The sequence below is a fragment of the Narcine bancroftii genome, chromosome 5 (assembly GCF_036971445.1).
Source record: "Narcine bancroftii isolate sNarBan1 chromosome 5, sNarBan1.hap1, whole genome shotgun sequence".
NCBI classification, from domain to species: Eukaryota; Metazoa; Chordata; class Chondrichthyes; order Torpediniformes; family Narcinidae; genus Narcine; species Narcine bancroftii.
Window position 1 is genome coordinate 195,238,027 of NC_091473.1, and position 144,179 is coordinate 195,382,205.

The 144,179-nt window shown below is 50.7% G+C and overlaps 3 protein-coding genes across 5 annotated transcripts in view; all 3 read right to left on the reverse strand.

Annotated features, from left to right (window-relative positions):
- Nucleotides 1–2,456: 2,456 nt before the first annotated feature.
- On the reverse strand, nucleotides 2,457–50,434 carry dennd4b (DENN/MADD domain containing 4B). 2 transcript variants are annotated; one of them, XM_069940564.1, is made up of 28 exons: nucleotides 50,316–50,402; nucleotides 49,205–49,394; nucleotides 44,607–44,913; nucleotides 43,725–43,980; nucleotides 42,950–43,019; nucleotides 41,711–41,880; nucleotides 40,774–41,015; nucleotides 40,202–40,268; nucleotides 36,822–36,880; nucleotides 35,921–36,065; nucleotides 34,972–35,147; nucleotides 34,476–34,576; nucleotides 33,914–34,129; nucleotides 32,890–33,035; nucleotides 31,841–31,974; nucleotides 25,705–25,822; nucleotides 22,975–23,181; nucleotides 21,208–21,336; nucleotides 20,042–20,186; nucleotides 15,476–15,948; nucleotides 14,566–14,673; nucleotides 14,136–14,311; nucleotides 13,515–13,653; nucleotides 9,342–9,584; nucleotides 6,492–6,606; nucleotides 5,974–6,133; nucleotides 5,472–5,536; nucleotides 2,457–4,575 (listed from the first exon to the last, which is right to left on the reverse strand). In XM_069940564.1, exons 1-28 carry the CDS (start codon nucleotides 50,325–50,327, stop codon nucleotides 4,430–4,432), a joined length of 4,515 nt encoding a protein of 1,504 aa, XP_069796665.1. In that variant the 5' UTR covers nucleotides 50,328–50,402; the 3' UTR covers nucleotides 2,457–4,429. The 2 variants fall into 2 exon arrangements, with proteins under 2 accessions (XP_069796665.1, XP_069796666.1); XM_069940565.1 differs by lacking the exon at nucleotides 49,205–49,394 and having other exon boundaries at nucleotides 50,316–50,434.
- Nucleotides 50,435–61,481: 11,047 nt separating this feature from the next.
- On the reverse strand, nucleotides 61,482–116,755 carry LOC138764509 (CREB-regulated transcription coactivator 2-like). 2 transcript variants are annotated; one of them, XM_069940567.1, is made up of 15 exons: nucleotides 116,630–116,755; nucleotides 83,294–83,404; nucleotides 82,025–82,126; nucleotides 78,551–78,612; nucleotides 75,759–75,830; nucleotides 75,126–75,229; nucleotides 74,028–74,063; nucleotides 73,611–73,687; nucleotides 73,455–73,504; nucleotides 68,661–68,786; nucleotides 68,286–68,527; nucleotides 67,319–67,551; nucleotides 64,983–65,921; nucleotides 64,170–64,359; nucleotides 61,482–63,263 (listed from the first exon to the last, which is right to left on the reverse strand). In XM_069940567.1, the coding sequence occupies exons 1-15, from the start codon at nucleotides 116,744–116,746 to the stop codon at nucleotides 63,058–63,060; spliced, it is 2,667 nt and encodes an 888-aa protein (XP_069796668.1). In that variant the 5' UTR covers nucleotides 116,747–116,755; the 3' UTR covers nucleotides 61,482–63,057. The 2 variants fall into 2 exon arrangements, with proteins under 2 accessions (XP_069796668.1, XP_069796667.1); XM_069940566.1 differs by having other exon boundaries at nucleotides 64,170–64,362.
- A 3,864-nt stretch (nucleotides 116,756–120,619) lies between these two features.
- Nucleotides 120,620–144,179, reverse strand: part of slc39a1 (solute carrier family 39 member 1) — a 27,580-nt gene continuing 4,020 nt past the window's right edge. Inside the window, exons 2-3 of the mRNA XM_069940585.1 lie at nucleotides 129,815–129,942; nucleotides 120,620–123,476 (exon numbers count right to left, since the gene is read on the reverse strand). Coding sequence (XP_069796686.1) covers nucleotides 122,841–123,476; nucleotides 129,815–129,942 — 764 coding nt within the window. The 3' untranslated portion in view covers nucleotides 120,620–122,840. The remainder of the gene's footprint in view (nucleotides 123,477–129,814; nucleotides 129,943–144,179) is intronic.

Sequence of the window (144,179 nt, forward strand, 5' to 3'; positions counted from 1 at the left end):
GCAGTAGAGAAGAGGACATCTCAGATGTCCTGGAATGAAGGGGATGCATTGGAGACAAAGAAATTGAGAGAGTAGTGAGGGGAAAGTGGATGGAAAAAGCTTGACAGGAACCTCCCTTCCAACCAGACACTGCAATTGGTTCTTCTCCAAGTGGAAGTTAATTTGTACACACAGCGTAGCAGTTAGCGCAAAATTGTTACACTGGGGTTCAAATCCTGCACTGACTGTCAGGAGTTTGTATGTTCTCCTTGTGCTCTGATGCCCTCCCCCAGTTCAAAACATACTGGGGTGGGGGGGGGGGAGTTGTAGGTTAATTGGGCGGCACAGGTTCGTTGGCCACAATGGTCTGTTACCGTGTGGCATGCCCAAATTTAATTTTTTTTTAAAATTACATTTTAAAAAGAACAAACAAATTTCTTTATTTCAGGCCCCCCTCCCCAAGCCAATTGTGGCTAGGGTGAATTTTAAACATAAAATGGAATATAGCCCATTAGAGCATATAACAATAAATTATGCTGTCTGCACGTTGCACTTCTTAACTTCAACACTAGATGTTGCTGCCATTTTGATCAACTGCTAGACCGACCGTTGCAATGATGCTCATCGATGAAAACGTTTACCTTAGTTGATTAAATATGGCGGAACCAAAAAGACAGATAATTGCGAGGGGGTGCTGAAAATTTCAGAAGGTTAAAAAATGTTGGCCTTCATAAATCGGAGTATTGAATTCAAGAGTAGGGAGGTTATGATGAAATTGTACAAGGCATTGGTGAGGCCAAATTTGGAGTACTGTGTACAGTTTTGGTCACCAAATTATAGGAAAGATATAAACAAAATAGAGAGAGTGCAGAGAAGGTTCACGAGAATGTTGACAGGATTTCACGGTCTGAGTTACAGGGAAAGGTTGTGCAGACTGGGGCTTTTTTCTCTGGAGCGTAGAAGATTGAGAGGGGACTTGATAGAGGTGTTTAAGATTTTAAAAGGGACAGACAGAGTAAATGTGGATAGGCTTTTTCAATTAAGAAAGGGGGAGATTCAAACTAGAGGACATGGTTTAAGATTGAAGGGGGAAAATTATAAGGGGAATTTCTTTACGCAGAGGGTGGTGGGGATGTGGAATGAGCTTCTGGCAGACGTGGTCGAGGCGGGATCATTGGTTACATTTAAGGAAAGACTGGATCGTTACATGGATAGGAGGGGACTAGAGAGGTATGGACCGGGTGCTGGTCAGTGGGACTAGGAGGTTGGGGATTTGCTATGGCATGGACTAGTAGGGCCGAACTGGCCTGTTCTGTGCTGTAAGTGGTTATATGGTTAAAATGGATACTTTTTCCTAGAAGGGGAATGTTTGATTGGCAAGGAATCTGTTGACTTTAATAGCCTATCTTCAGGTTGACACATTGCATCAACATTACTGTGATGGACACTTGGGCCATAAACTGCATTTACTGAGAGTTGTAGACAGCCTTATCCTTTTCTTGATCTTTTTTCCTGTTTGTTTTTTGCACCAAGATTTTAATGTTTTTAAATGAGAGTTTTAAAGATTTACCCGCGTTGGGGCCTTACCTCTCCAAACCTTCCCTCTCCGTGTCTGAATACCATTTAAATACAATTGTCCCCGTGTCGATCCCTTTCTCTGGCAAAAAAAACGCATGAGGAATAGAACATAAGAGCAGGGATGTGATGTTCAAGCTTTATAAGGCACTGGTGAGATGTCACTTGGAGAATTGTGAGCAGTTTTGGGCTCCTCGATGTGCTGATGTTGGAGAGGGTTCATAGAAGGTCCACAAGGAAGATTCCGGGAATGAAAGGATTATTGTACGATGATCGTTTGACAGCTGTTGGCCTACCCTTGTTGGAATTTAGGAGAATGAGGGAGGGGATCTCATTGAAATATTTTAAATGTTGAAAGGTATGGACAGTGCGGACATAGAAATGTTGTTTCCCATGGTGGGAGAGTCAAGGACAAGAGGGCACAACTCTAGGATTGAAGGGCAACTGTTTAGAACAGAGATGTGGAGGAATTTCTTCAGCCAGAGGGTGGTGAATCAGTGAAATTTGTTGCCACAGGCAGTTGTGGAGGCCAGGTCATTGGTTGTATTTAAGGCAGAGATTAAAAGTTTCTTGATTAGCCAGGGCATCAAAGGTTATGGAAAAACGGCTGGGCAGAGGGGCAGAGTGGGAAAATGGATCATGTCATGATTGAATGGCAGGGAAGACTCAATGGGCTGAATGGCTTATTTCTCCTCCTAAATCTTATGGTCTTATCCCTAACAATGAAGACAAGCAAGATGCCTCCCGAGAAAGGGCCAAGGCCCGGAGTTGGTGCTGTGGGTGCTGCGTTTCTCCAGTGTGTTAATGCACTGTATGTTGTCTCCCGAGGGTTCGAGCAAACGTCAACACTGGCCTGCTTGGTGTGGAGGTGGAGGAGGGGAATAAAACGCTTGGGTAGTGACTGGCCACAAAGTCTTTGTTTATTGATCATTAGATGGCTTTACATGGAGTATCTGATCGGTCAGCAGCTTCACAGGTAAAGGACGAAAGAAAGAGGGAACAGTGCAAATCAGCAAGTGTCAGACTCCCCGCCACACAGCACGGGGTCCAGTATTCCACCCTTCCCAAGGTCCCTGATGCCAACCCCACCACACAGCACCGGTTCCAGCCTATCCCCCTGGCCGAGGTCCCCGTTCTTCCCCACCACACAGCACAGGGTCCGGTATCCCACCTTGCCCAGGTCCCCAATGCCAATCTCACCACTCAGCCCAGGGTCCGGTATCCCATTCTGCCCCATGTCCCTGGGGTCAGCTCGGACCCGATGCCAGGGGAGGTGGGTGGGGAGGAAGGAAGGTTGATTAAATGTGTCCATCTTGAGGTTGCCAGGAGGGGAGAGGAGGCTGGTGCTGGGAAAGGCTGAATGGTGGTGGTAGGGTTCATTCTCAGTGGGGCCATAACTGGAGAGGGGGCCACTGGGGCAGGGAATGTGAGTGAGAGCGGGAAGTGGGGGGGGGGGGGGGAGAAGTGGTTGTGAAATGGGTGGAAGGGGGAGGATACTGGGGGAGGGAGGAGACTGGCAGTTTGTAAGGGGGGAGACGGAAGGTGAGATACTGGTGGGAAGTGGGGGAGACAGGGTGTTGGGGTTGAGTTCTGTGGGAAGAGGGTTGTGGGAAGGGGAGGGCGAGGAGGGGGTTCACTCAGTGTAGGTGTCAATGGTGGGGAGGGGGACCTTCCTCAGTGCTGGGACGCGGGGATGAGTGGAGAGGGGGGGGGATGGTGGATAGGATGGGACAGCACCATTGGCTGAACGGCCTCCTGTGCGAGGTCCCCTGCAATGCCCTGTGTGGTTGGTATGGACCCCCAGTGCCCCACGTCCCAGCGGCAGTGTCAGCCTTGGAGACAAGCTCCACGATGAGCCGGGGAACAGTGCCAATGTGGTGTGGCCTCGCTAGCGCTCTCCCCTTGGACCACCGTGCTGATGAGGGGGAGGGGCTTCGCAATGGGCTGGCACATCTTCATACAACTCATTCTCCATGGGTGAGTCGCCCAGACCCGGGAAAGCCAGACGAATCAGAGGCAAAGGGGCAAGAGGCAGGACACCCCTCCCTCCTGCCCATGAAGGGGAAGGGTTTTCTGCAGGGGAGGGGACATCTGCAGGTGGGTTTCTGAAGGGTGGCATCTACAGAAGTGGGGTTTCTGCAGAAGGGGGAGTTTCTGCAGTGGGAGGGGATTTTTTTTGTGTGTGGGCGTAATGCAGAGGGGAGATAGTTTCTGCAGGGGAGGGGATTTTCCATTTGGGGGGTTACGAGAGGAGAGATTCCACCCCCCCCCCCCCCCACTGCGAGGGGGATCTGCAGTGCCAGATTCCCTCTCAGTCCTGGGACCCACGCCTGAGGGTGTAAGCACCAAACAGCCTGTCAACCAAGTATGCATACAGTCGCCACGGCTTGTTAGAGACGTGCTTAAAACACTGACACCAAGGTGCACGCGCATGCACACAAATGCGTGCACACATGTCCACACAGCTTGTTAGGCAAATGCCCACACTTAAAACACTGGCACAATTTAGTGAATGCTTGTACACACACGCACAGCTTCACGGACGAGATCAAAAAATAGTTCCTGGAGCTTCCTGCAACCCATTCATCAGCTCAAACACGGATATCTCTTTCATTCCTGATCCCTGCACATGTCATATCGTGCAAAGTTAAATACTTTGATATTTACAGCGTGTGACTGGGTCGCCACACTAACAGTCAATTATTGTTCGCCTCACAGGAAAATATAATATATATATATATATATATATATATAAGATATTTATGTATATTATGTACACGTGCCCACGGCAGAGATGGGCCACTTTCCTACTCTCCAGCACACCATGACCTCCTGCCTCCCTGGACCAGACCTTCTCCCGACCGGGATCACCTCTTCAACATTCCAGCAGAGGACCAAATGCTTTCCGGCAGTCCAAGGCCTTGGGGATCGGGGGCAGGATGCGCTCTTGCCTCAGCTGCTGTTGGCCCAGAGAACTGGCGAGGCGGGCACAAGCTGCATGGTACTTCTTGTCGAAAGCGGCTGTAAGGAGAATTTGTATGCGGGAGAGGGGAGGGTGCAGGGTAGGGACAGTGAAGGGAGGGAGAGAGAAAAAACATGGTAGTTATTAACTCACCATTGAGAAGTTCTGTCCCGCAGCAAATTTAAAAAGTGCTTTCAAACCAGGCACTCAGGATCAAGTTTTTCCCGCTGAAGGTACCGTGTTTGGGAGTGTGTGTGATGGGACATTGTGGAGGGAGCTTCATTCTGTGTCTGACCCCAGGAGTGTGTGATGGGACAGTGCAGAGGGAGCTTCACTCTGTGTCTGGTCTTGGGAGTGTGTGATGGAATGGTATGGAGGGAGCTTCACTGTGACTGACCCTGGGTGTGTGTGTTGGGACGGTGTAGAGCTTCACTCTGTATCTGACCCTGGAAGTGTGTGATGGGACGGTGTGGAGGGAGCTTCACTCCGTGTCTGACCCTGGGAGTGAGTGATGGGATAGTGTGGAGGGAGCTTCACTCTGTGTCTGACCCCGGGAGTGTGTGATGGGACAGTGCAGAGGGAGCTTCACTCTGTGTCTGGTCTTGGGAGTGTGTGATGGAATGGTATGGAGGGAGCTTCACTGTGACTGATCCTGGGTGTGTGTGATGGGACAGTGTGGAAGGAGCTTCCCTCTGTGTCTGACCCCAAGAGTGTGTGATGGGACTGTGTGGAGGGAGCTTCATTCTGTGTCTGACCCTGGGAGTGTGTGATGGGACCGTCTGGAGGGAGCTTCACTCTGTGTCTGACCCCGGAAGTGTGTGATGGGATGATGTGGAGGGAGCTTCCCTCTGTGTCTGACCACCACTTGTAAGTAACTAGTGGCTGATGGTAAGGAACCTGCTGATCATTTCATTGGTGATGTGTGAGCGTCAGGTCCCACCTCCTTCATCCTTACCGATATTGACGTTGTCCTTGCCCTGTGCAGCCATGATCAAGAAGAGGATCTCTCTATACAGACTCCTGCAGGAGAGTGAGAGGGTCAGGAGGTTAAACAAGGTTGGAGTGTCCCTGCTCTCACCCCCATTACCCAGCTGCCATTGCTGATAATTTGATCAGAGTTCAAGGACTGGGTGGGGCAAGATTTAGGGTAAGAACCTGATGGGACTGAGGGGGATCAGGTTCGGGGATGTATGGAGGGGTATGTACTGAGGGGGAAAGGGTTCTGGTATGGACGGCGTGGAATGGATTTCAGGGATAGACCAAGTAATATCAGGGATGGACCGAGGGGGACAGGGTTTGGGGACAGACTGAGGGGGGAACGGAGTTCGTGGGACAGACCAAGGGTGGGGGGGGAACAGGGTTCAGAGATGGAATGAGGGAGGAGTTCAGAGACGGAATGAGGGGGACAGGGTTGGGGGACGAACGGAGTGGGTCAGCGAGCCAGTCCACCCTCCTACCTCCGCTGCCGTGGGCCTCCCTCTTGCCGCCCTGCCTCCTCCAGGACGAGGCTGATGGCCTTGTGCACCTCATTCAGGCCGACGTGTCCGACAACCTCCTCCAGGTAGCGGAGGGTGACTGGCTGCTGTCCTGTCCTCCAGTGGTGTGCCGGCATCTGACCTGCGCAGAACCAAACAGCACTGGTCAATGGCACAGGCCTCCCCTCGCCCCCTCATCTCTGCTCTGCCTGTCCAACCCCCTCCATTCCAGGCAGTCCCCACACTGCCCAGTCCCCCCACCCCCTCCAGGCCAGGCAGTCCTCACTCAGCCCAGTTCCCACCCCTCCAGGACAGGCAGTTCCCACTCGGCCCAGTTCCCCCACCCCCTCCAGGCCGGACAGTCCCCCCCTCCAGGCCGTGCAGTCCCCACTCTGCCCTGTGACCCCCCTCCAGGCCAGGCAGTGGTAAACTTTCCCGATCCTTCCACTCTGGCACACAAAGCGAAGCCGCGGGGCAGGTGCTGGAGCAGTGGCACTTACTGAACATCCTCCACTGGAGGTAAAGCGGGGTGCGCTGGATGGGGTCTGGGTCCAACACATCCCACAGCAGCCGGACCCGGAAAATCACTTTACCGGGTAGCCACGCCAGTGACTCCTGCAACAACCAACAGGACCGGTTATCAGCACTCACTTCTCCAACACACCACCCACTCATAGAGATGGAGAGATATCATACTGAGACGTGGAGGAGGGATAGAGACATCAGGAGAGTCCAAGAATGGAGAGGATGAGGCAGGAGAGGAGATAAAAGGGGGAGAGAGATGGGCGAAAAGAGGGGGGGGAGAGAGAGAATGAGAGACGGGAGAAGGAGGGAGAGATGGGGAGAGAGAGACAGGTGAAAAGAGGGGGAGAGAGAGAGTGAAAAGAGGGGGGGGAGAGAGAGACAAGAGAAGGAGGTGAGACGAGAAAAGGGGGAGAGAAAGAGAGACGGGAGAAGGAGGAGAACGAGAGACAAGAGAATGGTAGACGGAAGAAGGGGAGAGAACAGGAGACGGGAGAGAGAACAGGAGATGGAAGAAGGGGAGAGAATGGGAGAAGGGGGAGAGAACGGGAGAAGGGGGAGAGAACAGGAGAAGGGGAGAGAACGGGAGACGGGAGAAGGGGGAGAGAACAAGCGATGGGAGAGAACGAGAGACAGGAGAAGGGGAGGGGGAGACGGGGCGAGAGAGGGGGAGATGGGGTGAGAGAGGGGGGATACGGGGCGAGAGAGGGAGAGACGGGGCGAGAGAGGGGGAGACGGGGCGAGAGAGGGGGGAGACGGGGCGAGAGAGGGAGGGGACGGGGCGAGAGAGGGGGAGACGGGGCGAGAGGGGGGGAGACGGGGCGAGAGAGGGAGGGGACGGGGCGAGAGAGGGAGGGGACGGGGCGAAAGAGGGGGGAGACGGGGCGAGAGAGGGGGAGACGGGGCGAGAGAGGGGGGAGACGGGGCGAGAGAGGGGGGAGACGGGGCGAGAGAGGGGGGAGGGAGACGGGGCGAGAGAGGGGAGAAGGGGCGAGAGAGGGGAGAAGGGGCGAGAGAGGGGGAGACGGGGCGAGAGAGGGGGGAGACGGGACGAGAAAAGGGGGAGACGGGGCGAGATAGGGGGGAGACGGGGTGAGAGAAGGGGAGACGGGGAGAGAGAAGGGGAGACGGGGCGAGAGAAGGGGAGATGGGGCTAGAGAAGTGGAGGCAGGGCGAGAGAGGGGGGAGACGGGGCGAGAGAGGGGGGAGACGGGGCGAGAGAGGGGGGAGACGGGGCGAGAGAGGTGGGAGACAGAGCGAGAGAGGTGGGAGACGGGGCGAGAGAGGGGGAGACGGGGCGAGAGGGGGGGAGACGGGGCGAGAGGGGGGACGGGGCGAGAGTGATGGGGACGGGGCGAGAGTGATGGGGACGGGGCGAGAGTGATGGGGACGGGGCGAGAGTGATGTGGACGTGGCGAGAGTGATGGGGGACTGGGCGAGAGTGATGGGGGACGGGGCGAGAGTGATGGGGGACGGGGCGAGAGTGATGGGGGACGGGGCGAGAGAGGGGGGAGACGGGGCAAGAGAGGGGGGAGACGGGGCGAGAGAGGGGGGAGACGGGGCGAGAGAGGGGGGAGACGGGGCGAGAGAGGGGGGAGACGGGGCGAGAGAGGGGGAGACGGGGCGAGAGAGGGGGGAGACGGGGCGAGAGAGGGGGAGACGGGGCGAGAGAGGTGGGAGACGGGGCGAGAGAGGGGGAGACGGGGCGAGAGGGGGGGAGACGGGGCGAGAGGGGGGACGGGGCGAGAGAAGGGGAGACGGGGCGAGAGAAGGGGAGACGGGGCGAGAGAAGGGGAGACGGGGCGAGAGAAGGGGAGACGGGGCGAGAGAAGGGGAGACGGGGCGAGAGAAGGGGAGACGGGGCGAGAGAAGGGGAGACGGGGCAAGAGAGTGGGGGGACGGGGCAAGAGAGTGGGGGGACGGGCCAAGAGAGTGGGGGGATGGGGCAAGAGAGTGGGGGACGGGGCAAGAGAGTGGGGGACGGGGCAAGAGAGTGGGGGACGGGGCAAGAGAGTGGGGGACGGGGCAAGGGAGTGGGGGACGGGGCAAGGGAGTGGGGGACGGGGCAAGAGAGTGGGGGGATGGGGAAAGAGAGTGGGGGGATGGGGCAAGAGAGTGGGGGGACGGGGCAAGAGAGTGGGGGATGGGGCAAGAGAGGGGGGACGGGGCAAGAGAGGGGGGACAGGGCAAGAGAGGGGGGACAAGGCAAGAGAGGGGGGATGGGGCAAGAGAGGGGGGACGGGGCAAGAGGGAGAGGCGAAGTGGCAGGGCAGAGGGGGGGCAGGGCGGAGGGGGGGACAGGGTGGTGGGGGGGATAGGGCGGGGGAATAGGGCAGAGAGGGAGGACGGGGCGAGAGCAGGGACGAGGCGAGAATGGGGGGACAGGGTGAGAGAGGAGAGTTGGGGCGAGAGAGGGGTAACCTGTGTCCCAGCCCCACCTCCATACTTGTGTCCCGGCCCCACCCCCTTCCCTGTACCTCTGTCCCAGCGCCATACCCGTGTTCCAGCCCCCCTACCCCTGTACCTGTGTCCTGGCTCCCCTTGCTTCCCCCTCCCACGCTGGTTCTAAGTCCCATCCACACCTACTCCCGCATCTGTGTCTTGTCCCCACCCCTATCCTCATACCTGTTTCCTAGCCCCCTTGCCCCTTGTACCAGTTTCTCAGTTCCCTTGTCCCCCTCACCAGTTTCCCAGCCCTCGTGCCTGTTTCCCAGCCCCCTTACCTCCCCCCCATACCTGTGTCTGAGCAATCCCCCTTGCTCCCTCCTATACCGGTCCCCTGACCCCCCCCCCCAATACCGGTTTCCCAGCGCCCCCATCCCCTGTACCTGTCCCTCGGCCCGGCCTGGCACCAAACCCAGCACCAGATGCAGTAGCCTGTGGGGGAGCTCGAGCCGTTGGAAGTACCAGACCAGGTTCCAGTAGATGATGGGGTGCCCGTCCAGAAGAGCCGTCTGCTCCAGCACAGAATCGCCCTCGTTGGCCAGCAGGCTCTCCAGCTCCTTGCGCAGGACCAGGGGACTGACGTAGGCCACCGTCACTCGCTCACCCCCCCTCGATCCGAGACCGGCCTATGGCAACACTGGAATGTCAGCATCACCCTGGCTCTCCCAAACCGTCCTCATCCCTAACCCACCCAACTCTGACCCATCCATACCTCTCCACCAGATCCTTCAACCCATCAACTGTGCTGACCATCACACACCCACCTACTCGAACCTTGACATGGACCCCCACCCCCCCCGGCTGAATTCTCTGCCCTGGGAATTTTCTGCAATTTATCGGACCGTTTCCTTCTGGGGACGGGGACAATCACTTCGGCCCTTTGAGTCTGTGCTTGACCATCCACCATTTACTGACACTAAATCCTATTTTGTTCCCCACCCTGCCCCTCAAATCCAACTCCCTCACCGACTTCCTCTCTGCCAGTATGGCCTGACCTGCTGAGTGCTCCCGCCAGCCTCTGCTTTCGGTTTTGCAGTCCCACGGAAGTCACATGAAGCAAGGTTTGCAGAGCGAGGGAGCTTTCCTCTTTGCAGCAACAGAGGTGACTTGATGAAGGGATGTACAAGGGTCTTAGATAGGACAGACAGCTAGCACCTTTGTCCCGGGCCAAAGCAGGCAATACCAGAGGGCGTCTGTATAGGGAGAGGGGAGGGAAGTTTAGGGGAGACATCAGGGGTAAGTTTTTTTATACATAGAGTTGCGGGGGCCTGGAATGCATTGCCGGGGGTGGTGGTGGAGGCTGGATATTTAAAAGACTCAGTTAGGTACACGGTATGAATGAAAATATGTAGGGAACATAGAAATTACAGCACAGTACAGGCCCTTCGGCCCTCAATGTTGTGCTGACCTACTGTATATTCTGTATTCTTACCAAAAAAAAACAAAAACCCTTCCTACCTCATAACCCTCTATTTTTCTTTCATCCGTGAGCCTGTCTAAGAGTCTCTTAAATGCTCCTAATGCTCCAGCCTCCACCACCACCTGCGGCAAGGCATTTCAGCACCCACAACTCTGTGTATAAAACACTTACCCCTGACATCTCCCCTAAACTTCTTTCCCTTCACTTTGTACACATGTCCTTTGGTGTTTGCTCTTCCTGCCCTGGGAAATGGGTGCTGGCTGTCCATCTTATCTATGCCTCTCAGAATCTTGTCGTCCTCTATTAAGTCACCTCTCCCATATAGATTTCAATAGGGTAGGTTTTCATTGTGGGTGGAAGGGCCTGTAATGTTCAAAGTTGGGGTACATCTGGATTACGGAGCGCCCAACGTCTGCCTGAGGAAACACTGGCATCTCTCGACATCCTCCTGTGACTGGGGCCATTACCAAGATAGGCAACAACTGACAGGCTAGGAGTGGTTAAGGAGGGGGGGTGGGGGGCTGGTGCAAAATTTAAGAGGTGGGGGGTTGCGCTGTGTAGATAGGATCTTGGCAAACAGAGGGAGCTTCTCCTTTCCTGGATGCTGTGAACTTTTAGAAACAATGCTAAAGAAACAGCAGGTCACACAGCGTATAACAAAGTCTGCAGACCCCATGGTTGAAGTAAAAACATAACGCTGGAGAAACTTGGCAGGTCAAACAATGAACTTTATATAGCAAAGATACAGAACCAACATTTCAGGCTTGAGTCCTTCATCAGGGTGTCTTTAGTCTATCATGTATCATAGACCATTAAAGCACCAGGGCTCTTTGACACCTAGTCTGTACTGAACCATTTTTCTGCCTAGTCATCTGACCCGCACCCAGTCCATACCCCTCCAATCCATGTGCCAGTCCAAATTCTTCTTAAATGTTAAAATTGAGCTCACATTGATCACTTCAGCTGGCAGCTTGTTCCACACTCTGTGAAGAGGATCCCCCTCACATTCCCTCTAAACTTTTCCCCTTTCAACCTTAACCCACATCATCTGGATTGTATCTCACCTACAAAGTGGAAAAAAATCCATTTACTCTGTCTATCCATTTCATAATTTTAAATACCTCCATCAAATCTCCCCTTATTCTTCTACACTCCAGGGAATAAAGTCCTAACCTGTTTAACCTTTCCCTGTAACTCAGGACATCATAGTAAATCTTCTTTACACTTTTTCTATCTATAATTGAGATCTTTCCTGTCATTAGGTGACCAAAAATCTGGCCTCACCGATGTCTTCTACAACTTTACCCTAACATCCCAACTCCCAATACTCAATACTTTGATCGATGAAGGCCAATGTGCCAAAAGTTCTCTTTACAACCCTGTCCACCTGTGACGCCACTTTCAGGGAATTTATGTGTCTGTACTCCTAGATCCCTCTGTTCTACTGCACTCCTCAGGGCCCGACCATCTTTCCAAAATGCAACATCTCACAAATTCCATCTGCCATTTTTCCAGCTGGTCCAGATTCCTCTGCAGGCTTTGAAAACCTTCCTCCCCATCCACAACACTTCCAATCTTAATGTCATCTGTAAACTTGCTGATCCAATCGACCACATAATCATCGTTAGTTCTGTATCTTTATCTTTGCTATCTAAAGTCCAGGTTTGACCAGCTGAGTTTCTCCAGCGTTGTGTTTTTACTTCGATCATGGTGTCTACAGATTCTTGTGTTTTGTTGCTTGTCAAACTGTTCCAGCTTGCACGTGTTTTCACGTGTGCCACGGTGACGGTAGAACGAGGAAGACTGTAGATGCTGGGGTTGAGGGCAGTGTGCAGACATGCTAGACTGGAGGAACTCAGCAGGTCACGCAGAGGAAGTGAAAGGTAGCCAGCAGTTTTGGGACAGGTAACAGGTGGGAGGATGGAAGAGAAAGACACTGAGATGCGAAGGGGCTGAGGGCAAAGAAGGGGATCTCTCGGATCCCATCACTTCTCCACTTCTGTCCTCCCGCCTCCCCTCACATTTTTTCCTTCAGGTGTCTACCTGCCCTTCAACATTCCCAACGATGGGCTCAGGAGTGAAACATCGATTGCCTCTGGAAAGGGTATTCTGTGTGCTTTTCACGAGCAAGTCCATCCTCTAGTAAATACAGAGAGCTGTGCAGAGAGTCAGGTCACAGTGAGAGATCCAAGGGAGTAAGGGCAAGGTGCAGGGGCTGAGCTTTAAAGGAAGGTCAAGGGACGTACTGCTGAAGTTTGGTCCACAGGCCATCAAGAAGGCAAATGGGACACTCTAGTGCATCGCTGGAGGAGTGGGATGCAAGAGCAGGGAGATTCTGCTACAGCTGTACAGGGAACTGGTGAGGCCCCACCTGGAGTGGAGCGTACAGTTCTGGTCTTCTCACTGGAGAAAGGATAGACTGGCTTTAGAGGCAGTGCAGAGGAGGCTCACCACGAGGATTCTGGAGATTAGGAGGTTAGCTTGAAGAGAAATTGAGTCACCTGGGAGTGTACTCATTTAACTTTGGAAGGAATGGGGCAGGACTGGTGGGAAAAGCTTATAAATGTATAAAATTATGAACGGGGTGGATAAAATAGAGGCACGGAGGTTGTTTCCACTGGCAGATGAGATAAATGACGGGGTGCAGCCTCAGGATTTGGGAAGTAGATTCAGGATGGGGATGAGGGGGAACTGCTTCTCCCAAAGAGGAGTGGATATATGGGAATTCTGTGCCCCAGGGAGTAGTGGAGACTGCCACAGAGAATGTGGTCTAGACACAAATAGATTTTTGATTTGATGGAGAATTAACGCTTTGAACTCCAGCCATTTTTAAACCTTTCATAATCAATAAACCCCAGACCATGGGTCCATGGGTAATCTACAGTACGAACCTGCTGGTGGTTGGCCACAAAACGAGTCCCAGAAAATGGGGAAACAATCCAAGGCAGAGTGGTCCAGCATTGGGTGTGATGGGCTGAAGGGCCTCCGGAACGGCTATGTTATGGTTAAGGAGAGCAGGACACTTCCCCATATGGACGGAAACATGAAGATGTCAGGGTATGTACCCGGAGGGCACATCCCACATGTAGGTTGCCAGACACTGCACAAGGGCTGGGGAGCTCAGGCAGGAACTCACCAGTGAGCTGCTCCACAGGCTGGCACTGACTGGCCCAGGCATATCCTCACTCAGAAGCTCCCGGCGGTCACTCAGAACAGGTGATTGGTTGGTCGAGGACAGCTGAACACTGGCGGTACTCCCCGAGCCCTCATGCGAGCTGCAGCCAATCACAGAGCCTGCACTGTTAACTCCATTTGTGCCACTGCTGCCTCCCTCCCATCGGGTCCATGCAGGTGCATAGGGAGGGGGGAGGAGGAAGAGGTAAAGGAGGGAGGGATGAGGGAGAGAGGAGGGGAGGAGGGTCCGAGGCAGTGCTGCGGAGGGGGTAGGGGAGAGAGGAGGTAGAGGAGGGAGGGAGGGGAAGGAAGGAGGGATGAAGGCAGGAAGGAAAGGGGGAGAGACATGGGGGGGGTGGGGGGAGGGTGCCAAGGACCGCCTACCTGGGGTGCCATGGCTGAGGATGGCTGATCTCCATGTGGAGAGGCACGAAGGAAAGAGGGAGGGAGTAGGAGTGCAGGGTCAGCTACCTGTGCTGCTGTAGATGAGGCTGGCTGATCTCCACATTGATAAGAAGCAAGAAAGAGGCAAGGAGGGAGGATGGGAGGAGCAGACATAGGGAGGGTGCCAAGAGCTGCCTACCTGGGCTCCGGCTGAGGCCGGCTGATCTCCACGTTGAGCAGAGGCACAAAGGAGGAGGAGCAGAAGGGGCAGTGGGTGTTGAGGTTGGAGTCGTCGGCAGACCATCCGGCCATGATCTCCTCGTCGTAAACCAGTGTTGAGCAGCTCGTGCAGGGGGAGCAGCTCGATAGCAGCACCTGTGGGTGTGAGCAGAGAGCGTGAGGTGGGAGAGAAGAGAGGGAGAGGTGGGAGGGAAGAGAGGGAGAGGTGGGAGGGCAGAGAGAGTGAGGGGGCGGAGAATGGGGGGACAGAGAACAAGGGGGGTCAGGGGTTAGGGAGTGCAAAGAATCCCCACACCACCCTTCCACCTCCCCTCCCCCCCTTCCAATACCCATACACTGCCCCATCCTCACCCCAGCCTCTCAGCACCTTGCAGCCCACCATCCCTCACCTCCAGTGTGGCAGTCTGCAGGCTGGTGAATGAGCTCCGTGACTGTGAGTCCACTGTCTCGCGCAGATCAGATCCTGACGAGTCCAGGTTGGATCCCAGCGCCTGGGGCTGCAGACAACAGCACATCAGCATCAGGGCTGCATCAGGCTTCCCAGCGCTGGGGAGGAGGGGGGGAGGGTCACCTGGAGGACAGGGAAAACATCCAACAGAGGGGAGAGGAGGGTGTTACAGAGTCAGGGAAGGGTGTTGGGGACTGAAGTGGATTACAGAGACAGGGAGGGGTGTAGGGGACCAGAGGGGGTTACAGAGACTGCAATGGTGTAGGAGACAGGAGGGAGTTAGAGAGATAGGGAGGGGTGTCGGGGACCAGAGAAGGTTACAAAGACAGGGAGGGGTGTAGGGGACCGGACCGGGTTACAGAGACCGGGAAAGGTGTAGGGGACCAGAGCAGGTTACAGAGACAGGGAGGGGTGTAGGGGACCGGAGGGGATTACAGAGACAGGGAGGTCCTTGGTGTGATGGAGAGGATCCAGTGTGTTTTTTGGATTGGTTTTACTTCGATTCTTTGATTTTATCACTTTCACGGTCGTACAAGTTGCTAGAAAGTGCAAATACATGTACTCAGACACACGTGCACCCATGCAGTGACACATCCACGCACATTCACTCACGTGCATTCACTCACACTTGTAGTCACATCCCTCAAGCTGGGGCATGCGCGCATACAAGAATCCAATCTGTGCATACTCACAATCACGTATACACACACACACCCTCAAAATCACACACACTTAGTCACATGCCATCAGTTTCAATCACACACACGAACACAGACACACAATCACATACACTCCAATTACAAACAATTCTAATCACACTGCCCCCACCGTGACCCAGAGCACCCTCCCACCTCAATGTCAGGCTCCTGGACAGCCTGTGGTCCCAGCTTCTCCGTGCTCATGGCTAACTTGGCCCCAGGCCTGCGATTGGATGACGAGGTCAGCAGGCTCTGGATTTTCCGTGACAGTCCCCGGCTGGTCAGCCTGACGTTGTTAGAGTTCTCATCGAGCTCCCGTCCGCGGGTCCGCTCCCTGCTCCCCTTCCGGCTTGTCCTGGAGTCCCGTCTCCGGCTGCCAAATTCCGGGGAGTGGGCTGCCACCCGAGGAGGGGTGCAGGTGCCATTGGCCAATCTATCACAGGAGGAGGGGTGGAGGGACCAGCGAGGGGAGGGTTCGGTGGATCCTGGGCAGTCCTTGGACCGGGTACAACTGGCACTCCTGCTCTTGACCAGGGTACGGCGTGGCCCATCCCATATCTCTAAGCTGCCACTGCTGCCTGCCCACGTGGTGTGACGCTGGATCGTAACCCCCTCCTTGGGTTGGTCTGCAAGTTGGTGGGTGGGGGGGGAAGAAGACAACCAGCATTAATCACAGTCCAAGGAATGAGACCGAATAACAAGAATCCCCAACACCTTCCCTGTTCTGTAACCCTCTCCAGTCCCCTACACCCATCCCGATCTCTGTCACCCTTTCCGCTCCCCTACACTCCTCCCTATTGTCACCCCCTCTGATTCCCTACATCACTCCCTGTCTCTGTAACCCCCTGCTTTCCTCCCGGTCTCTGTAATCCCCTCCGAGCCCCTTCACCCCTCTCTGACTCTGTAACCTCCTCTAGTCCCCAACACCCCTCCCTGTCTCTGTAACTTCTTCTGGTCCCCAACACCCCTCCCTGTCTCTGTAACATCCTCCAGTCCCCAACACCACTCCCTGTCTCTCTAACCCACTCCAGTCCCCTACATCCCTCCCTGTCTCTGTAACCCTCTCCGGTCCCCTACAACCCTCCCTGTAACCTCCTCTAGTCCCCAACACCCCTCTTTGTCTCTGTGACCTCCTCCAGTCATTATTCATTTTTCCTCCTAATGGTCTGTTAATTGTCATCCAAGCAACGTTTTCACAGCATAAGGTCCGTCATTTTGACTCTTTATTACTTCTAGAGGTTCGAGAGGTTTTGGTACATCTAATCCAATTAACATTTCAATCTTGGCATCAATCTTAGGCAAGCAAATGTCTTTTAGATGAACCCACTGTTTGATATCATCCTGATGTGGAATTTGCTCTTTATTTACAGGCATAGTCTTCTGAGTATATACACTTGGAAGATTGCAAAATTCATTGCTATTCAATTCAGCAATCTGTAAACCTGAAACTATATTAGTTTCAATGTTCCTTTCATCATTCATTGTCTTCAACAAGATCTGTGATCTTTTTCCATGAAGATTAAGTTTATTCATCAATTCAACAGTACAAAATGATGCAGTTCTTCCTGGATCAAGAAATGCGGAGGTCTTTAGTATGAAGTTCCTTTTTTTTTAGCTTTAACCTGCATAGGAACCATTGAGAGGAATTTGTCACCAGCCCCAGTAAGACTGTTTGTCTGAAGTATCCTTTCTGACTGTCTCGATAGTCTTGGATTCAGATTGTTTGACTTCCTTCTCAACTTTCCTTCGTTGAGTATGCAGTAACTTTGGATGTTTTAAACTGCATACATCACAACTGAGTCGCTTATTACAAGTTTTGCTGATGTGTCCTTTACAGAAACAACCAAAGCATATTCCATTCTTCTTTAGAAAGGTTAATTTCTCATCATGCGACTTTTTCTCCAGTCGTGAACATCTTTCTAAAGCGTGCTTATCTTTGCGATACAAACATCTTTCCTGAACAGCCTGATCTTCTTTTTCCTGTTTCCTTGTTCTTTCCTGTTCTTGTATCTGACACAGCCGTTACAAAGGTACTTCTCTGCTTTCTGCTGAGACGGTGATTTAGACTTCTTTACATCTTTAGGAACTATTGAAGTATCCTTAATATTTCCAAATGCTGGTACAGTGCGAACATGCACTTGCCATTCGAAAAATTGCACAACATCCTGAAAAGTGACGTCCCTTCTGGGAAGAATCTTAAGCTCTGCAATTTTGGTTCTCCGCAAGTCCTTCAGCTTGTAAGGTAATTTATTGACCATAATCGACAAATTTGCAAGGAAATTCAGCTCTTGCAAATGTTCACTACTTCCCATTGTGTTACAACATCCTCTCATATGCTTGTAAAGCCTTTGCATCCTCTGGTTTTATTGCTGCCTGTCTCTGTGGGCCCTGGCGATTTCATGTTCATCGCCATAATGGTGCTTCAATAATTCTTTTGCCCTTTTAAAACCTTGTTCTGGATCCACATAGTGGCAACTTTTGACTAACTCCTTCACCTGTCCTCCTGTAAACTGCTCCAGGTAATACAGACCATCTTTAGTGTTTTTAGTATTACTTTCAATGTGATGTTCAAAGGATTTCATGAAAGTCAGATATTATAATGGGTCTCCACTAAAAACTGGAATTCCCTTCTTGGGTAAACCATTTAAACCTTGTTGCTGTGCTAACATAGCAGAGATTTTGTTTTGTTTTGCTATAAGTGATGTTATATTGTCTTGTCCGCCATGGCTTGCGACATTGTCTTGAGATGAATGAAGAAAACGGATCTTGAACTGGTGCCATAGGTGCAGGTCCTTGGGCTGTAAATGATGGCATGGGTGGAAATCCTTGACTTGTAGCTGGTTCTCCAGCAGCATGAAGAGACATTTAGATTCTTGAGTATGATCAACTCGCAAGGTTGAATTTATTTTGGAATATCCTCCTTTTGAAAAGATCCTTAGGTTGTGCGCTCTGGAGAGACTGAATGTCGTTAGCTCTTTCCATAGGATTGGTCATTGCCATTTGAGCACCAACTGCAACACCTGTGGCTCCTGGCTCGAGTATATTTTTATCTTGTGGCTGGAAGGTTAGGTGCTAACCCTTTGGGTAGGTCACTTTGAGTAACAAATTTTGAGCTAATGCTTTCACTTTGGCTATATTCTAGCACGTTGTTCCTCAAGTTGTCTTTTCTTTTCTCTATTCAATAATCTGTTTAGTTCCTCACTAGCCGTTTGTAACTTCAGTTGGCTGATTCTTCATTTCAGCTTCTTGCCTCAGTTGCTGATTCCTGATTTGTACCTCCCTGTAACACTTATTACAACCTTCAACATCATCAGGATTTACTTCTGAACTTTCAGATGCTGCAGTTTGCTTGGTACAGCACCAATGGGACTTTGCAACATACATTCATCTCCTCCAGTTCCACTAACTTTTAAGTCAGTGAATGAGAGCTGCAGTGCCTTGACAGAGTCTTCTTCTTGCTTGCTAGTTGAAGCCACTTCTTCTTTGGCTACTAGTTTCAACCTTCTGCCAAGCGTTGTTGGTCCGGCAGGCTGGCTCAACTCATGATCAAACAGTTCTTTGATGAGCCTTCTTCTTATCCATCTTGGGTTCTTCACATTGCAATCTGGCTTCTCCTGGTTCCTACTGGAACTATAAACAAATTTTGTATCTTACTCGGTCCCTTTAAGAGAGTTGCTGTTGGCTGAATAGTCTCTGTGGTTCTGCACACAAGCTTTCTGATCTTAAATGTTCATGTTTACAAGAACATTTTCTGTGCTACCCTGCCAATTCTACTACCAGAGCTGTGGCTTATCTTTTTTAAGGATGCTCGGCTCAATTTCAAACTGCACAATTCACAGACAGGTTCTCACACTTCTGGAAAATTCTATTATTACAGTGTGGATGTCTCTTGGCTTTAAATCAAGTTGTTAATTCTTTTAGACAAATTTTACAAGCCTTTCTTCCAAAGTTCACTATTAAATTTTTCTTTGCATTAAAGTATAGCCATCAACCTGTGTATTCTAATTTCAAAGTATCATCTTCCAAAGCAGGAGCTGTGATATCCCAAATTTCAATCTCTTTAATCCAACAAATCAAACTTTGTGGCTGTTACTTAATGTAGTTTTAATTTGTTGATAGAACAGAGAAACATTTTGCATAACTTCGCCACAAGACTTTCATAATGAGGAATAACAAAGCATTTACTGTATGATAGAGATACAAAGATATATAGAGATACAAATGGTATTTAAAGACATACAAGAACTCAAAGAAAAATTTCTCGTGCTCATGCTTCCTTCACATCTTGTAGAATAAGTGAGCAAATACTTAGTCTCGGCGGATATTGTGATATATTACATCATAATCACTATGGTAACACTACAAACAATGGTTCTCTTAAAGAAACAGGCACAAAATTAACAAAAATCAAAAATACAAGGTTTGAACCTTTACACCCTCCAGTCCCCTACACCTCTCCCTTTCCCTGTCACCCCCTCTGAGCCCCTACTTTCCTCCCTGTCTCTGTAACCATCTCCGGTCCCCTACACCCCTCCTTGTCTCTGTAACACACCCCTCCTTGTCTCTGTAACCCACCCCCCCACCCATTCCCTACAACCCTACCTGTCTCTGTAACCCCCCTCCAGTCCCCTACACTCCTTGCTGTCTTTGGTAACCCTACACCCATCGCCCCACTCTCCAGTCCCTCTATTGCATGGGATGTGAGGGCACTTCGCTCACCTGGGGGGGTCCGATCCATCTCCCGTTCCTGTCGCTCCCGCAGCAGCCGGCGGAACTGGGCTGTTGCCATGATGACATTACGCAGTTTCGTCCACCTCAGGCCCCCACCCTGACGAGGGCATGGCCATTTGCTTTCCAGAACTGCCTGTGGGTTGGGGGACAGGTCAGTGGGCATGGAGAGGAGGGAGGGGGCAGGGTGCACTGGGAGGAGGAAGTGGAGGACACCAGTGGGTACTGAGAGGGGCAAAGGGCAAGGTGGAGGGGGATGGAGGGGGAGGGGATGTCAGTGGGCTCAGAGAGGAATAGGGCAGGGTGGGGGAGAAGGGAGAGGTGAAGGTGGAGAGGGTGGAGGGGAGAATGAGGAAGGGCAGGATGGATGGGGAGTGGAGGGGGACAGGGCTGTGGTTACAGAGAGGGTGAAAGGGCACAGTGGAGGGGGGAGGGTGGCAAGGGACAGGGTGGAGGGGAGGTGAGGCTGGGAGATTGTGGAGGGTCACAGGGGTATATTTGGCAAGAGGATGGAGGAGAGGTGAGGGAGGATGTGGAAAGGGGAAGGTGGGAACAGGTGGCAAAGTGGATCCCCAGCTACCCATCTCCATCTTGATGTAGAGTCCATAGGGGGAGGTGAGAGAGATGCGGGAGGGGTGGCAAGTGAGTGGGGGCGAGGGGGCAGGGACAAAGGAGATGGGGAGTGGGAGGTGAGGAAGTGGGTGGGAAGGCGAGGAGGGAAGTGCGGGAGATGGGGAGGCAAGGGGGGAATGTTGGGGAGGGAGGGAAGGGCCAGGAGAGAGGGGGTAGTTGGGAGAGGTGGGGTTGGAGAGGGAGGGGAATGAGGGGGGTAGAGGTGACCTCCTCACAGTCCCCAGTGCCCACCTTGGGGTAAGGGAGGGAGCGGGTTGGGGGGCAGGATAGGGAGAGGTGACCCCGTTGCCCACCTCACTGTAGTACCCACAGGTGACGGAGGGAGTTGGGGGAGGGTTGGGGAAGGGGGGAGAAGTGATCCCACCCATGCACCTTTGCCCATCCTGTAGTACCTGTGGGTGATTGTGAGGGAGTTGGGGGAAGGGAGGGTTGAAGGGTGGGGGAGAGGGAGTGTGGGGGAGGGGGAGGGGGAAGAATGACCCCAGACCACCTTGTTGTAGTACCCACCTTGTTATAGTACCCACCTTGTTATAGTACCCGTAGGTGACGGCATTGGGTGTGATGCCAGCCTTCTTCATCTCATGCAGGGCTCGAACTGCCAGGACGGGCTGCCCATAGTGTCCACACAACTGCATCAAGATCCGGTGGCACACCTGGGGGAGTCGGGGAGGGATTACACTGTTCGTGGACCACAACCCCCACCCCCACGTCAACCCCCACCCCTACGTCAACCCCCATCCCCATGTTAACCCCTACCCTGGAGTCATGGACCCCCACCTGCATGTCAACCCCAACACTGGGGTCATGGACCCCCATATCAACCCCCACCCTGGGGTCATGGATCCCCCACCCCACCTGCCCTGGACCTCGCATCCTTCCCCCCCAACCCCCTTGAGTGGATGGTCAGGAGGGAGTGCCAGCCAAGCAGGCAAGGACTGGAGACTTCCACCTCTCTCTACTTATGGCCATCAGTAAGCCTGCATCAAGGCCATTTGGCCCATCGAGTGTGGAAGCACGATCCAAGAGTTAACTGAAACTGTACTTTCTACTTATAATTTCGACCAGTCTTTCTCAACAGCAACCCTACGGTCTCCTTTCATCCAGCTCTGTCCCTCTCTCTCCTTTTTCACCCCCACATCTGCACTCACAGAGACAATCACTTCTCACCTTTGCTCTCCTGACCACCCACCCACACCCAATGAATGCCTTTGGCTGTTGGTCTGTGCCCCTCCGCCCCTCCCCCTGCGCTTTCTCCCTAGCTTTTTAATTCACACCCCTGTTTCTTTTACTCACACTTTGAATGGCTCAGGCCCAAAAATACATCTTTACTTCCTCGGGACACTGTGAGATCTGTTGAGTTCCTCCGGCAACTCTGTGCTTGAAACGCCAGGTTTCTTTTTGACAACATGGTAACTGAATTTTTATCATCTATCTTTAGTTGTATAGGACGACCCCAGAATTTCCACCTAAAACACTGGGTTTGAGAGTTACCCCCACCTCCCTCCCAAAAAAAAATCTGGCACTTACTGCTGACCAGTGGATGCTGTTAAAAGCCAATTACAGTAGTTTAATAATAAATGATCATTTAAAGTTTAAATTTTATTTGGATATTTTAAAATAAATGACTGTGGCTCCTGTAACAGTCCATTTAAAGCCTGTCCAGAGCTGATGGCAGTAGGACCGAGTGGAGGGACCCCACGGAGGAGCGCTGAGATTGTGATGGGACTGGCAGATTTTTAAAATTTAGGCGCACTGCACGGTAACAGGCCCTTTCGGCCCACGACCCCGTGCCGCCCAATTATACCCAATTGGCCTACCACCCTCGGTACGTTTTGGATGGTGGAAGGAAACTGGAGCCCCCGGAGAAAACCCACGGGGAGAAGGTACAAATTCCTTGCAGACAGCACTGTCCCAATCGCTGGCACTGTAACAGCATTGCGCTGACTGCTATGCCAACCATCCACCCTAAGGCAGACAGTCACCACTTTGTCTAGCGCCCCTCACAGAAACCTGGAGCACCTGGTGTTCCAGGGCGGTCTCCCCTCCAAGTAGTGAGCCTGCTTAGCTTCCAAAATCAGAAAATCTCAGGCATATTCAGTAAGACTCTTCGTTTAGGATGGTACTTGTTTTTTAAGCCAAGTTCCTGTGTGGCTGCAGCAAGCAGGAATTCCGGTGCACCTGGCCACTGTACAAGTGCATTTTGATAAATCCATTCTCCTCACCCACTTGTTCAGGCCAGGCCATGAGCACTGGGGTGAAGGGGGGAGTGAGAGAGCACCAGCACCACACACCTCGTCAGGCAGCACCACCCTCTTGGTCTCCATCTTCTTCAGCACGTCATAGGCAGTGTGCAGGGCTCGGACCTTGAGCTGGCTGCCGCGGACCTGGGTGGGCAGGTAGATGAACCACAGGGCATAGCACTGGCCCAGGAGACACTTGGCCCACATGTCGGGGATCACTGAGTACTTCTGTGCCACCTTCTGAGCCAGCTTCATCTCCTGGAGTTGTGGGAATGAAGGGATAGGTCATCCACCATCTGACTCAACACCGACTTCAACGCAGCTCAGGGGGACAATGAGGGGGTGGAGAGGAAGGGATATGGCATCGTGAGGCACATTATGGTCAGTATGGACAGGCCAAAAGGTCTATTTCTGTCACTGCAATGAATATTTCCAACAGCTTAGTGACCTGTGCAGAGCACGATCCCACAAACATCCAAGGGGGCAGCCTTGGGATCCCCTCCCCAACAGGGCAGAGGTTGGTGAGTACCTCCAGGGCCAGAAGTGGGTAGATTAACAGGGAGGGAGATAAGCAGGTGAGGGCTTTATTCCCTGGAGCCTTGACATCATCTTCTCCAGGAAACTGCTCATGTCTCCTCCTGAAGGCTAGCTTTCTACATTTACCTTGAGGATTTACACCTTATCTAAAATTTAATCTGATTAATGATGGCAGAAAAGATATCAAGAAGATTTACCTGGATGTTGCTGGGACTTGACGAACTGAATTACAGGGAAAGGTTGAACAGGTTAAGACTAGGTTCAATATGTGCTGGGGTGTAGGTTAATTGGGTGTAACTTGGGCTCATGGGCCAAAATAGCCTGCTACTGAGTTATATGTTTAAATTTGCTTTCAAATGTATTTATTCTCTGGAGCATTGGAGATTGAGGGGAGGTGGTCACCTCGGCACTGCTGCCTGTGCCACGTGTCTCTTGAGGGTAGGAATAGGAAGTTGTGGCAGATGAATGCATGGCTGAAGAGTTGGTGCAGAATGAGAATTTACTGTCGTGAAACTCAATGTTTTGCGGCAGCGTCACAGGGCAAACATTCAGATTAGAACCATTTTGCAACATTACTCTAAAAAAGTAAAAATAATCGGGCACAAAAAGTCAGGCCGTGTATTTGTTCACTGATCATTCGGGAATCTGATGGCAGAGGGGAAGAAGCCGTCCTCGTGCTCGTCTCTAGGCTCCTGTACCTTTTCCCCGACGGCAGCAGAGTGAAGAGGACATGGCCTGGGGTGTGGGGGTATTTCAGGATAGAGGCTGCTTTTTTAAGACACCGCCACACGTTGATGTCCTCGATGGAGTGAAGTCTGGTGCCTGTGATGTCACGGGGGTTCAGATGTGTGGATCATTGGGATCTCTTCTGGGGAAGGTCTGACCTGCACAAAAGGGACGGGTTGCACCTGAGCTGGAGGGGGACCAATATTTATGGCGGGCAGGATTGCTAGAGCTGTGGGGAGGGTTTAAACTTGTCACGTGGGGGGAGGGGGGGGTGCGGTTTGGGAACCAGAATGTGAGTGCAGAGAATAGGGCAGAAGGACAAAAGCATGATGCAGTGTGTTGTGGGCTGGTGAGGGAGGACAGGCAGGGGAGGAAGCAGTTGGAGTCAGTGAATGTGTCGGATGAAGGATTTGAAATGTTTCTATTTCAATACAAGGAGTATTTGGAATAAAGGAGATGAACTTGGATCAGGACTTGCAACTACGATCTTGTGGCCATTTGACAGAAGTTTAAAAAGATAGAGTAAATACAAGCAGGCTTTTCCCTCTGAGGTTCAATGAGATGCAGAGGACATGTGTGAAGGGTGAAATATTTAGGGGGAACATCTTCACAAGGGTGGATGGAGTGAGCTGCCAGCTGCAGTGGTGAATATAATTATGATTTTGACATTTAAAAAAAATTTGGACAGGTTCATGAATGGGAGGGCTATGGATTGGGTGCAGATCGATGGGACAAGGCAGAATAATAAGACGAGAAGGGCTGAAGGGCCTGTTTCTGTGCTGTAACCTTCTATGATTCCCAATTAGCAAGGTGATTTGGGGAGTAGGGGGAGAACTCAAAGGATAGTTTATCGTCCAGTCGGCTGATGGTGGCTCCTCTGGAATGGAGGGGATGGAGCCTCGAGATTCAACGGAGGGGGGAGTGGAGATTAGGAGGAACTGCTTCTCCCAGAGAGGAGTGAATCTGGGGAACTGTCCGTCCCACAAAGTATGAGATGCTGCCTCAGTGAACGTGTTGAAAATGCAGGCAGGTGGATTTTTAAATTGGTGGGGAATTAAGCAGAGTTCAGATCCAGCTGTAATTTAATTAAATGGGATGAACACTCCAGCTCCTGATGTTTCTTTGGGGGGGGGGGGAAAGAGGAGGTTCGAGGGACTGAGTGGCCTCTATCTCATTCATTAATTTAGACATACAGTACGGGAACAGGCACTTCCGGCCCAAAGAGCCCATGCAGCTCAATTACCTTCAACTAACCTACAATGCCATTACAGATTGGAGGGTGGGTGGAAACCAGAACACAGACATGAGGAGAAGGTACAAACACCTGACAGACAGGGGTAGATTTGAACCCAAGTCACTGGCAGTGTAACAGCATTTCACTAGGACACTACACTAGCTGGCGTTATGATTGGGCTCAAGCGCTCAGGAGCGGGGAGACGTTGCTGGAGGCCTTATCTGGGCCAAGAAGTGAGGGGACAGTCAATCAGGACCCTATGATTCCCCATTCCCGGGGAGTACCTGCTTTGTCCTCCTGGGTGCGGGGCTGCTGGGGGCGCTACCTCTTGGCTGGCTGAGGCAGTGCTGGCTCCTCGAGTCGTCGAACAGCTGGGCCTTGAGGAGGGGGAACCCATCGTAGCTGCCGGGAAGAAGGGAATGAACGAGACAATCACCAAACCAGCTCACAGAGCATGGTCCATCTGTTTCCCCCAACCCCCACCCCCACTGTAATCCCCTGCACCAATCCCCAACCCAAACACATTCACTGACAGTAACAGGAGAGACTGGAGTAGCTGGAGTGAAGGAGAACAAGGGTAAACCTGTTAGAGGTACACAGGGAGTCTCAAAGCACTCCACAATGCCCCATCTCACATAGGATTGAAGCTCCCTCTGCACCGCCCCATCACACACTCCTGGGGTCAGTCAAAGAGTGAAACTCCTTCCACACCATCCCATCACACACTCCTGGGGTCAGTCAAAGAGTGAAACTCCTTCCACACCATCCCATCACACACTCCCGGGGTCAGACACAGAGTAGCTCCCTTCATAACATCCCATCTCACATGCCCAGGGTCAGACACAGAGTGAATCTCCCACTACATTGTCCCATCACACACTCCCGGGGTCAGACACAGAGTGAAGCTCTCTCCTCACTATCCCATTACACACTCCTGGGGTCAGACCCAGAGTTAAGCTCCCTCCACACTGTCCCATTTCAGACACAGTGAAGCTCCCTCCACACCATCCCATCACACCTTCCAGGGTCAGACACAGAATGAAGCTCCCTTCACACCGTCCCATCACACCTTCCAGGGTCAGACACAGAATGAAGCTCCCTTCACACCGTCCCATCACACACTCCCGGGGTCAGACACAGGGTAGCTCCCTTCACACCATCCAATCTCACATACCCAGGGTCAGACACAGAGTGAAGCTCCCCCTACATTGTCCCATCACACACTCGCGGGGTCAGACACAGTGTGAAGCTCCCTCCACACCATCACATCACACACTCCCAGGGTTAGACACAAGAGTGAAGCTCCCTCCACACCATCCAATCACACACTCCCGGGGTCAGACACAGAGTGAAGCTCCCTCCTCACTATCCCATTACACACTCCTGGGGTCAGACCCAGAGTGAAGCTCCCTCCACACTGTCCCATTTCAGACACAGAGTGAAGCTCCCTCTGCATCGAGCCATCACACCTCCCAGGGTCAGACACAGAATGAAGCTCCCTTCACACCGTCCCATCACACACTCCCGGGGTCAGACACAGAGTGAAGCTCCCTTCACACCGTCCCATCACACACTCCCGGGGTCAGACACAGAGTGAAGCTCCCTCCTCACTATCCCATTACACACTCCTGGGGTCAGACCCAGAGTGAAGCTCCCTCCACACTGTCCCATTTCAGACACAGAGTGAAGCTCCCTCTGCATCGAGCCATCACACCTCCCAGGGTCAGACACAGAATGAAGTTCCCTTCACACCGTCCAATCACACACTCCCGGGGTCAGACACAGAGTGAAGCTCCTTTCACACTGTCCCATTTCAGACACAGAATGAAGCTCCCTCTGCATCGAGCCATCACACCTCCCAGGGTCAGACACAGAATGAAGCTCCCTTCACACCGTCCCATCACACACTCCCGGGGTCAGACACAGAGTGAAGCTCCCTCCGCACCATCCCATCACACACTCCTGGGGTCAGATAGAGTGAAACTCCCTCCACACCATCCCTTCACACACTCCCGGGGTCAGACACGAGTGAAGTTCCTTCCACTCTCTTACTGGGATCAATTACCCTGGACTATTATTGAGCAAAGTTCTCCATCACATGGTTGATTCAGCAGATGAAGTGGCTCCCCTATGAAGAGAGATTGAGTTGACTGAAACTAGACAAGTTGATGTTTAGAGAATGGGGTGAGGAGCCTTATGGAAATATGTAAAACCATGAAAAAAATTGAGAAATTAGAAACTGTGAGGTTGTTACCACTGGCAGACGGGACTGGAACTTGTGGACATGGCCTCAAGCTTCAGGGGAGCAGATTTAGTGTGGAGATGTGGAGGAAATGCTTCTCCCAGAGAGGAGTGAATCTGTGGGTTTTTCTGCCCACAGAAGCAATAAATGTATTTCAGACAGAGAGAGAGAATTTTGCAGATGGGGAATTGAGAGTTCTGGGAAAGGGCTGGGTAGGTGGAGCCAGGTCCATGGCTAGATCATCTGTGATCTCCTTTAATGGGGAGGCAGGCTCGACGGGCCGAATGGCTGACTCCTGCTCCCATTTCTGACCTTCTTCCATGTTATTCTCTTTGCTAGTTCACTGGGTGTGAATGTTACAGCAAACGCCAAACATGTCCATCTCTAACCAGCCAGTTGGGAAGAATCAGTCTCAGGAGGATTGCAGTCAGAGTTCGGGAAAGGAAGCCATTACTTCCTCCCTCTGAAACCCTCGGGGGTTTTAACGAGCCAGTGTGAAGATCAATTTCAGGCCTTTAATTAAAAGAGGCCAAAGGCTGCTGGGAGATTAGAAAGCTCTCCGGATTGAAGCTGCAGTCAGTGGCTGACGGCCAACTAACTTGTTCTGGCACAGCGTTGATGGAAGGAAGTGAACCATGAACGTCTGCAGATGCTGTGACTGTACTAAAAAATACAGAAACACAGGAGGGACTCAGCCGGTTTCTCCGCGTCCACGGGAGGGACTCAGCCGGTCTCTCCGTGTCCACGGGAGGGACTCAGCCAGTCTCTCCACGTCCACGGGAGGGACTCAGCCGGTCTCTCCGCGTCCACGGGAGGGACTCAGCCGGTCTCTCCGCGTCCACGGGAGGGACTGAGCCGGTCTCTCCGCGTCCACGGGAGGGACTCAGCCGGTCTCTCCGCGTCCACGGGAGGGATTCAGCCGGTCTCTCCACATCCACGGGAGGGTCTCAGCCGGTCTCTCCGCGTCCACGGGAGGGACTCAGCCGGTCTCTCCGCGTCCACGGGAGGGACTCAGCCGGTCTCTAATCATCCACGGGAGGGACTCAGCTGGTCTCGCAGCGTCCAAGGGAGGGACTCAGCTGGTCTCGCAGCATCCACGGGAGGGACTCAGCCGGTCTCGCAGCGTCCACGGGAGGTAAAGATGTATTACCGACGTTTTGGTTCTGAGCATTTCCTCAAGGTGTGAGTGAAAAGCAATAAAATACAAAATTCTGAGGTAAAACCACAGTGTTAGAGGAGTGATACATAGATAAAGACACATAACAGACGAGCCTGTCATCAAAGTAAGGGGTCCCTTGGTCTGAGGTACTTTGATGAAGGGCTCAAGCCCGAAGCCTTGGTTACGGACTTTACCTTTGCTCGATAAACAACACTGTTTGACCCGCTGAGTTTCTCCAGGACTGTGTTTTCTCTACAGTTCGTTTCCCTGTATCCGAAACGGTTTTCAGTTATTGTTTTTTTCCAGTTATTGGAACAATGGCTTTAAGCACCTCAGTCATGTCAGCAGAAATACTTGTATCAGCCACAACTACAAGAAACAGCAGGCTTTTTCAGCATGAAATAATGTTTAACACGTACCCAAAAAAACTTTGTACGGTACACAAGAGCTCCGTTGTTATCAAAATGGCGCCAACAGAGCGTCAGAGCCCCACATGGGCAAGTCAGGTGATAACTTTGTTTCAACTTGTGACATCATGTCAGCGCCGCAGAAAAAGGTTTGGTTCAGTATTCAGGGGACTTCGGATAAGGGAGACGTACTGTGAAAGTAACGAACTGGCAGGCTGGGGGAGAAGGGAGGAATGAAAGGGGGAGGAGTACAGACCCACAGACAAAAGAGGTTAATTGGATATTTGACAGTGGTTTGATGAGTTCTGGTGGGTCCTGTTGGAGGGAAAAGGACAAGGAGGTATCTATCTGAGAGTTCGACAGAGGCTTGATGAGTTTGCAGGGATCCTGTTAAAATTAGCACCTTGCGGTCGTGGATTGAAGAGTCGCAGTCAAGTTGAGTTCAAACGGACCCACCCTCTTTTTAAACCCTGGGCTCCCAGCCACCCCTGCACCACGCATAGGCGATGTTATCGCGCTGCCCAAGACGTCCCGAGGCAGTTAAATTTCCTGGCAGGCGAGCCGCCACAAGCTTTAGCCTGTGGGTCTGTACTCGTCTTCCCTTCACCCCAGCCTTTTAATTCAGGTGCCTACCGGCTTTTTACTCCAACCTTGAGGAAGGGGTCAGGTCCGAATCTTTACCTCCTGTGGACGGCGTGAGACCTGCTGAGTTCCTCCAGCATTTGTGTGTATTTTCACTTTTTGACGGAAGGGTTAACTAGTCTGGCTCTAAAGCGTGTTCTGATGTAGTGAGAATTCTTGGGAGGATGACTCCCTTGGAACCAGCCTTGAAATCCGGCTGCTGAATTCCAACACATTCGTGCAGCGCAGGGGGCTGAGATGGGCAGAGATCTAAGAGCCGAGGACATTGTCTGGGAGAAGCTTTGCCCACCAGTTAAAGAGCTCAGGAATGGGAATGCAGCCTCTGAGGCCCAGAGACATGGGAATCCAGAGCAACACAACAGCCTGGAGGAGGGACTCAGTGAATCGAGCAGCATCTGCTGGAGAGGAAGGATGATTCTGGGCGGGAATCCTCCCACTCACACAGGAAAGTGCCGGGGGGGTGAAGTCTAGGTGATGGGGAATTAAGGAGGGGTCTGTGGGTGATGAGAAGAATGAGAGGGAAGGGATCTCTGGGTGACACGATGAGGGTGGATGAGAGATTGGGTAGGATGATGGGGGAGGTGTGATGATACGCTGTGGTACATCACTCGGCCAACAGGTGGCCTAGAGACATGGCACCCGGCCTAATGACATCTGACCACCAGGTGGGCCCATCTTCTTTGGCTTGGCTTCACGGACGAAGATTTATGGAGGGGGTAAATGTCCACGTCAGCTGCAGGCTCGTTTGTGGCTGACAAGTCGGATGCAGGAAAGGCAGACACGGTTGCAGCGGAAAATTGGTGGGTTGGGGTTGGGTGTTGGGTTTTTCCTCCTTTGCCTTTTGTCAGTGAGGTGGGCTCTGCAGTCTTCTTCAAAGGAGGTTGCTGCCCGCCGAACTGTAAGGCGCCAAGATGCGCAGTTTGAGGCGATATCAGCCCACTGGCGGTGGTCAATGTGGCAGGCACCAAGAGATTTCTTTAGGCAGTCCTTGTACCTTTTCTTTGGTGCACCTCTGTCACGGTGGCCAGTGGAGAGCTCGCCATATAACACGATCTTGGGAAGCCGATGGTCCTCCATTCTGAAGACGTGACCCACCCAGTGCAGCTGGATCTTCATCAGCGTGGACTCGATGCTGTCGACCTCTGCCATCTCAAGTACTTCGACGTTAGGGATGAAAGCGCTCTAATGAATGTTGAGGATGGAGAGGAGACAACGCTGGTGGAAGCGTTCTAGGAGCCGTAGGTGATGCCGGTAGAGGACCCATGATTCGGAGCCGAACAGGAGTGTGGGTATGACAACGGCTCTGTATACGCTTATCTTTGTGAGGTTTTTCAGTTGGTTGTTTTTCCAGACTCTTTTGTGTAGTCTTCCAAAGGCGCTATTTGCCTTGGCGAGTCTGTTGTCTATCTCGTTGTCGATCCTTGCATCTGATTAAATGGTGCAGCCGAGATAGGTAAACTGGTTGACCGTTTTGAATTTTTTGTGCCCGATGGAGATGTGGGGCGGCTGGTAGTCATGGTGGGGAGCTGGCTGATGGAGGACCTCAGTTTTCTTCAAGCCCATAGGCCCATGGTATAAAGCTGAGGTCCTGACCGTGTGTTCTCTCTCTCTCTCTCTCCCTCTCCCCTGGGATCACTGTAAGCACAGCTAGCACCCAACTAGATATTTATGTGAGTGGAATAAAGCTGTGTTGTCCCAAACAGTATTGTGTCTGTGTTTTCCTTTGGCGCAGCTTGACACAAGAGGAGTCTTCAGCAGGGAGAATTGGGGTGGGGGAAGTGTCTCTGAGTGATATTGGGAGGAAGGAAGGGTCACCAGCAAGGATGATCTCCCATCTGGACCAGGGCTTTGAGGTGGGTCGTGAGCAAGCTGGCTCTCCTGGCAGGTTGGGGGGAGGAGGAAGGGGCAGTGGAGACTGGGTGGGGGTGGTGGTGAACAGTGGGGAGAGTGGGGGGGGAGGGCGGAGGTACCTGTACAACGGTGGGGGCTCCTTGCCATCGGCAGTCAGGGGGGCCTCGGGGGGCATGATGAAGACCGTGTGCTCACTGCGCTGGGAGTCATCAAGCTCGATGAGGCGGGCAGCATCCACCTTGTCCAGGTCCACCTGCAGGGAGAAAGGGAAGGGTCAAGGGGACAGAGGGTACTGGGGTGGGGTGGATGGAGTGAGGAGTCGGGGAAAACAAGGAGTCAGGGGAACAGGGGAAGGGAGGGGATCAGGGGGAGCCGGGGGATCGGGAGGAGCCGGGGGATCGGGGGGGAGCCGGGGGATCGGGGGGAGCTGGGGGAACGGGGGGGAGCCGGGGGATCGGGGGGAGCTGGGGGAACGGGGGGAGCCGGGGGATCGGGGAGGAACCGGGGGGAGCCGGGGGAGCCGGGGGATCGGGGGAGCCGGGGGATCGGGGGAGCCGGGGGATGGGGGGAGCCGGGGGGATCGGGGGGAGCCGGGGGATCGGGGGGAGCCGGGGGATCGGGGGGAGCCGGGGGATCGGGGGGAGCCGGGGGATCGGGGGGAGCCGGGGGATCGGGGGAGCCGGGGAGAGCCGGGGGATCGGGGGGGAGCCGGGGGATCGGGGGGGAGCCGGGGGATCGGGGGGGGAGCCGGGGGGAGCCGGGGGGAGCCGGGGGGAGCCGGGGGATCGGTGGGAGCCGGGGGATCGAGGGGAGCCGGGGGATCGGGGGAGCCGGGGGATCGGGGGAGCCGGGGGATCGGGGGAGCCGGGGGATCGGGGGGAGCCGGGGGATCGGGGGGAGCCGGGGGGTCGTGGGGAGGAGCCGGGAGATCGGGGGGAGCCGGGGGATCGGGTAAAGCCAGGGGATCAGGGGGAGCCGGGGGATCGGGGGGGGGAGCCGGGGGATCGGGGGGAGTCGGGGGAGCCATAGAATTGGGGGGGGGGAGTTTGGGGTGGGAGGGGGTAGTGTGGGTGGGGTGGTGGGAATATGAGTGGGATCCGATGACGAAGCAGTGGGGCCGGGAGAGGGGTTGCTGGGTGTGGGGGTTGCCCATTGAAGGCAGCCTGACCTTGTCGACACAGCCATCGAAGAACTCAAGGCTGGCGTGCCTGTCACTGACGAAGGAGCACTCCTCAATGAACTGGCTGAAGAGCTGGGTCTTGGTGAGTAGGGTGTAGAAGCGGAGGCTGGACCTCTCTCGGCTGCGTAGGAACCCTGAGATTGCAGAGTCCATGTCAGTCCCATAAAGGCATGGGCGTACAGTCCCACGCGGACACACACAAATGGGCGTGCAGTCCCACACGGACACACTCAAATGGGCGTGCAGTCCCACACGGACACACACAAATGGGCGTGCAGTCCCACATGGAGCAGTAATAGCAATACTCTCCCATTATACTGGGAGTGTATGGAAGTGGGTGGGGAATGGGGCAGAAGCAGCTAGGAGACCACTCAGCCCATCAAGTCTGTGCTGGTTCACAGATCATTCCCAATTCTTCCACCCCATAAATGTCCTGTAGCTTCTACTCCCCACAGTCAGTGGGGAATCGCCAAGAGGGCAGCCAAGCCACCAACCCCATGTGTCAGAGGGGAGCAGAGAGCAGCCAGCATAGGGGAGAACTTCATGGGCATAGGGAGGGGACAAACTCCATGTACAGGTACGTGCACACACATGTGCTCACAAATACATGTACTCATGCTCACACACACATGCACACTCTTGCACGCACACACACTCACTCAGATGTGCATAACGCAAGGTGACAAAGCACTTTTACATGCACACATGCTGACACACAAATTTGCACTTGCGCATGTCCGTGCACCCACACAGTTGCGTGCCTAGACCTGTATTCATACTCACAGTCATGCCTGCACATACTGTGCATGTATGCACACACACATGTGCATGTACACAATCACACACATACGTTCTCACACACACACATGCGTGCGCATATGTAGCAGCAGAGGTCGGGATCGAACCCGGCTCCCTGGGGCCAGGAGCTGTTGGCTCCCTCTGCTGCACCACATAGATGGGTGGGTGGTGTGGCTGTTGGTGAACCCTGCCCCTCCCATCCCAACCCCCTTACCCTGCAGGTTGAAGAGGGAGCTGGAGTCGGTGGTGGTCTCCGAGGGAGCTTGTGTGATGGGTGTGAGGTAGGAGCGGTAACCCTTCAGACTGCAGGCCATGAAGCGAAGCAGGGCCTCCTGGATCTCCTGCTCCAGCAGCTTCCGGTGGCCATAGATCAGGTCATAGTCCGTCAGCAGGTCCTCCAGGGTTGCCTCCTCTGCTGGCTTGTTGTACACTGCGGGCAGACCGGCAGGGTTCAGGGATCAAAGTCTGGCAGGTGTCAAGGTCTGGCAGGGATGATGGATGAGGCAGGGGTCAGGATCCAGCAGACTGGCAGGGGTCAGGGCCAAGGCAGGGGTTAGGTGCCGGCAGGGACAACATGACACATCCTACACAGCAGCAGACCTGGGGGTTTGTGGAGGGTCAGTTGGGGATCAAGTTGGGGAGATCTGGTCCAGGTCAGAGGAGATTCAGGCCCTGGAGTCATGGAGGTCAGGCCTGGGGTTGAGATCGGGGGGGGGAGGGGGGGGATGGAGGGGGGGGTCATGGGGATCAGGCCCAGGTTCAGGTATCCCACTCACGTTGGTCCAACTGCTGGTACAGGCGGTGCAGGGAGCTGAGCAGCACCTTGTTGGGTTTGCGAGGCAGTGATTTCACCGACACACTCTTCCGATCCTCGTTCCTGGCAGGGAGAGGGTCAGAGGTGGGCCTAGGGAAACTCCCCCTCCTCCTCACTCTGACCCCTCCCTCTGCACCCCTCCTTCCCTAACCCTCTCTGATCTTCCCCGCCATCCCTACCTCATCTCCTCACCCCCTACCCCTCCCACCTCTCCCCACCCACTCCCTCATCTTCTCACCTCCTGTTCCTCCCTCCCCAATCTTCCCTGTCCCTTCCCTGCACCCCTCTCTCCCGTCCCACCTTCTCTCATCACCCTCTGTCTCTATCCCTGAGCTTCTGACTCCCCCCACCCTGCAGTCTCTGTCCTGAAGTTGCCTGCTTCCCCCTGACCTCCGGATGTGTCCCCTCCTCTCCTCTCCCCGGACATTGCCTGGGGGTGGGCCAGATCCCACACTCACTGTGAGATGGTGTTAGTGTCCAGGTCAACACAGATCACGTCGTGCGGCAGTTCATACAACTCAAAGTAGCTGGAGTGGACGCCAACGATGAAAGGCACGGGAGCACTCAGTACACCCGCCATGTTCAGGGGGCACAGGGGGATGTAGGGGCACTGCCAATGGAATGGGAAGATCATCTGTGGGGGAGGGAAAGCGGGGAGAAATTATCAACCAGATTGGCACAAAGTTTCCCGACCCAACCGCAGCAGGAACTGATCAGAGAATCCAAACCCCGGTTTCACCTGAACAACTGGAGTAGTGACGTCCCACTCTTCCTGTAGTAGCTGGGAAAGGGGCTGAACTGCCTCGACTGGTCCCTGAGATGGGGGCCAGCTGGGTACAGAATCTAGAAGGGCTGAATGTCCTCCTCCTGTTGCCGTACTCCTGTTGTCTCAGACTAGGATCCCCAACCTTCAGGGCTGGGATTCCCCCCCTCTTCCAGGCCAGGCCAGGATTTCCCCCACCTCCACCCAGGCTTAGATTTCCCCTCCTGGCCGATTTCTCCCTCTCCCTCAGGACAGGATCAAACCCCTCCTGGGTAGGATTTCCCATCTTATCACACCACCCCCCCCCACCACAGCCAGCATTTCCCTGCTCACCCTGGCCAGGATTTCCACCACCCCCTCCAGCCATCTTCCTCCACCCCCCCAGGCCAGCACCCACCCACCTCCCCCAGCCCGGATTTACCCGCTCCCCCTGGCCAGGATTTCTGACACTCCCCCCTGCCCCAGGCCAAGATTTCCCTCCACCCCCCAGGCCAAGATTTCCCTCCACCCCCCAGGTCAAGATTTCCCTCCACCCCCCAGGCCAAGATTTCCCTCCACCCCCCAAGCCAAGATTTCCCTCCTCCCCTAAGACCAAGATTTCCTTCCTCCCACCCACGGCCAGGGACCCCTCCCCTAGCACTCACAGAGACCAGGGCCTCACACACGCTGGTGAGGACGGCAGGCCGCAGGGAGTGGACGAGCAGCTTGTGTTCGGTGAGTACTGCCAACAGCAGGCTCACGGTGTTGTCAGGCCCCAGGTTCTGCAGCAGGCTCAGGTAACTGGCCCCGCTAAGGAGAGGCAGAACAGAGTCAGTACAACGTCACTGGTTTGAGGGCCAAGGCAGGAAACCTCAAGGCACAAATAAAGTCGCCATGATGGATAGAAAAACTCACGGAAAACGTGGCAAAAGTTTAATCGTTAGATTGGACAGAAGGTGCTGCAAGCACCATGGAGAGCAGTAGGTTTCACATCAAAAACGATAGATTTTACACCAAACATGGTAGATTTTGCGCAGAGAGTGGTAGATTTTACATCGAGAGCGGTAGATTTTACACCAAGTGGTAGATTTTATACTGTGAGTGGTAGATTTTACACTGTGAGTGGTAGATTTTATACCGAGCGGTAGATTTTACACCGAGTGTGGTAGATTTTACACCGTGAGCAGTAGATTTTACACTGTGAGTGGTAGATCTTGCATTGAGAGCAGTAGATCTTACATCGAGAGCTGTAGATTTTACAGAATGGAGTAGATTTTACTCAGTGTATTATATTTCACAGGGTCTGCCAGGGACAGTGTGGAAGCAGGTGCAACAGAAATGCTTATGAGGCTTCCAGATAAGAAGGAACCAGGTAAAGAGGGATATCTGTCATTTAAGCAGCAGGGTTTTAGCTTGAGAAGGACATCATATTCAGCACACACATAGGGAAAGAGAAAACGGTTAGCAAAGGTGGGCGAGGTTTGTGATCCCGTGGCAGGGGATATGAGAAGTGAGGAGTGTGCTCCATTGAATCGGTGGGTGGTTGGTGGAGTGAGGTTGACCTACCTGAGGAGGAGGGGTGAAGTCACCGGCTGGCAGACCAGAAGGTTGTCGTAGGGAGAGAGCTGGAACACATGGACAAAATGTATACAGTGAGCATCACAGACAGACCCAAGACCACCTCTCTCCAGTGACCCAGGTTCGACTCCGGCCTCTGGCACTGCGTGTGTGTGTATGTGCATACGTGCATGGTGTTTGAATTGAATGGAATTATTTGCAGGTGTAGCAATGGGACATTGGGAGGTGACCAGTGAGGGGAAGCAGGCTGCCGAAGACTGGCTTATGGGAATCAGATATCAGAGCCAGGTTTTGAGGTGGCACCGAGGCTAAGAAGGGCTCCCAAAGACCCTCGGACGCTGAAGGCTTTGTGATCGTGTCGGAGGTTTGGATCTGGAACTCGGGTTATTGATGGATCAAACTGGAGTCTATAAGCTGTGGGGGGGCTGGAGGCGAATCCATGGACACTCAGTAACTCGGAGGGGGGGGGGGGGGTTCTGTAAGGGGCACCAGGCAACTCTAGGCAGACTGCAACTTCATGTTGCATGTTCTGTACTAGTACAAGACATTGCTGGAGCAGGGATAATCTGCTGCAACTGTACGAGGTGCCAGTGGGTCCAAGCCAGAAAATCCACCAATCCCCATATGTTTTAAAGGGTGGGAGGAAACTGGAACACTCAGAGGAAGCCCATGCAGACTCGGGGAGAACGTATAAACTCCTTGCAGACAGTGCCAGATTCTCACCCGATCACTGGCACTGCAATAGCTTTATGCTAACTGCTACACTAATGTAGAATTACAAAAGGAAGTGATAAAGAGAAACAGGGAGGTTGTTTCCACTGGAAGGTGAGACTTGAACTAGGGGACAAGATATGGGGGAGTAGATTCAGGTCGAGGATGAGGAGGAACAGCCTCTGCCAGAGAGGAGTAAATCTGGGGAATTCTCTGCTCCAGGAAGCAGTGGAGGCTGCCTCAGTGAATGCATCCAAGACACAGATAGATTTTGTAAAGTAAGGGAATTGAGGGTTCAGGAGCACAAGCAGGTAGGTGGAGCTCAGTAGAGGGACAGACCAGTCGTGATTTCATTGCCTGGCTCGATGGGCCGAATGACTGACTCCTGCTCCTCATGTAGATTGTTTTGTGGACTGACATGGTGTAAAAAGCATGCTATCCAGGCAAGTCAACCCACACAGCATGCAGTGCAAAACCAAATACATAAAAAAACAGCGTGGAGAGTCAGTCACGTTGCAGTCAGTCACGCAATGCGCAGCAGCTGAATCACAGAGCAGGGGCATTGCCTTTCACTGGAGAGGTCCACAGCAGCAGGAAAAGAACAGATGACGAATGTATGGAACTTGGACATGCTCAAGAATGTGCCTGCTGACAGATTCGGATTTGTTTATTGTCATGTAATTTATTTATTTTTAATGTAGACACAGTACGGTAACAGGCCCTTTCGGCCCACGAGTCCATTCCGCCCAATTACATCCAATTGACCTACAACCTTCGGTACGATTTTGAAGAGCGGAAATAAACCTGAGCACCTGCAGTTAACTTACGCAGACACGGGGAGAACCTACACATTCCTTCTGCCTGCCGTACAGCAGACAAAGAGTCACTGGAGGAGAAGCCAAAGAGAGTCCCTTCAGAGACACCGAGCCACTCACCTGCACACTAGCAGTCACATTGCGAGGAACTACGAGCACCCAGGTGAGGGGAAGGACTGTAACCTTAGTCAACACTTTACAGTTACACTCAAACAACACTACATACAACGGGAGCTTCGTGTAATGCCGTGTGCTATCAGCCAAGCTCCGTTTTTAACTGCTGTGCCTTGCAGGGACTGGCACATACGCTTTGGCGAGTAGGATGGTTGCAACACAATTATAGCAGGTGCTGAGCAACCGATGGGAGTGGATCCCCTTTCTTGGGCAACGCCCCCCCCACACATCACAATCCATGTTGGTTCTGTACACGATAGTGTATCAGTTCAGCAATGAGCAGTGAGTTTAGTCCCAATATTTTGGGTTGGGTTTACAAGTATGCCCAGCCCGTGTTACATAGTAGCTACTGGTGCAAGTGGATGCTTGGGGTGCTTCAGCCTGAGAGGATGGGCCATCCGTGGTCTCAGGGGTCCAGCCATTGGTTCATGGGTTGTTCCTGAGAGAGCTCAACCTACCCTGGGTTCACATTCCAGATCCTGGTGTACAGTCTCATCAGGAATGGTTTGAGATAGACAGAGGTGGGGATCGAACCCAGGACCCCAGAGCTACAAGGCAGCAACTCTATGCACCGCCCCAGTCTGTTGGTCAGCTGTAAGTCTCATTCAAAAATTCCTTTGAATGTCACATTAAAGATATGATATATTTAGACATACAGCATGGTAACAGGCCATTTCGACCCATGAGGCCATGCCACCCAATTTACACCCAACTAACCTACAATTCCCAGAACATTTCGAATGATTGGAGGAAACCGGAGCCCCCAGGGAAAATCCACGCAGACATGGGGAGAATGTACAAACTCCTTACAGACAGCACGGGATTCAAACTTCAGTCCCAATCGCTGGTGCTGTAAAGGTGTTGCGCTAACTGCTAACCCAACCATATATATTATATACTTCAACTTCTGCCTGCCAGAAGGCATGAGCATTGCCCGGCACCCCAACAAAGGAAGAGAAACAAACGAGTCCTTTCAGAGACACTGAGTATCCGTGTATTCGCCTCCGGCGGTCCTGCAGCCTCTGCAGCCACACAGATGGGGGGGGGGGGGGGGGGGGAAGAGTGGCCAGGGAAGGGTGGTGGATGGATAATGGGGGAGGCAGGAAGACATTGGCTTACTGCATGTTGTCGAGGTGACCACACGCAGTAGGATCTGTGGGTGAGTTGATGGCAAGGTGGGGAGAATGGGTCACAGGGAAATGAATAGGGGAACGTGAATGATTCAGGATTGCTCCGAAGTCCCCTACCGTCCTTGTGAGGTAGGGTGAGGATATTCGGCACAGTGAGACTATCCTGGCTGGCAGACCATTCCTATTCCCCTGCAACGTTCCTTGAGTTCACTCCTCCCCACATTCTAAAGCTGTAATCGGCGCGGGAGGTAACCAGAGTGCTCTGCAGGGTGAGGAGGCTGTGAAGTGCAAACTTCACACAGACAGCAGCAGAGGCAGGGATTGAACTCAGGCCTCCAGGGCCCAAGAGGAAGGGGCCTCCCTCTGCCACTCCGCTGGGTGTTGAGGGTAAGCGAGACCCCCTCCGTCCAGGACAGGAGCATGAAGACCCAGACATGCACGTGTACATTGACCTGTGCAGCAACACACAGCCCCCTTCCCATTCCCCCCCCCCAACCCCCCCCTCCCCCCCACGGCCAGACACGACTTCAACACTGACCTGGACCAGAATGCGTGGTCGCTGGGGCGATGGGAAGGGGACGTTGTGCAGGAAGTTGGAGATGTGCCTGAAACAAGACCAAAACTGTTTTACAATCCTCCTCGCCGGGGCAACGGAGCAATAGCCCATCACAGTGAGGCTAGGGTGCCAGTCACCAATCAGAGTGAGGCTGGGGTGCCAGTCACCAATTGGAGGCTGGAGGTGCCATTCATCAATTAGAGTAAGGCTAGGGTGGGGGTGCCAGTCACTAATCGGAACAAGGCTACTGCGCCAGGAACATTCGGAGGCTAAAGACATCAGTGACCAATCAGAGAGAAGGTGGGGTGCCAGTCACCAATCAGAATGAAACTGGGGCACCAGTCACCAATCAGAACAGGGCTGGGGTGCCAGCCACCAGTTGGATGCTAAAGACAACAGTGTCCAATCAGAGCAAGGTTGGGGCACTAGTCATCAATCAGAGAGAGGATGAGGACACAAGAAACCAATCAGAGTGAGGCTGGGGTGCCAATCAGAGTGAGGCTGGGTGGGCAATGACCAATCAGAGTGAGGCAGGGATACTGGTCATCACTCACTTCTCGATGGGGAGCACATGGGGCCCGGAGATGGAGTAGCGGTATACGAAGGTCAGAAACTTCTGGAAGACATCGAAGAAGGGCCAGTGAGACAGCACACAGATGCTCTTTTTGGTCTGGACGGACTTGGTGAGGATGGGCCTCCGGTCGATGATGCTCAGGAGGCCCAGGCTCAGCCTCTGTTTGTCATTCAGCTTTTCCAGGCCATACGCCTCGTAGAACTGGATGGCAGCGCCATAAACCTGCATATAACACAGCATCAGAGATATGGGCTGGTAATAGCACAACCTAAAATACTAGCCTGTACAATCCCCACATAACCCCTCCCCCACCTTCCTCTCCATCCACTCCCCCAATCTCCAACCATTCCTTCCCTCTGTCCACTCTTTATCTCTCCGACCAAACCCTCCCTCTCCAACCACTCCCTCCCATCCCTTCCCTCTCCATCCATTCCCTTCCTCTCTGTCCACTCCATCCCATGCTCCCCCACCCCTCCACTACCCACACCCACCTCCTCCCCGCCCCACAATCTCCAACTCCCTCCCTCTCTTCTCCCCACATTCCCCTACCGTGTCCCTCTCCCCACCCTTCCATCTCCCTCTCCCCACACTCCCGTAGCCCCTCCATCTCCTTCTCCTCACCATCCCCTCCAACTTCCCACACTCCTCCACCCCTCCTTCCACACTCCCCCACCCCTTCTTCTCCTCTCCCCACACTCCCCCTTCCTTCTCTCTCTTCTCCCAATAGTCCCCCACCCCTCTCTTCTTTGCACTCTCCAACCCCCTCCCTCTCTTCTCTGCATTCTCCCACCCCCTCCTCCCCACACTCCCCCACTACCTCCCCACATTCCCCCACCCTCTCCCAGTCCCCCCCAATCCTCCCCTCACCTCATTTTCTCCCACCCCTTCCCTCATTCCTAACCTCACCCTGTCCCCACCTTGACTCCAGTAGCTGCCGTCAACACGAAGGTGGAGAAGACAGGCAGCTGGTAGGTGGGCTGTGCTGGCCAGCTCTCAATGGTCGCCCCCATGGGCAGGCAGAACACGGGTACGGTCTTGGGAAGGGGGAAGGTCTCGCTATCTGTCTCCGGGTACCTGCTGATCAGCCCTGGGGTTGTGGGGATGGAGGGGAAACAGAGAGGTGCCAGTGGTCAGTCAGGGGCGACAGTTAGAGTGCATTGTCATAGCCACAAGTACAGAGCACAGATGCACTGCCATTCCTGTTGCAGGTCAGACCCTCCGGTCCAAGCTCACTCTGATTAAACTATACATCCTCTAGGCAGCCGGTCTCTCCCTGAAACTCAAAGGACTCCTTCTCGCTGGACAATGCCAGGGATAGGCAGCTGGACTACTTCCTCAGAATCGCTCACTGCATCTCAGCTCACAAGAGGGAGAACTATATCTCAGCAAGTCACCAGAGGTCAGGTTCCAGCAAAAGGTTGGTTTTCCCGCACAGGTTCACCTGGGAGAGGTGGTCTCCACTTGTAGTAACCCCTGGAAGTTGGTCTCCCCTCACGTTCACCCTTGCAGGAATGGTCTCGCCTTGTAGGTTCACCCCCGGAGGGTGGTCTCCTCTCACAGTAACCCCCCGGATGGTAGTCTTCCCTCAAAGGTTCACCTCTGGAGGGTGGTCACCCCCTGCAGTTTCACCCCCGGAGGGTGGTTTCCCCTCACAGGGTAACCCCTGGAGAGTGGTCTCCCTTGCAGGTTCACTCCCGGAGAGTGGTCTCCCCTCGCAGTAACCCACAGGGGTGGTCTCCCCTCACAATAATCCCACGGGGGGTCTCCCCTCACAATAATCCCACAGGGGTGGTCTCCCTTCACAGTACCCCCAGAGCGGTGGTCTCCTCTCGCAGTAACCCCCTGAGGGATGGTCTCCCCTTGCTCGTTCACCCCAGAGGGTGGTCTGCCCTCACAGTAATCCCAGAGGGATAGTCTCCCCTCGCAGAAATCCCAGAGGGGTGGTCTCCCCTCACAGTAACCCCTGAAAGGTGGTTTCCCCTCACAGTAACCCCTGAAGGGTGGTCTCCCCTTGCAGTAACGTCCAGAGGGGTGGTCTCCCCTTGCTCGTTCACTCCTCGCAGTAACCCCCGGAGGGTATCGCAGTGTGAACGACATCACAGCCACGTGAACACCCCCTCCCCCCACCTACTCCAGTCTGGTTCCTGTTCCCTCACCTGCCTCGTATGTCAATGCCGTGCCCTTGGCCATGGATTTCTTGTAGCACAGGTAGATCCCAGGCCCCCACTGCAGGCAGAAACAAACTGGCCGTGAGAACTCAGGGCAGGAGGGTCTGCCGATTAAACACTGCCCCCACCCAGCCCAGGATCATGCAGCCAGCCCCCACCCCCTGCCCCATCTGTCCATTCACACCCGACCTCAGGTCCTCTTGCCTGACCTCGATGTACCCCACTGTTCCACTCCCTCAGCAATGACCCCCGCTATCAGACCATCTGCAAATCCCCTCCTACCCCCTCCAGCCCATTCCCCCTCTATTCCATCCTCACCCATTTAAAATTAAACTCCCCCTCAGATCCTCTCCCGCTCTCCAATGTTCAGCAGCCCCTCTCCGGGCCCACCCTCCCCTTGACCTCCTGTCAAATCCCCACCCCAGTCCTTCCAGTCTAGTTCCGCTCCCTTAACTCTTTCCTGATCCTCCCTCTCATGCAAATTGTACCTTCCTTGTAACCTGGCCACCATCATCCCACCCCCTCCCCTCTCCACCCCAGCACCCACCTCCTTCCGCTCCCCCCCACTTCCTCCCTAACCCCCTCCCCTCCAGCACCCCTCCCTATCCCCTCTAGTTCCCCTCCCCTTCAACCCCTCATCCCCCCTCCCCTCATCATGCTGGGGATGAGGTTGCAGTCCACCTTGCAGAAGGTGTGCGGAGGCCCCAAGCCCATCCCTTCCCCCACCACTCCTTGTTCCCCTCCATCCCCCTCCCCCTCTCACCATGCCAGGGTTGAGATTGCGGTCCACTTTGCAGAAGGTGTGCGGGGGCACCTCACCCTTGCTAGGCACGATGAGGCAGATGTCGGTGACGGCCAGCGTGGTGTGGGCCTGGTAGTCAGAGGCCCTGCGGTAGGTGATGAAGGTGCGTGGCTGCAGGCTCGCCCCTCCGCCGCTCAGGTGGGCCGGACGGCTGTAGGGGGTGGTCTCGATGGTGCAGCACCCCTGCTTCAGTTTCTCCTTACCCTCGCAGAGGACCCTGTGCTCAAACAAGCAGGGCAGTCAGTGGTCATATCTTTCTCTGCCCTTTGGGCAGGGGTGAGGCATGGACAGATGGTTGGGGACATGAAATGTCAGCAGCCAGGCCTTCTGCAGCAGTCAGTCTTGCAGGCCCTTTGGCTGGATAGGGGTGAGGGAGGAGCAGGGGCTAGGGCATCATGGTAAGTATGATGGCAGTCAACTGCCACGCCTTCCCCAGTAGGCATCCCTCCGGCCTTCAGCCAGGTATGGGGCAAGACATGGGCAGGGGCTGGGGAGGTAACATCAATCAACGAACGCGGTGGACTCTAGGACCTAGGAGGAAGTTGGGGGAGGGGTGGCAGGTCTGGGAGGCCTCATTCAATCCCAGAAGTGGCAGAGGGTTGGGGATTGAGTCTGTTCTCACCTAGGGCCAGGGGGAGGGGTAAAAACCTGGCCTAGCACATATAGCAGGCCATTCAGCTCTCAGGACTTTTACACAGGGAATAGGAGACATTTAGCCCCTCTCAAGCCTGTTAAACAGAGGATAGGAGGCCTTGAGCCCCTCCCAGACCTGTTACACCATTTGTCCCCCTCCCGCTCAGCGAGCCCGTACTGCCCCTTGCCCCTCCCCTTTCTGAAACTGACCCGAGGTCGATGAGGGGTGCCTTGCCCTGCCCCCTCTTGTAGCACAAGTACATGTGAGCGGGGTTGATGAGACCGGAGCTGAGGTCAGCGGACACACCGCTGGGGGTGCTCTCGATGCAGGTGAAGCCCTCGGGCACTTCCTCCCCCAGTGAGCGGATGATGATGGCCACGTCACTGATAGGTGGCAGAGGCCGGTCCAGTCCAAGACCTGCTTCCTCCAGAGGCTTCGAGTCCTCCGTCAGCCCCGCCACCACAAAGTAGTCGGCCAGCCTTGGGGCTCGTTCCTCCATGGCTACTCCATCCACATCTGGAATGGAAGGGTGAGAGGGGGCAGTCAGTGTTTGGAAAGGACAGAGCGAGAGGGGGCGGTCAGTGTCTGGAACGGACAGGGCGAGAGGGGGTGGTCAGTGTCTGGAATGGACAGGGTGAGGGGGCAGTCAGTGTCTGGAAAGGACAGGGCAAGGGGGCAGTCAATATCTGGAACAGACAGGGCAAGGGGGCAGTCAATATCTGGAACAGACAGGGCGAGGAGGCGGTTATTCTGGAACGGACATGGCGAGGGGGCGGTCAGTGTCTGGAACGGACAGGGCGAGGGGGCGGTCAGTGTCTGGAACAGAGGGCGAGGGAACGGTCAGTGTCTGGAACAGACAGGGCGAGGAGGCGGTTATTCTGGAACGGACAGGGCGAGGGGGCGGTCAGTGTCTGGAACAGACAGGGCGAGGGAGCGGTCAGTGTCTGGAACAGACAGCGCAAGGGGGGGTCAGTCAGTGTCTGGAACAGATAGGGTGAGAGGAGGTAGTCAGTGGCTGGACTGAATGGGGCGTGAGGGTAAGGTTAGTGGCTGAAACAGACAGGGGAAGCAGGAGGGTGGGGTGGGGGGGGGGTCACCTCTCCAAAGAAAAAACATCACAACTGCCCTCAAGCCCACCAGCAGCTCATCCCACACCCCTACCACTCTGTCTGTAAGAGAATAGGAGAACCTGGCCCTCAGGACACTCTGACCATTTCCCCCCCCCCCCCATCACATCGGGATGAAAAGGCTGTGACCATTCACCTTATCTACATCCCTTAATTTTTGATAAACAAGGTTCCCTCTCAGCCTTTGAGGATCCAGGGATAAAAGTCCCAGCCTCTCCTTAATCACTCAAACTCCACCGAGAATCTGCTCTACTCTCTTGGCAGCTCATGACACCCTTGAGGGAACAGGTCGAAGAGGAACCACACAACCCTGCTGCTTATGGTGTTGCCATGGGCTGAACCTTCAGTTAGAGTGACTCCATCTATCCCCGAGCTCTCTCCCTGCACCCATGCTGAGCGGAGGCTGGGGGTGTGGGGGGAGAGGGGGAAGGGAGCTGGGAGGTCCAACGTCACCACAGTGTTGGGAGGAAGGGGAGATCCCACGAGAAGAGGAACAAGCCAAGTAAAGAACAAATCACTTCTGCATTTGGGAGCTGGGGCTCACTGGAAGGGAGCTAGATCTCTTTTTGCTCCAGGAGAGAGAGCTCGATGGAAGACTCCTCACATACTGAGTCACCAAGCCCACATCAGAACAACAGGGACATGTAACTGAAGGTGGGCACAGACACCCCGGTGTTACAAGTTGACAGACCCATCCCCATCAGTACTGTACCCTGGTGTTACACATGGACAGACCCATCCCCACCAGTGCTCTACACAAGTGTTACACAGTGACAGACCCGTCCCCACCAGTACTGTACCCCAGTGTTACACAGCGACAGACCCGACCCCACCAGTACCGTACCCCAGTGTTACACAGTGACAGACCCGTCCCCACCAGTACTGTACCCCAGTATTACACAATGACAGACCCAACCCCACCAGTACCATACCCCGGTGTTACACAGTGACAGACTAGTCCCCACCAGTCCTATACCCCGCTGTTATAGTGACAGACCCGTCCCCACCAGTACCATACCCCAGTGTTACACAGTGACAGACCCATCCCCACCAGTACCGTGCCCCAGTGTTACAGTGACAGATCCATCCCCACCAGAATTATACCCCGGTGTTACACGGTGTCAGACCCGTCCCTACCAGTACCGTACCCCGGTGTTACACAGTGACAGACCCGTCCCTACCAGTACCGTACCCCGGTGTTACACAGTGACAGATCCGTCCCCACCACTACTGTACCCCGATGTTACACAGTGACAGACCATGGTAAGATTAATCGTGGACCCGTCACACAGAAAGAGCGTGGTGTGAGAGAGGACAGTTCCTGTTGGTGAGGCACTGTGGGGAAAAGGAAGGGGGTGAACATAAAATTGCCACCCATTTGGATCACAGTCTCCACGAGGGTGCTGTGTCTGTGAAGGAGCTCCAGCTGTGCTGCCTGCTAAGGCCTCTGACCACATAGACAGTCTGCTCATTGTACTCTGAAAGAACTCGGTCTCTCTCTCTCTCTCTCTCACCCGCTCAGCTCAATGGCATCTGTTTCTAGGAAGCAGTTCACTGCAAGGCACCAGCTATGCTCCTCCCTGGATACCAGAAATCCCCTTCTTCCCATCCCAAGGAGCTATGCAGATGAAAATTGGGGATGTCCGTTTCCACTTGCTCACATCCATACCCCTCCCCCACCCTTGGTTCCCCCTCGCTCACAAGGCTTTTGCTGCATGAATGGGTGCCCCCAGACCCCTCTAATTCTTGACAGTGGAGTGCGATTCAGATGGAGTCAGGGAGAGACCACATCCTGGGAGAATTTGGAACTGTCCCCAATGGGAACTAACACCCAGAATGGGCCTGTGCCATCTCAGGGAGAAGTGGGGGAGTGTAAGGGACACCTTCTCAAAGAGAGAAGCAGCACTCTGTGGAGTTTTCAGACCAGTCCCTTTTCAGTGAGGGACTGAAGAGAGAGGAGATCCTTCCCTGAGGGAAGACATTCCCTGGGGAAAGGAGGAACCTCTCTCCCAATGGGAGACAACACATTGGAGAGTTTTTGGAACTGTCCCTTCTCAGTGAGGAGCCGGGGAGAGGAGAGAATAATAGGAGCAGGAGTCGACCATTCAATGTGATCATGGCTGATCTGATGATGGGCTCATCTCCACCGACCTGCCTTTTCCCCATATCCCTTAATTCCCCGACTATGTAAAATTCTATTCAATGTGGTCTTAAATATGTTTACTGAGATCGCCTCCTCTGTTTCAATGGGTAGCGAATTCCACAGATTCATCACCCTCTGGGAAAAGCAGTTCCTCCTTATCTCCGTCCTAAATCTTCTACCCTGAATCTGGTCTCTCCCACCTAATATATGCCTTTCATAATTTTATACGTTTCTATAAGATCCCCTTTTGTTCTTCTAAATTCCAGTGAGTACAGTCTCTTCTCATAAGCCAACCCCTTCATCTCTGGAATCAGTTTGGTGAACTTCCTCTGTACTGCCTCCAAACCCAGTCCATCCTTTCTCAAGTAAGGAGACCAGAACTGCATGCAATACGCAGTACAGAGGCCCCTTCCCAGAGAGAGGCCACACAGTGGGGAATGGAGGAATATCTCCTCCAATGAGGGTCAACAACCCTGAGGAGTTCTCAGACATCCACTCTCAGTGAGAGGTTGGGGAGAGGAGAGACTCCTTCCCCGAGAGAAGTCATACCCTGGGGAAAGGAGGAACCTGTCCCCAAAGAGAGACAACACATTGGGGATACAATAAGACATTTGTTCCAAGTGAAGCAACATTTCACTTGTGAATCTGCAGGAGTCATTTACTCCTCCTGCTGTGGTCTCCTTTACATCAGAGAGACTGGGTGCAGACTGGGAAATCACTTCGTTGAGCACCTTAGCTCTGTCTGCTGCAATAGTGTGGATCTCCCAGTGGCCACCCATTTCAATTCCCCGTCCCATTCCCTTGTTGCCATTAGTCTCGTGCACTGCCAGACTGAGACCACCCGCAGATTGGAGGAACAACTCCTCATCTTCTATCTGGGCTCCCTTGACCATCAACATCGACCTTTCAGCTTTCTATTAACATCCCCCTTTCTATCTCTTCACATCTTTCCTCTTCATCATCTCCAAATAACCATTTCATTTCTGCGCCCCACTCCCACACTGACATCTGCCCGTGATCTCATGCACTGTCAAACCAAGACCACCTGTAAATCAGATGTGCAACACCTAATTTTCTGTTTGGACACTCTCCAGCCATATGGCATGAACATCGACTTCTCTAGTTTTCGTTAAACCTCCCCCCATCTTCTTCCCCTGTCAACTTTCCCCCAGCTGTTTCTCTCTTCCCTTTTCCCTGCTTCCTTTCACAGACCCAAAATCAATTCTCAGCTCTCCCCTCATCATATCCAATTAACATCCTCCCCCAGCCAGCAGTCTCTATTCTGAGATTTCCTGTTCTCTGCTTATTCATTGAAGAAGGGTTCAGGCCCGAAATGTTGGTAATGTATCGTTATATTTCTCTGTGCATTTTACTACAATCAGAGCATCTGCAGACTTTGGTATTTCAACACAATAAGACCCACACCCTGTGAGAGTATCCCCCATTCGACGGGTGGGGTTGTGCTCTGACAACAACATCTCTTGGATGTTAAATAGACAGGTGACAGCATTGGTGCCAAGTCTTCCTCTGTACTCACCCTGGGCAACAACCATGGCCGCTGGGAACCCTCGGGTGGGAGCGGAAGGGTCGGCTTCCCCTTGCACTGAGGGGGTTGCAGCAGCTCGATTGTGTGAAGGCATTACCAGGCGCTTGTTCCTCCTCACCCTGCTCTCACTTCCACCCAGTTCCTGCACAGTGCAGTGTGAGGTCTGTTGCGGACTTCCAAACTGCAACTGGCAATCACAGCAGGAAACTGAGCAAACCAGCACCCGCCCTCCCTAGCTCTAGTTTCTCCTCGCTCTCCTCTCCATGCTCCCCCACCCCCTCTCCAGATGCTGTGTGAGGTGACAACCAGCTCAGCCTGCTCAGAGACCTGGCTTCCAGTCGACAGGCGCCTGGTGCCAGGGGAGGGGGATCCTGTTGACAAGGCGGAGGCTGTGGCGTGGGCAAGGAGAGAACAGAGAGGAAGAGATGGGAACAGATGTGAAGGAATGGGCAGTGGGAAATTGAGGGATTCACAGAAGGGAGGGAACCATCAGCACCCACCACAACAGAGAGGGTGGAGCACCCAAAGGATGGCGGGACACCCATGGGAGGGAATGAGTGCCAAGGGAGATTAGGGGGCGAACAGGGGAGGGTGTGGATGACACCCAAGGGTGATGTGAGCACCTAAGGAAGAGGTGAGAACAAGGGAAGAGGTGTCACCCAGAGGTGTCACCCAAGGGAGAGGTGAGCACCCAAGAGAGAGGTGAGCACAAGGGGCAAGCTGTCACCCAAGGGAGATGTGATCACCCAAGGGAGAGTGGCGCACCCAAGGGAGAGGTGAGTACAAGGGAAGAGGTCTCACCCAAGGGTGAGTTGTGTACCCAGGGGAGAGGTGTCACCCAAGGGAGAGATGAGTAAAAGGGGAGAGGAGTCATCCAAGGGTGAGTTGAGCACCCAAGGGAGAGGTGAATACAAGGGGAGAGGTGTCAACCATGGGAGAGTGGAACACCCACGGGAGAGATGAGCACCCAAGGGTGGGGGACACACATGAGAGAGGACGGCCTCAGTTTCCAGGGCGATTTCATAGGGGCAATTGATTTCCCCACCCCTCGTCCATCCTACAATCACAACGCAGAGCCCCCGACCCGGCCGTGGCCCCTCACCTCTGCCTCCATGCCGCTGCGGCGCTGTCTCCAAGGCCCCGGTGTTTGGAGGCGGCCGCTTCCGGTGGAAGAACATGGGCTTCCGGTTGTAACAGCGGCGGGACAAGGTGTTACAGCGTCGCCGGCGGCCGGGAGGTAGTCACCGCAGTGGAATGGCGGGGAAACGGATCGGGGGTGGGTGGGGGGGCGGGGAAATGGGTCGGTGGGGGCGGGGAATGGGTGGGGGGCGGGGAAATAGGTCGGGGGGCGGGGAAATAGGTCGGGGGCGGGGAAATAGGTCGGGGGGGCGGGGAAATAGGTCGGGGGCGGGGAAATAGGTCGGGGGGCGGGGAAATAGGTCGGGGGGGCGGGGAAATAGGTCGGGGGCGGGGAAATAGGTCGGGGGCGGGGAAATAGGTCGGGGGCGGGGAAATAGGTCGGGGGCGGGGAAATAGGTCGGGGGCGGGGAAATAGGTCGGGGGGGAGCACTGAGCACCTCATTGGTCCGCTGCCTTGGTGACCCTTCTGTTTCTCTTTCTCAATGTGGGGTGTTCTCCGTTTCCCATGCCATGTGCTGGTCCGCTACTTCCCAGAGTCTACACCCCTGCATGGACGCTGCTAAGCACAGGCACCACCATCTTGGGCTAAGACCCTGCGGTGGTGGGATTTTAAAACATTGCTGGCTTGCAGGATGCATCAGTGAGGGGCAGGAGCTGCTCTGATTGAGATCGAGGGGGAGCTGCAGAGAGTGGCGAATGCAGCTCAGGGCATCATGCCAACCTCCCTCCCTTTCACAGATTCCATTCACACTTCATGCAACCGACGCACGGAAGGATCCATCGCACCCAGACACACTCTCTTCTCCCTCCATTTGTTGCAGAGAAGGCTCAGGAGAGTAAGAGGCTTAAAGAGAGTTTCTTCCCAGTATCAGGCTCCTGAATGACCCCCACCATCGTGCTCTTGTGAGGCCCTTGCTCAGTACTAATTGAACTTCCATAGAACATTAGAGCACAGAAAGATTAGCACCACTGTAACAGCATCTGTGATTGTCCTGCGTTGTCTCCAAGGAGCTTGTACGTTCCCCCCATGTCTGGATGGGTTTTCCAATTCCTTCCACCCTTCAAAACGTACGTGGGTTATAACCATATAACAATAAGTCCATGCCGAACAATTTCTCCCAACTAACCCCACTGATCCACACTCAACCAGTAACCCTCCATATACATATCCAACTTCTCCTTAAATGATAATATGGTGCCTGGCTCCACCACATCGACTAGAAGCTCATTCCACACACCCACCACTCTCTGAGTAGAGAAGTCCCCCCTCATCTGTCCACTAAACTCTTGCCCCCTAATTCTCAACATTGTCCTCTCATTTCTATCTCCCCTTCTTAAAGGAAAGTGCCTCAATCAAATCCCCTCTCAACCTTCTATACTCCAAAGAATAAAGACCTCACTTATTTAACCCCTATAACTTAGACCCTGTAATCCTGGCAACATTCTAGTAAATCTCAGCAATCTCTCCAGTTTGTTGATATCTTTCTGATACATTGGTGACCAAGACTGTGCACAATACTCCCAAGTTTCGCCTCACCAATGCCTTGTACAATTTTAACCTAACATCACAGCTCATTGATTCAATGCTCTGATTTATAAAGGCCAACATCCCATAAGCTTTCTTCCCCACCCTATCCATGTGACTTCACCTTCAGTGAACTATGTCCCATTGTCCCTAGATCCCTCTGTTCTACTGCACCCTTCAATGCCTGACAATTCACCATGTATGTCCTATGTTGATTAACCTAACCAAAATGTAACACATTAAACTCCATCTGCCATCCTTCAGCCCATTCTTCTAACTGGCCTAAATCCCTCTGCAAACTTAGAAACACTTCTTCAATATCCACAGCTCCACCTATCTTCGTATCATCCACATACTAACTAATCCAATTAACACCAGATCATTAATGTACATGACAAATAGTAATGGATCCAATACTGAACCCTGAGACGCTTCACTAGTCACTGGCATCCATTCTGACAAACAGTTATCTACCATGACTCTCTGGCATCTCCTGTTCAACCATTGTTGAATCTATTTTACTACCTCAATGTTAATACCTCACGATTAAACCTTTCCTGAGGAACCTTATCAAAGTCCATACAGACAACATCCACTGCCTTACCCTCACCAACTTTCCTGGAGACTTATACACCTTTATTTTCCTTAAAAGCACCAGAACTGCCTCGTCTTTATTCATTATTTTCATAAATTCCCTTACATTACACAGATCAATATGTAAATAATGAAGAAGAAAAAAACTGTTCAAAATTTCACCCATATCCTTTGGTTCCACAAACTGCTGACCACTCTCATCCTCTAAGGGACCAACTTTATCCCTCACTATCCTTTGTCTGCAGAAACCCTTTGGATTTGTTTGCACCTTGCTGGACATCACAACCTCATATCTCCACTTAGCTTTTCTCATTTCTTTCTTCAGTTTCTCCTTCTTCTTTGGCTTGGCTTCGCGGACGAAGATTTATGGAGGGGGTAAAAAGTCCACGTCAGCTGCAGGCACGTTTGTGGCTGACAAGTCCGATGCGGGACAGGCAGACACGATTGCAGCGGTTGCAAGGGAAAATTGGTTGGTTGGGGTTGGGTGTTGGGTTTTTCCTCCTTTGCCTTTTCTCAGTGAGGCGGGCTCTGCGGTCTTCTTCAAAGGAGGTTGCTGCCCGCCAAACTGTGAGGCGCCAAGTTGCACGGTTTGAGGCGTTATCAGCCCACTGGCGGTGGTCAATGTGGCAGGCACCAAGAGATTTCTTTAGGCAGTCCTTGTACCTTTTCTTTGGTGCACCTCTGTCACGGTGGCCAGTGGAGAGCTCGCCATATAATACGATCTTGGGAAGGCGATGGTCCTCCATTCTGGAGACGTGACCCATCCAGCGCAGCTGGATCTTCAGCAGCGTGGACTCGATGCTGTCGACCTCTGCCATCTCGAGTACTTCGACGTTAGGGGTGTAAGCGCTCCAATGGATGTTAAGGATGGAGCGGAGACATCGCTGGTGGAAGCGTTCTAGGAGCCGTAGGTGGTGCCGGTAGAGGACCCATGATTCGGAGCCGAACAGGAGTGTGGGTATGACAACGGCTCTGTATACGCTTATCTTTGTGAGGTTTTTCAGTTGGTTGTTTTTCCAGACTCTTTTGTGTAGTCTTCCAAAGGCGCTATTTGCCTTGGCGAGTCTGTTGTCTATCTCATTGTCGATCCTTGCATCTGATGAAATGGTGCAGCCGAGATAGGTAAACTGGTTGACCGTTTTGAGTTTTGTGTGCCCGATGGAGATGTGGGGGGGCTGGTAGTCATGGTGGGGAGCTGGCTGATGGAGGACCTCAGTTTTCTTCAGGCTGACTTCCAGGCCAAACATTTTGGCAGTTTCCGCAAAGCAGGACGTCAAGCGCTGAAGAGCTGGCTCTGAATGGGCAACTAAAGCGGCATCATCTGCAAAGAGTAGTTCACGGACAAGTTTCTCTTGTGTCTTGGTGTGAGCTTGCAGGCGCCTCAGATTGAAGAGACTGCCATCCGTGCGGTACCGGATGTAAACAGCGTCTTCATTGTTGGGGTCTTTCATGGCTTGGTTCAGCATCATGCTGAAGAAGATTGAAAAGAGGGTTGGTGCAAGAACACAGCCTTGCTTCACGCCATTGTTAATGGAGAAGGGTTCAGAGAGCTCATTGCTGTATCTGACCCGACCTTGTTGATTTTCGTGCAGTTGGATAATCATGTTGAGGAACTTTGGGGGACATCCGATGCGCTCTAGTATTTGCCAAAGCCCTTTCCTGCTCACGGTGTCGAAGGCTTTGGTGAGGTCAACAAAGGTGATGTAGAGTCCTTTGTTTTGTTCTCTGCACTTTTCTTGGAGCTGTCTGAGGGCAAAGACCATGTCAGTGGTTCCTCTGTTTGCGCGAAAGCCGCACTGTGATTCTGGGAGAATATTCTCGGCGACACTAGGTATTATTCTATTTAGTAGAATCCTAGCGAAGATTTTGCCTGCAATGGAGAGCAACGTGATTCCCCTGTAGTTTGAGCAGTCTGATTTCTCGCCTTTGTTTTTGTACAGGGTGATGATGGTGGCATCACGAAGATCCTGAGGCAGTTTACCTTGGTCCCAACAAAGCTTGAAAAACTCATGCAGTTTGGCATGCAGAGTTTTGCCGCCAGCCTTCCAGACTTCTGGGGGGATTCCATCCATACCTGCTGCTTTGCCACTTTTCAGTTGTTCGATTGCCTTATATGTCTCATCCAGGGTGGGAACCTCATCCAGCTCTAGCCTTAGAGGCTGTTGAGGGAGCTGGAGCAGGGCGGAATCTTGGACTGAGCGGTTGGCACTGAAAAGAGATTGGAAGTGTTCTGACCATCGGTTGAGGATGGAGATCTTGTCGCTGAGGAGGACTTTGCCGTCTGAGCTGCGCAGCGGGCTTTGGACTTGGGGTGAGGGGCCGTACACAGCCTTTAGAGCCTCGTAGAAACCCCTGAAGTCGCCAATGTCCGCGCTGAGCTGTGTTCGTTTGGCGAGGCTAGTCCACCACTCATTTTGGATCTCCCGGAGTTTGCGCTGAAGATGGCTGCATGCGCGACGGAAGGCTTGTTTCTTCTCTGGACAGGACGGCTTTGTAAGGTGAGCCTGGTGGGCAGCTCGCTTCTTTGCCAGCAGCTCCTGGATTTCCTGGCTGTTTTCGTCAAACCAGTCCTTGTTTTTCCTGGAGGAGAAGCCCAGTACCTCTTCAGTGGATTGCAGTATGGTAGTCTTCAACTGATCCCAGAGGGTTTCAGGGGACGGGTCCGTGAGGCGGGTTGCAACGTCGAGCTTTGCTTTGAGGTTTGCCTGGAAGTTTCCTCTCGCTTCGTCTGACTGCAGTTTTCCAACATTGAACCTCTTTCTGGGGGCTTTATTGTTCCTGGGCTTTGGCTTGAAGTGAAGGTTGAGCTTGCAGCGAACCAGCCGGTGGTCAGTGTGGCATTCCGCGCTAGGCATGACCCTGGTGTGGAGCACATCTTGTTTGTCACTTTCTCGCACCAGGAGCTCCTTTGCGCAGGCCCGAGGACAGGTCCACGTCCTCCCCCTCAACGTCCTCCCCCTCCACGTCCTCCCCCTCAAAAGATGCTCACAAACTCAAGCTAGCATGCTGGAACATCAGAACCATGCTAGACAAGGCTGACAGCCACCGACCTGAACGTCGGTCTGCCCTCATTGCACATGAACTCCTCAGACTTGACATCGACATAGCCGCTCTCAGTGAAGTCCGCCTGGCAGATGTAGGCAGCCTCCAAGAACGCGGCGCGGGCTACACACTCTACTGGCCTGGCAAGCCTTTGGATGAACGACGCCTATCTGGTGTAGGCTTCATGGTCAAGAGCTTCATTGCCTCCAAACTCGAAAACCTTCCGACAGGCCTCTCGGACCGAATCATGTCCATGCGACTCCCACTTCAAAACAAGCGTCACATCACCCTCATCAGTGTCTATGCTCCAACCCTCCAGGCGGAACCAGCAGAAAAGAACAAGTTCTACACCGACCTGCGCAACCTCATCCAACGTACCCCTACAGCCGACAAGGTTGTCATCCTGGGCGACTTCAACGCTCATGTCGGCAAAGACTCAGAAACCTGGCCAGGAATCCTGGGCAAGCATGGCGTCGGCAAGTGCAACGACAATGGGCGCCTCCTGTTGGAGCTCTGCGCAGAACAGCGGCTTGTCATTACAAACACCCTTTTTCAGCAGAGGGACAGCCTTAAGACCACCTGGATGCATCCCCGATCCAAACACTGGCACCTCCTGGACTACATCCTAGTTTCTCCTTACATCCTTCATATTCCTCTAACACCTCATTTACTTCATGCTGTTTACACTTTTTGTACACCTCTCTTTCTGAGCCACACTTCCAAAAACACTTCAAAACCAGGCTCCCTAAAACTTTTAACCTTTCCTTTTATCTCTGTATCTGTAACATTTCACCTTCCCATAACACAATTGATCCCAGTCCACACCTTCCCAATCCATTCTCATCTCTTCAAAATCGGCCTTTCTCCAAACAAAACTCTCAACCCTGGCTCCAGACCTTTCTCCATAATCATTTTGAAACCAATAGTTTTGTGATCACTAGACCCAAAGTGCTCCCCTACACACACACCTCCGTCACCTGACCCATCTCATCTCCTGATGGCAGATACAACACTGCCCCTTCTCTAGTTGGTACCTCTATATGTTTTTTTTTAATTTTTTATTTTTCACACCATAAATCACGTTAGCCATGATATACACTTTTTCTTTTTCACACATATACAGTGACTTTTTCTCCCCCCCCCCTCCCTCCTCCCAAGCCACCCCCCCACACCCCCCCCTCATCAATTTTAGGTATACAATCTAGGTTGCATTAAGCCAGTCAGACAATGTTGTCATTCAACAAAAATACACCAGAAATTCTACTGAGTCCATTCTTTTCTTTTCTTCTCCTTCCATCAACTTAGGTAATGTTTGTTCCCGGTAGGTTTTCGCTATTGTATTTAATGTGAGGCTCCCATACTTGTTTGAATATTTCAATATTATTTCTTAAACTATATGTTATTTTTTCTAATGGAATACATTTATTCATTTCTATATACCATTGTTGTATTTTCAAATTATCTTCCAATTTCCAGGTTGACATAATACATTTTTTTGCTACGGCAAGGGCTATCTAAACAAATCTTTTTTGTGCATCTTCCAAGTCAATTCCAAATTCTTTATTTTTTATGTTACTTTGGAGAAAGATCTCTGGATTCTTTGGTATATTGTTTTCTGTTATTTTATTTAATATCTGATTGAGATCATCCCAAAATTTTTCTACTCTCTCACATGTCCAGATTGCATGAATTGTTGTTCCCCTTTCTTTTTTACATCGAAAACATCTATCAGATACTGTTGGGTCCCATTTATTTAACTTTTGCGGTGTAATGTATAGTCTGTGTAACCAATTATATTGTATCATACGCAGCCTCGTATTTATTGTATTTCTCATCGTTCCAGAACATAATTTCTCCCATGTTTCCTTTTTTATCTTTATATTTAAATCTTGTTCCCATTTTTGTTTAGTTTTACCATTTTTTTCCTCATTCTCCTTTTCTTGCAGTTTAATATACATATTTGTTATAAATCTTTTGATTAACATTGTATCTGTAATCACATATTCAAGGTTACTTCCCTCTGGTAACCTCAAATTGCTTCCTAATTTATCTTTCAAGTAGGATCTCAGTTGGTAATATGCCAGCGCTGTATCTCCAGTCATATTGTACTTATCTCTCATTTGTTCAAAGGATAAGAATCTACTTCCTGAAAAACAATTTTCTATTCTTTTAATCCCTTTTTTTTCCCATTTTCTAAAGGAAAGGTTGTCTATTGTAAAAGGGAGTAGCTTATTTTGCGTCAATATTAGTTTTGGTAATTGATAATTTGTTTTATTTCTTTCTACATGAATATTCTTCCATATATTGAGGAGATGGTGTAATACTGGAGAAGTTCTATGTTGTACCAATTTTTCATCCCATTTATATAATATGTGTTCAGGTATCTTTTCCCCTATTTTATCTAATTCTAATCTCGTCCAGTCTGGTTTTTCCCTTGTTTGATAAAAATCTGATAGGTACCTTAATTGTGCGGCTCTATAATAATTTTTGAAGTTTGGCAATTGTAAGCCTCCTTGTTTATACCATTCTGTTAATTTATCTAGTGCTATCCTCGGTTTCCCCCCTCTCCATAAAAATTTCCTTATTATTTTCTTTAACTCTTTGAAGAATTTTTCTGTCAGTTGTATTGGCAATGCCTGAAATAAGTATAGTATCCTTGGAAAAATGTTCATTTTAATACAGTTTATCCTTCCTATCAGTGTTAGTGGTAGTTCTTTCCAATGCTCTAAATCGTCCTGTAATTTTTTCATTATGGATTGTAATTGAGTTTATATAATTGGCCTAGATTTTTGTTTATTTGTACACCTAGGTATCTTATTGCCTGCATTTGCCATCTGAATGGGGATTCCTTCTTAAATTTTGAGAAATCTGCGTTATTCATAGGCATTGCTTCACTTTTATTTACGTTTATCTTGTATCCCGACACTTCTCCATATTCCTTCAATTTCTTATATAGTTCTTTTATTGATAGTTCTGGTTCTGTTAAGTACACTATCACATCATCCGCAAATAGACTGATTTTATATTCCCTGTCTTTTATTTTTATTCCTTTTATATTATTATCTATTCTTATCGCTTCTGCTAGTGGTTCTATAGCTAGCGCAAACAATAATGGTGATAGTGGGCATCCCTGCCGCGTTGACCTGCTTAAGTTAAATTGCTTTGATACATGTCCATTTACTGTCACTTTCGCTAACGGTCCCTTATATAATGCTTTAATCCAATTAATATACTTCTCCGGTAAACTGAATTTTTGCAATACTTTGAACAAATAATTCCATTCTACTCTGTCGAAGGCCTTCTCTGCGTCTAAAGCAACTGCTACTGCAGGTGCTTTATTTCCTTCTACTGCATGAATTAAGTTAATAAATTTACAAATATTGTCTGTTGTGCGTCTTTTTTTGATAAATCCAGTTTGGTCTAAATTTACCATTTTCGGTACCTGTTCTGCTAATCTGTTTGCTAATAGTTTAGCTATTATCTTATAATCTGTGTTTAGCAAAGATATTGGTCTATATGACGCTGGTGAGAGTGGATCTTTCCCTTGTTTTAGTATCACTGTAATTATTGCTGTTTTACATGAATCTGGTAAGTTTTGTGTCTCATCAATCTGGTTGATTACATCCAGGAGGGGCGGTATTAATAGGTCTTTAAATGTTTTGTAGAATTCTATTGGGAGTCCATCCTCTCCTGGTATCTTATTATTTGGTACCTCTATATGTTGGTGTAGAAAACTATCCTACACACATTTAACAGTCTCCAAACCATCCAGCCCGTTTACAGTGCAGGCGTCTCCCACAATCTCCCACAATCACCACCTGGAGTTTATCTACTATTTCCTTACAAATTTGCTTCTCCAGGTCCCCCTCCACAGTAGGTGGTCTATAATACACCCCCCTAAAGGTTGCCATTTCCTTCCCACTCCTCAATCCCACCCATGGAGCTTCTCTAGGTGAGCCCAATATCCTTCCAAAGCACCTCTGTAATACTCTCTAACAAGTAGTGCAACACCTCCCCTTCTTTTTCTTCACACCTGAAGCAACGAGATCCTGGTATGTTTAGTTGCCAATCACACTCCTCCTGCAGCCACATTTCACTACTGGCTGTCACATCATAATTCCAAGTTTCGATCCATACTTGAAACTCATCTACTTTTCTCACTATTGAAATAAATACACTGAAGAAAATCTCTCCTCCTCTTGCTCTCCGTTGATGACTAATGGTGCATGCAACTTCTCTGTCTTCCATTTCATCCTCTCCCCAACATCTATTCCTTCCCTCTGATCCCCCCCCCCCACATCTCATTTACACCCACCATTGCAAGGACTAGTGGGCCGAAATGGCCTGTCACTGTGCTCCATGTTTAAATTAAAACTCATTTAAAGCAGGCCCTTTGGCCCTTCTAGTTTGTACCAGACTATTATTCTGATGTACACCCAGTCTATATCCCTCCGTTCTTCTTCCATCCATGTTTTTTTCCTTAAATGTCATCCACTTCAGCTGGCAGCTTGTTCCACACTCCCACCACTCTCTGTGTGAAGAGGTTCCCCTAAACGTTTCCCCTTTCACCCGCAACGTGTGCCCTCTGGTATGTATCTCACCCATCCTCAATGGAAAAAAGCCCATCTACATTTACTCTGCCTATCTCCCTCTCAATGTTGTATACCTCCATCAAATCTCCCCTCATTCTTCTACACTCCAGAGAATAAAATCCTCTCCGAACTTGCACTGACTGGTCGGCAGGAAACAGAGAGCGGGAATAAAGGGATGCTATTCTAGTTGGCTACCAGCCACCACTGGTGTTCTGCAGGGGTCGGTGTTGGGGCCACTTCTTTTTATGTTGTGTGTTAATGATTTGGATTGTGGAATAAATGGTTCTGTGACTTAGTTTGCAGATGATACATGGATGGGTGGGTGGTGCGGAGGAAACAGAAAGGCTGCAGAGAGACAGATAGATGAGAATGGGCAAAGAGGGGGCAGATGAAATATAATATTGGAAAATGTATGGTCACGCCCTTTGGTAGAAATAGATGGCAGACCCTTATTTAGATGGGAAGAAAATTCAAATTCTGAGGTGAGACCCCGGGCTGGTTGAGTTAGAAGGTGAAGGAGAATACAGTGTTGGTGTTCATTTCTAGAGGCATTGGATATAAGAGCAGGGTGTAATGTTGAGACTCTATAAACCTCTGGTGAGACCTCAATTGGGTGCTGTATTTGAGAAAAGACCTGCTGGCTTTGGAGAGGTTTCAGAGAAGATTTACTGGAATTATACCAGGAATGAAAGGGTTAAAGATGAGGAATGACTGTCAGATCTTGGACTGTACTTGTTGGAGTCTAAAAGGCTGACGGGAGGACCCAGTAGAGGTATTTCAAATGCTGAAAGGCCTGGGCAGTGTAGATGTGGTAAAGATGTTTCCCATGGTCAGGGAGTCTTGGACAAGAGGGAAAAACTTCAGGATAAAAGGGTATCAATTTAAAACAGAGATGGGGAAAAAATTCTTTAGACAGGGGAGTCGTGAGTCTGTGAACATTGCCACAGCCGGCTGTGGAAGTGAGATCGTTGGGTGGATTTAAGGCAGAGATTTGATTAGTCAGGGCATCAAGGGTTACAGAGAGAAAGCTGGGGAGTGGGGCTGAGTGGGAAGATGGATCAGCTAGTGATTAGAATGGTGGAGCAGACTCGATGGGTCAAAGGGCCTACTTCTGCTTCGATATCTTGTCATCTTATTGATATCTTTTCTGTAGTTATGTGATCCTTCTGATCGTCACCTGACACAGCATAATCTTCCTCATTACCCAACTGTCTGAATGACATAGATAACCTGTTAGAGTGTTCACAGAAGAACCTAATACTGATGGGCTCCCCCACTGGTCAGCATGAACCAGAGAGGCAGAATGGCATCCTCACACGCTGGGCGTGCTGACCTTCAGCTGTTCCGAGTGGCCTTCTCTAGGAACGAGAGTGAGTCAAAATGAAAAATGTCTGTGTAATTTGCTTTTTAAAACATGTAACAGTGATGTTAACAAAAATTTTTTACAAAAGTTATACAATTAAAAAATCAGCTCCATATTACAACTGAATGTCTCGAGGTGACACATCAGCAGAGGGGAGGGAGGGTGCAGTAGGTGGGTGGTCTGCCAAGGTGGTGACAGGAGATGTGGCTCGATGAGATGCGCTGGGGAGGGAGACTGGGGTTTCGGTGCAGGGGGCTGGTGTTTCAGTCCCGAGGGGGTGGGGGGGCCATGTTTCAGTCCCAAGGGGTGGGGAGTGGTGTTTCAGTCCCAATGGGGTGGGGGGTGGTGTTTCAGTCCCAATGGGGTGGGGGGTGGTGTTTCAGTCCCGAGGGGGTGGGGGGATCATGTTTCAGTCCCGGGGTGGGAAGAGATGGTCCCCAGCAACAGAGGGCTCTAGGCATGACAGGCCGCTGAGGGAGGGTCTCCACACTGAACGGTTCGGTGACCGGCAACCTTTAGCATGAAGAGCAAGAGGTGAGTGGTAGTCTGGGGGGGGGGGGTGAAGGATAGACCAACTGAAGGGGTCTCTCCATCAGGTCAGAAGCTGGGGGAACAGGTCAAGGTGCAGAAATGACATATTGACCCCCCTTCTCTCACCCCTATCCTCCAGCCTACTCAACAGAGGCAGCTCTGGAGGTTCATCACCTCTGGGAGAAGATCCCACTGTCCGGGCCCATGTGGGTCAGAGGGGGAAGATCCCTGCTCCCCATCACTGACCCTGGAGTTAGAGATGGGGTGGGGGGAGAAATCAGCCAGGGTTCCTACTCCCTGACACTGCCCAGAGACCCCGGGGTTAGAGAGAGGGGTGTTCAGCCAGAGATTGTGCTTGAGGCCCTGATTGAATGGGTTTACCCCCTGCCCCCACCAATTGTAGGCAGCTGTCAGCTCAGAAAGGAGAGGTGGGGTGGGAGGGGGGGGTGGGTTGTGATGGATCCTCCCCTCCCCCAACATCACTCACAACTTAACATTGCATAGCTTGGAAAATATTTAAACTTTGATATTTTACATTATTTACAATATGTACACACTAGAGGATCCCGTTCTACTGTAACACTGTCTCCACAAGGGTACCCACTGGTCAGAGGTGATGGGAGTCAGGCAGGGGGGAGGGGGTACAGGGGGAGGGGGAGAAGGAGAAAGGGGAAAGAGGGGAGAAAGAGGGGAAGAAGGGGAATATGGTCCATTACCACCAGTCATGTACTCTGGTGTAATGCTGAAGGGTCTTCTCTGGAGGCTTCATAGGGGCCCAAGCGTATTGGAGACTCGCACCCTTCGCCCCTCTCCCCTCCCCTGCTGCGGCCAGTTGGTGTGCTTGCGATCTGGTTCCCACCCCTCCTCCCCATAAACACCCCTATCCCCAGCTCCAAGCAGTGGCTTGTAGACTGCAGCTTAATAATACACGGTATTTACACTGTGTGTCCCTCCAGGGGAGGGTAGGTCCAGTGACTGGGGTCAGGCACCCTGTCCCGGTTCTCTGCTGGGTCCCGTTGCCCACTCCTTCGGTCTGGGGTGCGTCGGGCACCTCCTCCTACAGGCGATCGGTCCGGAAGGTGTCCTCCACTGAAGGGTCAGACAGGAGGCTCAGATCTGGGTCACTGAGCATGCTCAGCCCTGCCAGAGTCAGGGGATCAACCTTCAGCTCGGACTCCAGCGGGTACTGGGAGTCCAGCTCGAATCCCGGCAGCCCCTCCAGGGCCGTGGTGATATCCTTGGAGAATCCGGGAGGGGAGTCGTCTGTGCGGGGGAGGAGATGGGATGAAGTGGGTTGGTTCACCCCTCACTGACCCCCTCTCACTGCGTAGCGCTCCCTCCAAGTTGTCTGCACCTCATGCTCACTGGTGCTCCACCCTTGATACCCTCCCTCCTCACTGCCCCTCCTTCGTCCACCCCTCCCTCCTCACTGCCCCTCCTTCATCCACCCCTCCCTCCTCACTGCCCCTCCTTCGTCCACCCCCCTCCTCACTGCCCCTCCTTCGTCCACCCCTCCCTCCTCACTGCCCCTCCTTCGTCCACCCCTCCCTCCTCACTGCCCCATCTTCCTCCACCCCTCCCTCCTCACAGCCCCTTCTTCCTCCATCCCTCCCTCCTCACCACATCTCCCTCCTTACACCTCCCTCCTCGCTGCCCCTCCCGCAACAATCCCTCCGCACTGCCACTTCCTCCCCCGGAGCTCCCTCCCACAGCGGTCCCTCCTTGCCGACCCTCCATCTCACGGTGCTCCCTCCTCCACCCTTCCCTCCTGCAGCGATCCCCCCTCACTGCCCCTCCTTCAGCCAATGGGGAAACGGCAAGGCTTCGGCCAATGGGGAAAACGGCTGGCAATCGACCAATGGGGAAATGGCTGGCAATCGGCCAATGGGGAATTGGTAGAGCAAGGGCTGATGTAAAACGGTGAGGCCTGGGCCAATGGAGAAATGGCTGGGGATCTTGGCCATTTGGAAACAGAGGGGTCTCTGCCAATGGGAATGGGGGTCTTGGCCAATGGGAATAAGCAGGGTCTTGCCCAATGGGAATTTATGGATCAGGGCTGCTGGGTCAGGAGCCACGAGGTCGGGGGCTGCAGGGTCAGGAGTCGCGGGTTCAGAGGTTGCAGGGTTAGGTGTCACGGGGTTGTGGCTGCAGCTGCATCTGGCACCGGACCTGTGAGGATGATGTTGGGAATGGCCCCCATCCGGCTGGAGGAGAACAGCTTTGGTTTGGTCAGGAACTGCGGCTCCAGCAGGGACAGGGGCGTCTCCATGGCAGCCTGCGGGAAGCTGCAGTTCCCCACGTCTCCACTCAACCCATCCATGTTCAGCAGCAGGCTGCCTGGAGTCCGGTCTGACTTGTACTGCTGAGTTGGGGTGGGGGGGGGGGGGGGGGAAGAAGGGAGAGAGAGAGAGGAGGGAAGGGAGGGGGAGGAAGATGGAGGGCAGAGGGAGGGGGGAGAGAGAGAAGGAGGGAAATTCAGACAATTAATGTCCTTTGAGTGGACAGGAACACACCCAACATTGTGGCATCTCTCCCATCTGGCTGCTTGGTCCTGGGGACCAACGGCCCACCGATCCTCCCTGGGGGCTTATGAACCTTCCCCAGGGTCTATGGATCCTCCCTGGGGGACCGTGTACCCTCCCCAGGTATCTTGAAGGGTCTCGAGGGGCCACAGACTTGCCCGAGGGGTCCACCAACCTTCCACAGGGGCCCTATGCGGACTAGGTGGAATCTCCAGCGTTTCCCCCCCTTCCCTGCTTCGGTTGACTGGTGTCTCTGCATGCCCCCTTCCCTCCCACCAGAAGCGGTGGTTCACCAGCCCCCTCCCTCCAAAACCCCGAGCTGGACACAGGCCCTGCTGGCTCTCGCAGAGGTCGTCAATCAAGAAGCTCACCACCCCACCACTCCCCCAACATCGGACTCAGGACCATGTCCTCTAGGTTCGACCCTCCCACCCACACCGTGACCGCAGGGAACACTCACAGTGGCCGCGGTCTGGGCGGGGGTCAGCAACGAAGGCCGGCCTTGCTGCTGCCCTGTGCTGCTCTGTGGCTGCTGGTAAATTGGCCGTGTCTGCTGGTAGGCTGTTTGATGGGAACCCGTCTGCTGGGAGAGCTGGTAACCCGTCTGCTGGGAGGGCTGGTAACCCGTCTGCTGGGAGGGCTGGTAACCTGTCTGCTGGGAGGGCTGGTAGCTGGACTGCTGGGCAGCTTGTGTCTGCTGGTAACCGCACTGTTGAGAGGGTTGTGATTGTTGGTAATTGGTTTGCGGGGAGGGCTGTGATTGCTGGTAACCGGTCTGCTGGTAGGGCTGGGGTTGTTGGTAATTGGTCTGCTGGGATTTCTGGTGACCAGTCTGCTGGGAGGACTGTGTTTGTTGGTAACCTGTCTGCTGGTAGGTCTGGGGTTGTTGGTAATTTGTCTGCTGGGACTGCTGGTGACTGGTCTGCTGGGAGGACTGGGGTTGTTGGTAACCAGTCTGCTGGTAGGGCTGGGGTTGTTGGTAACCGGTCTGCTGGGAAGATTGTGTCTGTTGGGAACCAGTCTGCTGGGAGGTTTGAGATTGTTGGTAACTGGTCTGCTGGGACTGCTGGTAACCACTCTGCTGGGATGACTGGGTTTGTTGATAACTGCTCTGCTGGGATGGCTGGGGTTGTTGATAACTGCTCTGCTGGGAATGCTGATAACTACTCTGCTGGGAGGGTTGTGTCTGCTGGCAACTGGCCTGCTGGGACTGTTGGTAACCACTTTGCTGAGAGGGTTGAGTCTGCTGGTAACTGGCCTGCTGGGACTGTTGGTAACCACTCTGCTGAGAGGGTTGAGTTTGCTGGTAACTGGCCTGCTGGTATGCCTGCTGCTGGCAGAAGGGGTATGGGGGCAGCCGTTGGTCCAAGGCAAGGTTGCTGGTGTCCAAAGGAATGCCCTGGGAAGCAGAAAGAAGACCATTAGATCCATCCCATCCTTGCTGCCTCCCTCCCCCTCCCCCCATTCACCAGTACCCTGCCATTCACTGGGGAGACTTGCCTCGGACTGCCACAATCCATGTGGAGTTCTGGAATGCGAAGACATGTTGAAGAGTCGGGGCAGCGGAGGGGAACCAACGTGTGGCGGCGCTCACTTCCACCCCAACGCTCAGCCTGCTGCTGTCGGTGGGAGAGGTGTCGGAGTGGCCTGGCACTGAAGAACTGCAGAATGTCTTATCAACCTCAGGGTGAGAGGGGGCACTGGGAGCCAGTACTGCTCCTCCCGGGAGTTGACTACTGCCCGGCAAACAGTGGAGTCGGGGGGGGGGGTAGCCAGGTTTTGACGTTAGGGGAGGCGAGAGCACATTAAGAGACAAGGTGATCACAGCTTTGTAACCAGCGCACAAAGCCTCCAGGCCCTTCTCCCCTCTCCAACCCCTCCTCTCCTCTTCCATCCCTCTCCACTCCCCTTCCTCTCCCCTCCCCCTCTACTCCTCTTCCCCCTCCTCTGCCCTTCCTTGAAAGAAACAACAAAAGACTTTTCTCTTACACCTCTCCCAACTCCTTAGAGTGGGTGAACAACCATTGATGTTCCCCTAGAGGGCGGGAGCTGAAACTGATGGAGGAAACATGCCGGACAATCTGTGCAGATAAAGTTCCCACAAAAGAAAATGACCACACTCTTTCGTGTGTTTATTCCATTGGTCACGGGAAACCTTGGCATCATCTTACATTGAATGATTATCCTACTGGGCAAAGCAATCTTTCTGCTGAAGTGTTTGAGATGATTCTTTGAGCCTGAAGTCTAATGGCATGGTACCAAGATAACAAATATCCTTGGCCTACTACCACACATGCTCCAGTGTGTGGTAGGCTGAGGGGACACACAGGTGAAGGTTCGGAGTCAGGCGTCAGGAGCTCTGGTGTAAACCAAAGGGAGGGTTCAGAGTCGGGAGCTCCAGTCATCGGAGCTCCCAACGCCCATCTCAAAACCCTCCCCTACCTGAACTGTGGGGCATAATATGCAATTCAGGTTTTAAATTTTACTCACAGCTCTCATCTCTCGGGCTCTCCTTTTCCGATTTACTGTTCAAACATGTGATAAATTTTAAATTCTTTGTGTTTGCGCCAATTCGCGCATGATGCCATGGTTTCACAGTTGAACAAATGTGCTCAGGCCCCACCTTCCCAACCCCCAGCTACGCCCACTGGGCACAGTGTGTGGATGCAGTGTGTGGACTAACAGTCTGTCTTGGCCCCCTGCCAATTCTAACTCCAAGATATAACTCCCCACCGACAACCCGTCACGCCCACCCCCCCCCCCCCATCGACGATGACTCCCCCTCCATCTTCTTACCTGAGTGATGGACGAGAGGGTGGGTGACATGGTGGGTGAGAACTGCTTGCCATGTGGCCTCCGGGAGTCAGACCCCGACAGGACGAGGGGGTTGAGAGGAGCCCGTCTCCTGGGTGAGGCGCTAAGTCCGGGCCCCAGCGAGGGGTTGCTGAGGGAGGTGTGGAGGGAAGAGCCACTGAGTGAGGAGTGTAGTGAAGGGTTGCTGAGGGAGGACTGCAACGAGGTGGTCAGGCCTGTGGGGGAGGGAGATAGGGAGCCCGTCATCACAAGACCCACATGCTCATTCACTCCCCCGACACCCCCCAAACCCAGTTCATCCCACCTCCTTCCTCCCCACTCCCTAGTTCATTGCTCCCAACCACCCCATGTTCACTCCCCCACTCCACTGGTTCACTTTTCCCCACTCCACCTCCTTGGTTCACTCTCCACCTCACCCAGTTCTCTCCCCCACAGACCCTTGGTTCAATCCTCCCCATCCCCCACCCCCGGATCATAACCCCATCCCACGTGGGGATGGGGAGGGAGAGGCTTGTGAGGGGAAGGGGAGAGGATGTATGGGGAAGAGGAAAGGAGGTCTGTGGGTGATCCGTGGGGAAGGGGACCAAATGAAAGGAGTCCATGTGGAGGAGGGGTTTTGTGTGGAGGGGAAGGGGAGGATCCATAGGGATAGGGTGAGTGTCCATGGAGGGAGGGGGAGGGGGTCCATGGGGGGGGGGGGAAGAAAGAGTCCATGGGGTTGGGTTGGGGCTCCTTGGGGAGGGGGTCCATGCAGAGGGGGAGGGGTCTGTGGAGTGTGGAGAGGTTCCATGGGGAGGTAGAGGTGGATGAAGTACATGGAGAGGGGGACTGGGCCCGTAAGGAGGGGAAGAGGGTCGTGAGGAGGGGATCCATAGGGAGAAGACTGTCCATGCTGGTGGCGGTGTCCATGGGTGTGGGGAGAGGGTCCGTGGTGAGGGGAGGTGCCTACCTGCCCCCTCGAAGCTGGCGGCCACTCTGGGGGATGAGGTGAGACCGAGTTGGGTCATGGTGCCGGCTAGGTTCCCAGTACTGTGCCCTCCGCTGATGCTGGAGTACAGAGACTCTTCGGGGTCCAGTGGTGTGGGCAACGGCGACTGGAAGTGAAGGTTGGTGAGATCCGGCAGTGACCCTCCACTGTTCAGTGCCCCAGGGCCATGCGAGACGCCACCAGTGTCCGGCGACGGGAAGATGCTGCAAGAAAACCGGGTTGCGGTTAATGTGAGCTGCTCTGCACCCAGTTAACGTGAGCCCGTGGTTCACCTGGTTAATGTCAGCTGTCGTGGACCCAGTTAAGGAGTCGTTTTCAGGGTCTCGGTTAACTTGCCTCATCTTGTTCCCCCGCCTCCACATGTCCTCCTTCAGCGTGGCAGGTGACGACCAGGCCATCGACTCCTCCGCGCCCTCCTGCATCAACCGTGGCCACGGCTCGGAGAATGCCAGGGGGCCTTTGCTGGTGGTGGGGGGCAGAGAAGAATCAGTGATGGGGGTTGGGTGGGGGCTTTCCTCTCTTAAGAAATCCACCCCTTTCAGCAGCAGATGTGGATGCCAGCCAGAACTTGTGCCCATGGACAGCGGGTTAATTAAGGAGGTAAATAAGAGCAGGAGTCGGCCATCTGGCCAGTGAACCTTGCTCCACCACTCAATGAGATCATGGCTGATCTGATGATGGGCTGATCTCCACCGACTTACATGTTCCCTGACTACGTAAAAATCTATCCAACCTTGTCTTAACTATATTTACTGAGGTCGCCTCCACTGTTTCAATGGGTAGCAAATTCCACAGATTCACCACCCATCTGGGAACATAGAACATGTAGCACAGTGCAGACCCTACAGCCCTCGATGTTGTGCTGACCCATATATTCCTTCCTAAAAAAAGTACTAAACCCTCCCTAACTCGTAACCCTCTATTTTTCTTCCATCCATGTGTCTAAGAGTCTCTTAAATGCCCCTAATGTTCCAGCCTCCACTGCTACCCCTGGCAATACATTCCAGGCTCCCACCACTCTCTATGTAAAAAAACTTAGCCCTGACGTCTCCCCGAAACTTCCTTCCCTTCATTTTGTACACACATCCTCTGGTGTTTTTTTTTGTTCCTGCCCTGAGTTACAAGCACTAGTCGTCCACCCTATCCATGGCTCTCAGAATCTTGTAGATCTCAAACATCCCCTCTCATCCTTCTGCACTCCAAAGAGAACAGTCGCAGCTCTACTAACCTTGCCTCAATAAGACTTATTTTCCAGTCTGGACAACATCCTCTGCCCCCCTTTCCACAGCTTTAAAATCCTTCCTATAATGAGGGGACCAGAACTGAACCTCATTTCCTCCTCCTCTCCATCTGAAATCTACTACCCTGAATCCTGAGGCACGCGTGGGATGTGCTTCCACGGTGACCCGGTAAGAGTGGTGGTGTGGAGCCAGTCACACTCTGCAGCCGGGAATAGAAGGGTTTGTGCAAGCAGTCGGCAGGTCATCAGGAGCAGACAACTAACAACAGTTGAGGGGGTGGGGGGTTTGTTTGACAGTGGTGGACACAAGGGAACAAATAATTCCTGTTAGGTCCGTGCTCATCTTAACTAAAACCCCAATCGACAACTGTTCATTCCTGGGTCATGGGTCCGACTGAGTTCTGGTCACACGCACCCAGTGCAACAACAGAGAGGCAACGGCAAACACCACCTCCCACCCCCAACCCCAACCAGTATCAGGGTTGAGTATCAAGTATAAAGGCCCCCTCTCGCTCCAGATCTTCGGGCACCCGGTGCAGAAGGGAAAGGAGGGTGAGGCGTGAAACCAAACATGCCCATCGCTGGAACCTTGTCGGTGGTCTGGCTGAGGTGGCCACTCGTGCTTCACTGGGATATTTTGGCTAGACCCCTCCTTTGGGCAGACGTCTATGACCAGTGGCTCCCTGTTGAGAACTGGAAAGCGCGCTGGACCGGGGTGGGGAGGGGTTTCAATTCAAGAATCATAAAAATATACTGAAAAAAGAATGCAAATATGTGAATAAATATTTTTTTTTCTTCATGTTGAGTCAGTGGTGAAGAAACAAATGCAATGAATTTGGGAGGAGTCACGTGATGGAGTAGTGGCCGGATGGTGAACTCCAGCCCTCTCCAGAAAAGTCGGGAAAAACAAGAGAAAACACAAAGGCACAGAAATAAAAGTTACAGAAAAGTGAGTATAAAGGTGGAAAGAAGATGGCGACAAAAAAAGAAAAATCGAAAGCAACGGTAAGAAGAGAGGAAGAGAAGACAAAGGAGGAAAAAGGTGAAGGCCTTACCTGTCCGAAGAGGCCCGCTGCGGAGAGAGAAACCCGCTCCCTCAGGTCGGTAAATAATGGACTACAAAAATGGCTCGCAGAGCCGAGTAAAAGTGCGCAACCGCGCATGCGCGATACTTCGCGCATGCGCGATGCGAATGAAAAAAAACACACCGACGGGAGGGGGGACCAGCTGGGGAGTCGATCTCCACAGCCGGCAACAACAGCTGCAGAACACCTGCAGCAAGAAGAGACCACAGAAGACAATAGAAACAAGAAAGAAGAGGAGGAAAGGGCAACAAAGAAACAACAGATGGTCAACCCAGAGGAAGAAGAAGAGGAAGAGTATGGTGAAATAGAAGAAGAAAAGAAAGGCAAGGTAAAGGATATACTTGCTCTTATTAAAGGATACATGGAGTCATTTAAAGAATGGCAAACACAGGAATTTAAGGATTTAAGAAAAAGAATAAACAACACAGAAGAGAAAATAAATAAAATGGAGATGACCTTAACAGAAATGGGAAAAAAAATGGACAAGATGGAAGAGCGGGCAGTAGCAGCAGAAATGGAGGTAGAAGACTTAAAAAAGAAATTGGAGAAATCTAATAAAAAAACTAAAGAGACACAAGAACTACTAGCTCAAAAAATAGATACAATGGAAAACCATAACAGAAGAAATAACATAAAGATAGTGGGCCTTAAGGAAGATGAAGAAGGCAAGAATATGAGGGAGTTTATAAAAGAGTGGATCCCTAAGACCCTAGGATGTCCAGAACTACAGCAAGAATTGGAAATAGAAAGGGCACATAGAGTATTGGCCTCTAAACCACAACCACAACAAAAACCAAGATCTATTGTAGTAAAATTCCTAAGATATACTACAAGAGAAAAGGTACTGGAGAAGACAATGGAAAAAGTAAGAGAGGGCAACAAACCACTGGAGTATAAAGGGCAAAAAATCTTCATTTATCCAGATATAAGTTTTGAACTCCTAAAGAAGAGAAAAGAGTTCAATACAGCAAAGGCGATTTTATGGAAGAAAGGGTATAAATTTATACTAAAGCATCCAGCGGTATTGAAAATATTTATTCCAGGACAACAAAACAGACTATTCTCGGATCCAGAAGAAGCACGAAAATTTGCAGAACAATTACAAAAATAGACTGAGGGAGGAAGACGGGTAATGAGAGTTAAAATGATCACGATTGATATGTATGTGGGTAAAGACAAAAATAGACTGAGGGATGAAGACGGGTAATGAGAGTAAAAATTATCACGATTGATATGTATGCGGGTAAAGAGGTATAAGAGTGAATAGAGACAATGAGCATACATGAATGTATCTGTACTTAGAGGAAAATATAGATAGTATAGACAAGAATTAATAAGGGAAGGTAATGGAATAGAGAGAATAAGGAGGGAATTAAAAGAGTGACCTTTGTGACATATGAAAAGTGAAATCTTTTCTGGGGGAGGCGGGGTGGGGGGAAATAGCGGTCACTGCAAAATCAGTTGACGCTTGCGAGTGGATTCGCAAATCCAAATGGAGAGGGGAGATGTGGTTGTCCGACAAGGGATAAAGGACAACTCAGGAGGTGAAGGGGAGATTGGGGATAAATAAGATAGAAATAGGAGAATAAGGAAAATGTTGGATGTTGTAGGAATGTTGTCTTATAAAGAGTTGAAAATAAGAAAACAGAAATGGAAAAGGAGGAAAGGTAATGATGGAAAAACGGAAAGAGAAGATAAACAAAATATAAAAGGGCTACGCTGAACTATATGTCTTTAAATATTAATGGAATACATAACCAAATTAAAAGGAAGAAACTACCAAATTTAAATGAATAAATGTATTCCATTAGAAAAAATAACATATTGGTTAAGAAATAATATTGAAATATTCGAACAAGTATAGGAGCCTTACATTAAATACAATAGCGAAAACCTACCGGGGACAAACATTACCTAAGTTGATGGAAGGAGAAGGAAAGAAAAGAATGGACTCAGTAGAATTTCTGGTGTAATTTTGTTGAATGACAACATTGTCTGACTGGCTTAATGCAACCTAGATTGTATACCTAAAATGGATGAGGGGGGGGGTGGGGGGGTGGTTTGGGAGGAAAGGGAGGGGGGAGAAAAAGTCACTGTATATGTGTGAAAAAAAAATAGTGTACATCATGGCTAATGTGATTTATGGTGTGAAAAATAAAAAAAATTATAAAAAAAAAACAAATGCAATGAATTTCAAGAGGAATAGAATATAAGAGCAGGGGTGTGATGATAAGGCTGTGTCGGGAGATCGAACTTGGAAAATTGTGAGCAGTTTTGGGCTTCTCATTTAAGAAAGAATGTGATGATGTTGGGGAGGGTTCAGAAGAAGTTCACAAGGATGATTCTGGGAATGAAAGGGACATTATGTGAGGAGTATTCGACAGCTCTTGGTCTGCACTCGTTGGAAATTAGGATAATGAGGCTGGGATCTCACTGAAACATTTTAAATGTTGAAAGGTGTGGAAAGAGTCCCATCCCACACTCCCAGGGTCAGAAACAGCGTAAAGCTCCCCCCACACCATCCCATCACACACTCCAGGGGTCAGACACAGAGTGAAGCTTCCTCCACATCATCTCATCACACACTCCCAGGGTCGAACACAGCGTGAAGCTCCCCCCACACTGTTCTATCACACACTCCTGGGGTTGGACACAGCATGAAACTCCCGTCATACTGTCCATCACACATTTCCGGGGTCAGACAGAGTGAAGCTCCTGCCGCACCCTCCTATCACACACTCCATGGCCATGGGGCACAAGTATCTTTCACATGACAGCATCGCATGGTCACCCCCTTTCACTTACCTAGTGCTAGCGACTTCACAGGATCTGGGCCGGGATGCCACACACTGTATCTGCAAAAACGCAGCATTTGATCAGGGTTTTTTCCCCTCAATGACACAGACACAGCACAAGCACACAGTCTGCAGGAGGTCATGAGACGGTCGAGTCGAGCCTTACCTTCTGAGTTTCCCAAAGTACCTTGGGTTTTTCCTCATCTGGCAGGCTTTCCAGGGGGCAAAGTGAGTAGGAGAAAGCTGCAAGCCAAGCAGAGAAACGTAAAACCACGGGAGGTGTCATCAGAGGCAGTAGGGAAGGTTGATTCCACCGGTAGCCTCAGGACTCGGGGTATGGGGGCTGGGGGTGGGGGAGAGTAGATTTAAGACGGGGATGACGAGGAACTGCTACTCATTGGGAGTGGTGGATCGGGGGGTGATTCACTGCCTGGGAAAGCAGTGGAGCACTTGCCCTGCAAATGGGTGGCTTTCATGCAGAGCCATCTTACACTGTCCCGGGGTGTACACACTTGCAAACTGGGCAGAAGGAGGAGGGGAGGGGGTGGAGAGGGAATGGGAGGCTGTGATACAACATACTCACCTTTCCCAAGGCTGTCCAGATCTCCATCTGCCAAACCTGGAAAACACCAAAAGGGAAGTTCCGGCATTGCAGGATTCAACAACACTGAGATAAAGCAGTCCATCATATCTGTCCCACCAGCACAGGTAGCTGATGGGACAGTGTGGAGGGAGCTTCGCTCTCTGTCTGACCACGGGAGTGTGTGATGGGACAGTGTGGATGGAGCTTCATTCAGTAACTGACCCCAGGAGTGTGTGATGGGGACGGTGTGGAGGGAGCTTCACTTAGTAACTGACCCCAGGTGTGTGTGATGGGGATGGTGCAGAGGGAGCTTCACTCAGTAACTGATCCCAGAAGTGTGTGATGGGGACAGTGCAGAGGGAGCTTCACTCTGTGTCTGACCCTGGGAGTGTGTGATTGGACGGTGTGAAGGAAGCTTCACTCTGTGTTTCATTCCAGGAGTATGTGATTGGACGGTGTGGAGGGAGCTTCACACTCTGTCTGACCCTGGGAGGGTGTGATGGGACGGCGCGGTGGGAGCTTCACTCTGTGTCTGACCCCAGGAGTGCGTGAAGGGATGGTGCGGAGGGAGCTTCACTCTGTGTCTGATCCCAGGAGTGTGTGATGGGACGGTGCAGAGGATCATATATTCACACATGGGCAAAGTGAATTTTTAAGAAGTATTTGACTCCCACAGGTTTTCTCTCCTGAACAGATTTGCAAACACAGATGATCTCTGAAAACAGTCTATCCCGTAGATTGGGTCTAGGTTAGGGGACACTAGGGGATCAGTGGAGGTCTCATTCAAAGACACAAGGGAGGACATTAGTGAGAGTCCTAGAGGGAACCATGAGGGAGGGGACCAGTGATGGTCAGGATTTGGGATACAAGGGAGAGTCCCGGTTGGTTTCACAAGGGAAGGGACAGTGAGGGTCCCAGTTGTTCAGTGACCCGAATGAGATTGTCACTGAGAGTTCAGATGAGTAAGTGGCCTGGTAAGAGATACAAGTGAGGGGATCACCGCTCCAGGACAGAGGGAAGGGGTTTGGGAACCCTGGTCTGGAGGGGGGGTAGTGTGGCTGGGACAGGACAGGTGTGCGGCTGACCTCGGACACTCACCCCTCCGCTTAGTCTGGCCCAGGGGGCTCTGGCCTGCACTGGTGAACGGCGGCACCGCGGTGGAGTTATTCACACTCGTGTGGAGGGCCGAGTCCGAGTTGGTTCTGCACACACAACACAGTCAATGAATCATGGAGAGGATGCAGGTCGGGAAGGAGAGAGGGAAGGGGTGAGGGAAGGGGGCGGGGAGTAAAGGGAAGGGGGCGGGGAGTAAAGGGAAGGGGGCGGGGAGTAAAGGGAAGGGGGCGGGGAGTAAAGGGAAGGGGGCGGGGAGTAAAGGGAAGGGGGCGGGGAGTAAAGGGAAGGGGGCGGGGAGTAAAGGGAAGGGGAGGAGAAAGGGGGAGGGGAAAGAGAGAGAAAGGGCGTGTGGAGGAGAGGTGAGGGAAGGAGAGGGGGTGGGGAAAAAGAGGGAAAGGGCAAGTGGAGGAGGGGCAAGGGAAGGAGTGAGGTGGTGGGGAAAAGGAGGGAAAGGGCAAGTGGAGGAGGGGTGAGGGAAGGAGAGGGGATGGGGAAAAAGAGGGAAGGGCAAGTGGAGGAGGGGCGAGGAGGGTCGAGGGTAAGTGGAAGGAGAGAAGAGAGGGTGGTAGGGGAGCGGATGGAAGACGGGAGGGAACACGGGAACACTGCATTCACCTGTTGAGCATTGACGTCAGACCGAAGCGATGTCCCTTCTCTGTTGGAAAACTGCCCCAGGGTAGAGCATTCCTGAATGGGAGCAAAAACACAGCTGAGTACCAGGGGAGCGCACCCCAGCCCAGACTGAGGCATGAGGAGCATTAGGCTCCTCAACGGGAGAGGGAACAGCAAGCGGGGGCTAGGGAAGCCTGCCAAGGGAGAGAGGGGAGAGGGAGAAGGTGAGAGGGAGGGGAGAGAAGTGAGGTGAGACTGGAGGAGGAGAGGGAGGGGAGAGAGAAGGGGAGAGAGAAGGGGAGAGGGGAAGGAACCTGTGGAACACCTGCCTCAAAGTTTATTAGATCGATTGAAGAGGGAGCTGGATGTGCACCTATTGGCTCAAGGGATGGAGGGTCCTGGAGAAAAAGCAGGGAAACTGAGGTCACATGCTCAGTCCTGATAGTTTTGAGTAGAGATGCTGCCTCATTGCGGTGAATGGCCTTCTCCTGCTACTATATTCGATGATTCAATAGAACTTTGACTCACAATTTCTCTCTGTGGGACCTGTGACAGGTTATGTTGTATTTTATATTGTATATAGATATGTTTTAAAGGAGATAAATTGTGGCAGGGTTTTTTTAGTGTAGGTCACATACAAACACTTCAAAACAGATCTCATTTAAAATACTGGAGCTCTGCTCAAGCTAGACAGGCCTGCTCCAAGGGCCTTTGCAAAAGCTTTGGGGAGTGCCCAAGAGACTTCACTAATGGATTGTTGTTTTGGAAAGTGACAGATGAAAGAACTCAAGAGGATAAGGTCCGGAGCCACAGGCTCTCTGAGTGCAATTTGCTGTTCTAAGAGGGTCACGTGGTTTTGTAAGCAGAGGGATTCAAACAGGCTTTTCTCTGAGTGAGAGAGAGAGAATTCAGTTCTACAGTGTAACAGTTCAGCAGCAGCAGCGGGGACTGGAACAGGACAAGCTAGAAAGCTTGTAGAAAAACCCCATTTGGAAGACGGGTTGTGAGTGCTTAGTTCAGCCTGGTCAAAGCCCTTGTGGTCCATACAAGAGGAGAGGGCTGGCAGTCTAATGTTTCATTTGAAATAAGAGAAACAAAAAGAAACTCTATGGTAACCTGAAAGAAAGAGGTTATCATCTGGAAAACCCTGATGGGGCAAGTTTCTTCGGCGAGACACTGAAATGGCTGATCGGAAGGAATCAGTTTGTGTCCAGTGACCAACAAATCTCTCTCTGAAAACCGACAAGAACCTTCTTGAGCAGTAACCATTTGCCTTTCAACCACCAAAACCTGGTGAACTTTATAAATATTAGTTAAATTTTGTGCACAGTATAGGAATTGTCTGCAACCAGTGAACTTGGAGGAGAAAGAAGTGAGATTGGACTGTGAATCAAATAATTTTTCTGAACTTACACACGCATTACGTACATGTGTGCTTAGAATTAGAAGGGGGTTAAGTTAGGTTAAGTAAGTTAATAGTAATACGTTAAAGTTTAATCCTGTTTTCATGTTTAAAGATAATTAAAAGCAATTTTTGTTTAAGTAACCAATTGTCTTGGTGAATTTCTGTTGCTGCTGGGTTTTGGGGCCCTCTGGGCTCACAACAGACCAGAGAAAGAGGCTTTTCAGCCCATCTAGTCCATGCTAAACTCAGCTGTCACACTGAGCCAGAAATCCTGGCAAATTTCCAGAGATGTGTGGTGGAAGGTGTGCTGACCGACTGCATCATGGTCTTGTATGGGGGCCACCAATACCCCTGAGCAGTTGGCCCTCTAAAAGGTAGTGGACACAGCCCAGGACATCACGCGTAAAACCCTCCCTATTATCTACATGGAACACTGCCATCAGAGAGCAGCAGAAATCTTCAAGGATCCACACCACCCAGTACATGCTTTGTCTCACTGCTACCATCAAGTATCGGTGCCACAAGGCCCACACCATCAGGTTCAGGAACAGCAGTTACCCCTCCACCATCAGACTCCTCAATCAGGGACTCTTAAATAAGGACTCTTGTGCACTTTATTGATCTTTTTCTCTCTGTATTGCAGAGTTTGTTTACATTTCTTTATTTGTTTACATGTGTACATTGACTAGTTTTTTGTTTGCACTACTAATTAGTGGTAATTCTCCCTCACCCACAGGAAAAAGAATCTCAGGATTGTATGTGATACCATGTATGCACTCTGACAATAAATCTGAAATTGGACCTGCACCCAGTCCATTTCCCTCCATACCCCTCCCATCCATGTACCTGTCCAAATTTCATTCCAAGTTAAAATCGAGCCCGCGTTTACCAATTCAGCTCATTCCACACTCTGCATGAAGAAGTTCCCTGGAATGTTCCCTTTAAACCTTTCCCTTTTCACCTTTAACCTGCTCATTCTAGTCTCCACCAACCTCAATGGACCTGCCAAGTCCTCCCGCCTCTGTGTGTTTCCCTCACCTGGAACGGTAGCACTTTGGGACAGCACGGTTAGTGCGATGCTGTTACAGCGCCAGCAACCCAGGTCGAATCCTGCACACTCTGTAAGGAGTTTGTACACTCTCCCCGTGACCTGTGTGGGTTTCATCCAAGTGCTCCAGTTTCTTCCCAATGTTCAAAATGTACCAGCGGTTGTAGATTAATTGGGTGGCACGGGCTCATGGGGAAGAAGGGCCTGTAACTGTGCTTTACATCTAAATTTTAAAAAATTCACCTCAAACGCTGCAATCTTCCTTCAGACCCACTGAGCCCCACTGCTGAGTGACTGGAACCCTGCTGTTTGCATAGCGGTTGACACAAAGAGACCCCTTACCTTCTCCAGCTGGTGTCCGGAGGGGGTGACAGGTACGCAGAGCTGTACGGCGAGCTGTCAACGTGCGCGGTTCAGTCAAGGAACTTAACTCAAAACACTGGCAACAACAGGACGCACAGCGGGGATTGAAAGATCGCCAGAAAACAATACCTCATATCATTATTCAAGGGGTCAACCCTATCACTATCTTTCATAATGAGAGTTTATTGTCATTTACACAAGTATATTTCTACTTGCTGCAGCCACACAGGTAAGCGAGATACACCAACTACAATATTAGACCAGAGAACATTACTGCACAGAAAACAGGCCCTCTGTCTAGGCCAAACCAGTCCATCACTCTCTATACCCCTCCCACCCATGTACCTGTCCAAATATTTCTTAAATGTTAAAATTGAGCCCGTGTTCACCACTTCAGCTGGCAGCTCATTCCACACTCCCACCCCTCTCTGTGCGAAAAAGTTCCCCTCTAAACTTTTCCCCCTTTCATCCTTAACCAATGTCCTCTGGTTTGTATCTCACCCACCCTCAGTGGAAAAAGCCCATCTACATTTAATCTGTCTCATCATTTTAAATACCTCAATCAAATCTCCCCTCATTCTTCTACTCTCCAGGGGAAAAAGTCCGAACCTGTTCAACCTTTCCCTGTAACTCAGTCCCTGAAGTCCAAGCAACATCCTAGTAAATATTCTCTGCATTCTTTCTATCTTACTGATATCTTTCCTGTAGTTAGGCGGCCAAAACTGCACACAATACTCCAGATTTGGCCTCACCAATATCTTATACAATTACCAGAACACCCCAACTCCTGTACTCAGTAGTTCAACAGAAGAAGAGGTGATGAATATACAAGGGTAGATGAAAATAAGTTCACAGTTGCTGTTTATGTGTGAAAAAAACATGACACTTCAATGCATAAATGTGCTGGAGAAACTCAGCAGGTCACGCAGCATCCACAGGAGGTAAAAGGCAGATGACATTTCGTGCCTGATCCCTGCGTCAGGGAGTGTTGAAAACACTGGACAACGAAGACTTTTCTTCCCTGAACACTTTTGGGGTATTTATGGATTTTGGGCTGCTAATCATGAAAATCGCCTTGAAATTTTCCTACCATCTTTTGTTTTATTGATATAACCTATTTTTTTGCGATTTCCTGTCACATTTTAAGTCTACTTCAAGCAGTTACTTCACCGTGAAGTGCAACGTCATTGAAAGTTCATTCTCTACGTTTGCACATGGACTTTGTCCCTGCTGTGAGAGACTCATTGGTTAGAGCACTGGCCTGGTAAACCAGGGTCGCAAGTTCATTCCTTGCTGGCACCTTAGTTCTGTGAGGGCACTGGACAAAGTGGCGACTCTCTGTCTTCCTTACAGTAGACAAAGTTAAAGAATTTCATGTATGTTACATTCTAAATGTAGTATTACGTGGCAATAATGGATCCTTTACTTGATCTTGGTGCAGTCGTTGATGAACACAGTGAAAGGTTTCACTGGGACATTGCAACCATGGAAAAGCAGTATCAGGGCAACTGGAATCCATCAATGTTGGCCAATTATTGTTGGACACTGGCATGAGAGGCATCAGATGCTGAGTACAAATGGAAATCAGCAGCAAAACATTTTTAGGTCAGTTGAACTAACGCAATGTGTCAACATCGTGATGCTGAATTCAATAGAAGTTAATTCAACTTCCTACGTGATACAGCAAATCAGCTTTAAGTTGTCTATCGTAATTCCCAATGTTATTTTCAGGGAGCAAACCTTTTGAAAAAATTTGTTGTCCAGTGAAATCAGGCAGATCCCTGATAACAAAGTTGGGGAGCGGGGGTGTGAAGGAACACAGGTAAACAAGGTAAGGGGTGTTAGGTAGATACAGGTAGGAGGGGATAAGAGAAAGATGCTAAGGAGTGAAGACCAAGGACTGAGAAGGGTTGTTTTCAGATAGAAGAACAGGAGATGGAGGAAAGGAGAAGATGGGTGAGAGAAAGCGAGAGACTCGGGAGAGGGCATTAATGGAAAACATTTCAACAATGGAGGCTCTGGAGTAGTTCATGATCAGAGTTAGATGAGTATGGGGAGGTTCGAGGACCTAATCGTTGTTGGAAAAAACCATTGTTGAATCTAGAAGTGCTGGTCTTCAGTCTTCTGTACCTTCTGCCCGAAGGGTGAGGTGTTGCATTTTGGAAGGACAAACCAAGAAAGGATGTACATGGTAAATGGTCGGGTACTGAGGAATGCGGTAGTACAGAGGGATCTGGAAATACGGATACATCATTCCCTGGAAATGGCTTCATAGGTGGACAGGGTTGTAAAGAGAGCTTCTGGCACATTGGCCTTCATAAATCAAAGTCTCGAGTCCAGGAGTTGGGATGTTATGATAAAGTTGTATAAAACATTGGTGAAGCCAGATTTGGAGAATTGCGTGCAGTTTTGGTCACTGAACTACAGGAAAGATAGAAAGAGGGCAGAAAAGATTTACTGGGATGTTGCCCAGACTTCAGGAACTGAGTTACAGGGAAAGGTTGAACAGGGTAGGCCTTTATTCCCTGGAGTGTAGAAGAATGAGGGGAGATTTGATGGAGATATTTAAAATTGTGAGGGAGTAGACAGAGTAAATGTAGATGAGCTTTTTCCACTAGGGGTAGGTGAGATACAAACCAGAGGACATGGGCTAAGAGTGAAAGGAGAGATGCTTAAGGGGGACCTTAACACAGAGAGTGGGAGTGTGGAACGAGCTGCCAGCTGAAGTGGTGAATGTGGGCTCAATTTTAACATTAGGGCTATAATGTTAAAATTGTAATGTAATGTTCTGTGCTGTAATGTTCTATGGTTCGAATGAGAAGAGGTTGTGACCAGAATTGTATGGGTCTATTATTGGCCGGCTTCGAAGTCTCATGTCGACATCTGCAATAGCCGGGGGGGTGGGGGAGGGGGGGTCAGTGCCTGTGATGCACTTGGCTAGATTTGCCACTTCCTGTAGTCTTCTATGTTCCTGGGCATTTTTATAAACTTCAATCAGGTGACACTTCTATGCAGTAAAGCTCCTGGTATCCGGCACCTACGAGGATAGGTAGATGCCGTTTAAGTGAATTTTCCGGTTGCTTGAGATTACATGCTGCATAATTATTGAACTAACAGCGAGCCACCCCAATTTTAAACTTCGTATTTTTAACCTAATATTTTCCACAATATTTTTGTTAGTTACTTGATTGTGTATAACAGAAGTTTTACTGTAATTGGAGCCAATTATTTGATGTTGTCCCTGCCTTTAACAAGGATTAAAAATGATGTAATATTATTTTGGGGATTCAACTGAGAGGAAGTCCAAGAGAGTGCCTGTTTGTAGCGATGAATAAAGTCCATTTTCAATGTGCCTCCAGAGCACACATGGAAACAGAGATGGCATCACTCACTCACGATCTGGCTTTCAATACCGCACCCAATCCCGGAGGCGGCAGGGCAAGGAAAGGATATCTGCCGTCTGTGCGGGGACATCAGCCTTGCAATCTGCACCCTCTCCACCAGTCCGTGATGCCGCGTGCCCCGGCTAGAGTCGAGTGCCGAGCTGAAGGGACTCTACAGGTCACAGTAAACAACACGTGAACTCAGAGCAGAGAAACCACCAGAGGTGTCAGAAAAGGGGGCAGGGTGAGACGTTTGGGAACACCAGGAATGGGAGCAGGACGATACCTCCGGGATCATCAGGAACGGGAGCAAGAGACCAGGAACGCCAGGAATGAGAACAGATGAGACCTTTGGGAACAGCAGGAATAAGAGTAGAACGAGACCCCGTGAAGGTCAGGATGGGCGCAGGATGAGTCCCTGGGAATGTCTGGTTGGGACCAGGACGTATCCTTCTGGGAGTGTCACCAATTGACCATCCAGCCCATCAAGCCTGCTCCCCCATTCAAAAGGATTGTGGCTGATCTGGCTGTGGACTCAGACCCACCTCTCCGCCTGTTTCCTGGAACCCTCAATAGCCAAACTATGCTAAAATCTGTGCCTTAACTACATTCAGCAATGAGATCTCTGCTCCAGGTCTCCCGAAATGTTCTGCACAAACATGCTGGATAAACTCAGCAGGTCATGGAGCATCCACAGGAAGTAACTGGTATCTTGATGAAGGGCTCAGGGCCCAAACCCTTCACTTCCCATGGATGCTGTGTGACTTGCAGAGTTTCTCTGGGACCTTTATGTGTTCCCCTCGACCCCAGCGTCTGCAGACACTCCGGTTTAATTCCAAAATGTTCTCCTTCCTGGAATGTTGCAGCCTCAGCTTCCTAGGGCAGAGAATTTCACAGATTCACTCCACTCTGGGAGAATCAGTTCCTCCACATCTCCACCCTGAATCTTGAGGCTCTGTCCCCTAGTTCCAGTCCCACCTGCCAGTGGTCACAACCTCTAGGTTTTCATCTTGCCGAACCCTGTTAGAATTTTACTTTGCTGTCAGAACCCATCTCATTCTTCTGAATTTCAGTGAGTTTAGTCCCTGGAGACTCAATCTCTTCTCACAGAATAACCCCATCAAGAGAACAATGTCCGCTGAAGGGTCTGGTCTTTGGGTGAAAATTCACTTCCAGAGGACCTTTGCCCTGCTGCTGTCCGTGGGAGGCTGCTTTCAATAGAACGGAGGTGCAGAGGCCTGAGGGGAGGTGCGGAAGCCACGGGGCAGGGGTGGAGGCCATGAGTGGACATGAAAAGAACTGCCCTCCCCCACTCCCTTCTTGGCAGGTGACCCATTACCTGGAACTCAGCAGTGTGGCTGGAGATGGCATTGACGTTGGGCAGAGAGCCACCGTAGTAAGGCCCCCGGCTCTGCGATAGGCGAAGCTGCTGCACCTTCTGAGCTTGCAGCTGCAGAGGGAGTAAGGGGCAGGATGTGGAGACAAACAGGGTTAACTGACCAATGGGAAAGATGGAGATCTCACAGCGCGGCGAAGGCAGGTACTCAACGGCAGAAAGACTCCTGGAAGAGAGCGGCAGGAGGAAAATGGTACTCCAGTGTTATACATTGACAGACCCGACCAACCAGTACCATAGACCAGTGTTACAAAGTGACAGAAACCATCCCCACCAGTACTCTCCCCCACTGTTACACAGTGACAGACACATCCCCTTCAGTACTGTACCCCAGTGTTAGACAGAAGACGACCAATCGCCACCAGTACTGTCATGCTGGGTTGAACAGTGACAGACCAGACCCCACCAATAGTGTAAACAAGTGTTACACAGTGACCGACCCATCCACACCAGTACTGTACCCTGAAGTTATACAATGACAAATCTGTCCCAATGGGTACCGAACGTCAGTGTTGCAAAATGATAGACCTGTCCCCACCAGTACTATACCCAGAGGTTACACAGGGACAGATCCGTCCCCTCCAGTACTGTACCCCAGAGTAACATAGGGACAGACATATCCCCACAATTACCATGTCTCCATATTCCACAGTGACAGGTCTGTTCCCACCAGCACTATACCCCAGTGTTACACAGTGACACATCTAACCCAACCAATATTGTACCCCAGTGTTATACAGTGACAGACCTGTCGCCACCAGTACTGAACACCAGTGTTACACGACAGATGTCCCCATCAGAACTATACCATGGTATTATACAGTGACACACCCACCCCCACCAGCACCATACTCCAGTGTTACACAGCAATACTGGACCCCAGTTACACAGTGACAGATGTCCCCACCAGTGCTGCACCCCAGTGTTAAACAATAACAACTATGTCCACATCAGTAGTGTACCAGTGTTGTACAGTGACAGACTAGTTACTATAAGTATACAGTGAATGATCTGTCCCCACCAGTACTGGACCCCAGTGTTACACATGACAGACTTGTCCCCACCAATACTGTGCCCAAGTGTTACACAGTGACATACTGATACACACCTGTACTGTACCCCAGTGTTACACACCAACACATCTGACACCACCAGTAATGTACCCCGGTGTTACACAGTGACAGACCTGTCCCTACCTGTGATGTACCCCATTGTTCCAGTGTTACACAGTGATAGACCTGTCCACACCAGAACAGTACCCCAGAGTTGCATAGTGACAGACCCATCCACATCAGTATTGTACCCTGAAATTATACAATGACAGATAAGTCCCCATGAGTACCGTATGTCAGTGTTGCAAAAGTGACAGACGCGTATCCAAGCGTTACAATGTGACAGACCCGTCCCCACCAATACTGTACCCCAGCGTAACACAGTGACAGACCTGTCCCCACCATTACTGTAACCCGGAGTTATACAGTGATGTACCCATCCCCAATACTAATGTACCACAGTGTTATGCATTGACAGACCTGTCCCCACCAGCACTGTACCCCAGTGTTATACATTGACAGACCTGACCCAGTAGTGCCATGCTCCAGTTTTACACAAGGACAAAAACCATCCCCACCAGTACTCTCCTCCAGTGATAGACCTATCCACACCAGTATTGTACTCTTAAGTTACACAATGAAAGATGTGTCCCCATGAGTACCAAGCATCAGTGTGGCAAAGTAACAGACCCGTATTCAAGGGTTACAAAGTGGCAAACATGGCCCCACCAGGACTGTACCCCAATGTAACAGCGACAGACCCGTCCCCACCAGTACTGTACCCCAGTGTTACAGTGACAGACCCATCCCCACCAGTACTGTAGACCAGTGTTACACAGCAAAACACGTCCCCACCAGTACTGTATCCCAGTGTTACACAGTGACAGACCCATCCCCACCAGTACTGTACCTCAGTGTTACACAGTGACAAACCCATCCCCACCAGTAGTGTATCCCGGTGTTACTCACTGACAGGCTTGTCCCCACCAGTACCATACCCAGGTGTTATACAGTGACAGACCCGACACCACCAGTACTCTACCCAGCTTTACACAGTGACAGACCCGTCCCCACCAGCACTGTACCCAGTGTTGCACAGTAACAGACCCAAACCCACAAGTACTGTACCCTAGTGTTATACAGTGACAGACCAATTAACACCTGTATTATACCCCAGTGATACACAGTGACAGACCCGTCCCCACCAGTACTGTAACACAGTGATAGCCCATCCCCACCAGTACTCTACCCCACTGTAACACTGTGATAGACCCTTCCCCACCAGTACTGTACCCTAGTGTTACACAGTAACAGATCCGTCTTCAACAGTACCATACCCCGATGTTAACCGTCACAGCCCCGTCAACACCAGTACTGTACCCAGCGTTACACAGTGACAGACCTGTCCCACCAGTACTGTACCCAGCATTACACAGTGAGAAACCTGACTCCACCAGTACTGTAGCCCAATGTTACACAGTGACAGACCCGTCCCCACCAGTACTCTACCCCAGTGTTACACAGCAACAGACCATTTAACACCTGTATTATTCACCCAGTGTTACACAGTGATACACCTGTCCACACCAGAGCAGTAACCCAGAGTTGCATAGTGACAGACCTTTCCCCATCAGTACTCGACCCCAGTGTAACACAGTGATAGATCCGTCCCCACCAGTACTCTACCCAGTGTAACACAGTGACAGACTTGTCCCCACCAGTACTGTAACACAGTGACAGACTCGTAACCACAAGTACTCGACCCCAGTGTAACACATTGACAGACCCGTCGCCACCAGTACTCTACCCCAGTGTAACACAGTGACAGACCAGTCCCGACCAGTTCTGTACCCCAGTGTAACACAGTGACAGACCCGTCCCCACCAGTACTCTATCCCACTGTAACACAGTGATAAACCTGTCCCCACCAGTACTCTACCCCAGTGTTACACAGTGACAGACCAATTAACACCTGTATTATACCCCAGTGTTACACAGTGATAGACCTGTCCACACCAGAACAGTACCCCAGAATTGCATAGTGACAGACCCTTCCCCACCAGTATTGTACCCCAGTGTAACACAGTGATAGATCCGTCCCCACCAGTACTCTACCCCAGTGTTATACAGTGACAGACCTGTCCCCACCAGTACTGTAACACAGTGATAGACCCGACCCCACCAGTACTCTACCCCAGTGTAACACAGGGACAGACCAGTCCCCACCAGTTCTGTACCCCAGTGTAACATAGTGACAGACCCGTCCCGACCAGTACAATATCCCACTGTAACACAGTGATAAACCTGTCCCCACCAGTATTTTACCCCAGTGTAACACAGTGATAGACCTGTCTCCATCAGTACTCTACACCACTGTAACACAGTGACAGGCCCTTCCCCACCAGTTCTGTACCCCAGTGTAACACAGTGATGGACCCATCCCCACCAGTACACTACTCCAATGTAACACAGTGTCAGACCCGTCCCCACCAGTTCTGTACCCCAGTGTAACACAGTGACAGATCTGTCCCCACCAGTAATCTAGCTGAGTGTAACACAGTGACAGACCCGTCCCCACCAGTACTGTAACACAGTGACAGACCCGTCCCCACCAGTACTGTAACACAGTGATCGACCCATGCCCTGCAGTTCTATACCCCAGTGTAACACAGTGATAGGCCCATCCCCAGTAGTAGTCTGCCACAGTGTAACACAGGGACAGACCCGTCCCCAGTAGTACTCTGCCACAGTGTAACACAGGGACAGACCCTTCCCCACCAGTATTGTACCCCAGTGTAACACAGTGATAGACCCGTCCCCACTAGGACTCTTCTCAGTGTAACTCGGTGACAGACTCGTCCCCACCAGTACTGTAACACAGTGACAGAATCGTCACCACAAGTACTCTACCCCAGTGTAACACATTGACAGACCTGTACCCACCAGGATTGTATCCCAGTGTAACACAGTGACAGGCCCCACACCACCAATATTGTAACACAGTGACACACTCGTCACCACCAGTACTGTACCCCAGTGTAACACACTGACAGACCAGTCCCCACCAGTACTGTCACACAGTGATAAACCCATCCCCACCAGTATTGTACCCCAGTGTTACTCAGTGACAAGTTCATTCACACCAGTACTGTACCCTCATGTTACAGTGACAGACCCGTCCCCACCAGTACACTACACCAGTGTAACATAGTGACAGACCTGTCCCAACCAGTACTGTAACACAGTCCCAACCAGTTCTGTACCCCAGTGTAACATAGTGACAGACCCGTCCCCACCAGTATTCTATCCCACTGTAACACAGTGATAAACCTGTCCCCACCAGTACTCTACTCCAGTGTTACACAGTGACAGACCAATTAACACCTGTATTATACCCTAGTGTTACACAGTCATAGACCTGTCCACACCAGAAGAGTACCCCAGAGTTGCATAGTGACAGACCCTTCCCCACCAGTACTCTACCCTAGTGTAACACAGTGAGAGACCTGTAGCCACCAGTACTGTAAAACAGTGATTGACCCATCCCCACCAGTTCTGTACCCGAGTGCAACACAGTGATAGACCAGTCCACACGAGTACTCTACCCAGTGTAACACAGTAACAGACCAAATAATACCTGTATTATACCACAGTGTTACACAATGATAGACCTGTCCACACCAGAACAGTAACCCAGAGTTGCATAGTGACAGACCCTTCCCCACCAGTACTCGACCCCAGTGTAACACAGCGACAGACCTGTCCCCACCAGTACTATAAAACAGTGATAGACCCTTCCCCACCAGTACTCTACCCAGTGTAACACAGTGACAGACCCATTCCCACCAGTACTGTCACACATTGATAGACCCGTCCCAACCAATAATCTACCCACCTGTAACACAGTGATAGACCCATCCGCAGCAGTACTCTACCCCACTGTAACACATGGACAGACCCGTCCCCACCAGTTCTGTATGCCAGTGTTACACAGTGACAGACCAATTAACACCTGTATTATACTCCAGTGTTACACAGAGATAGACCTGTCCACACCAGAACAGTAACCCAGAATTGCATAGTGACAGACCCTTCCCCACCAGTATTGTACTCCAGTGTTACTCAGTGACAGGCTCATCCACACCAGTACTGTACCCTGGTGTTACACAGTGACAGGCCCGTCCCCACCTGTACGCTACACCACTGTAACACAGTGAGAGATCAGTCCCCACCAGTACACGACACCAGTGTAACATAGTGACAGACCAGTCCCCACCAGTACTCTACCCCAGTGTAACACCGTAACAGACCAGTCCCCACCAGTACTGTAACACAGTGACAGAATCGTCACCACAAGTACTCTACCCTAGTGTAACACATTGACAGACCTGTACCCACCAGGATTGTATCCCAGTGTAACACAGTGACAGGCCCCTCCCCACCAATATTGTAACACAGTGACATACTCGTCACCACCAGTACTGTACCCCAGTGTAACACACTGACAGACCAGTCCCCACCAGTACTGTCACACAGTGATAAACCCATCCCCACCAGTATTGTACCCCAGTGTTACTCAGTGACAAGCTCATTCACACCAGTACTGTACCCTCGTGTTACAGTGACACACCCGTCCCCACCAGTACACTACACCAGTGTAACATAGTGACAGACCTGTCCCAACCAGTACTGTAACACAGTCCCAACCAGTTCTGTACCCCAGTGTAACATAGTGACAGACCCGTCCCCACCAGTATTCTATCCCACTGTAACACAGTGATAAACCTGTCCCCACCAGTACTCTACTCCAGTGTTACACAGTGACAGACCAATTAACACCTGTATTATACCCTAGTGTTACACAGTCATAGACCTGTCCACACCAGAAGAGTACCCCAGAGTTGCATAGTGACAGACCCTTCCCCACCAGTACTCTACCCTAGTGTAACACAGTGAGAGACCTGTCGCCACCAGTACTGTAAAACAGTGATTGACCCATCCCCACCAGTTCTGTACCCGAGTGCAACACAGTGATAGACCAGTCCCCACGAGTACTCTACCCAGTGTAACACAGTAACAGACCAATTAACACCTGTATTATACCCCAGTGTTACACAGAGATAGACCTGTCCACACCAGAACAGTAACCCAGAATTGCATAGTGACAGACCCTTCCCCACCAGTATTGTACTCCAGTGTTACTCAGTGACAGGCTCATCCACACCAGTACTGTACCCTGGTGTTACACAGTGACAACCCGTCCCCACCTGTACGCTACACCACTGTAACACAGTGAGAGATCCGTCCCCACCAGTACACTACACCAGTGTAACATAGTGACAGACCAGTCCCCACCAGTACTCTACCCCAGTGTAACACCGTAACAGACCAGTCCCCACCAGTACTCTACCCAAGTGTAACACAGTGACAGACCTGTCCCCACCAGTACTGTAAAACAGTGATAGACCCGTCCCCACCAGTACTCTACATCATTGTAACACAGTGATAGACCCTTCCCGACCAGTACTCTACCCAATGTAACACAGTGATAGACCCATCCCCACCAGCAATGTCACACAGTGATAGACCCATCCCCACCAGCAATGTCACACAGTGATAGACCCATCCCCACAAGTACTCTACCCCAGTGTAACACAGTGATAGATCTGTCCCCATCAGTACACTACTCCTGTGTAACACAGTGACAGACCCATCCCCACCAGTTCTGTACCCCAGTGTAACACAGTGATAGACCCTTCCCCACCAGTACTCTACCCCAGTGTCTTCTTTGGCTTGGCTTCGCGGACGAAGATTTATGGAGGGGGTAAAAAGTCCACGTCAGCTGCAGGCTCGTTTGTGGCTGACCAGTCCGATGCGGGACAGGCAGACACGATTGCAGCGGTTGCAAGGGAAAATTGGTTGGTTGGGGTTGGGTGTTGGGTTTTTCCTCCTTTGCCTTTTGTCAGTGAGGTGGGCTCTGCGGTCTTCTTCAAAGGAGGCTGCTGCCCGCCAAACTGTGAGGCGCCAAGATGCACGGTTTGAGGCGTTATCAGCCCACTGGCGGTGGTCAATGTGGCAGGCACCAAGAGATTTCTTTAGGCAGTCCTTGTACCTTTTCTTTGGTGCACCTCTGTCACGGTGGCCAGTGGAGAGCTCGCCATATAATACGATCTTGGGAAGGCGATGGTCCTCCATTCTGGAGACGTGACCCATCCAGCGCAGCTGGATCTTCAGCAGCGTGGACTCGATGCTGTCGACCTCTGCCATCTCGAGTACCTCGACGTTAGGGGTGTGAGCGCTCCAATGGATGTTGAGGATGGAGTGGAGACAACGCTGGTGGAAGCGTTCTAGGAGCCGTAGGTGGTGCCGGTAGAGGACCCATGATTCGGAGCCGAACAGGAGTGTGGGTATGACAACGGCTCTGTATACGCTTATCTTTGTGAGGTTTTTCAGTTGGTTGTTTTTCCATACTCTTTTGTGTAGTCTTCCAAAGGCGCTATTTGCCTTGGCGAGTCTGTTGTCTATCTCATTGTCGATCCTTGCATCTGATGAAATGGTGCAGCCGAGATAGGTAAACTGGTTGACCGTTTTGAGTTTTGAAGTCAGCCTGAAGAAAACTGAGGTCCTCCATCAGCCAGCTCCCCACCATGACTACCAGCCCCCCCACATCTCCATCGGGCACACAAAACTCAAAACGGTCAACCAGTTTACCTATCTCGGCTGCACCATTTCATCAAATGCAAGGATCGACAATGAGATAGACAACAGACTCGCCAAGGCAAATAGTGCCTTTGGAAGACTACACAAAAGAGTCTGGAAAAACAACCAACTGAAAAACCTCACAAAGATAAGCGTATACAGAGCCGTTGTCATACCCACACTCCTGTTCGGCTCCGAATCATGGGTCCTCTACCGGCACCACCTACGGCTCCTAGAACGCTTCCACCAGCGTTGTCTCCGCTCCATCCTCAACATCCATTGGAGCGCTCACACCCCTAACGTCGAGGTACTCGAGATGGCAGAGGTCGACAGCATAACACAGTGACAAACCCATCCCCACCAGTTCTGTACCCCAGTGTAACACAGTGATAGACCCTTCCCCACCAGTACTCTACCCAATGTAACACAGTGACAGTCCCGTCCCCACCAGCACTGTCACACAGTGATAGACCCGTCCCCACCAGCACTGTCACACAGTGATAGATCGATCCCCAACAGTACAGTACTCCAGTGTAACATATTGACAAACCCGTCCCCATCAGTACTTTACCCCAGTGTAACACCGTGACAGACCCGTCCCCACTAGTACTCTACCCCACTGATACACAGTTATAAAACCGTCTCCACCAGTACTGTGTCCTAGTGTAACACAGTGATAGCCCCATCCCCAGCAGTATTCTACCCCAGTGTAACACAGGGACAGACCAGTCCCAACCATTTCTGTAGCCCAGTGAAACATAGTGAAAGACCCATCCCCACCAGTACTTTACCCCAGTGTAACACCGTGACAGACCCGTCCCCACTAGTACACTACCCCACAGTTACACAGTGATAAAACCATTTCCACCAGTACTGTGTCCTAGTGTAACACAGTGACAGATGTGTCCCCACCAGTACTGTCACCCAGTGACAGACTCGTCACCACCAGCACTCTACCCCAGTGTAACACAGTGACAGATGCGTCCCCACCAGTTCTGTACCCCAGTGTAACACAGTGATAGACCCTTCCCCACCAGTACTCTACCCAAAGTAACACAGTGACAGACCCGTCCACACCAGCACTGTCACACAGTGATAGACACGACCCCACCAGCACTGTCACACAGTGATAGACCCGTCCCATTTGTACTCTACCACAATGTAACAGTGATAGACTCATCCCCACCAGTACTTTACCCCAGTGTAACACCGTGACAGACCCGTCCCCACGAGTACACTACCCCACAGTTACACGGTGATAAAACCGTCTACACCAGTACTGTGTCCTAGTGTAACACAGTGATAGACCCGACCCCACTAGTACTCTATCCCACTGTAACACAGTGATAAACCTGTCCCCACCAGTACTCTACCCCAGTGTTACACAGTGACAGACCAATTAACACCTGTATTATACCCCAGTGTGACACAGTGATAGACCTGTCCACATCAGAACAGTACCCCAGAGTTGCATAGTGACAGGCCCTTCCCCACCAGTACTCTACCCCAAGTGTAACACAGTGACAGGCCTGTCCCCACCAGTACTGTAAAACAGTGATAGACCCGTCCCCACCAGTACTCTACCCCACTGTAACACAGTGACAGGCCCTTCCCCACCAGTACTGTACCCCAGTGTTATACAGTGACAGACCAATTAACACCTCTATTATACCCCAGTGATACACAGTGACAGACCCATCCCCGCCAGTACTGTAACACAGTGATAGACATGTCCCCACCAGTACTCTACACCACAGTAACACAGTGCTCGACCCTTCCTCAGCAGTACTCTACCCACTGTAACACAGTGAAACACCCGACCCCACCAGTACTCTACCCCAGTGTAACACAGTGATAGACCCATCCCCACCAGTACTCTACCCCAGTGTAACACAGTGATAGATCCGTCCCACCAGTACACTACTCCAGTGTAACACAGTAACAGACCCATCCCCACCAGTTATGTTCCCAAGTGTAACACAGTGACAGATGCGTCCCCAGCAGTACTGTACCCCAGTGTAACACAGTGATAGACCCTTCCCCACCAGTACTCTACCCAAAGTAACACAGTGACAGACCCGTCCCCACCAGCACTGTCACACAGTGATAGACCCGTCCCCACCTCCACTGTCACACAGTGATAGACCCATCCCCACCAGTACTTTACCCCAGTGCAACACCGTAACAGACCCGTCCCCACTAGTACACTACCCCACAGTTACACAGTGATAAAACCGTCTCCACCAGTACTGTGTCCTAATGTAACACAGTGATAGACCCGTCCCCACTAGTACTCTATCTAGTGTAACACAGTGACAGATGCGTCCCCACCAGTACTTTACCCCAGTGTAACAACGTAACAGACCCGTCCCCACTAGTACACTACCCCACAATTACACAGTGATAAAACCGTCTCCACCAGTAGTGTCCTAGTGTAACACAGTGATAGACCTGTCCCCACTAGTATTCCATCCAGTGTAACACAGTGACAGACTGGTCCCCACCAGTTCTGTAACACAGTGATAGGCCCATCCCCAGTAGTACTCTACCACAGTGTAACACAGGGACAGACCCGTCCCCACCAGTTCTGTACCCCAGTGTAACACAGTGATAAACCCATCCCCACCAGTACTCTACCCCAGTGTTACACAGTAACAGACCAATTAACACCTGTATTATACCCCAGTGTTACACAGTGATAGACCTGTCCACACCAGAAGAGTAACCCAGAGTTGCATAGTGACGGACCCTTCCCCGCCATTACTCGACCTCAGTGTAACACAGTGACAGACACATTCCCACACGTACTGTCACACAGTGACAGACAAATTCCCACATATACTGTCACACATTGATAGACCCGTCCCGACCAATACTCTACCCGACTGTAACACAGTGATAGACACATCCCCACCAGTACACTTCCCTAGTGTTTTACGTTGATAGACCCGTCCCCATTAGGACTCTTCACAGTGTAACACAGTGAAAGACTCGTCACCACCAGTACTGTACCCTAGTGTAACACAGTGATAGATGCGTCCCCACTAGTACTCTACCCAGTGTAACACAGAGACAGACTTGTCCCCACCAGTACTGTAACACAGTGACAGACTCGTAACCACAAGTAATTGACCCCAGTGTAACACATTGACAGACCCGTCGCCACCACTACTCTACCCCAGTGTAACACAGTTTCAGACCAGTCCCGACCAGTTCTGTACCCCAGTGTAACACAGTGATAGACCCGACCCCACCAGTACTGTAACACAGTGACAGACCGGTCCCCACCAGTTCTGTACCCCAGTGTAACACAGTGACAGACCCCTCCCCACCAGTATTCTATCCCACTGTAACACCGTAACAGACCTGTCCCAACCAGTACTGTAACACAGTGACAGACGGTTCCCCACAGTTCTGTACCCAAGTGTAACACAGTCACAGACCCGTCCCCACCAGTACTGTAACACAGTGACAGACTCGTTACCACCAGTACTCTTCCCTAGTGTTTTACAGTGATAGACCCGTCCCCATTAGGGCTCTTCACAGTGTAACACAGTGACATACTCGTCCCCACCAGTACTGTAACACAGTGACAGACTCGTTACCACCAGTACTATACCCTAGTGTAACACAGTGATAGATGCGTCCCCACTAGTACTCTACCCAGTGTAACACAGAGACAGACTTGTCCCCACCAGTACTGTAACACAGTGACAGACTCGTAACCACAAGTACTCGACCCCAGTGTAACACATTGACAGACCCGTCGCCACCAGTACTCTACCCCAGTGTAACACAGTTTCAGACCAGTCCCGACCAGTACTGTACCCCAGTGTAACACAGTGATAGACCCGTCCCCACCAGTTCTGTACCCCAGTGTAACACAGTGACAGGCCAGTCCCCACCAGTATTCTATCCCACTGTAACACAGTGATAAACCTGTCCCCACCAGTACTCTACCCCAGTGTTACACAGTGACAGACCAATTAATACCTGTATTATACCCCAGTGTTACACAGTGATAGACCTGTCCACACCAGAACAGTACCCCAGAATTGCATAGTGACAGACCCTTCCCCACCAGTATTGTACCCCAGTGTAACACAGTGATAGACCCGACCCCACCAGTACTCTACCCCAGTGTAACACAGGGACAGACCCGTCCCCACCAGTACTGTAACACAGTGATAGACCCGACCCCACCAGTACTGTAACACAGTGATAGACCCGACCCCACCAGTACTCTACCCCCAGTGTAACACAGGGACAGACCAGTCCCCACCAGTTCTGTACCCCAGTGTAACATAGTGACAGACCCGTCCCGACCAGTACTGTAACACAGTGATAGACCCGACCCCACCAGTTCTGTATCCCAGTGTTACACAGTGACAGACCAATTAACACCTGTATTATTCCCCAGTGTTACACAGAGATAGACCTGTCCACACCAGAACAGTAACCCAGAATTGCATACTGACAGACCCTTCTCCACCAGTATTGTACCCCAGTGTTACTCAGTGACAGGCTCATCCACACCAGTACTGTACCCTGGTGTTACACAGTGACAGACCCGTCCCCACCAGTACGCTACACCAGTGTAACATAGTGACAGACCAGTCCCCACCAGTACTCTACCCCAGTGTAACACCGTAACAGACCTGTCCCAACCAGTACTGTAACACAGTGACAGACGGTTACCCACAGTTCTGTACCCAAGTGTAACACAGTCACAGACCCGTCCCCACCAGTACTGTAACACAGTGATAGACCCATCCCAGCAGTACTCTACCCAAGTGTAACACAGTGACAGACCTGTCCCCACCAGTACTGTAAAACAGTAATAGACCCGTCCCCACCAGTACTCTACACCACTGTAACACAGTGATAGACCCTTCCCAACCAGTACTCTACCCAATGTAACACAGTGACAGATCCATCCCCACCAGCAATGTCACACAGTGATAGACCCGTCGCCACCAGCACTTTCACACAGTGATAGACCAGTCCCATCAGTACTGTAAAACTGTGACAGACCTGTCCCCAGCAGTACTGTACCCCAGTACAACAAAGTGATAGACCCTTCCCCAACAGTACTCTACCCAAAGTAACACAGTGACAGACCCGTTCCCACCAGCACTGTCACACAGTGATTGACCCGTCCCATCAGTACTCTACCACACTGTAACACAGTGATAAACCCATCCCCACCAGTACTTTACCCCAGTCTAACACCATGACAGACCCGTCCCCACTAGTACACTACCCCACAGTTACACAGTGATAAGACCGTCTCCACCAGTACTGTGTCCTAGTGTAACACAGTGATAGACCTGTCCCCACTAGTACTCTATCCAGTGTTATACAGTGACAGACCAATTAAAACCTGTCCCCAGCAGTACTGTACCCCAGTATAACAAAGTGATAGACCCTTCCCCAACAGTACTCTACCCAAAGTAACACAGTGACAGACCCGTCCCCACCAGTATTCTATCCCACTGTAACACAGTGATAAACCTGTCCCCACCAGTACTCTACCCCAGTGTTACACAGTGACAGACCAGTCCCCACCAGTACTCTACCCCAGTGTAACACCGTAACAGACCTGTCCCAACCAGTACTGTAACACAGTGACAGACGGTTCCCCACAGTTCTGTACCCAAGTGTAACACAGTCACAGACCCGTCCCCACCAGTACTGTAACACAGTGATAGACCCATCCCAGCAGTACTCTACCCAAGTGTAACACAGTGACAGACCTGTCCCCACCAGTACTGTAAAACAGTGATAGACCTGTCCCCACCAGTACTTTACCCCAGTGCAACACCGTAACAGACCCGTCCCCACTAGTTCACTACCCCACAGTTACACAGTGATAAAACCGTCTCCACCAGTACTGTGTCCTAATGTAACACAGTGATAGACCCGTCCCCACTAGTACTCTATCTAGTGTAACACAGTGACAGATGCATCCCCACCAGTACTTTACCCCAGTGTAACAACGTAACAGACCCGTCCCCACTAGTACACTACCCCACAATTACACAGTGATAAAACCGTCTCCACCAGTACTGTGTCCTAGTGTAACACAGTGATAGACCTGTCCCCACTAGTATTCTATCCAGTGTAATACAGTGACAGACTGGTCCCCACCAGTTCTGTAACACAGTGATAGGCCCATCCCCAGTAGTACTCTACCACAGTGTAACACAGGGACAGACCCGTCCCCACCAGTTCTGTACCCCAGTGTTACACAGTGATAGACCTGTCCACACCAGAAGAGTAACCCAGAGTTGCATAGTGACGGACCCTTCCCCACCATTACTCGACCTCAGTGTAACACAGTGACAGACACATTCCCACACGTACTGTCACACAGTGACAGACACATTCCCACATATACTGTCACACATTGATAGACCCGTCCCGACCAATACTCTACCCGACTGTAACACAGTGATAGACACATTCCCACCAGTACTCTTCCCTAGTGTTTTACAGTGATAGACCCGTCCCCATTAGGACTCTTCACAGTGTAACACAGTGACATACTCGTCCCCACCAGTACTGTAACACAGTGACAGACTCGTCACCACCAGTACTGTACCCTAGTGTAACACTGTGATAGATGCGTCCCCACTAGTACTCTACCCAGTGTAACACAGAGACAGACTTGTCCCCACCAGTACTGTAACACAGTGACAGACTCGTAACCACAAGTACTCGACCCCAGTGTAACACATTGACAGACCCGTCGCCACCAGTACTCTACCCCAGTATAACACAGTTTCAGACCAGTCCCGACCAGTACTGTACCCCAGTGTAACACAGTGATAGACCCGTCCCCACCAGTACTATAACACAGTGACTGACCGGTCCCCACCAGTTCTGTACCCCAGTGTAACACAGTGACAGGCCCGTCCCCACCAGTACTGTAACACAGTGACAGACCCGTCCCCACCAGTACGCTACACCAGTGTAACATAGTGACAGACCAGTCCCCACCAGTACTCTACCCCAGTGTAACACCGTAACAGACCTGTCCCAACCAGTACTGTAACACAGTGACAGACGGTTCCCCACAGTTCTGTACCCAAGTGTAACACAGTCACAGACCCGTCCCCACCAGTACTGTAACACAGTGATAGACCCATCCCAGCAGTACTCTACCCAAGTGTAACACAGTGACAGACCTGTCCCCACCAGTACTGTAAAACAGTAATAGACCCGTCCCCACCAGTACTCTACACCACTGTAACACAGTGATAGACCCTTCCCAACCAGTACTCTACCCAATGTAACACAGTGACAGATCCATCCCCACCAGCAATGTCACACAGTGATAGACCCGTCGCCACCAGCACTTTCACACAGTGATAGACCAGTCCCATCAGTACTGTAAAACTGTGACAGACCTGTCCCCAGCAGTACTGTACCCCAGTACAACAAAGTGATAGACCCTTCCCCAACAGTACTCTACCCAAAGTAACACAGTGACAGACCCGTTCCCACCAGCACTGTCACACAGTGATAGACCCGTCCCATCAGTACTCTACCACACTGTAACACAGTGATAAACCCATCCCCACCAGTACTTTACCCCAGTCTAACACCATGACAGACCCGTCCCCACTAGTACACTACCCCACAGTTACAGTGATAAGACCGTCTCCACCAGTACTGTGTCCTAGTGTAACACAGTGATAGACCTGTCCCCACTAGTACTCTATCCAGTGTTATACAGTGACAGACCAATTAAAACCTGTCCCCAGCAGTACTGTACCCCAGTATAACAAAGTGATAGACCCTTCCCCAACAGTACTCTACCCAAAGTAACACAGTGACAGACCCGTCCCCACCAGTATTCTATCCCACTGTAACACAGTGATAAACCTGTCCCCACCAGTACTCTACCCCAGTGTTACACAGTGACAGACCAGTCCCCACCAGTACTCTACCCCAGTGTAACACCGTAACAGACCTGTCCCAACCAGTACTGTAACACAGTGACAGACGGTTCCCCACAGTTCTGTACCCAAGTGTAACACAGTCACAGACCCGTCCCCACCAGTACTGTAACACAGTGATAGACCCATCCCAGCAGTACTCTACCCAAGTGTAACACAGTGACAGACCTGTCCCCACCAGTACTGTAAAACAGTGATAGACCTGTCCCCACCAGTACTTTACCCCAGTGCAACACCGTAACAGACCCGTCCCCACTAGTTCACTACCCCACAGTTACACAGTGATAAAACCGTCTCCACTAGTACTGTGTCCTAATGTAACACAGTGATAGACCCGTCCCCACTAGTACTCTATCTAGTGTAACACAGTGACAGATGCGTCCCCACCAGTACTTTACCCCAGTGTAACAACGTAACAGACCCGTCCCCACTAGTACACTACCCCACAATTACACAGTGATAAAACCGTCTCCACCAGTACTGTGTCCTAGTGTAACACAGTGATAGACCTGTCCCCACTAGTATTCTATCCAGTGTAATACAGTGACAGACTGGTCCCCACCAGTTCTGTAACACAGTGATAGGCCCATCCCCAGTAGTACTCTACCACAGTGTAACACAGGGACAGACCCGTCCCCACCAGTTCTGTACCCCAGTGTTACACAGTGATAGACCTGTCCACACCAGAAGAGTAACCCAGAGTTGCATAGTGACGGACCCTTCCCCGCCATTACTCGACCTCAGTGTAACACAGTGACAGACACATTCCCACACGTACTGTCACACAGTGACAGACAAATTCCCACATATACTGTCACACATTGATAGACCCGTCCCGACCAATACTCTACCCGACTGTAACACAGTGATAGACACATCCCCACCAGTACACTTCCCTAGTGTTTTACGTTGATAGACCCGTCCCCATTAGGACTCTTCACAGTGTAACACAGTGAAAGACTCGTCACCACCAGTACTGTACCCTAGTGTAACACAGTGATAGATGCGTCCCCACTAGTACTCTACCCAGTGTAACACAGAGACAGACTTGTCCCCACCAGTACTGTAACACAGTGACAGACTCGTAACCACAAGTAATTGACCCCAGTGTAACACATTGACAGACCCGTCGCCACCACTACTCTACCCCAGTGTAACACAGTTTCAGACCAGTCCCGACCAGTTCTGTACCCCAGTGTAACACAGTGATAGACCCGACCCCACCAGTACTGTAACACAGTGACAGACCGGTCCCCACCAGTTCTGTACCCCAGTGTAACACAGTGACAGACCCGTCCCCACCAGTATTCTATCCCACTGTAACACCGTAACAGACCTGTCCCAACCAGTACTGTAACACAGTGACAGACGGTTCCCCACAGTTCTGTACCCAAGTGTAACACAGTCACAGACCCGTCCCCACCAGTACTGTAACACAGTGACAGACTCGTTACCACCAGTACTCTTCCCTAGTGTTTTACAGTGATAGACCCGTCCCCATTAGGGCTCTTCACAGTGTAACACAGTGACATACTCGTCCCCACCAGTACTGTAACACAGTGACAGACTCGTTACCACCAGTACTATACCCTAGTGTAACACAGTGATAGATGCGTCCCCACTAGTACTCTACCCAGTGTAACACAGAGACAGACTTGTCCCCACCAGTACTGTAACACAGTGACAGACTCGTAACCACAAGTACTCGACCCCAGTGTAACACATTGACAGACCCGTCGCCACCAGTACTCTACCCCAGTGTAACACAGTTTCAGACCAGTCCCGACCAGTACTGTACCCCAGTGTAACACAGTGATAGACCCGTCCCCACCAGTTCTGTACCCCAGTGTAACACAGTGACAGGCCAGTCCCCACCAGTATTCTATCCCACTGTAACACAGTGATAAACCTGTCCCCACCAGTACTCTACCCCAGTGTTACACAGTGACAGACCAATTAATACCTGTATTATACCCCAGTGTTACACAGTGATAGACCTGTCCACACCAGAACAGTACCCCAGAATTGCATAGTGACAGACCCTTCCCCACCAGTATTGTACCCCAGTGTAACACAGTGATAGACCCGACCCCACCAGTACTCTACCCCAGTGTAACACAGGGACAGACCCGTCCCCACCAGTACTGTAACACAGTGATAGACCCGACCCCACCAGTACTGTAACACAGTGATAGACCCGACCCCACCAGTACTCTACCCCCAGTGTAACACAGGGACAGACCAGTCCCCACCAGTTCTGTACCCCAGTGTAACATAGTGACAGACCCGTCCCGACCAGTACTGTAACACAGTGATAGACCCGACCCCACCAGTTCTGTATCCCAGTGTTACACAGTGACAGACCAATTAACACCTGTATTATTCCCCAGTGTTACACAGAGATAGACCTGTCCACACCAGAACAGTAACCCAGAATTGCATACTGACAGACCCTTCTCCACCAGTATTGTACCCCAGTGTTACTCAGTGACAGGCTCATCCACACCAGTACTGTACCCTGGTGTTACACAGTGACAGACCCGTCCCCACCAGTACGCTACACCAGTGTAACATAGTGACAGACCAGTCCCCACCAGTACTCTACCCCAGTGTAACACCGTAACAGACCTGTCCCAACCAGTACTGTAACACAGTGACAGACGGTTACCCACAGTTCTGTACCCAAGTGTAACACAGTCACAGACCCGTCCCCACCAGTACTGTAACACAGTGATAGACCCATCCCAGCAGTACTCTACCCAAGTGTAACACAGTGACAGACCTGTCCCCACCAGTACTGTAAAACAGTAATAGACCCGTCCCCACCAGTACTCTACACCACTGTAACACAGTGATAGACCCTTCCCAACCAGTACTCTACCCAATGTAACACAGTGACAGATCCATCCCCACCAGCAATGTCACACAGTGATAGACCCGTCGCCACCAGCACTTTCACACAGTGATAGACCAGTCCCATCAGTACTGTAAAACTGTGACAGACCTGTCCCCAGCAGTACTGTACCCCAGTACAACAAAGTGATAGACCCTTCCCCAACAGTACTCTACCCAAAGTAACACAGTGACAGACCCGTTCCCACCAGCACTGTCACACAGTGATTGACCCGTCCCATCAGTACTCTACCACACTGTAACACAGTGATAAACCCATCCCCACCAGTACTTTACCCCAGTCTAACACCATGACAGACCCGTCCCCACTAGTACACTACCCCACAGTTACACAGTGATAAGACCGTCTCCACCAGTACTGTGTCCTAGTGTAACACAGTGATAGACCTGTCCCCACTAGTACTCTATCCAGTGTTATACAGTGACAGACCAATTAAAACCTGTCCCCAGCAGTACTGTACCCCAGTATAACAAAGTGATAGACCCTTCCCCAACAGTACTCTACCCAAAGTAACACAGTGACAGACCCGTCCCCACCAGTATTCTATCCCACTGTAACACAGTGATAAACCTGTCCCCACCAGTACTCTACCCCAGTGTTACACAGTGACAGACCAGTCCCCACCAGTACTCTACCCCAGTGTAACACCGTAACAGACCTGTCCCAACCAGTACTGTAACACAGTGACAGACGGTTCCCCACAGTTCTGTACCCAAGTGTAACACAGTCACAGACCCGTCCCCACCAGTACTGTAACACAGTGATAGACCCATCCCAGCAGTACTCTACCCAAGTGTAACACAGTGACAGACCTGTCCCCACCAGTACTGTAAAACAGTGATAGACCTGTCCCCACCAGTACTTTACCCCAGTGCAACACCGTAACAGACCCGTCCCCACTAGTTCACTACCCCACAGTTACACAGTGATAAAACCGTCTCCACCAGTACTGTGTCCTAATGTAACACAGTGATAGACCCGTCCCCACTAGTACTCTATCTAGTGTAACACAGTGACAGATGCGTCCCCACCAGTACTTTACCCCAGTGTAACAACGTAACAGACCCGTCCCCACTAGTACACTACCCCACAATTACACAGTGATAAAACCGTCTCCACCAGTACTGTGTCCTAGTGTAACACAGTGATAGACCTGTCCCCACTAGTATTCTATCCAGTGTAATACAGTGACAGACTGGTCCCCACCAGTTCTGTAACACAGTGATAGGCCCATCCCCAGTAGTACTCTACCACAGTGTAACACAGGGACAGACCCGTCCCCACCAGTTCTGTACCCCAGTGTTACACAGTGATAGACCTGTCCACACCAGAAGAGTAACCCAGAGTTGCATAGTGACGGACCCTTCCCCACCATTACTCGACCTCAGTGTAACACAGTGACAGACACATTCCCACACGTACTGTCACACAGTGACAGACACATTCCCACATATACTGTCACACATTGATAGACCCGTCCCGACCAATACTCTACCCGACTGTAACACAGTGATAGACACATTCCCACCAGTACTCTTCCCTAGTGTTTTACAGTGATAGACCCGTCCCCATTAGGACTCTTCACAGTGTAACACAGTGACATACTCGTCCCCACCAGTACTGTAACACAGTGACAGACTCGTCACCACCAGTACTGTACCCTAGTGTAACACTGTGATAGATGCGTCCCCACTAGTACTCTACCCAGTGTAACACAGAGACAGACTTGTCCCCACCAGTACTGTAACACAGTGACAGACTCGTAACCACAAGTACTCGACCCCAGTGTAACACATTGACAGACCCGTCGCCACCAGTACTCTACCCCAGTATAACACAGTTTCAGACCAGTCCCGACCAGTACTGTACCCCAGTGTAACACAGTGATAGACCCGTCCCCACCAGTACTATAACACAGTGACTGACCGGTCCCCACCAGTTCTGTACCCCAGTGTAACACAGTGACAGGCCCGTCCCCACCAGTACTGTAACACAGTGACAGACCCGTCCCCACCAGTACGCTACACCAGTGTAACATAGTGACAGACCAGTCCCCACCAGTACTCTACCCCAGTGTAACACCGTAACAGACCTGTCCCAACCAGTACTGTAACACAGTGACAGACGGTTCCCCACAGTTCTGTACCCAAGTGTAACACAGTCACAGACCCGTCCCCACCAGTACTGTAACACAGTGATAGACCCATCCCAGCAGTACTCTACCCAAGTGTAACACAGTGACAGACCTGTCCCCACCAGTACTGTAAAACAGTAATAGACCCGTCCCCACCAGTACTCTACACCACTGTAACACAGTGATAGACCCTTCCCAACCAGTACTCTACCCAATGTAACACAGTGACAGATCCATCCCCACCAGCAATGTCACACAGTGATAGACCCGTCGCCACCAGCACTTTCACACAGTGATAGACCAGTCCCATCAGTACTGTAAAACTGTGACAGACCTGTCCCCAGCAGTACTGTACCCCAGTACAACAAAGTGATAGACCCTTCCCCAACAGTACTCTACCCAAAGTAACACAGTGACAGACCCGTTCCCACCAGCACTGTCACACAGTGATAGACCCGTCCCATCAGTACTCTACCACACTGTAACACAGTGATAAACCCATCCCCACCAGTACTTTACCCCAGTCTAACACCATGACAGACCCGTCCCCACTAGTACACTACCCCACAGTTACAGTGATAAGACCGTCTCCACCAGTACTGTGTCCTAGTGTAACACAGTGATAGACCTGTCCCCACTAGTACTCTATCCAGTGTTATACAGTGACAGACCAATTAAAACCTGTCCCCAGCAGTACTGTACCCCAGTATAACAAAGTGATAGACCCTTCCCCAACAGTACTCTACCCAAAGTAACACAGTGACAGACCCGTCCCCACCAGTATTCTATCCCACTGTAACACAGTGATAAACCTGTCCCCACCAGTACTCTACCCCAGTGTTACACAGTGACAGACCAGTCCCCACCAGTACTCTACCCCAGTGTAACACCGTAACAGACCTGTCCCAACCAGTACTGTAACACAGTGACAGACGGTTCCCCACAGTTCTGTACCCAAGTGTAACACAGTCACAGACCCGTCCCCACCAGTACTGTAACACAGTGATAGACCCATCCCAGCAGTACTCTACCCAAGTGTAACACAGTGACAGACCTGTCCCCACCAGTACTGTAAAACAGTGATAGACCTGTCCCCACCAGTACTTTACCCCAGTGCAACACCGTAACAGACCCGTCCCCACTAGTTCACTACCCCACAGTTACACAGTGATAAAACCGTCTCCACTAGTACTGTGTCCTAATGTAACACAGTGATAGACCCGTCCCCACTAGTACTCTATCTAGTGTAACACAGTGACAGATGCGTCCCCACCAGTACTTTACCCCAGTGTAACAACGTAACAGACCCGTCCCCACTAGTACACTACCCCACAATTACACAGTGATAAAACCGTCTCCACCAGTACTGTGTCCTAGTGTAACACAGTGATAGACCTGTCCCCACTAGTATTCTATCCAGTGTAATACAGTGACAGACTGGTCCCCACCAGTTCTGTAACACAGTGATAGGCCCATCCCCAGTAGTACTCTACCACAGTGTAACACAGGGACAGACCCGTCCCCACCAGTTCTGTACCCCAGTGTTACACAGTGATAGACCTGTCCACACCAGAAGAGTAACCCAGAGTTGCATAGTGACGGACCCTTCCCCGCCATTACTCGACCTCAGTGTAACACAGTGACAGACACATTCCCACACGTACTGTCACACAGTGACAGACAAATTCCCACATATACTGTCACACATTGATAGACCCGTCCCGACCAATACTCTACCCGACTGTAACACAGTGATAGACACATCCCCACCAGTACACTTCCCTAGTGTTTTACGTTGATAGACCCGTCCCCATTAGGACTCTTCACAGTGTAACACAGTGAAAGACTCGTCACCACCAGTACTGTACCCTAGTGTAACACAGTGATAGATGCGTCCCCACTAGTACTCTACCCAGTGTAACACAGAGACAGACTTGTCCCCACCAGTACTGTAACACAGTGACAGACTCGTAACCACAAGTAATTGACCCCAGTGTAACACATTGACAGACCCGTCGCCACCACTACTCTACCCCAGTGTAACACAGTTTCAGACCAGTCCCGACCAGTTCTGTACCCCAGTGTAACACAGTGATAGACCCGACCCCACCAGTACTGTAACACAGTGACAGACCGGTCCCCACCAGTTCTGTACCCCAGTGTAACACAGTGACAGACCCGTCCCCACCAGTATTCTATCCCACTGTAACACCGTAACAGACCTGTCCCAACCAGTACTGTAACACAGTGACAGACGGTTCCCCACAGTTCTGTACCCAAGTGTAACACAGTCACAGACCCGTCCCCACCAGTACTGTAACACAGTGACAGACTCGTTACCACCAGTACTCTTCCCTAGTGTTTTACAGTGATAGACCCGTCCCCATTAGGGCTCTTCACAGTGTAACACAGTGACATACTCGTCCCCACCAGTACTGTAACACAGTGACAGACTCGTTACCACCAGTACTATACCCTAGTGTAACACAGTGATAGATGCGTCCCCACTAGTACTCTACCCAGTGTAACACAGAGACAGACTTGTCCCCACCAGTACTGTAACACAGTGACAGACTCGTAACCACAAGTACTCGACCCCAGTGTAACACATTGACAGACCCGTCGCCACCAGTACTCTACCCCAGTGTAACACAGTTTCAGACCAGTCCCGACCAGTACTGTACCCCAGTGTAACACAGTGATAGACCCGTCCCCACCAGTTCTGTACCCCAGTGTAACACAGTGACAGGCCAGTCCCCACCAGTATTCTATCCCACTGTAACACAGTGATAAACCTGTCCCCACCAGTACTCTACCCCAGTGTTACACAGTGACAGACCAATTAATACCTGTATTATACCCCAGTGTTACACAGTGATAGACCTGTCCACACCAGAACAGTACCCCAGAATTGCATAGTGACAGACCCTTCCCCACCAGTATTGTACCCCAGTGTAACACAGTGATAGACCCGACCCCACCAGTACTCTACCCCAGTGTAACACAGGGACAGACCCGTCCCCACCAGTACTGTAACACAGTGATAGACCCGACCCCACCAGTACTGTAACACAGTGATAGACCCGACCCCACCAGTACTCTACCCCCAGTGTAACACAGGGACAGACCAGTCCCCACCAGTTCTGTACCCCAGTGTAACATAGTGACAGACCCGTCCCGACCAGTACTGTAACACAGTGATAGACCCGACCCCACCAGTTCTGTATCCCAGTGTTACACAGTGACAGACCAATTAACACCTGTATTATTCCCCAGTGTTACACAGAGATAGACCTGTCCACACCAGAACAGTAACCCAGAATTGCATACTGACAGACCCTTCTCCACCAGTATTGTACCCCAGTGTTACTCAGTGACAGGCTCATCCACACCAGTACTGTACCCTGGTGTTACACAGTGACAGACCCGTCCCCACCAGTACGCTACACCAGTGTAACATAGTGACAGACCAGTCCCCACCAGTACTCTACCCCAGTGTAACACCGTAACAGACCTGTCCCAACCAGTACTGTAACACAGTGACAGACGGTTACCCACAGTTCTGTACCCAAGTGTAACACAGTCACAGACCCGTCCCCACCAGTACTGTAACACAGTGATAGACCCATCCCAGCAGTACTCTACCCAAGTGTAACACAGTGACAGACCTGTCCCCACCAGTACTGTAAAACAGTAATAGACCCGTCCCCACCAGTACTCTACACCACTGTAACACAGTGATAGACCCTTCCCAACCAGTACTCTACCCAATGTAACACAGTGACAGATCCATCCCCACCAGCAATGTCACACAGTGATAGACCCGTCGCCACCAGCACTTTCACACAGTGATAGACCAGTCCCATCAGTACTGTAAAACTGTGACAGACCTGTCCCCAGCAGTACTGTACCCCAGTACAACAAAGTGATAGACCCTTCCCCAACAGTACTCTACCCAAAGTAACACAGTGACAGACCCGTTCCCACCAGCACTGTCACACAGTGATTGACCCGTCCCATCAGTACTCTACCACACTGTAACACAGTGATAAACCCATCCCCACCAGTACTTTACCCCAGTCTAACACCATGACAGACCCGTCCCCACTAGTACACTACCCCACAGTTACACAGTGATAAGACCGTCTCCACCAGTACTGTGTCCTAGTGTAACACAGTGATAGACCTGTCCCCACTAGTACTCTATCCAGTGTTATACAGTGACAGACCAATTAAAACCTGTCCCCAGCAGTACTGTACCCCAGTATAACAAAGTGATAGACCCTTCCCCAACAGTACTCTACCCAAAGTAACACAGTGACAGACCCGTCCCCACCAGTATTCTATCCCACTGTAACACAGTGATAAACCTGTCCCCACCAGTACTCTACCCCAGTGTTACACAGTGACAGACCAGTCCCCACCAGTACTCTACCCCAGTGTAACACCGTAACAGACCTGTCCCAACCAGTACTGTAACACAGTGACAGACGGTTCCCCACAGTTCTGTACCCAAGTGTAACACAGTCACAGACCCGTCCCCACCAGTACTGTAACACAGTGATAGACCCATCCCAGCAGTACTCTACCCAAGTGTAACACAGTGACAGACCTGTCCCCACCAGTACTGTAAAACAGTGATAGACCTGTCCCCACCAGTACTTTACCCCAGTGCAACACCGTAACAGACCCGTCCCCACTAGTTCACTACCCCACAGTTACACAGTGATAAAACCGTCTCCACCAGTACTGTGTCCTAATGTAACACAGTGATAGACCCGTCCCCACTAGTACTCTATCTAGTGTAACACAGTGACAGATGCGTCCCCACCAGTACTTTACCCCAGTGTAACAACGTAACAGACCCGTCCCCACTAGTACACTACCCCACAATTACACAGTGATAAAACCGTCTCCACCAGTACTGTGTCCTAGTGTAACACAGTGATAGACCTGTCCCCACTAGTATTCTATCCAGTGTAATACAGTGACAGACTGGTCCCCACCAGTTCTGTAACACAGTGATAGGCCCATCCCCAGTAGTACTCTACCACAGTGTAACACAGGGACAGACCCGTCCCCACCAGTTCTGTACCCCAGTGTTACACAGTGATAGACCTGTCCACACCAGAAGAGTAACCCAGTTGCATAGTGACGGACCCTTCCCCACCATTACTCGACCTCAGTGTAACACAGTGACAGACACATTCCCACACGTACTGTCACACAGTGACAGACACATTCCCACATATACTGTCACACATTGATAGACCCGTCCCGACCAATACTCTACCCGACTGTAACACAGTGATAGACACATTCCCACCAGTACTCTTCCCTAGTGTTTTACAGTGATAGACCCGTCCCCATTAGGACTCTTCACAGTGTAACACAGTGACATACTCGTCCCCACCAGTACTGTAACACAGTGACAGACTCGTCACCACCAGTACTGTACCCTAGTGTAACACTGTGATAGATGCGTCCCCACTAGTACTCTACCCAGTGTAACACAGAGACAGACTTGTCCCCACCAGTACTGTAACACAGTGACAGACTCGTAACCACAAGTACTCGACCCCAGTGTAACACATTGACAGACCCGTCGCCACCAGTACTCTACCCCAGTATAACACAGTTTCAGACCAGTCCCGACCAGTACTGTACCCCAGTGTAACACAGTGATAGACCCGTCCCCACCAGTACTATAACACAGTGACTGACCGGTCCCCACCAGTTCTGTACCCCAGTGTAACACAGTGACAGGCCCGTCCCCACCAGTACTGTAACACAGTGACAGACCCGTCCCCACCAGTACGCTACACCAGTGTAACATAGTGACAGACCAGTCCCCACCAGTACTCTACCCCAGTGTAACACCGTAACAGACCTGTCCCAACCAGTACTGTAACACAGTGACAGACGGTTCCCCACAGTTCTGTACCCAAGTGTAACACAGTCACAGACCCGTCCCCACCAGTACTGTAACACAGTGATAGACCCATCCCAGCAGTACTCTACCCAAGTGTAACACAGTGACAGACCTGTCCCCACCAGTACTGTAAAACAGTAATAGACCCGTCCCCACCAGTACTCTACACCACTGTAACACAGTGATAGACCCTTCCCAACCAGTACTCTACCCAATGTAACACAGTGACAGATCCATCCCCACCAGCAATGTCACACAGTGATAGACCCGTCGCCACCAGCACTTTCACACAGTGATAGACCAGTCCCATCAGTACTGTAAAACTGTGACAGACCTGTCCCCAGCAGTACTGTACCCCAGTACAACAAAGTGATAGACCCTTCCCCAACAGTACTCTACCCAAAGTAACACAGTGACAGACCCGTTCCCACCAGCACTGTCACACAGTGATAGACCCGTCCCATCAGTACTCTACCACACTGTAACACAGTGATAAACCCATCCCCACCAGTACTTTACCCCAGTCTAACACCATGACAGACCCGTCCCCACTAGTACACTACCCCACAGTTACAGTGATAAGACCGTCTCCACCAGTACTGTGTCCTAGTGTAACACAGTGATAGACCTGTCCCCACTAGTACTCTATCCAGTGTTATACAGTGACAGACCAATTAAAACCTGTCCCCAGCAGTACTGTACCCCAGTATAACAAAGTGATAGACCCTTCCCCAACAGTACTCTACCCAAAGTAACACAGTGACAGACCCGTCCCCACCAGTATTCTATCCCACTGTAACACAGTGATAAACCTGTCCCCACCAGTACTCTACCCCAGTGTTACACAGTGACAGACCAGTCCCCACCAGTACTCTACCCCAGTGTAACACCGTAACAGACCTGTCCCAACCAGTACTGTAACACAGTGACAGACGGTTCCCCACAGTTCTGTACCCAAGTGTAACACAGTCACAGACCCGTCCCCACCAGTACTGTAACACAGTGATAGACCCATCCCAGCAGTACTCTACCCAAGTGTAACACAGTGACAGACCTGTCCCCACCAGTACTGTAAAACAGTGATAGACCTGTCCCCACCAGTACTTTACCCCAGTGCAACACCGTAACAGACCCGTCCCCACTAGTTCACTACCCCACAGTTACACAGTGATAAAACCGTCTCCACTAGTACTGTGTCCTAATGTAACACAGTGATAGACCCGTCCCCACTAGTACTCTATCTAGTGTAACACAGTGACAGATGCGTCCCCACCAGTACTTTACCCCAGTGTAACAACGTAACAGACCCGTCCCCACTAGTACACTACCCCACAATTACACAGTGATAAAACCGTCTCCACCAGTACTGTGTCCTAGTGTAACACAGTGATAGACCTGTCCCCACTAGTATTCTATCCAGTGTAATACAGTGACAGACTGGTCCCCACCAGTTCTGTAACACAGTGATAGGCCCATCCCCAGTAGTACTCTACCACAGTGTAACACAGGGACAGACCCGTCCCCACCAGTTCTGTACCCCAGTGTTACACAGTGATAGACCTGTCCACACCAGAAGAGTAACCCAGAGTTGCATAGTGACGGACCCTTCCCCACCATTACTCGACCTCAGTGTAACACAGTGACAGACACATTCCCACACGTACTGTCACACAGTGACAGACACATTCCCACATATACTGTCACACATTGATAGACCCGTCCCGACCAATACTCTACCCGACTGCAACACAGTGATAGACACATTCCCACCAGTACTCTTCCCTAGTGTTTTACAGTGATAGACCCGTCCCCATTAGGACTCTTCACAGTGTAACACAGTGACATACTCGTCCCCACCAGTACTGTAACACAGTGACAGACTCGTCACCACCAGTACTGTACCCTAGTGTAACACTGTGATAGATGCGTCCCCACTAGTACTCTACCCAGTGTAACACAGAGACAGACTTGTCCCCACCAGTACTGTAACACAGTGACAGACTCGTAACCACAAGTACTCGACCCCAGTGTAACACATTGACAGACCCGTCGCCACCAGTACTCTACCCCAGTATAACACAGTTTCAGACCAGTCCCGACCAGTACTGTACCCCAGTGTAACACAGTGATAGACCCGTCCCCACCAGTACTATAACACAGTGACTGACCGGTCCCCACCAGTTCTGTACCCCAGTGTAACACAGTGACAGGCCCGTCCCCACCAGTATTCTATCCCACTGTAACACAGTGATAAACCTGTCCCCACCAGTACTCTACCCCAGTGTTACACAGTGACAGACCAATTAATACCTGTATTATACCCTAGTGTTACACAGTGATAGACCTGTCCACACCAGAACAGTACCCCAGAATTGCATAGTGACAGACCCTTCCCCACCAGTATTGTACCCCAGTGTAACACAGTGATAGACCCGACCCCACCAGTACTCTACCCCAGTGTAACACAGGGACAGACCCGTCCCCACCAGTACTGTAACACAGTGATAGACCCGACCCCACCAGTACTGTAACACAGTGATAGACCCGACCCCACCAGTACTCTACCCCCAGTGTAACACAGGGACAGACCAGTCCCCACCAGTTCTGAACCCCAGTGTAACATAGTGACAGACCCGTCCCGACCAGTACTGTAACACAGTGATAGACCCGACCCCACCAGTTCTGTATGCCAGTGTTACACAGTGACAGACCAATTAACACCTGTATTACACCTGTACTTTACCCCAGTCTAACACCGTGACAGAGATAGACCTGTCCACACCAGAACAGTAACCCAGAATTGCATACTGACAGACCCTTCTCCACCAGTATTGTACCACAGTGTTACTCAGTGACAGGCTCATCCACACCAGTACTGTACCCTGGTGTTACACAGTGACAGACCCGTCCCCACCAGTACGCTACACCAGTGTAACATAGTGACAGACCAGTCCCCACCAGTACTCTACCCCAGTGTAACACCGTAACAGACCTGTCCCAACCAGTACTGTAACACAGTGACAGACGGTTCCCCACAGTTCTGTACCCAAGTGTAACACAGTCACAGACCCGTCCCCACCAGTACTGTAACACAGTGATAGACCCATCCCAGCAGTACTCTACCCAAGTGTAACATAGTGACAGACCAGTCCCCACCAGTACTCTACCCCAGTGTAACACCGTAACAGACCTGTCCCAACCAGTACTGTAACACAGTGACAGACGGTTACCCACAGTTCTGTACCCAAGTGTAACACAGTCACAGACCCGTCCCCACCAGTACTGTAACACAGTGATAGACCCATCCCAGCAGTACTCTACCCAAGTGTAACACAGTGACAGACCTGTCCCCACCAGTACTGTAAAACAGTAATAGACCCGTCCCCACCAGTACTCTACACCACTGTAACACAGTGATAGACCCTTCCCAACCAGTACTCTACCCAATGTAACACAGTGACAGATCCATCCCCACCAGCAATGTCACACAGTGATAGACCCGTCGCCACCAGCACTTTCACACAGTGATAGACCAGTCCCATCAGTACTGTAAAACTGTGACAGACCTGTTCCCAGCAGTACTGTACCCCAGTACAACAAAGTGATAGACCCTTCCCCAACAGTACTCTACCCAAAGTAACACAGTGACAGACCCGTTCCCACCAGCACTGTCACACAGTGATAGACCCGTCCCATCAGTACTCTACCACACTGTAACACAGTGATAAACCCATCCCCACCAGTACTTTACCCCAGTCTAACACCGTGACAGACCCGTCCCCACTAGTACACTACCCCACAGTTACACAGTGATAAGACCGTCTCCACCAGTACTGTGTCCTAGTGTAACACAGTGATAGACCTGTCCCCACTAGTACTCTATCCAGTGTTATACAGTGACAGACCAATTAACACCTGTCCCCAGCAGTACTGTACCCCAGTATAACAAAGTGATAGACCCTTCCCCAACAGTACTCTACCCAAAGTAACACAGTGACAGACTCGTCACCACCAGTACTCTATCCCACTGTAACACAGTGATAAACCTGTCCCCACCAGTACACTACCCCAGTGTTACAGAGTGACAGACCAATTAACACCTGTATTATACCCCAGTGTTACACAGTGATAGACCTGTCCACACCAGAACAGTACCCCAGAGTTGCATAGTGACGGACCCTTCCCCACCAATACTCTACCCCAGTGTAACACAGTGACTGACCTGTCCCCACCAGAACTGTAAAACAGTGATAGACCCGTCCCCACCAGTTCTGTACCCCAGTGTAACATTGTGATAGACCAGTCCCCACCAGTACTGTACCCCAGTGTTATACAGTGACAGACCAATTAAAACCTGTATTATACCCCAGTGATACACAGTGATAGACCTGTCCACACCAGTCCTGTAAAACAGTGATAGACCCGTCCCCACCAGTACTCTACCCCACTGTAACACAGTGACAGGCCCTTCCCCACCAGTACTGTGTCCTAGTGTAACACAGTGATAGACCCGTCCCGACTAGTACTCTATCCAGTGTAACACAGTGACAGATGCGTCCCCACCAGTACTGTAACACAGTGACAGACTCGTCACCACCAGTTCTGTACCCCAGTGTAACACAGTGATAGACCCATCCCCACCAGGACTTTACCCCAGTGTAACACCGAGACAGACCTGTCCCCACTAGTACTCTACCCCACTGTTACACAGTTATAAAACCATCTCCACCAGTACTGTGTCCTCGTGTAACACAGTGATAGACCCGTCTCCACTAGTACTCTACCCAGTGTAACACAGTGACAGATCCATCCCCACCAGTACTGTCACACGTGACAGACTCGTCACCACCAGTACTGTAACACAGTGATAGACTCGACCCCACAAGTACTCTACCCCACTGTAACACAGTGATAAACCTGTCCCCACCAGTCTCTACCCCAGTGTTACACAGTGACAGACCAATTAACACCTGTATTATACCCCAGTGTTACACAGTGATAGACCTGTCCACACCAGAACAGTACCCCAGAGTTGCATAGTGACGGACCCTTCCCCACCAATACTCTACCCCAGTGTAACACAGTGACAGACCCGTCCCCACCAGTACTGTAAAACTGTGACAGACTGGTCCCCACCAGTTCTGTACCCCAGTATAACACAGTGATAGACCCAACCCCACCAGAACTCCAGCCCATGTTACACAGTGATAGACCCATCCCCACAAGAACTCTACCCCAGTGTAACACCGTGACAGACCCATCCCCACTAGTACTCTACCCCACTGTTACACAGTTATAAAACCATCTCTACCAGTACTGTGTCCTCGTGTAACACAGTGATGGACCCGTCCCCACTAGTACTCTACCCAGTGTAACACAGTGACAGATCCATCCCCACCAGTATTGTCACACGTGACAGACTCGTCACCACCAGTACTGTAACACAGTGATAGACTCGACCCCACAAGTACTCTACCCCACTGTAACACAGTGATAAACCTGTCCCCACCAGTCTCTACCCCAGTGTTACACAGTGACAGACCAATTAACACCTGTATTATACCCCAGTGTTACACAGTGATAGACCTGTCCACACCAGAACAGTACCCCAGAGTTGCATAGTGACGGACCCTTCCCCACCAATACTCTACCCCAGTGTAACACAGTGACTGACCTGTCCCCACCAGTCCTGTAAAACAGTGATAGACCCGTCCCCACCAGTACTCTACCCCACTGTAACACAGTGACAGGCCCTTCCCCACCAGCTCTGTATCCCAGTGTAACATAGTGATAGACCGGTCCCGACCAGTACTGTACCCCAGTGTTATACAGTGACAGCCCAATTAACACCTGTATTATACCCCAGTGATACACAGTGACAGACCCGTCCCCACCAGAACTGTAATACAGTGATAGACATGTCCCCACCAGTACTCTACACCACAGTAACCCAGTGCTCGACCCTTCCTCAGCAGTACTCTACCCACTGTAACACAGTGAAAGACCCAACCCCACCAGTACTCTACCCCACTCTAACACAGTGATAGACCCATCCCCACCATTACTCTTCCCCAGTGTAACATACTGACAGACCCGTCCCCACCAGTACTGTGCTCGAGTGTAGCACAGTGATAGACCCATTCCCACCAGCACTGTGACACAGTGATAGACCTGTCCCCATCAGTATTCTACCCCACTCTAACACAGTGATAGACCCATCCCCACCAGTACTCTACCCCAGTGTAACACAGTGATAGATCCGTCCCACCAGTACACTACTCCAGTGTAACACAGTGACAGATGCGTCTCCACCAGTACTGTACCCCAATGTAACACAGTGACAGACCCGTCCCCACCAGTAACGTAACACTGTGATAGACCCGACCCCACCAGTACTGTGCCCCAGTGTAACACAGTGATAGGCCCCGTTGCTGCCCAGGCTCCGGTTTCTACTAAAGTTCCGGCCCTCCGGCCGCGGGGCAGCGGTTTAGGAGTTCCCGTTGCGTCCACAACCTGCGCGCTAGGCCTTGGCTTGCCCCCTCACTTCCCCTGTCCCTGCCGCTGGCTACTGCCGTGCTGCTTACCCGCGACGTGCTTAGCTCCATCATCACCTCCTCGAAGGCGGCCGTCTCCTCCGCCTGCTTCTGGTGGTGCAGCGCGATCTTCTCGCTGAACTTGCGCGGGTTGTTTGCCGCCGCCATGTTGCTGGCGTGGTGGCGTCTGGGTTGCCCACAGTCGGTGCGGGCAGGGAAGCGACGTGCAGGCGGAGCCCCAACCCAAATCCCGCCCTCTGGCGTGCACTGCCCGCTGGGACCTGCAGTCCAATATGCAAGCCCTCCTGCCATCAACGGCAAGTCCCAGCAAATGGACTACATCCCCCATGAACCTGTATCCCAGAGGCATGAATAATAGGCGGACCCCGTTGCATTATGGCCGCTGTAGTTGAATATGGCAAATAGTTGTTGTGATGTGAAACTTTTGGTCAAGATTTGGTCACGGAGGTGGAGTTCTTATTATGTACTGGAAATATAAATAATTTTTTTTCAAGTATGTGTAAATTTTTCCAAAAGTCAAGGTAGTGGTTTTTCAATCAAGATATAGATGGGAAGTAGATTTAAATAAGCAGATCAATGAATATAAATGGACTGAGATGTGCTGAAAGTATGGAAAGTACAATAAATGTAAGATACTGGCTAGTTCAGTTGCATTTTATTCATTAGTTATCTTTGAAACCACAAAAGTTACATAATATGAACCATCCTTATTCAGATTTATGTTTGTGATGTGGACGAGAAGTCTGCACATTTCTGCATTCAACTGGGCAGTGTTCCACAGTTAAACGTTTTTGGTTTGTAAAAGTTAATTGATTAAAACGAATAACGGGGTAAAATTCCCACAGATCCATTGCTACTTTTACTGGGAGATATTCAAGTGGTCAAACCTAAATTAAAAATGAATATGTATCAAGTGAAATTTGTTCAAATTGGCTTTGGTAAGAGCAAGATGTATTGCTATAACTTGGAAGTTAAATATTTACTTGGGGATGGACAGATGGCATGCGCAAGTTTGGAGTTGTATTCCACTTGAGAAAATTAAATAATTTAAGGGTTAAATACCATATGTTTTGGAAAATATGGTGCCCATATTACAAAATAAATGTATTAATATTTAAATGAATCTCAAATACTCCTTTTCTCTTTTTGGTCTCCATAAGGAATTGAAAAGTGGGTACTCCTGTTGTGATTCTCTTGTCCTGTACTTTTCCTTTTTTTTGTGTTTGTGGGTGTCAGGGGGAGGTGGGTGGTGGTAGGGGTTTCTTCTATTTTACTTTATTTCCTCTTTATATATATGTATATGTGCGTGTGTGTGTATATATATATATATATATATATACACACACACACACACACACACATATACATATTGAAATATTGTTAATGTTTATTTTGTGGTTTTAAATTTTAAATAAAGTAAATAAAAAATTATTGTCGGAGGGCATCCATATCTCATACAACCCTGTGATTCGTTCTCAGCAGGCCAGGAAGAATTACCACTTCAAGTCAAGTTTATTTATCATCCAATTGTACAAATACAACCTGACAAAACAGCATTCTCCGATACTTGGTGCAAAACGTCCAACTTGCTGACCGAACGCACACATACAGATTCCATGAGCCAATTCCCGGACAGGAGATGGTGGCCTACGGGAACTTACTATTGCCAGCCAATTTCTTCCCTATGGGGGACATATGAAATATCTGACCTTGCCTCATCCTTGCCTGTTACAGAATCTTCAGACTCAGAAATGAGAGCAAGTCTTATGTTACTAGTGAAAGCCTTGATACTGTCAGTGACAAAAACTCATCCGTTGACTGTGGGAAGGGGACCGGGTCCCCCAACTGATCTGGAGCCATGGAACTATAGTTCCCCTGGAGGGGAACTATAGATTGGATTACCCAGTTGTCTGTACCGAGTCAGCCAAGGGCAGATGTTGCTGATATATCAAGTGTGACCTCTGACCACCAGGACGCCTCAGTCTCACCTGGGAGACACCTGACAGATCAGTCTGTAATCTCGTGAATGTTTCAGCACATAGGAGATATTCACACCCACAGGTCAGATCACAATTTGGTTGCCTCGTCAAACCTATGAACAGGCTCATACAAACCACATCCAGACAGGATGTAGTTCAGGACAAGCCCAACATTGAGGCTGGTTGCAAATCTTTGTTTCAGACTCTTGCTGACTAAAACATTAATCAGATAGCCTATGGGTTAGGAAGTTTTTGTATTGGTAAAATGTTCCACTGTTGGAAGTCCTTCTCAGATAGCGGCCTGTGTGGTCATGTGGGGTGTACAGGCACCGTATTACCAGTTGCTGGATTGAGGGATAAGTGCAGCCCTCATGCCACTTGATCTTTATGGGATACCTTTGGTGTTGGTTTTCTCTTTGCAAATTGTAAGTTGTAATATTTTCTTTGGTGCATTCGGTGTATGGAAGCTCATATTCCAAAAAAAATCAATGGCGCTGGGTGTAACAGAGTTAAAATGCATTTTAATAATTTCTATTCTCAATTCTGTATTTTGTATTTTATCTCAATAAGTCACTTGTATTTACTGTTATTTTAATAAGGTTTCTGCTGTGCACACCTCCTAAGCCCCTCCCTTCCTCTCTTTTACACTGCTTGGTACCTTGCTAAGGGAGCAAAGGGGCAAGAAAACCCAGAGGGCAATAGTTGGGCTATTTTGTCTTCTAAAGGGAGAGAATAAATGCTAGAAAACTCCGTGAGTCTCCTCTTTTTCTACAGCCCTACGCGAACCCATTACATAGACACACAACCAAAAATAACACGCATACAAATACATTTGCACATAGGCATCAAGGGTATGAGAGCCAGAGCACGTGCCTGGACACCACCTGAAGGGCTGTGTCATCAATTTCTTTTCTTCATTGCTATGTGGTTAAAGCCAGAGCAAAGGTGGCAATAAATTACGTGACAGGTCGCACCTGATCACTACTGCTCACCACAATGAGTCAGGGCATCTGAATCATTCCCTGCTGTTTCCGTAACTGTCTGGTGTTGCATCATTAGTTCAAACATCACCGTCTCACTCCAGAGTTGTTATTCTGACTATAAACACCACCCTCCCCCCAAAACTGGATCACATCCCAGCCATAAACCCCATAAACAGCCATAAACCCCTGAATCAGATCCCAGCTTGTAACCCACTCCTGGGGAACCTGTTATTCTCTCCATGAACCCCTGGATCAGATCCCAGCCTGTGACCCACTCCCAGGGATCTGTTATTCTAAATCAAATTCCCAAACCCATGGATCAGATCCCAGCCTGTGATCTACCCCCAGTGATCTGTTATTCTGTATATAACCCACCCCTCAAATCTCTGGATCAGATCAGAGCCTGTCACATACCCCAAGGGAACTGTTATTCTATCTATAAACCCCTGGATTATATCCCTGCCTGTGATCTACTCCCAGAGATCTGTTATTCTATATACAAACCCCCCCCACAAAACTTCTGGATCAGATCCCAGCCTGTCTCATACTCCCAAGGATCTGTTATTCTATCTAAAATCCCACAGAACCTCTGGATCAGGTCCCAGCATGAAACCCATGCCTGGAGATCAGTTTTCTCTCTATAAACCACTGAACCAGATCCAAGCATGTGATCCACTCTTTACCCATCTACACACCCAAATACCTGCACGTGTATATAGAGACCTTTAGATACATCACACACATACAAATCTGGACACCTGCAAACACAGTCACATATCTGCCCAGCATCAGTGGAGAGAGAAAAAGTCAACTGACACCTCTAAACCTGACTTCCAGCAGTTTGGGGTTTTATATCAGCATCCCAACACCTGCAATTTTTATTTTAAATCCAGCAACACATCCTCTCCAAGAATTCTGACTGATTTGTCCTTAAATTAACATTGTGATAGTAAAGTCAAGGTTTTAAATGTGCAGAAACACAATCACCCATCCACTGTAACGGTACCAACAGAAACCAGACAACAAATAGCAGCATCTTAAAAGACCAGTTAAAAAAGTCTCATGAAAAGGAATTTAATTTTTTCTTTGGATACAGCAAATGTGCACCTTATTCAGATATTCCAATGCAACTGGAGTTCCAAAATAGAATCACTGCTTTTTAAAATATTTTTTATTTCATCTCAAAACTACACAAAATAGTGTCACATTTATACAAAAATTATCTGTCAAATCATTACCAAAACCAGTTAACACCTATAATACATTTGCACTGAGAAAATGGCAAATCCAAGAGAAAAATCTGTTTTAAATATTAGTTTTATGTGATGATAAAAATACAATTTAAAAATTTAAACGAGGGAAAAGGGTATATTAATAAGTGTTGGATAGAATGAAATTCATGTTTGAACATAGTTGGAACAGAGAATGAGTTGATTAACAAAATCTTAACAACTACATTCTTCCCCCCCCCCCAACCCTGGGGTCACTGGGCAGTGACGGGGGGCAGGGATCCTGGGTGATTCCTCCTCTCTCTAACCCGGAGGTCACTGGGCCATGTCGGGGAGCAGAGCCCTGGCTGATGCCCCCTCTCTCTAACTCCGGGGAAACTGGGCAGTGATGAAGAGCAGGGTCCTAGGCTGATTTCCCCTCTCTAACCCCAGGGTCGTATGTGTCGACATTGCTCCTTAAATTAGCTCAATTCACTCCAGGGGTGGGGAAGGGTTTGATTTTGCATCGATTCAGTCCCAGTGATCACTGGCCTGGGGGCAATCCCCAGATACACACCAGCAACTGCTGTGGGCTCAGCTGGTTCAACCAGTTCAGAGTGACTTAGTGTGGGAGGTGATCCCTGATGTTTATATGACCATAATGTTTGTAGGGAGGAATGCGCAGTGGGTCAGAGAGACAAGAAAGGGAAGCAGGCGATGGGGAGAGAGAGGCATGCTCACTGGAGGAGGAGTGGCATGTGGGAGTAGTTGCATGGCGGGGGGAGCAGGAGGAACTAAGGGGCTTGCAGGGGAGCACTGGGGGGGATGGGGGGAGGAAAATAAAAAGTGTTGGGAGCCCCACTGAGATTTGCAGCTTCTGGCAAGTGCTTTGGTGCCAAGAACCATCAGGAGGGGAACCCAGGTCTCCAGTAACTGGGAGCACACCATCAGGCCTGGGCAACCACTGGGGCCAGTCATCAGGGTTTCCAGGTTAGGTGTAAGGGGAACTCCCAGTCCCTGCTGGAAACCCCAGTCCTACCAAAGCTCAGCTCAGCCCTGGGGCTCTTGGGGGGAGGCCGTTGTTCTGAACCAGTGGAAGAGGGAATGCTGTCTCTGATCAGGGAATCAGGTGGCTCTGCCACCTGACATCTCTCAAACCTGGCCACGCATGGCTCCAACAATGGGAAATTTCAAGAGAAACCAGGGTTTCAGAAAGCAAAGTGGGACTTGGGAGAGGCTCCCTCGGGTTGGGGGAGTTTTCAGAGTGACTTGAGTTGGGCAAGAGACTGTCCCAAGAGCGGGGAGCAGATAACAAGGGGCAAGCTGGAGCAGGTCAAGCAACAGGGCAGTTGGCAATTCAGACCTAGGCTGCTGCCTTCAAGTACTGGGAAAGGGGGCACAGGATGGCAGTTGGATGCAGGTGGAGAGGGGGGAGTGAAAGGAGAGGGGATGAGGGAGGGGGCAGAGAGCTGAGAAAAGAGGAAGAGAAGGGGCTGGGAAATGGAGGAAGTCAGGGCCATTTGCCTCTGTGCCTCCCCTTTCCCCTCCACCCACCCACACCCCTGAAGGGGTCTCAAGTGTGCCAGGGATGGTGCCTGACCTGCTGAGCTCCATTATGGTCTGTTCCTGCATTGACAGACCCCTCATTTACCTCCCTAAAGGCCCAGGTCCTCCAAAGATTGAAGTGGGCCACTGAGGTAGAGAGGAGCCCCTCCACTCTCATCCCCTCTGGCGTGGGATTGGGATAGGGATACAGGAACTGACAGGATCCCAGGAAGGTAGAGCAGGAACACTAGGGTTTCAGGGTGAAGGCAGAAGGAGCAGAGAAATGCTGGAGGCCACGCCCCGCAGAGATGCAGGACAGCCAGGGGACAGTGGAACTCACACCACGGAGATGCAGAACAGTCTGTGGACCCTGGAACCCATGCCTTGCAGAGACGCAGGACAGCTTGGGGATGGCACAGCAACAAACAATCCACTGGGGGAACTCAGCAGGTGGGGGTTTCAGGTCGGGAAACCTCGACGGAGACAGGACCCGCTCTCAGCGCTGTTCACCTCCCCCTACCCCACCTCAGACCTTAATGAAGAGGACCCCAGTGACGAGGGAGAAGCCCAGGATGAGCATGATGGCCTTGCAGATGCGCTGGTAGGATGAGTTGAGCTCGTGGGGAAGGATCTCCATGAAGGTGATGTAGATGAAGGTGCCAGTGGTCATGCCTTCGAGCACAGTGCAGGCCAACTGGTGACTGGAGTCCTCAGTCAGGACAATGCCCAGCCCTATGCCCAGCGGCGAGGTGATAGCAAAGGCAAGGGCGCAGGCTATCACCACCTTCCGCCTCAGCCGACTCTGCACTAACTTCAACGACAGGCTGAAGGCCACCACGCACTTGTGGAGGGACAGGGCCACGCAGATTTCGACCACCCGGGCACTGGTCTCCTGTAGGCCCAGTGCCATCCCTTCGAACACCGAATGCAGGGAGAGGGAGAGCACCAGGACAGCACAGCGGATGGCTGAGTGGGAATTCAGGTCCACATGCAGGTGGAGGGGTGAGTCCTCGCCAAGATCGGAGCCCAAAGGACGGCCCAACAGGGCACGGCTCTCCTCACCAGTGCCAGCCTGGTCCTGGCAGGCCAGGGTGATCTGCTCCATGATCAACACCAGGAAGAAGCCCATGGCAACGATGAATTCGGGCAGGGGGAACTCCAGCTGCGAGGGGGTGACAGGGAGAAACAAGGTGGGGTCAGCAGCAACATTCAACAGCCTCTCGGGCAGTAACTCGAGAGGAAACGGCACGTTGGCAGAGCAGTTCCAGCATGCAGCATCTCTTCATCAGGAGGCTGGGGTCCATGTCCACACGGGGTTAAAAATTCCTTGACAAACAGGGCAGAGCGGGTTTTTGAGTCTGACCTGGGAGTGTGTGATGGGACAGTGTGGAGGGAACTTCTCTCTGTGTCTGATGCAAGGAGTGTGCGATGGAATGCTGCGGAGAGAGCTTTACTCTGTGTCTGACCCTGGGAGTGTGTGATGGGATGGTGCAGAGGGAGCTTCACTCTGTATCTGACTCTGGGAGTGTGTGATGGGACAGTGCAGAGGGACCTTCATTCTGTATCTGACCTTGGGAGTGTGTGATGAGACTGTGCGGAGGGAGCTTCACTCCGTGTCTGACCCTGGGAATGTGTGATGGGATGGTGAGGAGGGAGCTTCACTCTGTCTGACCATGGGAGTGTGTGATGGGACGGTGCGGAGGGAGCTTCACTCTGTGTCTGACCCTGGGAGTGTGTGATGGGACGGTGTGGAGGGAGCTTCACTCTGTCTGACCCTGGGAGTGTGTGATGGGACAGTGAGAAGGGAGCATCACTCTGTCTGACCCTGGGAGTGTGATGGGTCGGTGTGGAGGGAGCTTCACTCTGTGTCTGACCTCGGGAGTGTGTGATGGGACGGTGCGGAGGGAGCTTCACTCTGTCTGACCCCGGGAGTGTGTGATGGGACGGTGCGGAGGGAGCTTCAATCTGTGTATGACACCGGGAGTGTGTGATGGGACAGTGCGGAGGGAGCTTCACTCTGTGTCTGACCCCGGGAGTGTGTGATGGGACGGTGCAGAGGGAGCTTCACTTTGCGTCTGACCCCGGGAGTGTGAGATGGGACGGTGCAGAGGGAGCTTCACTCTGTGTCTGACCCCGGGAGTGTGTGATGGGATGGTGCAGAGGGAGCTTCACTCTGTATCTGACCCTGGGAGTGTGTGATGGGACGGTGCAGAGGGAGCTTCACTCTGTCTGACCACGGGAGTGTGTGATAGGACGGTGCGGAGGGAGCTTCACTCTGTCTGACCATGGGAGTGTGTGATGGGACGGTGCGGAGGGAGCTTCACTCTGTGTCTGACCCTGGGAGTGTGTGATGGGGTGGTGTGGAGTGAGCTTCACTCTGTGTCTGACCCCGGGAGTGTGTGATGGGATGGTGTGGAAGGAGCTTCACTCTGTGTCTGACCCCGGGAGTGTGTGATGGGACGGTGCGGAGGGAGCTTCACTCCCTGTCTGACCCAGGGAGTGTGTGATGGGATGGTGCAGAGGGATCTTCATTCTCTGTCTGACCCTGGCAGTGTGTGATGGGATGGTGCGGAAGGAGCTTCACTCTGTGTCTGACCCTGGGAGTGTGTGATGGGACGGTGCGGAGGGAGCTTCACTCTGTGTCTGACCCTGGGAGTGTGTGATGGGACGGTGCGGAGGGAGCTTCACTCTGTCTGACCCTGGGAGTGTGTGATGGGACGGTGCGGAGGTAGCTTCACTCTGTCTGACCCTGGGAGTGTGTGATGGGATGGTGCAGTGGGAGCTTCACTCTCTCTGACCCTGGGAGTGTGTGATGGGACGGTGCGGAGGGAGCTTCACTCTGTCTGACCCTGGGAGTGTGTGATGGGACGGTGTGGAGGGAGCTTCACTCTGTGTCTGACCCTGGGAGTGTGTGATGGGACTGTGCAGAGGGAGCTTCACTCTGTCTGACCCTGGGAGTGTGAGATGGGACAGTGCGGAGGTAGCTTCACTCTGTCTGACCCTGAGAGTGTGTGATGGGATGGTGCAGAGGGAGCTTCACTCTGTGTCTGACCCTAGGAGTGTGTGATGGGATTGTGTAGAGGGAGCTTCACTCTGTCTGACCCTGGGAGTGTGTGATGGGACGGTGCAGAGGGAGCTCCACTCTGTGTCTGACCCTAGGAGTGTGTGATGGGATTGTGTAGAGGGAGCTTCACTCTGTCTGACCCTGGGAGTGTGTGATGGGACGGTGCAGAGGGATCTTCACTCTGTCTGACCCTGGGAGTGTGTGATGGGACGGTGCGAAGGGAGCTTCACTCTGTGTCTGACCCTGGGAGTGTGTGATGGGGTGGTGTTGAGTGAGCTTCACTCTGTGTCTGACCCCGGGAGTGTGTGATGGGATGGTGTGGAAGGAGCTTCACTCTGTGTCTGACCCCGGGAGTGTGTGATGGGACGGTGCGGAGGGAGCTTCACTCTCTGTCTGACCCAGGGAGTGTGTGATGGGATGGTGCAGAGGGATCTTCACTCTCTGTCTGACCCTGGCAGTGTGTGATGGGATGGTGCGGAAGGAGCTTCACTCTGTGTCTGACCCTGGGAGTGTGTGATGGGACGGTGCGGAGGGAGCTTCACTCTGTGTCTGACCCTGGGAGTGTGTGATGGGACGGTGCGGAGGGAGCTTCACTCTGTCTGACCCTGGGAGTGTGTGATGGGACGGTGCGGAGGGAGCTTCACTCTGTCTGACCCTGGGAGTGTGTGATGGGATGGTGCAGTGGGAGCTTCACTCTCTCTGACCCTGGGAGTGTGTGATGGGACGGTGCGGAGGGAGCTTCACTCTGTCTGACCCTGGGAGTGTGTGATGGGACGGTGTGGAGGGAGCTTCACTCTGTGTCTGACCCTGGGAGTGTGTGATGGGACTGTGCAGAGGGAGCTTCACTCTGTCTGACCCTGGGAGTGTGAGATGGGACAGTGCGGAGGTAGCTTCACTCTGTCTGACCCTGGGAGTGTGTGATGGGACGGTGCAGAGTGAGCTTCACTCTGTCTGACCCTGGCAGTATGTGATGGGATGGTGCAGAGGGAGCTTCACTCTGTGTCTGACCCTGGGAGTGTGTGATTGGACGGTGCAGAGGGAGCTTCACTCTGTCTGACCCTGGGAGTGTGAGATGGGACAGTGCAGAGGGAGCTTCACTCTGTGCCTTTGATCACATTACCAAATGGACAAGGAATTCTCTGTCAACTCACTCACTTTCACTTCTGCTCTGCTCAAACTTAAATCACATATTTAAAAAAGGAATGGGAGTGTCTAGGTCATGAGAGCACATTCTCAAAATAAAAGGATACCCCTTTGGGATAGTGACAAGGAGAAATTTCAAGCCAGAGCGTGGTGTATCTGTGGAATTCGTTGCCACAGATGGCTGTGGAGGCCAGGTGATTGGGTGGATTTACAGTGATAGGTTCTCCAGTAGTAAGAAAACTGAAGAAGGTGGCTTGGAGGAAAATGGATCAGCCATAATTTGAATGGTGGAACAGACTCGATGGGCTGAATTTTCTAATTTTGCTCCTACATCTTCTCAATGTATTAACTGTTCTATGACAAAAAAAATTAAAACCATATCGAGGAACATTTTGTTTTGCGTGATATCCAGGAGGGTCAATATTTACAAATAAACAGATTTTTTTTAAAAATGTATCAAGTCCATGAAATGACAGTCAAATATTGCAAGGATTGGAGGAAAGTACAAAACCATCTTGCAGGGAATAGAACCTGGGCACTCCAGTTTCTTCCCACATTCCAAAGATGGATGGGGTGAGTAGGTTAATTAGTCGCATAGATGTACTTGGATGGCGTGGGCTTGTGGGCTGTAAGGGCCTCGTTACCGTGCTGACTCTACATTAAATTTTCAAAAGCCAACAAAGTGCTGGGCAAGGCAATGGGCTTTTTCCAGTGAAATACCCATTCAAGTTCAAATTCAGTGGGAGATCTCAAATGTCCCTTTGACATGGCTGGGTCCATCTCCCTGTCCAACAGCGCTGTGAAAGCACCTTCCTTGATCAAAGTAAATAAAATTATGAAAGGGGGGTGAGGGTAGATGGTAAAAGACCTTTTGATTTCTTCCCCTGTGGTTAGGGGGTCTAAAACAAGGGGTCACATTTAACTGCAGGGGAGAATGGAGGAGAATGGAGTGTGGGACTGGAATCTGAACACACAGCCTGATAAAGGTGCTGGAGACAGAGTCTCACAGCATGCAACAAGCATGTGAATGGCTAAGTACAGGAGGTTTCAGCTCCAGTGCCAAGTGGCATAGTTTAGTGATTAGCAAAGACTCGGTGGCTGGAGGGCCAGTTCCTGTGCTGTGCAGCATAATGACACGAGGAACTGGTTCTGGAAGGCCCAAAGTTTTCTTTTAAATCGGATGATGAAATGGGCCCAGACCAAATGTGCCGTTACACCAGGGCTTTGGCAAGTGCTGCCAGTAACAACAGATTCCAGTTGCCAACACCAATTTCCTGTGCAGTTACAGGCAGCCACAAGCCAAAGGCAATTTCCTGCAGGGACACGATTCAGCGCTGATCTTTCTGCAACTGTATGGCCCTTGCGACAGCGGTTAGATCTGCCTTCCCGCTGGGGCAGGGGTCAACTCCCCAACCACACTCTCCTTGCCCCCCATCACATCCCCATCCCCTCAGTGCAGGGGACAACTCTCTCCCCCATCTGCTCCCAGTAACACCCCCAACCCACAACAATTCACCCCCACCCCATCAGTGAAGGGGCCAAATCTCCCGCTGGTCACTCCTAGTAATACCCCTGAACCCCACATCTTAACACCCTCCTCTCCACCAACACCTCCCCTAACATCTCCACCCCCACCCCCTCAATGCAGGGGCCAACTGTCTCCTGTCTGCTCTCAGTAACACCCCCAAACACATCCCTCTCTCCCAGCAGCTCCCACCAACTCACTCCCACCCCTCTCCATTCCCATGGCACCTCGCTGTAACTCACCCCCACCCTCTCCATCAGTGCAGGGGAAAACACGCTCCCCCGGCTGCTCCCAGTAGCACCCCTGAACCCCACCCCTCACCACTCTCCCCTACCGCAGCACCTCACTGTCATTCACTCCCATCCCCCTCTCAGTGCAGGGACCAACTGCCTCTGTGGCAGCTCCCAGTAACAACCTGACCTGGCACCTTCCAGAAGTTCACCCTCACCCCCATACCAGTGCTCAGGGTTTGGATGAAGGATGTTCATTGACTGCTGGAGGTAGGGGTGAGGCAAGCTCCCTTTTCCTGAAGGTACTGAGCCTCTCAGGAGTGGTCTCTCAGCCTAGGGGTGAAGGGGTGGGGGGGGTTGGAGAACATTCCGCCTGCTTCACCCTTGTCGGTGGTGGGAAGGCTCTGGGACTTCTCTGGAGTGACACACTCACTCGCCCCGAAGAGAACCAGTCAGCCCCCCACCCCAGTGAGAGCCAGTTGGCTCCCCTGCCCCAGCAAGAACCTGTCAGCCCCCACCACCACCTCTGTGAGAACAGGACGTTTTTGAAGGGTGGGGGGGATTCCGAAGCATCTGGGGAAAATCCACACAGACACAGGGAGAACAGACAGTGCAGGATTTGAACCCAGGTCGTTGGCACTGTAAAAACATCGCGCTAATCGTGCTGCTCTCCTGTACTATGCAATAGGTTGACTAGATGGATGGCTCACAAAACAAACTCTCATTGTTCCTTGGTGTATCTGACAGTAAACGAACACAATTGGGAGGTGGTAAAATATAAAATGGACCATTTTGGGAAGAATTTTAAAAAAGATCCCATTTATCTTATTAACAAGAAATTATAGATCTTTGGATACCAGAGTATCATCCACCAAAGATTTATATGCAGGTAAGACCAATTCCATAGGTCACAACAACACAGTGGGCTGAGGGCCCGTACTGCACTGTAATGTTCTAAAATTGTTTATTGCAAGGGGATTGCTTCTATCCATGTGTTTACAACATTGAGTCCATAGTTAAAGAAGTGGGTTTAATGCAATAGAAGCAGTTCAGGGACAACTAGCAACTAATTCTTTGAATAGGCAGGCTCGCTTATCCGGAAAGGATGGAGAGAACATGTTCGTGGCTTCTGGAGTTTAGAAGAGTGGAAGAAATTTGAATGGGGCTGATGTGGAGAGGAAGACAGGCACGTAGATGAACATAAAAATAGAGGAAGGGTTTAGTCGATTTTGGTAGAAATAGACAAGTCAGCACAACATTGAGGGCCAAAGGGTCTGTACTGTAATGTTTTATGTTCTAAGATGCTAGTGGAAAATTCTCAAACTAGGGACTACTGTTTCAAAATGAGGGGGAGGGGGTCACATGTTTGCAGCAAGACACCAAATTCCCTTTGCTTTGCCCAAGACAATGGAACTCTTCCTCAAAGAGGGAGGGAGAGGGAGAGGTGTCAGCAGGCTCAATGAAAGGCAGCAGAGGAGGAGGAAGAGAGATGTATTTGAGGGATGGAAGAGGGCTGGAAGAGGAGTAGGGATACTCACTGCTATCTTCATCTTGTCCAGCACTACAGCCATGTCTGCCAAGTAGTCTGGGAGCAAATCGAGAAGGCAGGTGGCCAGGAACACCCCCCCAGCCAAGCAACTGAGCAGGCTAAGAGCACGACGTTGACCTGCAAGAAGAGAATGAGAATCTTCTGTCACATAACAGGAAAATTTACTTTGGGCTGTTGTTTGCTGACCATAGCTTGGCATTCCAAGTTTTCAAGATTCCTTTATTGTCATTCAATAGTACAGAACATGTAACATTACACAAAATTGCCTTTTGCTTGCTGTAAGGCAAACAAAGAGTCATTGTTAGTATCACCCATCAGCCTTTACAGTACAAGAGAAGCAAAAGAGAGTTCCTTCAGTCACTAAATGTCTGTGTATTCACCTTCAGTGCTCTCGCAGCCTCTGCAGCCACAGACTCCTGTTCAATCCATAGGCAACCCAAGCTCCAGATCCAAACCTCCAAAACGATCAGGAACCCTTCAACCATTCGGAATCCCTTCTTGCCCTCAGCCCCCTCTTGAATCCCAGCTCCAGTACCTGGTTCCCATGAGCCAGTCTCCAACAGCCCGTCGGGTCACCTGGCCTGCAGCCTGTGTGGGTCCTTCAGCCACTGAGTCCCTCACGGGTCCATTGCCATGGTCACAGACCCCTCCCCTCTCCCCTCCACCACCTCAAACATCATCACACCACCAAAACACAAACTAAAGGGTCTGGAACTTTGTCCGTCCCTTTGGAACTAGATAGGATGTCCTAATCAGCAGACCCCAATGTGTGCGGATCAGCCATGTCATCATCTCCACGCTGACCAACAACACAGGGGTACCCCATGTGCTCAGTCCACTGCTCAACGCCCTGTACACTCGTGACTGCGCACCCAAGTTCAGCTCAAATTCGTTGACGACATCACAGTTGTTGGCCAGATAACTGGGGAAACGATGAGTCAGAATACAGGGTAGAGATGGAGAACCTATTTGGGTAGTGCCAGAACAACAGCCTCACTCTCAACTTCATCAAGCCCAAGGATTTTGAGAAGGAGAGGTGGAGGGAACATGAATCCGTCCACACTGATGATAGGGGGGTGGAGAGTGTTTGAACCTGTGTATTCCTGGGAGTCCACATCAGACCTTTCCTGGTTTTAGTGCATCCTGACAACAAAGAAGACACACCAACACTGCTACTTTCCAAGGAATCTACCATCAGATATTCTATCAAACTTCTATAGGTGCTTATTTAACACAGATTATAAGATAATAGCTAAACTATTAGCAAACAGATTAGCCGACTATGTACCAAAAATAGTAAATTTAGACCAAACTGGATTTATTAAAAAAAAGACGAACAACAGACAATATTTGTAAATTTATTAACTTAATTCATGCAGAAGAAGGAAATAAAGCTCCAACAGTAGCAGTTGATTTAGACGCAGAGAAGGCCTTTGACACACTGCAAAATCAGTTGACGCTTGCGAGTGGATTCGCAAATCCAAATGGAGAGGGGAGATGTGGTTGTCCGACAAGGGATAAAGGGCAACTCAGGAGGGGAAGGGGAGATTGGGGATAAAGAAGATAGAAATAGGAGAATAAGGAAAATGTTAGATGTTGTAGGAATGTTGTCTGGTAAAGAGTTGAAAATAAGAAAACAGAAATGGAAAAGGAGGAAAGGTAATGATGGAAAAACGGAAAGAGAAGATAAACAAAATATAAAATGGCTACGCTGAACTATATGACTCTAAATATTAATGGAATACATAACCAAATTAAAAGGAAGAAACTACTAAATTTACTGAAAAAGGAAAAAATAGATATAGCATTTGTCCAAGAAACACATTTAACTGAAATGGAGCACAAGAAATTAAAGAGAGATTGGGTAGGACATGTAACAGCAGCATCGTATAATTCAAAAGCAAGAGGAGTGGCTATATTAATTAGCAAAAATGTGCCATTTAAAATAGAAGAGGAAATAATAGATCCAGCAGGGAGATATGTTATGATAAAATGTCAGATATATTCAGAGCTTTGGAATCTACTTAATATATATTCACCTAACGAAGAAGATCAAAAGTTTATGCAAGATATCTTTTTGAAGGTAGCTAATACGCAAGGGAACATACTAATAGGAGGGGATTTCAATCTGAATTTGGATCCAAATATGGATAAAACGGGGAAAAAAATTAACAGGAAGAACAAAGTAACCAAATTTATAATTAAATCAATGCAAGAAATGAAACTTGTGGACATATGGAGGAAACAAAACCCAAAAGAAAAGGAATACTCATACTACTCGACTAGACATAAAACATACTCAAGGATAGACCTATTCCTGTTATCAGCCCACATACAAGGGAGAGTTAGGAAAACGGAATATAAAGCTAGACTATTATCGGACCACTCACCCCTGTTATTGGCAATAGAGCTAGAAGACATCCCTCCAAGAATGTATAGATGGAGATTAAACCCCATGCTACTTAAAAGACAGGATTTTAGAGAATTTATTGAAAAACAATTAAAAATGTACTTTGAAGTAAATACGGAATCAGTGGAAGATAAGTTTATACTATGGGACGCAATGAAAGCATTCATTAGAGGGCAAATAATAAGTTATGCAACCAAGATGAAGAAGGACTATAATCAGGAAACAGAGCAGTTGGAAAGGGAAATAATAAACATAGAAAAAAAATTAGCAATAAAGGAAGATACAACCAAAAGAAGAGAATTGGCGGATAAAAAAATAAAATATGAAACATTACAAACATATAAGGTGGAGAAGAATATAATGAAGACAAAACAGAAATATTATGAACTAGGGGAAAAAACACACAAAATCCTAGCATGGCAGCTTAAGACAGAGCAAACTAAGAAAACGGTATTGGCAACAAGGAAAAAAGACAAACAAATTACATATAATCCAAAAGAAATTAAGGAAAACTTCAGAGAATTCTATGAACAATTATACCGAACCGAAAACGAAGGGAAAGAAGGGAAAATAGATGAATTTTTGACTAAAATTGAACTACCAAAACTACAAATAGAGGAACAAAATAAATTAACAGAACCATTTGGAACAGTAGAAATACAAGAGATAATAAAAAATTTACCAAATAATAAGACACCAGGAGAGGATGGACTCCCAATAGAATTCTACAAAACATTTAAAGACCTAATAATACCGCCCCTCCTGGATGTAATCAACCAGATTGATGAGACACAAAACTTACCAGATTCATGTAAAACAGCAATAATTACAGTGATACTAAAACAAGGGAAAGATCCACTCTCACCAGCGTCATATAGACCAATATCTTTGCTAAACACAGATTATAAGATAATAGCTAAACTATTAGCGAACAGATTAGCAGAACAGGTACCGAAAATGGTAAATTTAGACCAAACTGGATTTATCAAAAAAAGACGCACAACAGACAATATTTGTAAATTTATTAACTTAATTCATGCAGTAGAAGGAAATAAAGCACCGGCAGTAGCAGTTGCTTTAGACGCAGAGAAGGCCTTCGACAGAGTAGAATGGAATTACTTGTTCAAAGTATTGCAAAAATTCAGTTTACCGGAGAAGTATATTAATTGGATTAAAGCATTATATAAGGGACCGTTAGCGAAAGTGACAGTAAATGGACATGTATCAAAGCAATTTAACTTAAGCAGGTCAACGCGGCAGGGATGCCCACTATCACCATTATTGTTTGCGCTAGCTATAGAACCACTAGCAGAATCGATAAGAAGAGATAATAATATAAAAGGAATAAAAATAAAAGACAGGGAATACAAAATCAGTCTGTTTGCGGATGATGTGATAGTGTACTTAACAGAACCAGAACTATCAATAAAAGAACTATATAAGAAATTGAAGGAATATGGAGAAGTGTCGGGATACAAGATGAACGTAAATAAAAGTGAAGCAATGCCTATGAATAACGCGGATTTCTCAAAATTTAAGGAGGAATCCCCATTCAGATGGCAAACGCAGGCAATAAGATACCTAGGTGTGCAAATAAACAAAAATCTAGGCCAATTATATAAACTCAATTACAATCCACTAATGAAAAAACTACAGGACGATTTAGAGCATTGGAAAGAGCTACCACTAACACTGATAGGAAGGATAAACTGTATTAAAATGAACATTTTTCCAAGGATACTATACTTATTTCAGGCATTGCCAATACAACTGACAGAAAAATTCTTCAAAGAGTTAAAGAAAATAATAAGGAGATTTTTATGGAGAGGGGGGAAACCGAGGATAGCACTAGACAAATTAACAGAATGGTATAAACAAGGAGGCTTACAATTGCCAAACTTCAAAAATTATTATAGAGCCGCACAATTAAGGTACCTATCAGATTTTTATCAAACAAGGGAAAAACCAGACTGGACGAGACTAGAATTAGATAAAATAGGGGAAAAGATACCTGAACACATATTATATAAATGGGACGAAAAATTGGTACAACATAGAACTTCTCCAGTAGTACACCATCTCCTCAATATATGGAAGAAGATACATGTAGAAAGAAATAAAATAAATTACCAAATACCAAAACTAATATTGACGCAAAATAAGCTTAAGCTACTCCCTTTTACAATAGACAACCTTGCCTTTAGAAAATGGGAAAAAAAAGGGATTAAAAGAATAGAAAATTGTTTTTCAGGAAGTAGATTCTTATCCTTTGAACAAATGAGAGATAAGTACAATATAACGGGAGATACAGCGCTGGCATATTACCAACTGAGATCCTACTTGAAAGATAAATTAGGAAGCAACTTGAGTTTACCAGAGGGAAGTAACCTTGAATATGTGATTACAGATACAATGTTAATCAAAAGATTTATAAAAAATATGTATATTAAACTGCAAGAAAAGGAAAATGAGGAAACAAATGGTAAAACTAAACAAAAATGGGAACAAGATTTAAATATAAAGATAAAAAAGGAAACATGGGAGAAGTTATGCTCTGGAACGATGAGAAATACAATAAATACGAGGCTGCGTATGATACAATATAATTGGTTACACAGACTATACATTACACCGCAAAAGTTAAATAAATGGGACCCAACAGTATCTGATAGATGTTTTCGATGTAAAAAAGAAAGGGGAACAACAATTCATGCAATCTGGACATGTGAGAGAGTAGAAAAATTTTGGGATGATCTCAATCAGATATTAAATAAAATAACAGAAAACAATATACCAAAGAATCCAGAGATCTTTCTCCTAAGTAACATAAAAAATAAAGAATTTGGAATTGACTTGGAGGATGCACAAAAAAGATTTGTTAAGATAGCCCTAGCTGTAGCAAAAAAATGTATTATGTCAACCTGGAAATTGGAAGATAATTTGAAAATACAACAATGGTATATAGAAATGAATAAATGTATTCCATTAGAAAAAATAACATATAGTTTAAGAAATAATATTGAAATATTCGAACAAGTATGGGAGCCTTACATTAAATACAATAGCGAAAACCTACCGGGAACAAACATTACCTAAGTTGATGGAAGGAGAAGAGAAGAAAAAAATGGACTCAGTAGAATTTCTGGTGTATTTTTGTTGAATGACAACATTGTCTAACTGAATTAATGCAACCTAGATTGTATAACTAAAATGGATGAGAGGGGGGAGGGATGGGGGGGTGGCTTGGGAGGAGGGAGGGGGGAGGGAGAAAAAGTCACTGTAAATGTGTGGAAAAGAAAAAGTGTATATCATGGCTATTGTGATTTATGGTGTGAAAAATAAAAAATTTAAAAAAAAAAAAAAAAAAAAAAAAAAAAAAAGGCCTTTGACAGAGTAGAATGGAATTATTTATTCAAAGTACTACAAAAATTCAGCTTACCAGAGAAATATATTAATTTGATTAAAGCATTATATAAGGGGCCATTGGCGAAAGTGACAGTAAATGGATATATATCAAAACAATTTAACTTAAGCATATCAAAACAATTTAACTTAAGCAGATCAACAAGGCAGGGATGCCCACTATTGCCCTTATTGTTCGCGTTAGCAAAAGAACCACTAGCAGAACTGATAAGAACAGAAAATAAAATAAAAGGGATAAAAATAAAAGACAAGGAATATAAAATCAGTTTATTTGCAGATGACGTTATAGTATACTTAACAGAACCAGAAATATCAATAAAAGAATTACATAAGAAATTGAAGGAATATGGAGAAGTGTCGGGATACAAGATTAACACAAATAAAAGTGAAGCAATGCCAATGAATAATGTGGATTTCTCAAAATTTAAGAAAGAATCACCATTCAGATGGCAAATGCAAGCAATGCGATACCTAGGTATACAAATAAATAAAAACCTCGGCCATCTATATAAACTCAATTATTATCCACTAATGAAAAAATTACAGATGACTTAGAGCATTGGAAAGACTTACCACTAACACTAATAGGAAGGATAAACTGTATTAAAATGAACATTTTTCCAAGGATACAATACCTATTTCAGGCATTGCCAATACACTTGACAGAGAAATTCAAGGAGTTAAAGAAAATAATAAGGAAATTTTTATGGAAAGGGGGGAAACCAAGGATAGCACTAGATAAATTAACAGAATGGTATAAACAAGGAGGCTTACAACTGCCAAACTTTAAAAATTATTATAGAGCTGCACAATTAAGATACCTATCAGATTTTTATCAAACAAGAGAAAAGCCAGATTGGACTAGATTAGAACTAGATAAAATAGGGGAGAAGATACCCGAACATATATTATATAAATGGGATGAAAAATTGGTACAACATAGGAATTCTCCAGTATTACATCATCTGCTCAATATTTAGAAGAAGATTCATGTAGAAAGGAATAAAACAAATTACCAACTACCAAAACTAATACTGACGCAAAATCAGCTAATCCCTTTTACAATAGATAACCTTTCCTTTAGAGAATGGGAGAAAAAAGGGATCAAAAGAATAGAAAATTGCTTTTCGGGAAATAAATTATTAACCTTTGAACAAATGAAGGATAAATATAATATAACTCACGATACAGTGTTGGCATACTACCAACTGAAATCCTACTTGAAGGACAAATTGGGAAGCAGTCTGAGGTTACCAGAGGGAAGTAATTTTGAATATGTGATTACAGACACAATGATAATCAAAAAATTTATAACAAACATGTATATTAAACTACAAGAAAAGGAGAATTAGGAAACAAATGGTAAAACTAAACAAAAATGGGAACAAGATTTAAACATAAAGATAAAGAAGGAAACATGGGAGAAGTTATGCTCAGGAACTATGAGAAATACAATAAATACGAGGTTACGTATGATACAATATAACTGGATACACAGGCTATATATTACACCTCAAAAGTTAAATAAATGGGACCCAACAGTATCTGACAGATGTTTTTGTTGTAAAAAGGAAATGGGATCAACAATTCATGCAATATGGACATGTGAGAAAGTGAAAACATTTTGGGAAGATCTAAACCAGATATTAAATAAAATCACAAAAAGCAATATACCAAAAAAACCCAGAGATCTTCCTCCTAAGTAACATAAAAAACAAAGAATTTGGACTTGATTTGGATGGTGCACAAAAAAGATTTGTTAGGATAGCCCTAACTGTAGCCAAAAAATGTATTATGTCAGCCTGGAAATTGGAAGATAACTTGAGAATACAACAATGGTATATAGAAATGAATAAATGTATTCCATTAGAAAAAATAACATATAATTTAAGAAATAATATTACAATATTTGAACAAATATGGGAGCCATACATGAAACATAATAGAGAAAACCTACCGGGGACATCTACCACCTAAAATGACAAAAGGAGAAGAGAATGAAAGGAACTGACTCAGTGAAATTTCTTGTTTATTTTTAATGAGTGACAACATTGTTTGACGGGTTTAATGTATCTTAGATTCTGAACTTTAAATGAATGGGAGGGGAGGTAGGGAGGGTGGGAGGGGAGGAGGGGGGGGGGAGAAAACGACACTGTATATATTTGTAAAGGAAAATGTATGTATCTTGATAAATGTGGTTTATAGTGTGAAAAAAAAATTAAAAAAAAACACTTCTATAGGTGCACTGTGGGAAGTGTACCGACTGGTAGCATCAAGGCCCAGTTTGGGAATACAAGTGCCCAGGAAGACCGCAGGGTCCAACCACCCAGTTCTACTACTGTCAGCTCCATACAGGCTTTCAATGGCTTGTTAAAGCAGTTGACAGTGGTTTATTTTAAAATCCTGCAACAGTGGGGTCTTGGGCCCAAGATGATGGCACCTGCACTCAGCAACGACCTCAAGGGGTTTCAGACTTCAGGATCAGAACCAGACTCAGGACCAGACCAGGACCAGACTCAGGACCAGGACCAGGACCAGACTCAGGACCAGGACCAGGACCAGACTCAGGACCAGGACCAGGACCAGACTCAGGACCAGGACCAGGACCAGACTCAGGACCAGGACCAGGACCAGACTCAGGACCAGGACCAGGACCAGACTCAGGACCAGGACCAGGACCAGACTCAGGACCAGGACCAGGACCAGACTCAGGACCAGGACCAGGACCAGACTCAGGACCAGGACCAGGACCAGACTCAGGACCAGGACCAGGACCAGGACTCAGGACCAGGACCAGGACCAGACTCAGGACCAGGACCAGGACCAGGACCAGGACCAGACTCAGGACCAGGACCAGACTCAGGACCAGGACCAGACTCAGGACCAGGACCAGGACCAGACTCAGGACCAGACTCAGGACCAGACTCAGGACCAGACTCAGGACCAGACTCAGGACCAGACTCAGGACCAGACTCAGGGCCAGACTCAGGGCCAGACTCAGGGCCAGACTCAGGGCCAGACTCAGGGCCAGACTCAGGGCCAGACTCAGGGCCAGACTCAGGGCCAGACTCAGGGCCAGACTCAGGGCCAGACTCAGGGCCAGACTCAGGGCCAGACTCAGGGCCAGACTCAGGGCCAGACTCAGGGCCAGACTCAGGGCCAGACTCAGGGCCAGACTCAGGACCAGACTCAGGACCAGACTCAGGACCAGACTCAGGACCAGACTCAGGACCAGACTCAGGACCAGACTCAGGACCAGACTCAGGACCAGACTCAGGACCAGACTCAGGACCAGACTCAGGACCAGACTCAGGACCAGACTCAGGACCAGACTCAGGACCAGACTCAGGACCAGACTCAGGACCAGACTCAGGACCAGACTCAGGACCAGACTCAGGACCAGACTCAGGACCAGACTCAGGACCAGACTCAGGACCAGACTCAGGACCAGACTCAGGACCAGACTCAGGACCAGACTCAGGACCAGACTCAGGACCAGACTCAGGACCAGACTCAGGACCAGACTCAGGACCAGACTCAGGACCAGACTCAGGACCAGACTCAGGACCAGACTCAGGACCAGACTCAGGACCAGACTCAGGACCAGACTCAGGACCAGACTCAGGACCAGACTCAGGACCAGACTCAGGACCAGACTCAGGACCAGACTCAGGACCAGACTCAGGACCAGACTCAGGACCAGACTCAGGACCAGACTCAGGACCAGACTCAGGACCAGACTCAGGACCAGACTCAGGACCAGACTCAGGACCAGACTCAGGACCAGACTCAGGACCAGACTCAGGACCAGACTCAGGACCAGACTCAGGACCAGACTCAGGACCAGACTCAGGACCAGACTCAGGACCAGACTCAGGACCAGACTCAGGACCAGACTCAGGACCAGACTCAGGACCAGACTCAGGACCAGACTCAGGACCAGACTCAGGACCAGACTCAGGACCAGACTCAGGACCAGACTCAGGACCAGACTCAGGACCAGACTCAGGACCAGACTCAGGACCAGACTCAGGACCAGACTCAGGACCAGACTCAGGACCAGACTCAGGACCAGACTCAGGACCAGACTCAGGACCAGACTCAGGACCAGACTCAGGACCAGACTCAGGACCAGACTCAGGACCAGACTCAGGACCAGACTCAGGACCAGACTCAGGACCAGACTCAGGACCAGACTCAGGACCAGACTCAGGACCAGACTCAGGACCAGACTCAGGACCAGACTCAGGACCAGACTCAGGACCAGACTCAGGACCAGACTCAGGACCAGACTCAGGACCAGACTCAGACTCAGGACCAGACTCAGACTCAGGACCAGACTCAGACTCAGGACCAGACTCAGACTCAGGACCAGACTCAGACTCAGGACCAGACTCAGACTCAGGACCAGACTCAGACTCAGGACCAGACTCAGACTCAGGACCAGACTCAGACTCAGGACCAGACTCAGACTCAGGACCAGACTCAGACTCAGGACCAGACTCAGACTCAGGACCAGACTCAGGACCAGGACCAGACTCAGGACCAGGACCAGACTCAGGACCAGGACCAGACTCAGGACCAGGACCAGACTCAGGACCAGACTCAGGACCAGGACCAGATTCAGGACCAGGACCAGACTCAGGACCAGGACCAGACTCAGGACCAGGACCAGACTCAGGACCAGGACCAGACTCAGGACCAGGACCAGACTCAGGACCAGGACCAGACTCAGGACCAGGACCAGACTCAGGACCAGGACCAGACTCAGGACCAGGACCAGACTCAGGACCAGGACCAGACTCAGGACCAGGACCAGACTCAGGACCAGGACCAGACTCAGGACCAGGACCAGACTCAGGACCAGGACCAGACTCAGGACCAGGACCAGACTCAGGACCAGGACCAGACTCAGGACCAGGACCAGACTCAGGACCAGGACCAGACTCAGGACCAGGACCAGACTCAGGACCAGGACCAGGACCAGACTCAGGACCAGGACCAGACTCAGGACCAGGACCAGACTCAGGACCAGGACCAGACTCAGGACCAGGACCAGACTCAGGACCAGGACCAGACTCATGACCAGGACCAGACTCAGGACCAGGACCAGACTCAGGACCAGGACCAGACTCAGGACCAGGACCAGACTCAGGACCAGACTCAGGACCAGGACCAGGACCAGACTCAGGACCAGGACCAGACTCAGGACCAGGACCAGACTCAGGACCAGGACCAGACTCAGGACCAGGACCAGACTCAGGACCAGGACCAGACTCAGGACCAGGACCAGACTCAGGACCAGGACCAGACTCAGGACCAGGACCAGACTCAGGACCAGGACCAGACTCAGGACCAGGACCAGACTCAGGACCAGACTCAGGACCAGGACCAGACTCAGGACCAGGACCAGACTCAGGACCAGGACCAGACTCAGGACCAGGACCAGACTCAGGACCAGACTCAGGACCAGACTCAGGACCAGACTCAGGACCAGACTCAGGACCAGACTCAGGACCAGACTCAGGACCAGACTCAGGACCAGACTCAGGACCAGACTCAGGACCAGACTCAGGACCAGACTCAGGACCAGACTCAGGACCAGACTCAGGACCAGACTCAGGACCAGACTCAGGACCAGACTCAGGACCAGACTCAGGGCCAGACTCAGGGCCAGACTCAGGGCCAGACTCAGGGCCAGACTCAGGGCCAGACTCAGGGCCAGACTCAGGGCCAGACTCAGGGCCAGACTCAGGGCCAGACTCAGGGCCAGACTCAGGGCCAGACTCAGGGCCAGACTCAGGACCAGACTCAGGACCAGACTCAGGACCAGACTCAGGACCAGACTCAGGACCAGACTCAGGACCAGACTCAGGACCAGACTCAGGACCAGACTCAGGACCAGACTCAGGACCAGACTCAGGACCAGACTCAGGACCAGACTCAGGACCAGACTCAGGACCAGACTCAGGACCAGACTCAGGACCAGACTCAGGACCAGACTCAGGACCAGACTCAGGACCAGACTCAGGACCAGACTCAGGACCAGACTCAGGACCAGACTCAGGACCAGACTCAGGACCAGACTCAGGACCAGACTCAGGACCAGACTCAGGACCAGACTCAGGACCAGACTCAGGACCAGACTCAGGACCAGACTCAGGACCAGACTCAGGACCAGACTCAGGACCAGACTCAGGACCAGACTCAGGACCAGACTCAGGACCAGACTCAGGACCAGACTCAGGACCAGACTCAGGACCAGACTCAGGACCAGACTCAGGACCAGACTCAGGACCAGACTCAGGACCAGACTCAGGACCAGACTCAGGACCAGACTCAGGACCAGACTCAGGACCAGACTCAGGACCAGACTCAGGACCAGACTCAGGACCAGACTCAGGACCAGACTCAGGACCAGACTCAGGACCAGACTCAGGACCAGACTCAGGACCAGACTCAGGACCAGACTCAGGACCAGACTCAGGACCAGACTCAGGACCAGACTCAGGACCAGACTCAGGACCAGACTCAGGACCAGACTCAGGACCAGACTCAGGACCAGACTCAGGACCAGACTCAGGACCAGACTCAGGACCAGACTCAGGACCAGACTCAGGACCAGACTCAGGACCAGACTCAGGACCAGACTCAGGACCAGACTCAGGACCAGACTCAGGACCAGACTCAGGACCAGACTCAGGACCAGACTCAGGACCAGACTCAGGACCAGACTCAGGACCAGACTCAGGACCAGACTCAGACTCAGGACCAGACTCAGACTCAGGACCAGACTCAGACTCAGGACCAGACTCAGACTCAGGACCAGACTCAGACTCAGGACCAGACTCAGACTCAGGACCAGACTCAGACTCAGGACCAGACTCAGACTCAGGACCAGACTCAGACTCAGGACCAGACTCAGACTCAGGACCAGACTCAGACTCAGGACCAGACTCAGGACCAGGACCAGACTCAGGACCAGGACCAGACTCAGGACCAGGACCAGACTCAGGACCAGGACCAGACTCAGGACCAGACTCAGGACCAGGACCAGATTCAGGACCAGGACCAGACTCAGGACCAGGACCAGACTCAGGACCAGGACCAGACTCAGGACCAGGACCAGACTCAGGACCAGGACCAGACTCAGGACCAGGACCAGACTCAGGACCAGGACCAGACTCAGGACCAGGACCAGACTCAGGACCAGGACCAGACTCAGGACCAGGACCAGACTCAGGACCAGGACCAGACTCAGGACCAGGACCAGACTCAGGACCAGGACCAGACTCAGGACCAGGACCAGACTCAGGACCAGGACCAGACTCAGGACCAGGACCAGACTCAGGACCAGGACCAGACTCAGGACCAGGACCAGACTCAGGACCAGGACCAGGACCAGACTCAGGACCAGGACCAGACTCAGGACCAGGACCAGACTCAGGACCAGGACCAGACTCAGGACCAGGACCAGACTCAGGACCAGGACCAGACTCAGGACCAGGACCAGACTCATGACCAGGACCAGACTCAGGACCAGGACCAGACTCAGGACCAGGACCAGACTCAGGACCAGGACCAGACTCAGGACCAGACTCAGGACCAGGACCAGGACCAGACTCAGGACCAGGACCAGACTCAGGACCAGGACCAGACTCAGGACCAGGACCAGACTCAGGACCAGGACCAGACTCAGGACCAGGACCAGACTCAGGACCAGGACCAGACTCAGGACCAGGACCAGACTCAGGACCAGGACCAGACTCAGGACCAGGACCAGACTCAGGACCAGGACCAGACTCAGGACCAGACTCAGGACCAGAACCAGACTCAGGACCAGAACCAGACTCAGGACCAGAACCAGACTCAGGACCAGAACCAGAACCAGATCAGAGAGAGGACTGGCACACATCACAAGAAAATGGAGACCACCCTCTCCACCCCCATTTAAGGAGAAGCAGAGGAGAGGGCAGTGATCTTGACAGTGGACCAGTGAGGGACTCTGCAGTTGAAGAAAACACAGGCGGCGGGTGGGCTGATGGTAGGTGCTTTCAAATTGCAGCTCCTGGGGAGCCCTCCTTGGACCTGGGTGAATTACTGGGTTGTGTGGGCCTCATGCACCTTTCAAATAGCTGCCTAACCTACCTGCAAGTCACCAACCCGGTAATTTAAAGGGGACTCCGCCCCTGTGACAACATGGTTACTGGCACGTCATACAGCCACAGGGAATCCCCTGTTCTCTTTCTGTATAAAGTTCCAGAGTAACCACGTGAGCCATTTCCCTTTTCAAATCGGCAGAGGACACCCAGGTAAGTTTGACTGGGTTTTCTGACTACCTCCGAGGTAGGTCTGGGACCCAGATGGATTTTGACTGGGCTTGCACGGTTCAGCCCTTTCAAATAGCCCTGTACCTGGGTCTTCAATCTAGTAAATTGCCCAGTTAATCCCATTTTACAAGGCAATTTGAAAGGGTGACTCGAGGCAAGGAATCCACGCAGGCTGCTGGTGACTGCAGCCA

Excerpts from the sequence above, each read along its gene's own strand:
- dennd4b (XM_069940564.1), bottom strand. Across the intron at positions 44,914-49,204 it reads GGCCATGGTTGTTGCCCAGG|ATGTGGATGGAGTAGCCATG; the intron begins GTGAGTACAGAG and ends CTTCCATTCCAG. Across the intron at positions 13,654-14,135 it reads CGGCCTCAGCCGGAGCCCAG|CTCGCATGAGGGCTCGGGGA; the intron begins GTAGGCAGCTCT and ends GATTGGCTGCAG.
- LOC138764509 (XM_069940566.1), bottom strand. The coding sequence starts at position 116,746 with ATGGCGGCGGCAAACAACCCGCGCAAGTTCAGCGAGAAGATCGCGCTG. Across the intron at positions 78,613-82,024 it reads TGTCCCCGCACAGACGGCAG|GTTGACAGCTCGCCGTACAG; the intron begins ATATCCTTTCCT and ends TGAACCGCGCAC. Across the intron at positions 67,552-68,285 it reads CGCCAGCTTCGAGGGGGCAG|GCCTGACCACCTCGTTGCAG; the intron begins GTAGGCACCTCC and ends CCTCCCCCACAG.